Source organism: Peromyscus maniculatus, chromosome 19 (assembly GCF_049852395.1).
Source record: "Peromyscus maniculatus bairdii isolate BWxNUB_F1_BW_parent chromosome 19, HU_Pman_BW_mat_3.1, whole genome shotgun sequence".
In the NCBI taxonomy this organism is placed as follows: Eukaryota; Metazoa; Chordata; class Mammalia; order Rodentia; family Cricetidae; genus Peromyscus; species Peromyscus maniculatus.
In genome coordinates this window covers 1,431,666-1,571,123 of record NC_134870.1, presented here as the reverse complement: position 1 = coordinate 1,571,123, position 139,458 = coordinate 1,431,666, and the positions used below count along the sequence as shown (strand labels likewise).

The 139,458-nt window shown below is 42.9% G+C and overlaps 2 protein-coding genes, 2 long non-coding RNA genes and 1 pseudogene across 8 annotated transcripts in view; 3 read left to right on the top strand and 2 right to left on the bottom strand.

The window, feature by feature from the left end:
* The window catches only part of Mib1 (MIB E3 ubiquitin protein ligase 1), a 115,024-nt gene extending 103,499 nt beyond the window's left edge, over positions 1–11,525 (bottom strand). For both annotated transcript variants that reach the window (XM_076554721.1, XM_076554720.1), the window contains exon 1: positions 11,144–11,525. In XM_076554721.1, the coding sequence (XP_076410836.1) occupies positions 11,144–11,372 (229 nt within the window). In that variant the 5' untranslated portion in view covers positions 11,373–11,525. The remainder of the gene's footprint in view (positions 1–11,143) is intronic.
* Positions 11,526–18,190: 6,665 nt separating this feature from the next.
* Positions 18,191–35,561, top strand: LOC121824025 (uncharacterized). Of its 2 annotated transcripts, XR_013045959.1 has the most exons (4): positions 18,191–18,561; positions 31,753–31,825; positions 32,771–32,976; positions 33,375–35,561. It is a non-coding gene; the product is annotated as an uncharacterized LOC121824025 (long non-coding RNA). The 2 variants fall into 2 exon arrangements; XR_013045958.1 differs by lacking the exon at positions 18,191–18,561 and having other exon boundaries at positions 28,453–31,825.
* Positions 35,562–35,783: 222 nt separating this feature from the next.
* Positions 35,784–36,691, top strand: LOC143269608 (U4/U6.U5 small nuclear ribonucleoprotein 27 kDa protein-like; annotated as a pseudogene).
* A 13,673-nt stretch (positions 36,692–50,364) lies between these two features.
* On the top strand, positions 50,365–95,285 carry Abhd3 (abhydrolase domain containing 3, phospholipase). 3 transcript variants are annotated; one of them, XM_076554717.1, is made up of 9 exons: positions 50,365–50,628; positions 51,007–51,170; positions 52,376–52,558; positions 74,778–74,823; positions 83,466–83,578; positions 88,275–88,448; positions 90,740–90,788; positions 90,867–91,032; positions 94,462–95,285. In XM_076554717.1, exons 1-9 carry the CDS (start codon positions 50,467–50,469, stop codon positions 94,638–94,640), a joined length of 1,236 nt encoding a protein of 411 aa, XP_076410832.1. In that variant the 5' UTR covers positions 50,365–50,466; the 3' UTR covers positions 94,641–95,285. The 3 variants fall into 3 exon arrangements, with proteins under 3 accessions (XP_076410832.1, XP_076410834.1, XP_076410833.1); XM_076554719.1 differs by lacking the exon at positions 52,376–52,558 and having other exon boundaries at positions 50,400–50,628; XM_076554718.1 differs by lacking the exons at positions 74,778–74,823; positions 83,466–83,578 and having other exon boundaries at positions 50,400–50,628.
* A 15,633-nt stretch (positions 95,286–110,918) lies between these two features.
* Positions 110,919–114,070, bottom strand: LOC143269469 (uncharacterized). Its single transcript, XR_013045888.1, has 3 exons — positions 113,344–114,070; positions 111,470–111,517; positions 110,919–111,359 (listed from the first exon to the last, which is right to left on the bottom strand). It is a non-coding gene; the product is annotated as an uncharacterized LOC143269469 (long non-coding RNA).
* Positions 114,071–139,458: the final 25,388 nt, after the last annotated feature.

Genomic DNA, 139,458 nt, shown 5'->3' with positions numbered 1-139,458 from the left:
AAGACTGACTCTTCATGCTTCCATATGAAGTATAGGATTTTTTTCCAATAAATAATGCTTTCATAATTTTGATGGGAATGCACCCAATCTGTAGATTGTTTTTGGTAATACAACTGTTTTCATATTAATTCTGCCAGTCCGTGAGCACTGGTGAGGTTAACTCTGCCAGTCCATGAGCAATGGTCTTTCCATCTTCCAGTGTAACAAATTGGAATTAATGTGTCTGAAACACAGAAAATGTGAAAGATTAAGGACCCCAGTACTATCCTAATAGTAAAGGCTAGACAGCTCAAGATGGAGGATCTGATGCCTCATATTAAATAATTCTATATAATAAACTACCTGTTATGTGTGTATGCATATACACACAGGAAAATCAAAAGTTCTAGCAGTATTTCATCAGGTTTATCAATAATCACAATATGTACTAGCTTACATTAGTATATCTCACCTTCAACACTAAATGCTAGAATGGAAGACACTTTTGAGAGGAAAGAGTTTTGAACCTAGAATTATCATTCAGGTTTAAGAGAGGAATAAGGCAATAATATAAAACAATTTTTGGATCTGTAAGACTCAAAGTATTTACTTTTTTTTTAAAGGGGAAAGAACTTCTCCAAAGTAAAAAAGAAAGGGAGAGCTATGAATGAGACAGTAAAACAAAGTACTAAAATTTCATTTTTTGTTTGTTGAGATAGCATGTTGCTATGCTGCCCAAGCTGATCTCCAATTTCAAGCCTTAATTAAGTACACCTCTTGCCTCAGTCTCCTGAGTAGCTGGGAGTACAGGCACATGCCACTAGACCTAGCTCAATACCAAAATTTAAAATCCAGTTAATTATCAGTGACATAGCTGTGAAGTTTAATGCTTTTATTGTTTGGTTTGGGGTTCTCTGTTTTGTTCTGTTAGTGCTAGGGGTTGAAACCTGGACTTCACATATGCTAAGCAGACACTCTGCCACTAAGTTAGAATCCATCCTTGAAGTTTAATGTAATAAGGGTAAATTCTGAAGCATATGAAGGATCATATTCAGGAAGCAGAGGCAGATGGATCTCTCAAGGCCAGCCTATGGGAAAGAAAAAAGGAATAACAATTGGGACTAATTTTCCTAAAATTTCCAAACGGCGGCAGTGGAAAGGGTGGTGGTAGGGGTAAATCGACAGTTTTTCAGTCAATTAAATGACAGCTATCGTAGGGTAAAGGGGCCGCCAAAGAAACCCACCCTGACCCTGAAATCAGAGCCAGTTAAAGAAAAACACACTGGCCCTGAAACTAAAACCAAAAGGCTAAAAAAGGCCAGTGAACACACTTTTGGCCCCAAAACCAGAACCAAATCTGCCCCTGACCAACTGAGCATGAAACCAACCAATCCCTGAGCAGAAAAACAACCAATCCCTGAGCCAATCTGAGCTTGTCCAAGCTCAAGGGGATTGAAATCCGACCAACTTCCACCCTGAAAATCTTCTCCTGTAGCACGAATCTTAACAGATCTTATTAATAAAATCAAACCTGAACCCAGGTATTGGGGTGAATGCTGGAAGATCAGAGAAGCAGAACAAGCCACAGCTTCCTCACCTCGCCAATTCCTCAGCTGGTCCTGTTTCCTCAGACTGGAAGCTTCTGTGTCCTCATCCAAATGGATCTCAGCTGAACAGCGCTGCTCAAAACCCTGAAAGCTTAGCAAAGGCTCTAGTTCCTGTTCCTCACACCTTATATACCTTGCTGCTTCCTGCCATTACTTCCTGGGATTAAAGGCGTGTGTCACCATGCCTGGCTGTTTCCAATGTGGCTTTGAACTCACAGAGATCCAGGCAGATCTCTGCCTCTGGAATGCTAGGATTAAAGGCGTGTGCTAACACTGCCTAACCTCTATGTTTAATATTGTGGCTGTTCTGTTCTCTGACCCCAGATAAGTTTATTAGGGTACACAATATTTTGAGGAACACAATACCACCACATTCTCCCTGGAAAAACCTTGCCCCTAAGAAGCCCTGTATAAATAAACCCTGTGCCTGTTCGGTTTGCTGCTGCCTTTTTCCACCATGGCAGGGGCAGCCACCCTTCTGGATTCTTCCCTCCCAATAAATCTCTTGAATGAGGTTTGGGTGAGACCTTTCCTTGGAATGGAGCAAAGTAACATCTTTCGCTGGTACACAGCAGAACAGAACTGTAACACTTTGAGAGCAGAGTTGTTACACTCCTGACCAGGGCAGAACTGTAACAACTTTTTTGGGGAAACCCTCCCCTGCCAGAGAAGAGTTGTTACATTGGGGAAACCTTTCCCTGAAGCAAGCCTGTAAGCTTCTGCACTTACAGTGATTTTGTGGTATTCCTTGGCTCCTGACTGCCAGGATCCCTTTCCATCCGAGCTGCAATGCTTACAGCTATCAGCATACCAGAAAAAAACAGTAATAGTAAAATTTTCCAAAAAAAAAAAAAAAGGAGGTAACAATGACCAAATAAAATTTTCATTTGTCGTAACACCTATAAATTAGCTTCTCAAAAGACTAAGACTCTCAAAATCAGTAAAAATAATCAGTCATGTCATTAACAAAAAATTCCTCTAACAAATTAACATACAACTAAAATTAATATTTTAAGATATGTACTGACCATCATTTACAATGACAGAATAAAAGGAAATAATAAGGGGAGCAGTTATGTAAACTCTTTAAACTATTAAATGCCATATATCTACTTTAAAATATCTATGTCTACATGCTAATCTAGAAAAATGTCTAAGACAAAGCACAGGAAAAAAGAAATCGAAAGAACAGGATGAACCATATGCTTTGTTCACAAGGGAAAGCTAAGTAGCAATGTGCTTCTCTACAAGTGCATACATTTAATGCATTAAAATAATCTTTTATTTACTATAACAAACACATTAAATTATTTACAACTCAAGTAGAAAACATGCATGTCAATAGAAAAAAAGCATTTAACAACAGTAGAGTCAACCTGATTCACAAATGCAACTAGCCACGGATTAAAAATATCAGAAAGATTATAGGTGGGACTCCATCTGGCTTGAACCTGTAAAGGCCTTGTCCATGCTGCCTCTCTCTCTGATTTTACATGTGCATCAGTCCTGTTGTGTCTGGAAGACAGTTTCCTTGGAGTCATCCATCCCTCTAATCTTTGTCTCCTCTTCCACACTGATCCCTGAGCCTTATGGGAAGGAGTTTAACAAAGACATCCTTTAGCACTGAGTGCTCCAAAGTCTCTCACTCTCTGCACATTGTCCAACTGTGGGTCTCTGTGTTAGTTCCCATGAACTGCAAGAAGAAGCTGCTCTGATGTAGGCGCTGATATAAGGATATAGTAGTATGTCTACGAGTCATTTTATTGTTATGCTCCTTCAACAGAGTAACTGCAGGTTTTCCCCTAGGCCCGTGACCCATCTAGTTTCAGGTTCTTGGCCACTTCAGCAGTGTCAGGTATGAGTTCCATCTCACAGAATGGGCCTTTAAATAATAATTTAAAAAAAAAAAAAAAAAAAAGGTGGCTGGTTATCCCGTAACAGTTGCATCACTACTGCACCCACCGGTGTGTCTCGCAGGCAGGTCTCTGCTGTATGTCAGTTTGTAGCTGGATAAAATGGACGACTACTTAGCAACTCCAGTAGGATTCAGAGTACTTTCCAACACCATGAACACTCTAGGGGTGAAGCTTCTAGTTGGGCACCAGCTCAGTTTCCCCATGTTCAATAAGTAAGTTGTGTCTTCAACAATGGGGCCTTACCATCAGGTTGTGGAGAGCAACCAATAGCCTTGGCAATAGCCTGTGATGCTTGGGGGGGGGAGGGGGGTTTCTGGCCAATAACAAGAAGCTATTTGCAACTGATACCCACTGGCAAAAGAAAATCATTTTTTTCCTATGGAGTGTCAGAGTACACCAACCACAACCCAGGACTGGTCCCATGCCCAGCTGTAGTTGGCCAACACAAAACAAATGCCATGGTTTTGTTCTGTTGTTGTTTTGCTTTGTGGATTTTCTGTTTCATTTTCTTTTGTTTGGGCATTTTTGTCTTCCTGATATTTAGCTTGTCTGTTTCAATTTTGTTTTCGTGTTTTTTAAATTTTATTTTTTGGTTTTGTTTTGAAAAAAGAGAAAGAACATAAAGTTGGGAGGGGAGGAAGGTGGGAACAATCTGGGAGGAGTTTGGGAAGGAGAAAAATGTGATCAAAATATATGAAAAAAAATGTTTTCATTTTACATGCTTCCAGAATGCAAATATCAGATGACCAGCCACATCACACTCCTTGCTTCCATGATGGATTGTGCCTTTAAACCCTAAATCAGAATAAGACCTTCCTTAAAAAAATTTTTTTTAATTATATTGTGTTGCTAGGCAGTGGTGGCAAATGCCTTTAACTCCAGTACTTGGGAGGCAGAGGCAGGAGGATCTCTGTGAATCTGAGGCCAGTGAGTTTTCCAGGACAGCCAAGGCTACACAGAGAATCCTGTCTCAAAAGCCAAAACAAACAAACAAAAATACATCCATACCTACACACACACACACACACACACACATACATATAGAGAAAGAGTGTGTGTAGTATCAGGGAAAAGAGGTGCTAGAGATATGGCTCAGGGAACAAGGATACTGGCTGTTTTTCCAAAGGAGTTCAAGTCCCAGCATCCATATGTCAATTCACAACTATCTATAACATCAGTTCCAAGGTATCCAACACCCTCTTCTGGGCACCAGGAACGTAAGTGATACACAGACACATACATGTATGCAAAACATCCATATATATATATATATATAAAACAATATTTTTTAAATCCTTACAAATATGAGGAAAATTTAAATGCATGTGTCCTGAACATGTATCAATCTTCTCCTTGTCATTATTCCCTAAGTAACACAACATAACCACTATTTGCACAGCACTGCATTATCAGGCATCGGTGTCCAGACATGACTTAAAGTACACAGAAGGAGATGTATAATTTAGATGCAAATGTTTATTTTATCAAGGGAGCTGAGCATCCTTGCATTCTGGAACCAGTAAGAGTTCCTAGAACCAATTCTCCAAAGATATCAAGGAACATCTACCCCATAAAATCTCAAGAATGGAAAAAAAAGAAGTTCTGAAAGAGAAATTTTTAACAGTACACCAAAGCAGCTGTCTCTGGGCAACAGAGAATATGGGTAGCTTTAAAAAAAAAAAAAAAACACAAGTGTTACAGAAATGCATTTTAAATAACCAACTAATATCATTAGAAAAGACAATACAACTAAATATTTTAAGAGTACTGGCAAATTTATGTTATACCACAAATTTCATTTCTAATTTTTTTAATCTTACATTCAGTTTCCTCACAGTGAAGGTTATTACAGGTGGTGATCACTTCTGAACTACTATACTACAGACAGAGGAGAGACTACGGGGAATCAGTGAGCAGACTTCATCTCTCCTATCAGCTCCTGTCATCTCTCCTACCCTGCTGTGTTAAAGGTACATGCATGCCTACACAGAGAGAAAGGCGGGGCAGGGTAGAGAAAAAAGGGGAGGGGGAGAAACTAGTTCTTGCAGAATCAGAGCAGCTGAGTCAAAATCTGCATTTTTTTTTTTGGTTTTTTTTTGTTTTGTTTTGTTTTCTGAGACAGGGTTTCTCTGTGTAGCTTTGCACTTTTCCTGGATCTTGCTCTGTAGACCAGGCTAGCCTCGAACTCACAAAGATCGGCCTGGCTCTGCCTCCCAAGTGCTGGGATTAAAGGTATGCGCCACCACCGCCCGGCCAGAATCTGCATTCTAAAGACGCCAGAGTGGTCTATGTGCTTCCTTCCTGAAGGTTAGAAATGTTAATATAGGGTCTACTAAGTTGATTTACTGAGTTTCTCAATGCAACCAAGGCAGAACCCAATAGATGGGAAGTAATAGGAAGAGACCATACATGGATTACTCAAGACTCTGGGCTCTATCCCTAACCTCCCAAAGACCCCCCCCCCCATCCAAAAAAACCTTGGATGGACTTCACTTAAAAATTGTTCTACAAGTCAGAAATAAAGTCATTCTACAGAAGTCTTTATAAATAGTCAGAATCTACAGGAAAATCTACTTCCTATGCAGATGTTATTAACTATTACTAAGCAGCAATATCAATGGCATTTCATCCTTCCCTGGTCTGCCATCCTGTTCTCTTTTATTCCCCCAACCTCTGTTCTCCTAAGGCCCCCTGGACAATATACCTTTCTCCTATAGTGTAGAAATGAACCAGAAGAGAATCTCAGAAAAGAAAAATCTAAAGATTTCCTTTTAATCCTGGCTCATCACCTTTAAAACCCACAACTGATTACAAACACCTGAGGGGCTTTACCACATGTGACTTGAGAAACATTCTTAGCTAGAAGACCAGCACACAAAGTTTCCACACACACACTCCAACCTCTTGGACCAATAATGACTGGGAGAGTCTGAATAAGCCTGACTTTGCTGACCACCACCACCTCTGCCACATGCAAGACTAGCAGAGGGAGGCCGGGCGGTGGTGGCGCACACCTTTAATCCCAGCACTTGGGAGGCAGAGGCAGGCAGATCTCAGTGAGTTCGAGGCCAGCCTGGGCTACTAAGTGAGTGCCAGAACAGGCGCAAAACTACACAGAGAAACTCTGTCTCGAAAAAAAAAAAAAAAAAAAGACTAGCAGAGGAACTGAGAAAATGCTAATTCCCGTTCTCCATGCTCCTTGGTAATCATACAGTACTGCCTCCAATGATGATAGGACAATCTGAAGTAAAAATATGCTTCCTCCAAATCCTCTAAAACCAGTATTTAAATGATAAAGTCAACTATACCTACCTGATCATAAACTCCACAACCCCCAACTAATAACCCATGTATTTCCACAATCTCCTTGGTGACTACAAATTAGCCAAATGTATCTAAGAACCAAGTTACATAATACAAACTCCTACCAAATGTTCCTCTTCTTAAGGTCTGACTAACCTAGGATATAAATTCAAACACTGCAACAGAGTCGGGAAGATGGAAGTACAGATGCCTGTCTCAAAGCCTGACAATTTAATCCCCAGGTTCAATTCCCAGGACCCACATAGGGAAGGAGTGAACCACCACATCTACTGTAGCCCATACACAAATACACACACATACAAATGAATGTAATTTTTAAAATACTCTAAGTAAGCCATAGTAGTATTTTGCACTTTAACATATGAAAGGGCTTGTTTCCCCTTCCTGATGATCAAAGCCAGGGCCGTGTACCTGCTAACAAAGGCTCCCCCACCGATGTGCACCCTCAGCTCCAACATTCCAGACTTCTTTTGCAGCTTTATTCCTTTACCATCTCTCCTGTACTACTAGTACACCACTGTTCAAATATGCACAGTTCTCTCATTTATTATAAATACTATTATTAATCATTCTCTTATTTACATACTTTTTAAGTTTTTTCTAATTTTTTTGCTTTTATATGCAACCAACACTGCTGTGAACATTTTTATATGGAACTGTTCAAAGATAAAGTTCCTTAGGGCAGAAATTCTCACTTTGGTTCTTGAACAACCCTAAGGAAGACACTTTTGCAGCCTTCATATGGTCAAAGGTGCTGGCATGATAATATGAAAAATATTATTCACATCTTTCATATTAGTATTGCATTGATAATACAAAAGTACTAGAAAGAGCCGGGCAGTGGTGGTTCACCCCTTTAATACCAGCACTTGGAGGCAGAAGCAAGGCAGATATCCAAGTTCAAGGCCATCCTGGTCTACAGAGTGAGTTCCAGAACAGCCAGGTCTACACAGAGAAATCCTGTCTTGAAAACACCAAAAAAGTACTAGAAGGTGAAAAGCTGCTAAGTTAACAGTAATGAGACTGATTGATATTATGCATCTTCTAATACTGCAAAGGGCAAAATACCATTTCTACTATACTCTTCACAAAATGCTTAACTGGCATTTAACCATGAGGAAACAGTTTGAGGGACAGTCTACATGATTAGTGGCTGGTACCTCTGAAAGACAAAGCATAAGAACATGGTCCAGCCCGGGCGGTGGTGGCGCACGCCTTTAGTCCCAGCACTCGGGATTGGCAGAGGCAGGTGGATCTCTGTGAGTTCGAGGCCAGCCTGGGCTACCAAGTGAGTTCCAGGAAAGGCGCAAAGCTACACAGAGAAACCCTGTCTCGAAAAACCAAAAAAAAAAAAAAAAAAAACATGGTCCAAAGTTAAAGAAGACCATTAAATGAGAGAGTTGAGTGGAAGCCAGAAAAACCTTACTAGTATACAATATTTTTGTAAGCCTAAAATTACTTCAGAGTGGAAGATGAATTTTGTAATTTTTCACTATTGTGTAAATAAATATCAAGTATTGATTATAACAGAGTAAATCTTACAGAATGATGTACAAATATGTCAATGGACATTATTCATTAAATATTTTGAAGCAAAAAAAACAAAAGGAGCACTATAAGAATTGGAGAGAAAACCAGAGCTAAGAGCTTATATTTGCTCAATACTTTAAAGGACTACCGAACCTGCACACAGGAGAGCTTCCAAACATTTGCTAAGGGTCAGAATGCACAGCACGGGCCTTGGCTCCATCCCCAGCACCGACACAGTGTGTTCAAAGGAACTAGGTGACAAGATAAACTGTTTCCATCAGTAAGTAAGTGAGACCATCCTGACAAAGGCTCTGAAAGTCACCCTTAAAGCATATGCTTTTACACCAAGCTTTGTAACACACCAACAGACTGCATTCTACAGGACATGAGCCCCTGTGACATCATGACAGAAGATAGGAAGAGTACTTTCTGGTGCTCTACTGCAGAGTTTTTCACCACAAAGAAAATAATAAATGTTTGAGAAGAAAAAAATACCTCTACCCTAGAACCAATACTTAAATTTCTCAATAAACCTACAATCACTGATCCTAAAAATTCCTCCAAATTATTACACTGCGATCAGACTTCAGACTGAGCTAGCATAAAACAAAACTTTAAAGTGTGCATCAACAGGCATATATGTCAGATACAATTGCTGGGAATGTAATTTCAAATATCTTTGAGGGCAATCAGTTAACATCCATGAGAATATTAATGCATGCATAGTTTAGTGCAGCAAAGTATGGGACAGGTGTATAAGGATTTGTAGGATTCATCTATGGTATCACTGTAAGAAGACCTAAAATATCAATACCTATCAATAAACTACTGGGAAAGTACACTTCTGCATTCAGCCACTGGGATACTGCTCACCTATAAGAATAAAGTCATCCCACACAGAGTACAAACGTGGAACAATCACCAATATGAACCACTAAATGAAAGAAGTCCAAGTGCAGAAAAGGGCTGAGGTGACACATCAGCCCAAATGGGATCCTCAGTACCTGTGCTAAAAAAAAATGCCAGGCAAGACTCCCACGTGCCTGCAATCCCAGGGCTGGAGAGAGAATGTCAAGAAGACCCCTAGGCTCACAACTCAGCCCTACTAACAAATCAGTGAGCTCCAGGTTCCATGAGTGACCCTGAATCAAAGAGTAAAGAACTGACTGAGGAAGACTGCAGACATTGACATCTGACCTCCACACATTTGCACACCCAGATGTAATCCACCCCTGTGCACACAGGCAAAGAGCAGAAAACTAAAAGTGTATTGCTATTTGTATTTAAGAGGGTCAAGAGTTTGTATTTTTAGTGCATTCATATCTGTGCTTACAACTGCAAAAATATACATGGCTGCCCTTTTGAGTTATGCACATACATCCCTTTTGGTGCATAAAAACTAGCTAAAAGAAAACACTATTTTCAGCTGGGTATGGTGGCACACGCCTGTAGTCCCAGCACTTGGGGAGGCTGAGGCAGGAGGATCAGCAGAGCCAGCCTCATCAACTCACTAAGTCCAAGACAGTGGACTGCATGAGACCTTCTCTTTAAAAGTTTAACAAGAGTTTATAAATTACTTGTTCAAAACTGAGTTGTTTGGTGCTAACTTCTTTCTGTTGGTAGCAGCGACTGTCCACCTATTTCAAGATCAGGCTCTGCCAAACTGTCTTAGTAGCATCTTAGTTAGGAATTCTGAAGCATAATACAATTTTAATTTGAACTTCCTAAATGAATACAATTATCAAGAACATATCTATGCCTGGCGGTGGTGGCCCACGTCTTTAGGGAGGCAGAGGAAGACAGATCTCTGTGAGTTCGAGGCCAGCCTGGTCTACACACCTAGTTCCTGGACAGCCAGGGCTAAATAGAGAAATCCTGTCTTGAAAAAAACCAAAACCAAAACAAAACAATAGATCCAAGTAAAAACATTAAAATAAATCGTATTTGTTTTGTGAGAGCAATTCTTCTGTATGTCACATTAAAAAAATATAGTGTAAATAACTCACAGACCCCTATAATGGAGTAAACCACGAAGATCATTAATTCTCAGGATGAACGTATAGAATTTTAACATCGTGTTACTCAGACAGGATGCTAATCAAAAGAAAAGAACCGCGTTTCCTAGGTCTGTCTTTCCCTTGGAAAAAGTCTCAGTCAGTCTCTCTCTCTCTCTCTCTCTCTCTCACACACACACACACACACACACACACTCACACACACACTCACACACACCCCCCCCCCACAAACTCAACAGCTCTAGTGCTACAAACATATATAATTAAACAATGTGGTCGAAAATGCATTTTCACAGTCCCAAATGGTATTTATCATCTGAACTCATAAATCATTCTGTGTCACTGGCGGGAAGGAAAAAGGCTAGCTCAACAAAGCGAAGGCACCAAGGGAAGGGCCCCTGGCAACTCCACACACCATATGGCAAGGCAAGCCTCCCATCAGACAGTTATCACTTGATGGCTGATTAATGTCAATGCTTATTGACAGACAGCCTCTCCGCCTCTCCGCCCCCCGCCTCCCACCCCCCCCCCCAAAAGCGGAGGAAATCTGTTGTCTGCGATGCTTTTCGTCTAGGAAACTTGATGGTCCTTCCTAGGAAACCTTCCACCAATCCTTTGGAGATGAGGGGCATCTGTCCGTTCTGCGGGTCTTGGTTTACCTGGTTTGGAACCTCACACTCCCGCGGCCCGGCACTGTAAGGGCAGGCGTCCCGCGGCTGGCCTCGCCCCTTCCTCCCACGCGCGCAGCCCCGGGCCCGCTGGCCCCGCTTACCGGTGGGCGCGCTGTCCAGGATGCGCAGGTCGTAGGCCCCGGAGCAGCGGTAGTTGGCGGCCGTGCCGTTGTCCCACACCACCACGACCTCCTCCGGGCTCTCGAAGCTCCGCACGGTGCCCACATGGCCCTCGCCGCCGTCCTGCTTGCCCCACTTCCAGTCTGGGCCGCGCACGACGCGGGCGCCGACCCCCTCCACCATCACCCGGTTGTTGCGGGAGTTACTCATCGGGGCCCGGGCGGTGGGCGCCGCCGCCGGCGGGGGAGCCGTGAGGGAGCTGGGCCCGGGCCGCACTCTGGGCACCGGCGGGGGCGGCAGCGAGCCCCGCGGGCCGTGGGGCCGACTCACCGGGGCGGCGGAGCGGTCCCCGAGGGGCCCTTCGCCCAGGCCGGGCCGTGGCCGTCGCGGCCCCCGCTCCCACTGGAGGCCCGCCCGCGGCGGCTCGCAGGCGGCGGCTTGCAGGCCGAGGGCGAGCGGCCGTGGGCGGGGGCTCTGCCGCTTGCCCCGGGCTCCCCGGCCGGGCTACAGCGACGGCCGCCAGCAAACCTCGCTCTCCCCCGGCCGGGAGCGCGGAGGGCCGGGGGAGGCTCGCCCGGGCGCGGCGGCGAGCGCAGCGGGCGGCCAGGCAAGCTGCCGGCCCTCAGCGGCCCCCAGCCGCTCGCTCGGGCCTCGGCGCCCGGGAGCCGGCTCCGCGGTGGGCAGCGGCGCTAGCGACCGGCGAGCGGCCGGCGCCCGGGCCCCGGGGCCCGCTTCCCTCAGCCCCCGCGCACGCCGCCGCGCTCCGCCCCGCCACCGAGTCCCCGCCGGGCGAGAGCGGCTCCACATCCGGGTGCCGCCGCGTCCCGGGCCCGAGCGGCGCCTCGTGCGGCCCTGCGACGTGCTCCTCGGCGAGAACCGGGTGGGAAGGGTTCGGGGAGCCGCGCGACCCAGGAAAGAAAGGGAAGGAAACGGATCCCTAAGCGTCCCCGGGACGCGGGGGGAGTGCGCATGCGCGCGGCCGGGGCCGGGGCGGCCGCAAGCCCGGCTTCCCATTGGCTGTGAGGAAGAAGGCCTGGAAGTGGGGCCAGAGGAAGTGTGAGGCGGCCGCCCGCCAGCTGCTGCCCCGCTGGTCAGAGTTGGTGTTCTCAGGTGCACTGGGTGTGAACCGAGGGTTGCACATTTCGGGGCGGGGTGGGGGCTTCTTTTTTAACGGGAGCGAGAACGGGCACATGACAGCACAGATTAAAAGTGATGTGTACTCCCCGTACAAATTGCAAACGTTTTAAACCAGAGTGGGTGACTGGTGGTGTGCCTTTTGAAAGTTGTGCCTTGCCTTCGTGCAGAGTCAGGATAATGCATAAGATTCTATTTATTATGACATATATTTAAATTGGCTTTTGGAAGGGGATGATAGGGACTGGACATAGGCTCTTTCTCATGCTAAGCACATACATGTTCTACCACTGAGTTAGAGCTACGCTCCCAGCCTCTGGACTTTAGTGCCCTCTCTTCGAGGATTTCGTTTGAAACAGAATTCTCTAAGTAGTCCATTCTGGCCTCAGCCTGGAGACTCGCTGCCTCCACTCTCAAATTGCACCATCACACCCAGGAAATCACAGAAAATTTTAATAGCATTTTATTTCCCAAGCCTAGCATCATTGCTCACACCTGTAACTCAGGATTTGGGAGACTGTGGCCAGCCTAGACTACTTAGTGAAACTGTGTCTCAAAAAACAAGCAGATAAAACCAAGAATTTCACTTTACCTTAAATGGATAGCTATAGATTCTTAAACTGGGAAGTCATTTAAGAGGTAATCTAAGCTAGTGGCTCTCTTTTTGGGGGAGAGGCCCAGACTGACCTCAAACTTGAACAAGCCACAGCTACCTCACCTCGCCGGATCCTCAGCTGCTCTTGTTTCCTCAGACTGGAGGCCTCTTAGTCCTCATCCAGAATGGGTCTCAGCCGAACTGCTGCTCAAAGCTTGAAGCTTAACCAGGCCAAATGCTTAACCAGCCAAATGCTTCTAGTTTCTGGTCCTCGCGCCTTATATACCTTTCTGCTTTCTACCATCACTCCCTCGGGTTAAAGGCTCGCTTTCTGGGATTAAAGGTGTGATGAGTCACTATGCTTGGCTGTATCCTTGAACACATGGATTTCTGCCTAGCTCTGCCTCCCAAGTGCTGGGATTAAAGGCATGTGCTACCACTGTCTATCCTCTGTTTAATATTGTGGCTGTTCTGTCTCTGACCCCAGATAAGTTTATTAGGGTGCACAATATTTCAGGGAACACAATACCACCACACAAACTCCCTAAAAAATGTTCTATATCCACATTGTGTATCTTGCCCTATAAAATAGACATTATAAAAAGATTTCTTAAAATATTTAGGAAAGTTTTCATGCAGTTGTCTAACACATAAGTTACCTTATTTGCATTTTGGAGGAAATATTTGGCACCATTCAAAACTTACACAATTTCTTCTCTTCTGACCACAGGTAAGATAAATGCTTGCAAGCACTCTTGAGGCTGAAGCAGGTGAGTGGTTTCTTCCACATGGTAATGCAGGGATTCATGCTGTTGCTCTCTGTCGCCTAAGACAGCTAACAGGGAGGGAGGAGACAGACAACCAGAACTCCTAAGACCTTACTCCAGATACCACACGTCACACACACAGTCCATCGTCTAGAACTCAGGACATCTGCATGAAAGAGGAAAAATGGAGTCCCGCTGAGTGCCACGTGCACTTATCACTGGCTATTCACATTTAAAAATACAAATCGCTCTTAAGTAGTCAAACAGCAGAAATTTAATATAGCAAAGTGACTTCAGGAAGTGTTGGGAGAGCTGCAGACGTGAAAAGACATCGGTGCACTAGAAAGTGCCATCTCTTGGTACTAGAGAAGCAAAAGATGGCAAGGGATAGAGTTAGGATAATCTTCTTGTACACTGTGTAAAGATGTGTCTGTCCTTCCTCTTCTGCCAAAGGCACCTTCTGATTGGTTTAATAGAAAGCTGAATGGCCACTAGCTAGGCAGGAGAAGATAGGCAGGACTTCTGGGGAGACATAGGAACTCTGGGAAAGAATCTGAGACAGGAGATTTGCCAGCCAGATGCAGAGGAAGTCAGACATATGGTACTGAGGAGAGGTAACGGAGCCACATGGCAGAACATAAATTAATATGAACAGATTAATTTAAGTTTTAAGACCTAGTTGGGAATAAGACTAAGCTAAGACCAAGCTTTCATAATTCATAAAAAGTCTCCATGTCATTATTAGAGAGCTAGCGATATAAAGAAAGACCTGTTACAGGATGGGAGCCACGTGACTGCCACTGAGGCTGAGTGAGTAGCTTCTGCTGTTGTTGGATCTATTGCTGTTTTGCAACCAAAGTCTGTCATTCACACTAACACTGAGACAAGGAGCCCAACACCACCTTCCACTGTCACTGCCCCTACCAGAGACAGAGCTTGTGAGCACAGGACACACCCTGATCCTGCAGCTGCGGAACTGGCTTGCCTGTATAGGTATCCAGAAACTGCCAAAGTCTCCCTGTATCAGTTTTCCTTCTATTGCTGTAATAAACACCATGACCAAGGTAACTTACAGAGGAAGGTTTGGGCTTCCCAGGCAGCGTGACAGCAGGTGGCAGACTTGACACTGAGCACTGAGGGCTCACATCTCAAACTGCAAGCAGGAAGCAGAGACCAAATTTGAAATGACGCAGATCTTTAAATTTGCAAAGCCCAACTCCAGTGACACCCTTCCAACAAGGCCACACTTCCCAAGCCTTCCCAAACAGGCCCAAGTATTCAGATGCCCAGGACTGAGGGCAGCATTTAAACCCCCACAGCTGCAGCAGAAGCAGGACAAGACCTGACTTCTGTCTTCTTCCTCCCTTACAGATAACAAAGGGGCTGCTGTTTCTAGTGTTCAGCAGCACTGTGTCCCTTCTACCAGACTTCCATTTAACAAAAGTGATGTCACATATGTTCAGTTTAAACATGCTTGCCAGTGACGTCTTCCAAGAGTGTGGAAGCAGAGTCTAAGATTCCTGGAACCAGCACCCTGCTGTTACCTCCTGTGCACACTGCTTGGTGACTGTAGTAGTTGGTCCTCTAGAGAAACAGAACTGAGAGAATGAAGATATATATATGTGTATGTATGTATGTATATGGGGTTTATTAGAATGGCTTGCAGGCTGTGGTCCTGAATGAGAATGGTCCCGATCAGCTCGTGTGGTTGAATGCATGATCCTCAGTTAGAGGAACTGTTTGAGAGTATTAGGAGATGTGCCCTTGTTGGAGGAAATGTGTCGCTGGGAGTGGGCTTTGAAGTTTCAAAAGCCCATGATAGGCCCAATCAGTCTCTCTCTCTCTGCCTTCAACTTGTAGATGAGATGTGAGCCCTCAGCTACGGCTCCAGTGCCATTCTGCCTGCCTGCTGCCACACTCCTCACCATGATGACCGTGCACTAATCCTTTGAAACTGTAAGCAAGCCCACAATTAAATGCTTCCTTTTATAAGTTGCCTTAGTCATGATGTTTTATCACAGTAGTAGAACAATAACTAAAACACAAAACAAGCAGAAATTCCCAGAAAGTAAAGAAGTAACTACAGTTGGTTACCTAGAATCACTATATCGTACTGGAGCCAAAACTGGGTTAATCATAACTTCCTAAGCTCCCTCTGACCCACAGGCATTAGCATACTTGTTGCCGGTATGGAGGGACTCCTCAAAGGGAAATCTCTTTCCTTCATGCCCTTGATTGGGAGGGAGCTTCTGACTTCTTTTTGAAAGAAAAGGGAAGAAAAAAAATCACACGATAGATTTTCAACTATGTCACATGGTCTGTCTCTAGGGGGACTGTACTATACTTCATGTCCAGACACTAGCTAAAGGCCATGATCCCTCCCGAAGTGGTTCAAGTCATATCTGTGTTTACCAGAGTTGCTGTTTTTATGATTCCATAGATCAAAATTTACTTAAATAAGGAGTATATCTAATTAATCTGCTGTTATTAATAGCCACAACCAAATAACTCTGGGAATTAAGACATTCTGATTGCCACATTAGTACTGTATTCACCTTGGTTTTGGTGGATACACATTGTTTTCTGGTATCTATTAGTGTAGTTTGAATTCAAAGAACACAATGGTAAAATCTACCATCACCCCGTAGTCTGCAGATGTAGGAACTATGTCAGTGAGCTCTTTTAAAAATGCAGATGGTACCTTCACCAAAGTGTTTCTCCATATCCTAGAAGAATGTCCTCAGGCGAAAATTTTCCCTGCTCCCACAGCCTTTTTCTTCCCCCTTAAACTGTGCAAGGGATGTAGCTGAATGGTAGAGAATTTCCCCAATGTGTGTCAGGTTATAAGACAGATCCTCAGCACTACCAAAAAAATTATACCAGAAAAGTTGTGGCTTTTCAACCTACTTAAAGGAAGCTAACATTTTAGTATGAGTCCCATGTTACATTAGAAAATCTTGTAAGTGCTCCCATGTCGATCAGCTCAAATGAAGTGTTCTATTAAGTGCTGCTCCTTTTAGTGGAGCATTTCTAGAATCCTCCTGCATGTATTCTCAATTTTCTTACAAAATTTTGGAATGCAGCTGCCACGTGTCACCTGACAGGAATACTTCAGAAATGCATTGCTAACATTGTAGTAACATCATAAGATGCACCACACAGGCCTAGATGTTGCAACCTGTGTACATCTTGGCTATGGTGTAGCTCCCTTTGTAGGTTGTGTGAGTGTGTGTGTGTGTGTGTGAGAGAGAGAGAGAGAGAGAGAGAGAGAGAGAGAGAGATTGACCAAAGCATTGTTACACAGCACAGGGCTGGCTTTGTTTGGTTGGATTTTTGTTAGTAAGCTATCTTCCCCTGGGTGAGACAGGACTACTTCAGATGAAGTAATAAAGAGGTCAGTCAATGGAAGACCAGTCTCCTCAGACACTGAAAAAAGAGAGTGTCTTAGTTACCAACCAAAGCTCAGCAAATAGAATATTATTTTATAATAAAGAAGAACAATATATCAACACTTTCAACAACTCTGATAGATTTCAGGAACTTTTTTTAAGTTATATACTGTATGTTTGTATGTTTCCACTTATTTAATGGGCTTTTTCTTTTTTCTTTTTGTTTTTTGTTTGTTTGTTTGTTTGTTTTTGAAACAAGGTTTCTCTGTTTAACAGCTCTGGCTGGCCTTGAATTCACAGAAATCCACCTGCCTCTGCCCCCAAGCACTGGGATTAAATGCATGCACCACCACTGCCTGGCTAGTCACAGGCTTTTTCTTTTCCTGGTCTTTTAAAGACAGGATCTTCTGTAGCCCAGGCTGGCCTCAGGTTTGTTATGTAGCTGAAGATGGTCTTGAATACTTGACCCTCCTGCCGCTACTTCCAAAATGCTGGGACCACAGGCATGTGCCACAGTTCCAGCTTATTTAGCATTCTTAAGGTGACAAGATTGTATAGAGAACAGATAATTGCTTGCCAGAGGTTATACTTAAGGAAAGGGGTTAAGCCAGGAGTTTGTTTGTGGTGATGGGACAGTTTTGTATCCTAATTGTGATCAGGTAATTGAAACTACACAAACCATAAAATTCTATAGAAGCATGCACACACACACACACACACACACACACACACACACACGATTATAAAACTGGTTAGTATTAATAAGTTCTGTGCTTGGGTTAATAATATTGTACCAATGTCAGTGTCCTGGTTTTGACAAGGTGCTTTGGTGTTATATAAGATACTGTCATTGGATAGAAGTAGGTGAAGGGAACCTGAGAATTCTGTACTATTTTGGAGATTTATTGTGAGTTTAAAACTATTTCAGAATTAGTTAGGAAAGGAGGAGAGAGAAGCAGAGAGACAGGGAAGAAAGACAAGGAAAGGGGGGGGGAGAGGAGAGGGGAAAAACCTTAGGGCAACTTATGAGTTTAGGCTTCTCAGATTTGTCACAGTCCACTCAAAAATGTCTTCACTCTAGGTCTTGGAGTTCCACCTTTACCCGATCTATGCCCTAGGTGTTATCTTACATGGGTAAGTGGTTTGCCTGCATTTATGTAAATACACCATATGTGTGCATAGTTGGTACCTGCAGAAGCCGGAAGAGAACATCAGATCCCGTGGAAGTGGAGTTGATAATGGTTGTGAGCTGCCGTGTGGTTACTGGGAACCAGTCCCAGGTCTTCTGCAGGAACAACAGTCTGCTTGACCACTGACTATCTATCTAGCCCCTGTATTTCCAAGTTCCACATGAAAAGGACTCTGGATCCTTGACGGCAAATCAACCCTGGCACTTCCCCCTTCTCTGATTCTAAATTTCTGTATGATAAAGTGATACCCTTTTTGTCACTGTTTGATTTTAGTGTGCTTGTTCACAGTGCTGGACATGGAACCCAGGGTCTGGACTGAGCCAGGTGCTCTATAAAAAGCTACACATTCTGATAAGAATGCTTTTCAGATTGTTTTTAGATTATCATTTTTGTCTTATTGGTTTGGTTTTTTTTTTTTTTTTCTGGGAAGCGGGGCTTGTGTGGTTGGCTGTTTGGTTTATGTTTTTCAACAGTATCTTACTACTAAGCCCAGATTGGCCTCTAACTCATATTTCTCCTGTCTCAGCCTTCCAAGTGCTATGATTATAGGCTCATGGCACCAGGCTGGTTAGATAGGCATTTTGTAACTTGAAACTGAATATAATTCTAAATGATTCAAATCCTTTTTTTTCCTTCTTTATTATTTTATGTTTATGGATATATTGTCCATATATATATATGTGTGTGTGTGTGTGTGTGTGTGTGTGTGTGTGTGTGTGTGTATCAAGTGTGTGCCTGGTGTTCTAGGGGCCAGTAGAGGATGTTGGATCCCCTGGGACTGGAGTTACAGACATTGGTGAGCTACCATGTGGTTGTTGGGAATTTAAACTAAGTCTCTGGAAGAGTAGCCAGTGCCCTTAACCACTGCACCATCTCTCCAGCCCATTTCAAATTCTTAAAATATTAATATGTTATTCAGAAATTTATTTTTTGATGATTTTCATTCTCTTTCTTCCTAAAGTTATTTTATTTAAACAATAGAAATCTTTTTATATTCATTGGAATTTCTTACTTTAAAAGATAGAAAAATTATTAATTTTTAATAATTAATTGGCCTAACTGAAAGGGCATATCCATTGAATAACCTAACTAAAAAAATTCCTTGGAACTTCTGATGAATGCGTGTTGATTTAAGAGTTCAGGCAACATCTCTAGGACCCAGGTCCTTCCATCCTCACTTCTGCCTTTCCTTTCCTTGGCTTCCTTTGCAGGTGCTAGTGGCCTCCAGTTCCTGACTTCATCCATCCTTACCACTAGAAGCTCCAGGGAACAAGGGGGTTCTTTCCCAACAGTCTCAGCACAAGTATCTTTTTGACATGATACCTCTAAAGAGATTGTGTACATATGCTTCAGTTGGACTCTGAGGTCACAATACACCTGGGTCTCATGTTCTTTCTTAAGTTGAACATGATGTTAGGTCTACCCCCAAACACTTGGTTTAAGAGCAGAAATAAGGTAAGTGCTCAAGGATGAACTGTCTGTGGAAGAGGAACAGTAATGATTATGTCAGAACAGACCATGCAATACCTAGACTGGAATGGTTTGGATTCCTAACTAGGTTGGCAGAACCACCCGACATTGTAAGTAGTGTCAGCTGTTTAGTGAAAGGAGCAAAGTCACAGTGCCATCAGAAGAGGGTCTAGCTCAGTGCTCCCTCTGTGTCCTTCAGCGGTCACCTCACATGCAAGACAGAGGAACTAATACTATGTGTACATATAATGGTTTGGGGTTCCTTTTTTGTCCCTTCTAACATGTTGAGAAGCCCCAAACATTGGTGCTTGAGAAAGTCATAGCCAACATTTATATGGCCCAGCTTGTGAAAAATGAAATCTGACCTATGTACCAGACTGGCTCTTGGGGTGCTCTGTTTAAAAACACGTAACACACACACACACACACACACACACCTCTGCCTGTCTGCCTTTGAGAACCACGACATGTTTCATTCTAATAGATTTATGTCAATACCTTGGATTTCAACCAGCAAATGGTGGTCCTTTCTTTTTCCTTCCTAAGTTGCATTTATGGTAAGTGAGAATTTGAGTCTCAAAGCTTAGGAAATCTTAGATCTGATTTGTTTTGTTTTCTGTGGTTTCCCAGGAGGACATTACAGAACATGCTTTCTCTGCCTCTTGTCGTGCTATCTGATGCTCATTGTGCAAATTGAGCAATTCGTCAGGTCACCATGTCCCTCTCCATGTACCACGGGGAGTGAGTGCAGTTAGAATTCAATTCCTAGTACCATCCAGGTTGATGTTGTGTGCCTATAGTCTCAGCTACTTGAGAAACTGAGGCAGGAGGATTGTTAGAGTCCAGAAGTTAGAGTCTAGCCTGTACAACAATCTTTTCCCAAAAATAAACAAATAGAATTCTTTGTACCAAACTACACACTTCCCCTTCACCTCTGTTGATTCTCCATCTCCAGAGTCTACTGAAGTTACTCCAGTTCACATGCAGACACAGCTCAGTACCCTTCCTCCCAGCCTTCACTCTGAATTCTGCTAGGCACTCTGGATTTGGACAGCATGTGTCTTGGATAAGTAGACTCTCATTTTGACTATGAGGCCCACAAGTGTTCAGTCTCTCAGAAATCTTATCTCAGCAGGTGATAAGAAGGGTTACTAGAGTCTTCTTTCCCCTCCTATCAAAGACTGTTTTCCAAGGAAAGTGCATCCTTTAGGGATGGATTAAACACACCTAAAACAGAGATTCCAAAGATGTTTTTAAGGATTTTCTCTCATATATCCTGCCTGGATTCCATCAGAAAGACATGTTCTAGAATATGCACTTCTCCCCCAAACCACCATACCCTCACCTGCTGTGGATGATTGTCCTCACTCTGTTTAGTTTGTCTCAAAGAAATGGTACAAACACCATCACCACTCATGCCTGGTAGCTGTCCTCCTTGACCGTCAATGAAGGTTCAGTTATAAAATGGCCATTTCTTTCTGTTTAAATATTACAGTCATTACAGCGCCAGGTAGCACAGTCTACATATAAGTTGATCCATGCTCAGAGTATCTATCATTCTTTCCTTCAAAGGAGAGTGAATTCCAGGGAAGGAAATGACTGCTCCCTGAAATTTGTGGAAATAAAAAGGAGGCAAATTATAAGATACAGACTATCAAGATGATAAAGTGACACTATTTCTCTATCACTTGTGAAAATGCATCAAGACATTTAACACCATCCTGCATTTCAGAGTGAGTGTGAGGTGCCAGTGGCGCAGTTTGCACAAAAAGTGGGCAGCAATGTATCCTGGACCTCAGGAATGGTGGCTCATGCCTGTAATCCCAGCACTTGAGAGGTTGAGGCAAGAGGATTGCCATGAATATGAGGAAAGCCTGAGCTACCTAATTAATTCTAGACCATCCTAGGCTACAGAGGGAGACTCTAGTTCAAAACAAACAAAAAATGTGTCCCAGGACCCTTGGCTGACCTACGGCTGAAAGAATAAGGGGAGGAGAGGGTAGACTTTCTTTGGAGGAAGATTTGCCTATCTCTAGATCAGACTCCATAAGAGGACCAAAGAGGGAAGAAGATTTCCCCCAATCTCCGGGTTAGTGAAAGGTCACGTAATGACCTTAGATATCTAGATAAATGGACCCCCACAGTGTAGGGGACCCAGCAGATTGATGTATGCAGAGCAAGCCGCTAAGGCAACAGAGCAGTGCTCACCCAAGCGCCTCATTTGCTTTCCCTGCAAATGGGTCCAGGTTTCCCTGAGACAAATGGCGGCACTGTCTGCTCCTGAGCGAGGAGCCCTCAGTAGAAACACTCTGCAAATGCACACCAATATTGGGAGAGATTTGTTCTAAGTCATTACTGTATGTGTATGTCTGTATACTATGTGTATGCAGTGCCCTTGGAGGCCAGAAGAGGGCACTGTACCCCCTATAACTAAAGTTACAGAAAGCTTTGAGCTTCTGTGTGGATGCTGAGAATCCAACCCTGGTCCTCTGGAAGAGCGTCCAGTGCTCCTTACCACTGAGCCATATCCCCAGCCCTTTGAGAAGGAAATCTTTCTTCTCATTCATTCATTCAATTATTAACTATGGTTTTTTGAGACAGAGTTTCTGTGTATAGCCTTGGCTGTCCTGGAACTCACTTTGTAGATGAGGCTGGCCCCAAACTCAAAGAGCTCCATCCACTTCTGCCTCCCAGTGCTGGGATTAAAGATGTATGCCACACTGCCTGGCTTGAGGGAGGACATCTTAAGTGACCAGGCAAAGATATGTGTTGACCTGTATCAAATATAATAATAGCAGAAGCAGGGAAATCTTTTGGAAAATTCTGGAAAGTATCTGAATGAGGCAGTCAGACTTAAGACTGGGAGTACAGCCCAGTGTCTTAGTCTCTCCCCTGTTGCTGTGACGAAACACTGACCGAAGCAACATAAAGGAGCAAGGGTTTGTCTGGCTCACAGTTCAAGGGTGCAGGCCATCAGCGCAAGGAAGCCAGGGCAGCAGGAGCACGAAGCAGCTAGTCACATCATACTCACAGTGCAGAGCCAGAGAGTAAATGAAGGCCTATGCTATTCAGTTCCCTGCACTACATAACTCATACCCAGCCAGAAGAAGTGGTGCTACCCATGATCAACAGATCCTCCCATCTCAATTAATGTAATCAAGATTAGTCCCCACAGGCATCCCCCAGATGATGCCAGAAGTCAGCAACACTACTATTACACCTCACGTGCAGAAAGCCCTGAGACCCATCCCTATGGCACGAACCAGGCACACTGGCACAGTGTTGCAGTAAATTTGTTTGTATTTTTGATCCAAAACCGCCAATGAAGTTAAACCTTGATTCAGAGGATGGAGTTAGAGGAATAAGGAGGTGCTTGGAAAGTTTTGTGGGGCTTTTCGATCTGAGAAGGTGGAGAGGGTAGGGGATCTTTTTTCTCAATCACTCTGTGGACATATCAAATTATTACTCTAATCTGACCCCCAAACTTTATTTATTAATAAAACAATAAAAGAATCCACACTATCTGGCATCCAACGCATTGCCTTAGATCATGCCAAAGTGGCTTGGAGCGCCACTGGCTTCCCCACCACTGCAGACCCTCCCCTGGCTGCACACTGCCTGTGCTCTCTGCCCAGGTGCAGCAACAGCCAGTCATGGCTTCCTCACGCTCCCTGGGCAGCCAGCTTCCACCACTCCCAGCAAGTGGCTTGGTCCCCTCCCACTGTGCATCCCAGCCATGGGCTATTCCTACCCATTTCCCTACATTCTTCAGGCAGCTCACTCCCCCTCCCTGCACTGCATGTGAGCAGCTACAATGTTCTACACACACACACACACACACACACACACACACACACACACACACACACACCTGGCCTGAGCATGCAGTTAGCTCAGCTGGCACCCTGCCCTGCCCACTCCCCCTGACCTCACAGCCAAATCTGGGCACTCTGCCACCCCCTCCCTGCCTGCCTGAACATTGTTACTGCAGCTGGATACATCCATACACAGTTCCACTTATGTAACTAGAGGTTTCCTGCCTTGCCCACAGTCAGGACAAATCTCTGGGACCCACAGCCGCTCAGACCCAACCAAGTAAACACAAAGACTTATATTGCTTAAAAACTTGCTGGGCGGTGGTGGCACACGCCTTTAATCCCAGCACTCGGGAGGCAGAGGCAGGCGGATCTCTATGAGTTCGAGGCCAGCCTGGGCTCCAAAGCGAGTTCCAGGAAAGGCGCAAAGCTACACAGGGAAACCCTGTCTCGAAAAAACAAAAAACAAAAAACAAAAAACTGTATGGCCATGGAAGGTTTCTTGCTAACTGTTCTGATATCTTAAATTAATCCATTTCTATAAATCTATACCTTGCCATGTGGCTTGTGGCTTATCAGTGTCTTCACATGCTGCTTGTCATGGCGGCGGCTGGCAGTGTCTCCCTGCCTCAGCCTTCTACTTCCCAGAATTCTCTTCTCTGTTTGTTCTGCCTATACTTCCTGCCTGGCCACTGGCCAATCAGCATTTTATTTACACAGAGCGATATCCACAGCACCACCTATGCTGTCAGCAGCAGCAGATTTGGTGAGACACCTGGGAGTTCTTAAAAGGGAAAGTAGGTTTAAAAAAAAAGTCTTTTCCATTTTAAGAATGAGAAACATTACAGTACAGGTAGTTGGAAAGATGGCTCAGTGGTTAAGAGCACTGGGTGCTCTTCCAGAGGACCCAGGTTCAATTCTAAGCACCCACATGGCAGCTCACAACTGTATCTTCAGTTGCAGAGGATCTGACACCCTCACACAGACATTCATGTAGGCAAGACACTAATGTACATAAAGTAAATGAATTAACAAAAATATTACAGTCCATAAAGTTGGGTCTCTGTATGGTTCTACAATGGATGCTTTGAAAATGGGAAAATTAAATGAAGGGATAACAAATGTATCTGGGATTGGCATAATGTCGATCACATTAATCATCAGTTTGGTAATTCTTATTTTATCCTTTAAAAAAGTGGTCGGATAACTGTACCAAATATGAAAATTTGACTGGTAAGATATAAAACTTAGAAAAACTTACTACTGTCATACAAGCCTTAAAAAGACTTACCAATGAAAAGAATAAAAATTTGACTGATAAGATACAAGCCTTAGAAAAAACTTTCTAATATAGAAGAGAATTTTAAGATGTGTTACTTTTATGTTGCATTTTAACTTTGTGAAGCTGTATTACTTTGCCTGTCTAAAACATCTGATGGTCTAATAAAGAACTATCCAATAGCAAGGCAGGAGAAAGGATAGGTGGGGCTGCCAGGCAGAGAGAATAAATAGAGGGAGAGATTGAGGAGCCAGAGAAGGAGGAGGACTCCAGGGGACAGCCACCCAGCTGCACAGCAAGCCATGGAGTAAGAGCAAGATTTACAGAAGTAAGAGAATGGGAAAAGCCCAAAGGCAAAAGGGAGATGGGATATTTATTTATTTATTTATTTATTTATTTATTTATTTGAGACAGGGTTTCTCTGTGTAGTTTTGTTGCCTGTCCTGGATCTCGCGCTGTAGACCAAGCTGGTATTGAACTCACAGAGATCCTCCTAGTTCTGCCTCCCAAATGCTGGGATTGAAGGCACGCACCACCATTGCCCAGCTTAGACAGGATAATTTAAGGACAGCTGGCTATAAACTTAGCCAAGCTAAGGCCGGGCATTCATAATTAAGAATAAGCCTACGTGAGTGATTTATTTGGAAGCTGGGTGGCAGGCCCCCAAAAGAGTAAAACCCCCCAACAATATACTGATGAAAACAAGAAAATTTTAACTGATAAAATACAAGCCTTAGAAAGACCTACTAATGAAAATAAGAAAAATACTCAGACACAGACAGGAATTTAGACAAGAACCTTCTGTACCACTGCATGATAAAACTGAACAGGGGCAGCCCAAGGTTGTTAGAAATACAACAACAACCACCAGATGATAGGCACCCCTGAATGTTATGTAAGAAGTTAACTGGATCCCTATAGTAATGTAAGATTTGATGAGATTCAAAGAAGTGCTTGTTTCATATAGTATGCATTCACCATATGTGAAGCAAATGTTAAATTCATGAGCATCTCAGAGCAGAATTATCCCCCAAGACTGTAAAGATTTAGCTACAGCAATATTGGAAGCTGGTGCTCAGTTATAATGGAGGACAGAGGGAACTAGGATTATAGAACAATGAAATAGGGCTAGAAGCATTAATATTTCCTGAGATCAGCTACTTGGTGAAGTCCAATGTGCTGATTTGCAAAGACAGTTTGGATTTGATGGTCACACCTTGTCCCTATGTCATTTAGCATCTTTAAATGCTTGGGATAAGGCTGAAGAATCAGGAAAGGTATCTGAGTCATTTATTAAAATTATACAAGGTGCAAAACAAGCCTTCACTGATTTATTTTACAAAGATTGACTTCAGCTATAAATAGAACAGTATCAGATCCAGAAGTCAGACAAATATTGAGTTTTTGGCTTTTGAAAATGCTAATTCAGAATGTAAAGAGGCGATTGGGCTTTTAAAGGCATGATCAGCAGCAGTAGATGAATGGATTAGAAATACAGCTGATATTGAATCTCGCATTTATGATGCTGCTTTGATAGAAGTGATTTCTAAAAGTTTCTAAAAGTGATTTCTAAAAGATTTGAAAAATCAAAAGGTTGGATGTTTTTATTGTGGTAAGGAAGGTCATCTGAAAAGGGATTGTAGGCAAGGTATTTCTAGAAACAATATTTTTTCTAGAGATGATCCAAACAGAGGTCCCAGACTTCTGGAGTATGCAGAAGGTGTAGCAAAGGCCAGCATTGGAATAATGAATACAAATCAACAAGGGACAAGCAAGGTAATCTTCTGTCATCAGGAAACACCTTAGGGGGACTCTCACAGGCCCCAATGTCAAAATTTGGTTCAATCATTTCCTGTGACCATGGAGGAAACTCCTCCACCGGGCAATTAAAAGACCTAATGCCTATTGTTAAAAACCATACTGCCCTAGATGACAGAAAAGCTTCAACAAACAAAACAAAATTTTCAGGACAGACCATGAAACAAGTATTTTGGCAAACTTCTATAAATGATTAAAAAACCAAAGCTAAAGATACTAGAAAATGGCATTGTAATTGAAGGTTTGCTAGACATAGGTGCAGATATAGCAATAATTTTGCCAAGGTATTGGCATCTAGATTGGCCTCTTCAGGAGGTAATTATTCAGCTTCTAGGAATTGGAACTTTATCTCAGGTAAAAACAAAGCACAAGGAGGGTTGATTGTACAGGGACATAAGGACAGGTAGGGAAATTAAAGCCATATGTGACAAACATAGCAATGAATTTGTTACAGCAATGGAAAGCACAGATTAACATTCCTCCAATCTCAGAAACAAACCATAAAATAAAGAATGCTTCTGAGAGAAATAGTAAAAGGTATTATCAAGAACAGTCACCAACTACCCAGGTTGTACATAAGCAAGGCACCACAGCTATTGATCTTTCAAAGGAAACCAACAGCCCTGCCTTTAAAATGGTTAAGTGGCAAACTTGTCTGGGTAGAACAAAGGCCTTTGACATCAGAAAAATTACAGGCACTAGAACAACTGGTACAGGAGCAGCTAAATGCTCAACATATTGAAGAATCAACCAGTCTTTGGAATTCTTCTGTATTTATCATTAAAAAGAAATCTGGAAAATGGAGAATGGTAGTAGATCTGATAGTTATTAACAAGGTGATCCAGCCAATGGGCTCTTTACAGCCTGGAATTCCCTTGTCTTCTTTATTACCTAAAGGATGGTCTATTATACTAATTGATTTAAAAGACTGCTTTTTACTATACTGCTGTGGATATCACTCTATATAAATAAAACACTGATGGCCAGTGACCAGGCAGGAAGTATAGGCGGGACAAGGAGAGAGGAGAATTGGGGAAACAGGAAGAAGGAGGGAGAGACACTGCAGCCACCGCCAGGACAAGCAGCATGTAAAGACGCCCATAAGCCACCAGCCACGTGGCAAGGTATAGATTTATAAAAATGGGTTAATTTAAGATATAAGAACAGTTAGCAAGAAGCCATACAGTTTATAAGTATTATAAGCATCTGAGTGATTATTTTATACATGGATTGTGGGACTGCGGGGTTTGGTGGAACCTGGAGAGAAGCTCTCCAGCAACACTATACCTTTCCAAGAACAGGATACAGAAAAACTTGCCTTCTCAGTGCCTACTTATAATAATTCCCAGCCTGTTAAAAGATATCAGTGGAAAGTTCTTCCACAATGGATGTTAAATAGCCCTCCCTTGTATCAATATTTTGTACAAGCCTGAATGGAAATAATTCATAAATAGTTCCCTCAATCTACCATTTACCATTATATGGATGATATCTTACTAGATGATTCAGACACAGATACCTTAGAAAAAATGTTTGAAGAAATAAAGAAAATTTTGACTTGTTGGGAATTTGCTCCTGAAAAAATACCAAGAGGAAATTGTATTAACTTCCTAGAATATAAGATATGTTTATAAAAAATTCAATCACAGAAGTATCAGTAGAAATCAATTATGATCCAGGCGGTGGTGGTGCATGCCTTTAATGCCAGCACTCGGGAGGCAGAGGCAGGCGGATCTCTGTGAGTTTAAGGCCAGCCTGGGCTACCAAGTGAGTTCCAGGAAAGACGCAAAGCTACACAGAGAAACCCTGTCTTGAAAAACAAAACAAAACAAAAAAAAAGATAAAATAAATCAATGATGAGCTCTTAATGATGTTCAAAAATTGCTTGGAGATATTAACTGGCTATGGCCCAAAATTGGATTAACAACTCAAGAACTAAGTAATTTATTTAAAACCTTACAAGGTGATAAGAACTTAAATAGTCCAAGAAAATTATCAGCTGAAGCTGGGAGAGAATTGGCTTTGGTAGAAAAGAAATTACAAGATGCACATGTGGATCATTTGGATCCAGAGTTTGATTATATTCTGGTTATTTTACTTCTATGCATTCTCCCACAGGAATTCTTATGCAGAGAAAAGATAATATTTTAGAATGGATGTTTTTGCCACACAAACATAGTAAAAAATATAAATAAATAAATAAAATCTATGTAGAAAAGATTTCTGAATTGATTCTGAAAGGAAACTTGAGACTTCATCAAATTACAGGAATAAACCCAGAAGAAATTGTGGTACCTTTTACAAATGCTGAAATTTTCTCATTATGGGCAGAAAATGAACATTGGCAATACAGTAATTTTTCTGAGAGAAATTAGCAGCAAATATCCCAAAAGAAAAATACCTCAGTTTATAAAAAAGAACTAATTGGGTCCTTCCACACGTGGTACAAGGAGCACCAATTTCTGGAGCCCTTGCATTCTATACTAATGCAAACAAATCAGGAAGGGCATATTGTAAGTCAGGAAATTTAAGAAAAAGTGTCTCAAAACTCTTACGATTCTATTCAAAAGTCAGAATTATATGCTATTCTTATGGTATTATTAGATTTTCCAGAACCTTTCAATATAGTTACTGACTCTCAATGTACAGAAAGTGTTGTTTTACATATTGAAACCACTGCACTTATTCCAGATGATTCAGAATTAACTTTGTTATTTATTCAGTTACAAGATAATCAGAAATTCAAATCACCCCTTATATGTAACACAATCCAGATCCCATGCAGGCCTACCAGGCCCTCTAGCACAAGATAATGATGAAATTGATCAGCTATTGGTAGGAAATGCTAGAAGCCTCAGAATTTCATAAGAAACACAATGTTAATAGCAAAGTTTTGAAGAAAGATTTTTCAATCACTTGGCAACAAATCAAGGAAATTATAAGAAAATGTCCTACTTGTTCTTTGTATAACCAAACTCAACTACCTGCAAGAAGTAACCCAAAGGGTACTCAAAGAAATGAAATTTGGCAAATCGGTATGTTTCGTTTGATGGAGTTTGGAAAATTAAAATATGTACACCATACCATAGATACCTATTCAGGATTTCAATGGGCAACTGTTTTGAGTTCTGAAAAGGCTGATTCTGTAATCATACATTTGTTAGAAGTTATGGCAATTAGCTGGGTTATGGTGGTGCAAGCCTTTGACCTCAGCACTTAGGAAGTAGGAGGATCTCTGTGAGTTCAAGGCCAGCCTGGTCTACAGAGTAAGTTCTAGGACAGGCTCCAAAACTACTCAGTAAAACCCTGTCTCAAAAAAAAACAACAAAAAAAAAGAAGTAGTGGCCATCATGGGGATACCTATACAAACTAAGACTGAGAATGCTCCAGCATATGTCTCTGGTAAAATGAAACAGTTTTTTGCATGTTACAATATAAAGCATATCACAGGTATACCACAGAATCCTACAGGACAAGCAGTTATAGAAAAATCTAATAACACTTTAAAAGATATGTTTAATTAACAGAAATGGGTAAAAATAACCCCCAGCAATAGATTGCACAATGCTCTATTAACTTTCAGTTTTTTAAATGCTCATGAGAAAGAGACAACAGCTGCAGAGAGACATTGGATAGTAGAAAAAACTGCTGAATTAAATCAGCCTGTATACTTCAAAGATGTGTTGACCTCAGAATGGAAACCAGGATATGAGTTACATTGGGAAAGAGGTTTGCTTTTGTTTCCACAGAAGATGAGCTATAGATACCATCAACATTTATAAAGATTGGATTCAAACAGGAGAGACCTCTTGATTAGGAGAGGTCTCATCAAAGGTCCTCATCAAAGGAGAGGGTTCATCAAAGAGCATGGTATTCAATCTAAACTAACTTACAAGACTAGCATATGTCTTTCATTTGATCAGATATAACCTGCCAAAAATGGAAACTCCACAGTGTCAGGATTGGGGCAGGGTTTTGTTTTTGTCTTTCCAGGAGAATAAAAGCATCCAACTAAAGACTCTGAAGACCACTGGACAAATAAGACATCTAAAGAAGGATGAAACAGAGAAAATGTCCAAAGAAACTGGCTTAATAGTATAGCACATTTCCAACAGAAAAAAAAAATGTCATAAATCAGCCTGGTGGTTGTGGTGCACACCTTTAATCCCAGCACTTGGGAGGCAGAGACAGGCAGGTGGATCTCTGTGAGTTCAAGGCCAGCCTGGTCTACAGAGTGAGTTCCAGGAAAGGCTCCAAAGCTACACAGAGAAACCCTGTCTCAAAAATTTTTTTCATAAATCTTCCCAAATGTTTGTTTCTGCTGTTCTCTACAGACATATAAGGCAAATGACCTTTTTGTAATCCCAACTCAATTAAAATTTAAAGCTGATTTTGGAGTTAGAGCATGTTTCTCTCCTTCTCTAAACCCAAGCATGCTTGTTAAAGAAAAATCTAAAGTCTCTGTCTCATGTCAGAAGAACCACCTGATAGGGGACAGAAGAAAAAACAAAATTAAGGGACTATTCTGTTGTCACTAATGTCATAATTCCTTGGTTTTATTTAGACTCTTTAAAACTTTTCTTAAATTATAAATATTATCTCAAAATTCATAAGATTAATATATATGCATATATATTTAAACTTTCTGTCATGATATTAATGGTCATATAGTGTACTAATTCTAGAAATAAGCTTCATCTAGCTTCCTGTAGGTGACTTCAGACTTGAGTCTGAAGCAGATATTAGGAATTAAGCTCTTACATATCCTGGGTATATTTAATAGATTGTAGTCCTTTAACCTCTCTGAAATCTGCTGCATATGACATTTAAAATGTTCAAGTTTTCTGCAGTGAACAGTGACCATTCCTAGCAGCAACATTTGAAGTCTCCAAAAGGAGGATGGGGCCCGACAATGATGAATCCACTTGGATTGTTGTAATACCACTAAGCTGATAAACACCAAAGATCAGCTTTGGACTACAAACTGCTCAGGAAAATTTCAAGGCAGTAAGCTAAGATGGTCCAACATCATAGCTACTCTAGCCAGAACTTCAGATAAGCCTTGCACTTTTCCACCACACCAAAACTGGGCATCTCTCCTAGGACTTGATCTTTATCTCAATTTTTTTTCAGGGTCCCCAAAGATGTCATCACCCCCAGACAACAGGAAGTAATTTGAAGAGCATGATGCCCACATTCCCAAGAGGTAAGGTGGGTGGTTTGGGGTCATTCAATGGATGTTTGTTATCATTCAGGAGGCTTGGTTACAAGTTGTTATTGGTCATGGACAGGGAGGAAACTAAGCAAAGGATTTTAAACTCAGGAATCTTGTTCTGAAAAGAAAAGTGGGGATATAGAAATGATAGGATAAAAAGGCAGATTACTGAATCTACTTTTAAGCTAAAAAAAAAGCAACTGCTAGTCTCAAATATTTTATATTGGTATGGATTTTTATATATTGATACAAAAGTTATATATTGATATAAGGTTACTTTTGTTATATTGTATATATATATATATATATATTTTTTTTTTTTTTTGGTTTTTTGAGACAGGGTTTCTCTGTGTAGCTTTGCGCCTTTCCTGGAACTCACTTGGTAGCCCAAGCTGGCCTCGAACTCACAGAGATCCGCCTGGCTCTGCCTCCCAAGTGCTGGGATTAAAGGCGTGCGCCACCACCGCCCAGCGTATATATGTTTTTTTTAATTTATTTATTTATTATGTATACAATCTGTCTGCACACATCCCTGCAGGCCAGAAGAGGGCGCCAGATCTCATTACAGATGGTTGTGAGCCACCATGTGGTTGCTGGGAATTGAACTCAGGACCTTTGGAAGAGCAAGCAGTGCTCTTAACCTCTGAGCCATCTCTCCAGCCCTGTATATATGTTTTTATTCTTGTTTAAGGTATTGTACCTTAAATTTAAAAGCTCGTTTAAAAAATGTAATGTAAGTTCTAGTCCTAGAAATATATTTAGGATAATAAGAAAGATTAGCAGTCATCTATAACAATAAAACTTATAGTCACATTAGGTATGCTTTCAAGGGCAAACAGATATATTTTAAATAGATTGATGGTCTTCAAATACTTCAGAGACCTACAGAACTATGGAATTTAAAATGCTTTAATAACATAAGGCTTTTCATGACAGTGAAACACATCTGCTCCTGGCAGCATCAATTTGCTTCAAAAAAGTATTATGGGCATTGAAGAACCTCCATGTGGAGTTTGCTTTCATCATGGCAAAGTTAGCCACTGGGCAAGAAACTGCTCTTATCTCGACTGCTGACAACATGCTGTCTAAATTGGACAAACAGGACACAAAAGAAGGCAGCTGTCGAACTCTACCAAGACAAGGTAGGACAGTCCTTCAAAATTTCCCGCTTCACAGAAAAGTCTGTCAGATATTCTAGGCCTGTAGTCCAAAGATGGATGCCCCAGCATTGCAGAGGAACCTTGGGTGATGGCCCAGGCAGCCAGATGTCTCTGTTGTTTCTATAATTTTGTAAGTTGTTTGCTCTGCGCTCTTGTTTACTCAGGTAATACTGTATCCTTCTTGGGTCTCTGATGCGGTTGATGATAGTTACAGTTACAGTTTTCCTTAGTTACCATAGAAAGTAAATTAGGTACAAAACTTTGGACTCACCAAGAGAGGATAGACAATGGAGTATTTTCTCTGAATTTGCCTAGTACACATGGATTGGACATCATGAATGTAATTCTTTCTTGATAATTGTTCTTTTTTTTTTTTTCAGAGCTGAGGACCGAATCCAGAGCCTTGTGCTTGCTAGGCAAGTGCTCTACCACTGAGCTAAATCCCCAACCCTGATAATTGTTCCTATTGTATATAGTTTTACTATGTTCGAGTTAAAATCTTTTCTATTTAGACAAAATGGGGGAAATGTTGCAGGAGATTTGTTTGTGTTGTTGTTTTGAGATCACCAATGGAATTAAACCTTGATTCAGAGGGTAGAGTCCGTGTTCAGCGGGCCTGAATAAACCGTAAATTTTTCTGGCCAACTCAGAGGAAGATGGAGAAACTCAGAGAGAAATAAGGAGGGGCTCAGAAAGATTCATGGGGCTTTTCTATCTGAGAGGGTAGAAAGGAAGGCAGTGGATATTAATACCCTAATATCTAACCTCTGAGCTTTATTTATTAATAAAACAAAAGATTCCACAATTTCTCAGAATTCTGGGGATAGAAGCAAGAGGATCAGAAATTCAAACTCATCTATGGCTACTTACGTTCAAAGCCAGCCTTGGCTATATAAGACCCTTTCTCAAAAAAATAATAAAAATTGGTCAGCCAAGATTATGTAGTAAGACCCTGTCTCAAAAAAGAGAGGGGGAGAGAGAATGAGAATATAAAGAAGATAGAGGGAAGAAAGGAAAGAAAAAGCAGTCAGCTTTATATATACCATAATCAAATCAATCGTGGTAGATTTGAGAATAGAATTCAGTGGTGGAGCACTTGCCTAACATGCACAGGGTCCTAGATTTGATCCCCACACTGAAAGTGAAGTACTAGAAGGAAATAAATCCCGTTAGATAAAAGCCACTTGAAAGAGATCCTGTTGCTCCCTTGTCTCTCCTCTTTCCCTCACTTCAACACAGGAGGACTCAGAAACTGCCTAATGGGTGCTGCATGTGGAATAGAAGCAATAAGTGGAGAACTAAGAAACAGCAGCCATCTTTTCTGATAAGTGTTTCCAACTCATGTGCTAAAAGGAGAGGACAAATGTCACTTTAAACCAAATTTGAAATAAAAATGTTTATGGTGAGCTCTAAATGGCACGTCAACAATGTGCCAGAGTTTCATGCCACTCAGGCTGACCTCAAATCCCAGGTCAAAGGGTCCTCCTTCCAAATAGTTGGGATCACAGGTGCACACTGCTGGATCCAGCCGCCAGTGTTTATTTTCAAAGCATGTATTAGAATCTTGGACTAGAAACAGCAGAAAAATGGAAAAAGATGACAACCGAAAGGCCTAGATAACATAATAACAAAGAAGTCTTTGCAGGCCTTGAAAAGAGTTCAAGTAACTTCTGACGGCACAAATCAGACAACAGCAACAGTTTGAAGAGCTAGCGGATCCATGGGAACTCTGCAGACAGCTTCGGCAGAGAGGGCTAGTTCCTGACCCCATCTGTCTCGGTCTGGACCCCGGGAAGTCTAGTGGGTCTGTTATCTGTTACAGGCATTAAATGCTACATTCTGGCTGTGTGTCCCTGAAATTTTCCTATCTTAAAATTTAACTCCTAATGTGATAACTTGAAAAAAATAATTTAGAGAAAAGAAGAGAAAGCAGAGACTTCCAGGAGATGGTTAGGTCAGGGGCTTTAAACCCTCATAAATGGAGTCAGGTCTGTACAGAACTAGCTTGAGCCAGGTGTAGTGACAGATACCTTCAATTCCTGCTCTGCAGAGGCAGAGGCAGATGTTCTGAGTTTAAGCAACAGCCTGGTCTGCATAGCAAATTCCAGGCCAGTCAGAGTTGCCTAGTGAGCTGGAGGAGGGGGAGGAGGGCTGTGAAATGCTGCCTTGTGGATGTGATATGGCTATTTCATTCATGAACTGACCACAGTCATGATGACCTGAGCATGATCAAGCCAGGCAACATTCTCGAATGGATGGGGAGGGGCTTCATGAAGCCCCTGTCCTCCCTGAGCAGCTACTACAGTTCCTGGAGGGGCAGGCATCGTTTTTCTTCAGTGGTAGAACCACTGGTAAGTTGCCCATGCTTCAGTCAATAACCCACAACCACACTGATGTCAACACCCTTAATTAAACTCAGTGGGTGATAGCAATAATAGTAATATAACGTGAAGGCTGGAGAGGGATTTGGCGAGTAGGAGACAGACTAACTGGGGGTGAATATAATAAAAATACATTATATGTGTGTATGAAATTGTTAAAGAATAAATATTTCTTTTTTTGCTTTTTTTTTGTTGTTGTTGTTTGTTTTTTGAGACAGGGTTTCTCTGTGTAGTCCTGGCTGTCCTGGAACTCACTCTGTAAACCAGTTTGGCCTCAAACTCAGAGATCCACCTGCCTCTGCCTCCCGAGTGCTGGGATTAAAGGTGTGAGCCACCAGTTGTTTCTGTGGTGATCAGAGGAGTAGGGCCACAGTCATAGGCACAGCTGCCCTGGGGGGCGGGAGGGGGGGGGAGCGTAGGTCCCGGTCCACATCACCTGATCTCAGAAGGCGCTGAGGAAAGTTCAGGTCCTGGGAGAGGGATTGCAGAAGGAGCCACTCAAGATCCCCACACTGAAGATGCTCTAGGTGTCCAAGGCAACTTAGATCCACATTTCCTTCCCCTTCTTGACTGAAAGAAAGAAGAGATTGAGAGAAGAAAGAAACTAAAGAAATAAAGAGCAAAGAATGTCATATCACTGAGGAAGATCTGGAGGGTAGGACAGAGGAAGAACTAGAACTGATTAAATTAATGGGATTTGTCTCTTTTGACTCCACAAGAGGGAAGAAAGTCGATGGCTCTGTAAACGCCTATGCCATAAACGTGTCTCAGAAGAGGAAATACAGGCAGTACATGAATTGAAAAGGCGGATTCAACAGACCTCTGGATTTCATTGCAGGAGACTTGAGGTGTTAAAGGATTTCCCCCTCATCTGGGTCAGAAAGTAGTTTATATTTTGTATTGAATACACCTCCAAACAGGATCTTGGCTGTTCCTTCTTGTAAAGTAAGGAGGTCTTGTTCAGGAACCACAGTGTACACCTTTCCCCAGGAGGGAGGTGACACTTTTAAGTGGTGGCCCTGCGGTGGCTGCAGCCGTTTGTCTTGTTCCTTTGAACCTGTGTGTGCTTTCTTCTTGGGTGCTTGTTAGGAGTTCTTAAAAACTGAAAGTAACTTAGATGTGAGTTTCTCCAATAAAACTGTATTTCTACCCATTTTATATTAAAAAAAAAAAGCCAGGTGGCAGTGGTGCACGCCTTTAATCCCAGCACTCAGGAGGCTGAGCCAGGTGGATCTCTGTGAGTTCGAGGCCAGCCTGGTCTACAGAGTGAGATCCAGTAGAGCCAAGGCTACACAGAGAAACCCTGTCTCAAGAAAAAAAAAGTGGTGGCTTGCCACCACTGCCCAGCAAGAATAAATAATTTTTAAAAGAATAAATAATTTTTAAAAGAAGCTTAAGGGAGCCTTTTTGCCTCTTTGCCATGTTAAAATACAGCAAGAGACACTAATCGTATGTTGAATCTGTTGGTGTCATTTTAATGCTTGCTATTTGGAGGCCCTGTCTTACTACTTAGCCTTGTGGAATGGCTAATCTTGATTGTCAACTTGACAGGATCACCTAGGAGACACACCTAGGTAAGAAGACCTACTTAGCACAGGGCAGCACTTGGAGAGCTGGAATCCTAGACTGAAGAGTAGAAGCCTTCACCTCTCTGTCTCCTGACCGCAGATGCAGTGGGACCAGCTGTCTCACATGCCTTTCCCATGCTTCCTCACAGTGATGCTCTCTACTATGAAACTGTACCTTACAACTCTGAGCTAAACCACACCCTTGAATGTTTCTGCCAGATAGTCTGTCATAGCGGTGAGAAAGAAAATACAGAAAGTGAGTACCAAGAATGCATCCATTGCTGTGGTAAACCTACATGGTTCACAGGCTCTTGGGACTGGTTTGCAAGAAGAATGTTTGGAACTTCAGGCGAGGGAAGCCCTAGAATGCATACGTAGAACTTAATGGCCCTTCCTGGGAATTTAGAAAACCAGAATGCCAAAAGTAATACAGACAAAGGAGGCCTGGCTCATGAGATTTCAGAGGAGAACAAAGACCAGTGGGAACTGGGGCATATGCATGATATTCTGGCAAACAATCTGGCTTCACTCTGCCTGTGTCCTAAGAACTTGAGTTGAATTCAAAAGCAGTGAACTAATTTCCTTGGTTCAAGATAGGATAGAGTTCAGGTTCTGGGCATGGTTAATGCTCACGGCTATTATCCAGGTCTGTTGTGAGAAGCAACAAATGGGGCAGAAAAATACGGAAAGTGTGCAAGTAGTGAGAAAAAGATCACGAGGAAGAAGCAGTTGTGTTCAAGAGATGAGCACCGTTTAAAAAAAATACCCACTCTGCATTGAGACAATAGAACAGTACCCTGAGGGAAAGACCCCATCCATCAAAGGGTCCAACTTATAAAAAGGCAGACATTTGAAAACAGAGAGCCTAAACTGAGAACAATGCTACAGTGGTCCCCTGTTTGAAAGCAACTGCCTAAGGAAGTCTTTCCTCAAGTTCAACTACCAAGGCACACAGAGACCACTGCAGCTGTGTTGGAAGTGGTCAGACTCCATCTGCACAGGCAGAACCTAATGGCACTGTCCACATGGTGCTCACTGCAGTCTGAGTGAGATGTCCCCATAGTCTCAGGCATCTGAACACCTAGTCCCCAGGTGATGGTGCTGTTAGGGGAGGTTTAAGTGTGTCCTTGCCAGAGGACTACATCATTGCGGGTGGACTTTAAGAGTTTAAGACTCAGCCAGTTGTGGTGGCACAGAGAAGGCTACCCAGAGAAACCTTGTCTCGAAAAACAAAAATAAGCAAACAAACAAAAAAGAGTTAAGGTTTATACCATTCCCAGTTCTCTCCCTCTGCTTCCTGTTTACTGTTCAAGATGTGTGCCCTTGGCTTCCTGTACCAGCCATCAGTTCTGCCACAATGAACTCTTACCCATCTGGAACTGTAAACACAAATAAACCTTTCCGTCTACAAGTTGCCTTGGTCATGATGTTTTATCATAGCAACAGAACAGTAACTGATACAGTGCAGGTTTTATAGGCCTGTAGGAATGCAAATGTGACAGCATCATGGAGGCCTGTACCAAGGTTCAAAAAGTCACCAAAGTCAAGCAGCATGTATCAGGGTCTGATTCCCTGCAAACAGGCTCTGAACAGACATGTGATAAAGCTAGGAAGGTGAACCCTAAGCGGCTATAGAGCCCCAGGATGTTGAAGATGCCATGGCCACGGGATATCTGCTAAGATAATTTGCAGGCACGGGATAGAGCTACCCCAAGACAGAGGCTCTGTGTGCTGTGGGCAGCAGAACTTGCCAGGTCAGTTCTCCAAGCCCAGCATCCCAGATGATGCTCCTATAAGCCCTAGATGGCAGATATGGAGCTTCAGCATTCGGTGTTTTCCCTGCTATACTTCAATGTTACTTTGGTCTGTCTGTCTGTCTTTGCTATACCCCATTTCTCTCCTCGCAATGGGAGTATTTCTCTGGTGCCGCTCCACATTGCAACTTTGACGTTATAGGGTTTCACACTTGAGTTTGTCGATGTCTCAAGAGAGTCTGACTATTTTTTGTTTGTTTGTTTGTTTGTTTTGTTGTTGTTGTTTTTCAAGACAAAGTTTCTCTGTGTAACAACCCTGGCTGTCCTGGGACTTGCTCTGTAGACCAGGCTGGCCTCAAACTCAGAGATCCACCGACTCTGCCTTCCGAGTGCTGGGATTAAAGGTGTGCGGTGCGCCGCCATGCTCAGCTGAGACACTACTCTTATGCTTTTAAAGACTGTTGGAACTATCTAGATTTGGGGACTTTTAGAGATGGACATGAATGCTGCGTTATGAAATTAACATGAGTCTTTAGGGGCCATGAGTCTTGAGAGAGATGTTATACTCTTTAAATGTTTGGGTGTCAGGTTGACCAGGGGAGAATTTAGGATCATTAATCTTGAATGTAGACTTTACAAAATTTAGAACCACCTAAGAGATGAACATCTGGAAGTGCCTGTGAGAACGTTTCCAGAGAGGTGCAGCTGAGGAGGGAGAATATACCTGAATATGGGCAGCACCATTCCATGGGCTCTACCCTGAATAAAGAAGAGAGTGGACTAAATACCAGCCCCTCCCCTCTCTCTCCTTTCAATGTCCCTCGCCCCTCCCCCTCCTTTCTCTGAATCCTGACTCTCGGTGCCAGCTACCTCCCATGCCTCCCATGTCTCTTCCACCATGGTGAACTATACTCTCCAACTGTGAGTTGGAACTGATTCTTTTTTCCTTAAGTTACCTTCTCAGGAATCTTGTCACAATAATAAGTAACTAGCCAGGCAATGGTGGTGCACACCTTTAATCCCAGCATTTCGGAGGCAGAGGCAGGTGGATCTCTATGAGTTCCAGGAAAACCTGGTCCACAGGGTGAGTTCCAAGACAGCCAGGGCTGTAACACAGAGAAATCCTGTCTCAGGAAAAAAAAAGTAACAAATACACATTAACTGACCTGGAACTTGCTATGTAAACCAGCCTGGCCTCAAACTTGCAGCTCTCCTCTTGCTTCCAATTCCCAAATTGGAATTACAGAGCTGCACCACTATGCCTGGCCTCTGTGGTATCTTCTTCTTGGACTTCACAGCTTCTAGTATTTCAGTAATAAATTTCCATTGATTATGAATTGCATAACAGCCTGGCAGTGGTGGTGCACGCCTTTAATCCCAGCACTCAGGAGGCAGAGGCAGGTGAATCTCTCTGAGTTCAAGGCTAGCCTGGTCTACAAAGCAAGTTCCAGAACAGCCGGGAATACACTGAGAAACCCTGTCTCAAAAAAACAAAGCAAACAACAACAAAAATTGCATAACAAAGTTTTTTTTTCATAGCAACATAAGTAGACTAAGATACCATCTCCCTCACAAATGAGGCCCCAATTTTGTTGAGGGAAGCTACGTGCCGAACTAAAGACTGACATTTCCAAAATCCCATAAGGTGTCTTGAGGTTACTCCTTAAGGAGGTGACAGTTCCTTCTATCACTTGCCCTTTACACCTGCCTGCAATACAATAGAAGGGGCCAAGAGAGTCACAAAAGTGACCACAAGACTACACATTAAGCAATGAAAAACAGCATCTTGGGACACTGAAGACGTCCTTTGAGTTGCTGCTGACACCCTATATCATTACCTGCCTTCACGTGAAAGAAAAACAAAATCTTGTCTTGTTCAACCCCCCTTTGTAAGCTGTCCATGATGCTATACTATTCTTTCAAGATGTCTAGCTATTATTTGGAAGGTGATAACTACATGGAAACATGTGATTAGGAATAGATTTATGAGACTGGGCAGACTTGTTTAATTCATAAGAAACAGCCTGGGGAACGAGGGAGAAAAACAAATAGATGAAGTGCCAGATAATGGAAGACGACTGATAAGACTATACTAATTTCCATTGCTGCTTTATAAACCACCACAGATACAGTGATTTCACACTTGTTTATTGTCTCTCAGTCTCTCTGAGTCAAGACTCCGGACACAGTTACTAAATCCTCTGCTCAGAGTCTCACAAAGCAGAGTCTAGTTTGAAGTCCGAAGTCCTCTTCCAAGCTCACAGTTGCTTCCAGAATGCATTGACTTGCAGCTACAGAGCTCATGGCAGCTGCTTCAAGGCCAGGGGTCAAGCCGCTGATCTCAGGTCTTCTTTTAAAGGACTCAACTGGTTAGATCAGTCTGCCCAAGATAATCTTCCTTTTGATAACACAAAGTCAACTGACTAGAGACCTTAATTACACCTGCAACATCCTTTACCTTTGTCATATGAAGCAGTAGTCATCATATTCACATATCCTGACCCCTCACCAAGGGGAGGGGATGGAACAGAACTGTGTATGTAGGGGAATACATTATGATTAAGTGTATTAGTGATTAAATGGTGAACGATTAAAATGAGAGCGACCCCCACAGGTTCATAGGTTTGCATACGTGGTCCCCAATGGTGGAATCGTCAAGAACCCACGCCATTCCCAGTGTGCCTCTTTCAGCCCACTGTTTAGATGTCAGGATGTAAGCTCTCAAATGTTCCTGCCACCATGCTTTCTTGTTCCATCATCACAGACTCCAACCCTCTAAACCAGCGATTCTCAACCCCCTTGGGGGTTGCATATCTGATACCTACATTACAATTCATAACAGTAGCAAAATGACAGTTATGAAGTAACAACAAAATCATTTTAGGACTGGAATCACCACAACATAAAATATTAAAGGGCTACAGCGTTAGGAATGTTGAGAATCAGTGCTCTAAACCATAAGGCCGATTAAATGCAGCTTTTACAGGTTGCCTTGATCATGCTATTTCATCACAGCAATAGAAAAGTAACTAAGACTCCTGTGTGGGTGGGACTTAGAATTCTGCTCACCACAGTGATTTTTGAAGGAAAGGATGCTCCCTCTACCTGGGTTGCAGTTCCTATTTACTCCCCCTCAGGACCATATATTCTCAGGCACATAGTGTGACTTAAGTGAGTTGCCTTGCTTAAGAATGGTATGGCATGGCATACCTATTACTCCACAAGTCAGGAGGCAAAGGCAGAGGTATTGTGAAAGTCCAAGGCTGCCTGATCTACCTACCGATTCCAGGCCAGTAGGGCTACATAGCAAGATCCTGTCTCAAACCACCAAAAGAAGAAGGAAGGAAGGAGGGAGAGAGGGACAGAGGAAGGGAAGGAAGGAGGGAGGGAGGGAGGAGGGAGAAAGGGAGGGAGGGAGGAGAGAGAAAGGGAGGGAGGGAGGAGGGAGAAAAGGAGAGAGGGAGGGAGGAGGGAGAAAGGGAGGGAAGGAGGAAGGGAGGAGGGAGAAAGGGAGGGAGGGAGGGAAGGAGAGAGGTGGGAAGGAGGGAGGGGTCATTTTAGCAATCTTTACAGCATTTCACATGACTACTCTGTTCTCATCTTTGGTTACACTTTCTTGTAGATATTTTAAGTATTAACAGGACAGAATGTTTTCCCAGATGTCAAAACTACCAAAAATATTTCTCTTTCCAACTCCATATGATCAGAAAGTTGCTTCTTGGGCCAGCCAGATGGTTCAGTGGGTAAAGGGGCTTATGCCAAGCCTGATGACCTGAGTTCAATCCCTAAAACCACTTCAGATGGAAAAAGCAAAATGACTCCCACAGTGGTCTTCTTACTGCCACACTGGTACTGTTGCACACACACACACACACACACACACACACACACACACACACTCACCAGGGAGCACCTTCCTACACACTCACACACATACCCCATACACACACCAGGGAGCTCATTCCTACACACTCACACATACCACACACACACACACACACACACACACACACACACACTCACCAGGGAGCACCTTCCTACACACTCACACACATACCCCATACACACACCTGGGAGCTCATTCCTACACACACACACACACACACACACACACACACACACACACACACCATGGAGCATGTTCATACACACACACACACACACACACACATACACACACACTCACCAGGGAGCACCTTCCTACACACTCACACACATACCACACACACACACCAGGGAGCTCATTCCTACACACTCACACATACCACACACACACACACACACACAGAGCCCATTCATTCATACACATAAATGATAATCATACTTTTTTAAAAGTTGCTTCTTGGTGAAATGGTTTCAGCAGTAAAGAAAGGCATTTGCTGGGTGACTAGGGCTCCATCCCCAGAACCCACGTGAAGGTGAACTGAGAGAACTGACTCTACCCAAGTGTCCTCTGACCTCCACGTGCACGTATGCACACACCACCAATCATACATACACACATAACAACAGTAATTTTTAAGAGAAAATTGCTTCTTTGCATGAAGTGGAAATAGAGGAATTAAGCTGTAGTTCTGATATCTTTGTCTCAGTCATTACATTTATAACCTGTGTCCGTCTGTCTTCCTTCCCTTCCCCCCTCCTTCCTTCCTTCCCTGTCTCATAAAAAGTAGGTCCTTGGCTTTTTCCTGGGGAAGGAACATAATTCTGTGCCTCTCTGTTTGTCTGTCTCTCCTCCCCACTCCCCTGTTGGGTTATTAGTCTGTAAATTAATCCTCTCCACACAAAGGTATTCCCAAAAGACGCAGTCACCTTGGAGGAAGCAGGGATAATTTTTCTCTCTATTATGGATACAGCTTGGCTCCTACACTCTGAATCTAATAAACACAAATTAAAGTTGAGGGAAGCCATGCACACATGTGTACTTAAGACTACAGAGATGAGTATGAATAATAGACTGGAGTGAGGTCCAAGGCCACAGACTCATCTGACCCTTGATGACTCTGAGCATCTTCGAAAAGTCTCCTGAGCCAAATAGACACCCTTTCTTTCCAATCCAAGTTGCTTTTGCTTTTTTTATCTTTTTTTTTTTTTTTGGTTTTTTGAGACAGGGTTTCTCTGTGTAGTTTTGGTGCCTGTCCTGGATCTCGCTCTGTAGCCCAGGCTGGCCTCAAACACAGAGATCCACTTGGCTCTGCCTCCCGAGTGCTGGGATCAAAGGTGTGCACTGCCATCTGGTTTTGCTTTCTTACATCAGTCAGCTCCCCTGCCCTCAGGTATAGGTCCTCACTTTCTGCCTTGTTTCACACATGAGTGCCAGACAGGCTGGGTGGTGAGCTCCATCTGTCCCACCATAGAAGTGCTTGGATTACACACGTGTGCTACCGTGTCTGGCTTGACATGGGTTCTGGGGAGTCTGAATTCAGCTCTTCACCCTTGTATGGACAGCACTTTACCCAGTGAGCATTCTCCCCAGCGTGTGTGTGTGTGTGTGTGTGTGTGTGTGTGTGTGTGTGCGCACGCGCGCACGCGTGCATGCTGGAAATTAAACCCAGGATCTCCGCCATGCTATGCCTATGCCCTACAACTGAGCTACACCTCAACCCTTCTCTCTCTAAAATGCATGGATGTAGAGAGGTTAACACAGTTAATGCCATGGAACTGTCAGCTAACCCATCCCATTTCACTTCAATTCCCACCCACTTCCCCCTGGACTTTATTATTTTATTATTATTATTATTATTATTATTATTATTATTATTATTACTATTACTATTATTTGGTTTCTTGAGATGGGGTTTCTCTGTGTAGCTTTGCGCCTTTCCTGGAACTTGCTTTGTAGATCAGGCTGGTCTCGAACTCACAGAGATTCGCCTGCTTCAGCCTCCCAAGTGCTGGGATTAAAGGTGTGTGCCACCACCTCCCGGCTGCAGACTTTATTTTTTTTAATGCTCCAGAAAGCACTTTCATTAATAAATATTTTAGTAACCCCACTAAAAGCTAAGTATACTAGGCTGGGTGTGGTGGCACATGTCTGTAATACCTGCACTTGGAAGGTGGAGACAGGAGAATCAGGAGTTCAAGGCCAGCCTGGCCTACATGAGGTCTGTTTAAAACAAAACAAAGAAGAGAAGAGGACTTACTGTAAAGGAGGAAAGTGAAGTGGGAGGAAGAGGAGATGAGTGTGGATAATAGGGAGATAAGGTCAAAGTACATTACATATATATGTTTATATATGTAATTATGAAAAAATAAATTTGTAAGTACTCTTAAAAACAGAAAATGCAAACACTTCCAACTACCCGACTTCACTAAATACCCACTCTTTCTTCGTATTTTCTCATTGTTTTGTGTGATTTTTTTTTTTAAATAATAGTTTGGCCAGGCATGGTGCCTTACATCTGTCATCCCAGCACTCACAATGAGGTAACCTGGTCTGCATAGTGAGTACCAGCAGGCCAGCTTGGGCTACAGAGTGAGATCCTGTCTGTCTGTCCGTCCATCCGTCTGTCCGTCCGTCCGTGTGCGTGTGCGTGTGCGTGTGCGTGTGTGTGTGTGTGTGTGTGTGTGTGTGTGTGTGTCTGTCTGTCTGTCTGTCTGTCTGTCTGTGTCTCTGTCTCTGTCTCTGTCTCTGTCTCTCTCTCTCTCTCTCTCTCTCTCTCACACACACACACACACACACACACTTGGGGTTGCTCTCCTTGGAATTGTTATGTGTGGCTGCTATTATTAAGTGGCACAAATGAAGCTTCCTCAGTCATGAAAGATTTGTTCTGAAACATTTCACCGTGGTCAAAGTATCAGGGAAGACCTATTAGAAATGAGAAATTCTGTATTGGTTCCTCTCCACTATTATTTCAAAAAGGCTATTATTGAGATAGTTAAATTTCTCATCCACTCAGAACAAGCATTTACAAAGTGCAATGAAAATTGATTCCCATATGGTTGGGTCGCATATTGGCTCGCTGACATCAAGGAGACAACTAGAATTGAATTCTCCTGCCACTGCCTCATCTACTACCTGAGCACTAGCTTTCATTAACTATTGTTGCCTTCAAAATCACCTCAAAAAACCTACTAACTGAAACAACAAAGTACAATTATAGCAGACAGAGTTTTGTAGGTTAGCTGGGCTCTGCTAGGCGGTGTGTGCGCGCGCGCGCGTGCGCGTGCGGTTGCGCACTTATGGGCATGTGTTTATGTATATGTATATGTATATGTGTTTATGTGTGTGTGTACATGAATGTGCAGGTGCACATGTGTGTGCACACAGAGGCCAGAGGTCAAGATCTTTTGCTGGAATGTGAAGCCTGCTGAGTAGGCTAGGCTGGCCCATAAGCCCCAGGGATCCGTTTGTCTCTGCCTCCTCATCCTAGAATCATCAGCATGCATGTCTAGATTTTCCCATGGATTCTAGGGCTCAAACTTAGGTTCTCTGCTTGTCCCAGCACCTCACTGACTGAGCCACCCCCCAGCCCTGCCTAGAGGCTCTTGTGTGGTTGTAGTGAGGTATCTGGGGCCAGAGTCATGGACAGGTCTGGTTGAGTGGAACATCATGAAGATTTCTTTACTCAGATGACTGGCACCTCAGCGGTGTTGGCAGAACATCTGGGGGCTGGCTGGGTATTTCCCTCAAAATGAGAAGCCTGTGTGTGGGATCGGCCCGAGCTTTGTCACTGAGCAAAAGGTCTGAGTAGAAGAACTTCCTACATGGCAGCTTGCTTTCCTTCAGCTTGTGTTTCAAAGGCCAAGTTAGAAACTGCAAGGCTTCCTATGAAATCATATTCAACATGGTGGGGGGACCACCCCAGTGTGAGTCAGGCACTGTAGTGCACTCCCTGCAAGGCTGGTTTAGACACCATCCACCATAGCCTCTGAATGAAGAGACTCCTTGACAAGAACAAAACTATGGAGACAAGTCAAAGGGGCCTGTTAGAGGACACTAAGCAAGAGTGAGTCTCTCAGAAACCATTCAATAGGTGGTCTGCAGATCTGTCTAGCCACATGAGTGCCCCCTCATCTCTTCTCCATCCTGAGCGAGGAATTCATTCCCCTTACAAAACAACCAGCATTTATGTACCTGCCACCAGAAAGGGCTTTAAAGTAAATTCCCAGATCAACAATTCAAAGCCCCACTCCCCTCCCAGTCCAGTCTGTCTGTCTGGCCCAGAAGAGGAGGAAGCACCTACAATGTTGACACTGGGTATTTAGGCCAGGGCAGACCTGGCTCACTAAACCTAGAGAGCTGCAGAGATCCCCACCTCTAGACACCTGACATCCCCATGCATGGATATGTATTACATTCAATTCTAGGGCAAGAGAGAAATTGCCAGCAACACCGTTACCCTGGGCGAGACCACAGCTGTATTCAAGCCTGAGTCTGCACTGTCAGCCGTGTATCTACCCAGGGTGGAAGGCATAGCTCACTGATAAAGTCCACACATTCAGTCCTCAGGACCCAAAACCCAACCAAAGCAAAACGTCTCCAAATCCCATCCTCTAAGACATTGGACTTAATGGATTTCCTACAAAATCCAGGAATAATGTTTACAGATTATTAGCAAAGTGACATGGAACAAGTACCCTAGCAGATTTGCCTCAGTCCTCCTTTTACAATATATTCCGTACAGGGTGCTCACAGAACTGCGCCCCCACACCCTCACCTTGACATAGCCTACTGGTTTCCAGATAGCAAACAGATACATTCGTCCAAAGTTTATCAGTTTAACTCTAGGATACCTTCTGTGGTCTAGCCTTTAACCTTGAAACAATGTTAACTAGTAAAATTCTCTTTGCCCTTTGCTGTTGTTTACATGAGATACAAAAACATGATACAAAATTTAAAAGGTGTTTAATGACAAGTCAATTCTGCTTTTCAGATCTAGCCACCAATTTTCAGTCTCTGGAATCATCCACTCTTCTCTTTTGTATTTTTCTGGAATGTATATATTTTTAGGTAGATTTTCTATATTTTAGTATAGTAGACTTCAATTAAATATGATATATTAACACAGAACTTGTGGTGATGTGTTCCTGTTAAAAAGTTGCCTTCCATTAAATCTTAGAATGTCTTGACCTTGACTGAGATTCCAGTGATACACCACAATGTCAAATGTATGCACTGCTGGAGATTGAACCCAGGTCCTAGTGTATGCTGAGTAAGCACTCTGCCTACTGAGTAGTATCCTAGTGCCAGCTCTTCAACTTCTTAAGGCATTGCTTCTAAATCCCAAGCCTAGTTCTTTGGCCTACGGAAAGATTTTGTTCACTGCCAAATGCTATTACAATACATTTCTATGTACGATAAACCCAAATTGGCTTTTCCTCTTACTCTGAGAACTGTGTTGGTACAGCTCTTCCCTTTAGCACATTTTCTGCAATTTAAGTGATTACTCCTCTGTTAGCTCTAATTGTGACGTCTTTGGTCTCTTGATCATCAAAGTAGTTAGTTGAAAGTGAATAAACTCCAGAACTCTCATTTTCTCACCTGTAAATTGGGAGTCCCAGTTCTTGTGTCAAGGAAGACTATAAATGGAGACAGGAAAGAGGCTTGGGTATCAAGGTGTGGTGGGGGAGAAGCGTGCCAGGAGTGCAGGACAGTGGTGGATCACTTATCTAGCTTGCATGAGGCCCTGGGTTCAGTCCCCAGCACCACACACAGAAACAAGGCAACACATTGCTGGGCACAGTGGCACAGGCCTGTAATCACAGCACTAGAAAGATCCAGACTGGAGATCGCCACAAGTTCCAGTCAGTCTGAACCATAGAGTTCCCCAGCCATCCTGCACAGCAAGACCTTGTCTCATATGAAACTTTAAAAGAAAAAAAGTTGATGTTGTGGTGGCATACACTTGTATGTCCAGCACTTGGGGGACTGAGACAGGGTGACTGTGAGTTCTAGGACACCCAGGCTACACAGTGAGTTTCAGGTCAATCTTGTCTATACAGTAGGACCCTGCCCCTCCCCCCCAAAGTGATGGGCTTGAAATGCGGCTCAGTGGTAGAGTGCTTGCTAGTATGCACAAAACTCTAGGTTTGATCCCCAACAGCCCAGAAAACTGGACATGGTGTCAGTGCAACCCCTTAACCTCAGCCTTTGGGAGATAGAGGCAAGAGAATCAGAAGTTCAAGGTCATTCTCAGCTCCACAGTGAATTGGAAGCCAGCCTGAACTACATTAGACTTTAGACTGTCTAGACCAGCGGTTCTCAGCCTTTCTAACGCTGAGACCCTTTAATATGGTTCCTCAACAGGTGACCCCAATCTTAATTTTTTTCATTACTACTTTATAACTGTAATTTTGCTACCGTTATGAATCATAATGTAAATGTCTGATATGCAGGATATCTGATATACCACCCCTGTGAAAGGGTTGGTCATCCTCGGTGTCAAGACCCATGGGTTGAGAAACAAAAACAGAGTGTCAGTGAGAAATCCAGAGAGACTTGTTCAGTGAAAGTAACTGAATTATTCTGGTTACCAAATCAAAGCCAAATAAATTGCTCACTTCCAACCATCTCATTTCCCTGTCAAGGGAGAGATCATTGACTTACAATCCTAACTGGTTGACAACACTTTATTATTTCAAAACTATATGTTCCAAACACAAAGAAGTGATGAGTGTCTGCAGGAATGGCACACTAGTCACCCTGACTTGATCACTGTAGATTAGACATGTATCGCCATCTCACACTCCATAAAATACAACTACCATGTGCTGATAGAGAAATAAGCAATGTAGAGCTGGGGTGTAGCTCAGGTGTAGAGTGCCTAGCAGGCACAAGCCTGGGCTCGATCCTCTGCACTGTAGAAACTTGGTCTGGTGGTAATCCCAGCACTAGGAAGGTAGTAATACCAGCACTAGCAGGAAGGGCAGAAGTTCAGGGTCACCCTTAGTTACACAGTGCGTTCAAGGCAAGCTTGAGCTACATACGACTCTGTCTTTAAAAAGAAAAAAAAATCGATATATTCAAATAATTTAAACCTGTGACATTTTCTGTGGTCTCATCAGCCCTTACCTTCACTTTACATCTTGTTTCAAATGTCTGGAACTATCCTCAGACTTCTGTCACGGTGCCACAAACAAGCCTAAGAGAACCTACTTCATAAATGCTTTCCTGTGTGCATCCTGTATAATCAGCCCGAATTGCCATACACCTGCGAGTTCACAGCATTAATCAACCACATGATTGAATCCTATTTCCGGTTCCCGACCTTTTCAAGATCCAGTTCTCATTTAAAAGCCCTTAGCTATGTAAAAGATTCACCGAGAGACTGAAAGTCAAGCATGAGGCATGAGTGTCTGCAGTTGATGGGATTTGGGGGGTGGGCTGGGGGGTGGAGGATAGTTTCCCTAGGGATGCGAGCTCCAGTGGGATAGAGGATTCTCTCCCTACGTAGTGCACTCTCTCCTTCCGCGTCAACTTTGGAATCGGAAGCAAGTGCCCGCTTCTCTGCAAACCGCTGCCTCCGGAGCTCGGCCGAGTCTACTTGTTCAAGGTCACGGCGGCAGGTGGCGGCCCGGCCCGTTGCCTTCTGCTGGGCTCACGCGCTCGCTCCCGGCACTCCAGGGACACCGGGGGTCCAGCGCCGCGGGGCGGTCCAGCGCGCGTCTGGAAGGTTCGCGGGCGGGGCGGGGCGGGACGGGCCACGCCTCCCGGGCCGCCGTTGGCCGAGGCCGCGCTCCGCCCCGCCGGCGCCGCTCCCCTGCACCGCGGGTCCGGACGCACGGGCAGGCCGGCCTCCGCTGCAGCTGCGCCGCGCTCGCGCTATGCAGCGCCTGGCCATGGACCTGCGGGTGCTGTCCCGGGAGCTGGCGCTCTACCTGGAGCACCAGGTCCGCGTCGGCTTCTTCGGCTCGGGCGTGGGCTTGTCGCTTATCCTGGGCTTCAGCGTCGCCTACGCCTGCTACTACCTGAGCAGCATTGCCAAGGTGAGCCGGGGGCGGGGGCGGCGGAGCGTGGCGGGCCCCGGGGCTGCTCCGAGGGCGCGCGGGCGACACCAGCCGCCTGCCGCGGCTCAGGGTCCTGCCACCAGGTCCTCCCGGCGGCCCGTGCCCCGGACCGGCCAGCCCAGCTGCGGTACTTCGGGGAGGACACCCGGCGCTCAGTTCGCCTGTCCTCCGGGATGCCACTGAGCGCATCTTGGGACTGTTGTGATTGTGGCTTCTGTGCGTCAGTCTCCGGGGAGATGGAATCGGAGGGCTCGCGCGCGGCCTGCGGGTGGGGACACGATAAATCCGCTAGTTGCTGGTTTACGGCCGCCGTAAACTTTGTTCTGGACCCCTCACCGATGCTGCTTCTCCCGGCAGAAACCCCAGTTAGTGACTGGAGGGGAGAGTTTCAGCCGCTTCCTCCAGGACCACTGTCCCGTGGTGACAGAAACCTATTACCCGACGGTATGGTGCTGGGAGAGCCGAGGACAGACACTGCTGAGACCCTTCATCACTGCCAAGCCCCTGGTGCAGTACAGGAAGTAAGTGAATGTCTATTTGAGACATATCTTCCAAATCACAGGTTTTAATTCCCACATCCAGTTCTAAAGTTAGTACATCTGTGGCTAGCAAAATAACAGAACGTAAAGAGAAGAAAATAGGAGGGATGCCCTGCCTGCCCACCCTCCTCCAGCTGCAGGAAACTATCCAGGTGTTGCTCCTTCCAACCTTTTTTTTTTCTTCTTTTTTTTTTCTTCCTTTTTTTTTTTTTTCCTTTTTTCATCCTAATGTAAACAAGCAGAATGGAAGCCCTAGCTTATTTCTGGAATGTGAGAAGAACTTTGTGTTTTTTTGGTGTGTGTGGGGGTACTGTTTTCCAATTTGTCATTTCCAGTTTGTCCTTGAGGACTTAGACACCTTGATGAGATGCACTATTGTCGGGTGGTGAGGATCCTGGCAGAGGAGTTCAGATTTTATGTGTCTCCCCAGACAAGGGCTCATAGTAACAAGCACATGGGTTTTTGAGGACAATGTTTTGAGGTGTTGCTGATGTGGGTGGGGACATCTCTAACCAGGAGATGTAAATGGTGTCTATTACTAATTTCCCTGAGTCATCTGGTCTTTCTGGGGCCCATAGATGCTATGGGACAAGTCATTCAAGAAGCACATTTTGCAGGTACTCAGTGAAGGGCTGCTTCATTGAGTCCGAGTTGTAGCATAGAACAAGTCAGCACCGGATTTACCCAGAATTCCCTGTCGGTATCTGTATGACCTCAGTCAACAGGGGTTAAATGCTAAGTGTTTGAGAGTAATAAGGAAATGATTAAATATATGAAGAGCTCTGTGTGTGATACCAAGGATAAATCCAAGGCCTTGTGCTAGGCAGGGGCTCTACCATACTTACACCCAAATATTTCAAGTTCTTTGAAGTTTATTCTTTTTTAAGTTCATTGTAAAAATAATTTATTGATTCTTTGATAATTTTGTGCATGTATATAATGTGTTTTGACCACATTCACACATACACACCCCAATTACCCTGATTTATCCCCTTCTGAAGTTCATTTTTTACCTATTACCTTTCATTGGAAATATGGTATTAATCTTCATATTTTTGTAATGAAAGTGACTTACAGATATCTATATGTGAATGTGGGATGACCAGGTAATGTCACATCTATAGAATGAAAACACCAATGCAACTTAAAGCACTACTCAGTAATGCCTTTGGAACGGTTGCTTTCAGTGAACTCATTAAAACGGCAGATGGAGGGCAGATCTCACTGGACTGGTCTGATAACAATAACAGTTCGAGCTATGAGGATGCCAGCACCAGACCTACTATCTTGCTGTTGCCTGGCCTCACTGGAACAAGCAAGGAATCCTACATCCTTCATATGATCCGTCTCAGCGAAGAACTAGGATACAGGTATCTGTGAAAGATTATTTCCCACTTTTCACTTAATTCTTACTGACATACAAATATTTCAGGCTGAGTGAGCTTGTGACATACACCTTTAATCCCAGCACTAGAGAAACAGAGGCAGGTAGATCTCTGTGAGTCCAAGGCCAGCTTAATCTTTGTAGAAAGTTCCTGGCCATTAGGGTACATAGAGAGAAACCCCAACACCCCAAGGTGGTGTTGAATGCCTTTAATCCAGAACTTGGGAGGTAGAGGCAGGTGGGTCTCTGAGGAGGCCAACCTCTTCTACAGAGCAAGTTCCAGGACAGTCAGGGCTACAGAGAAACCCTGCCTCAAAAAACATACAAAGATTTTTTTTTCCTTAGGTGTATGTTTCAAATACACACTCACACTCCCTCATGCATAAATTAAGCAATCTCCTAAATTATTACTTAATCCTGATTCCTCTTTGTCTCCATTTCCTAAGTGATCAGCTTGTACAACAAGCTTAGGTAAATGAGCAAATGATATTAGAACCACCTGAGAATTGATCGAGTTCTCTCCCCCACATACACCCACGCCTGAGAAGCAGTGGACCCTGCAAGAGAGAATGCTATTCGGCATAGCAGTTCCACGCTCCTGAGAGTGTACCGAGGGGCTCTCCTGTCACACTTTGAATTTGGGCCTTAGATTTTTTAATCTTATTTGCCTGACTTAGATCCAAGTGTGAAAAATGTTCAGCATTAGCTTGTAGGTCATCCTTAGTTTTCCACAGGCAATCAGTTCTTTTTTTGTCCACCTGAATTTGCAGGTGCACATGGCTAGTGGCCAACTGATACCATAGCATTTTTAAACGACGATTATTCAACTTGGCCACCAGGTACAATTTAATTTTTCCAAGTGACTTGGCAGCTTTACATTTCAGATTCAGCTCTGGAGTCTTAAAGCAGGCTGTTATGAAAGGTGCTGGTTTTGTGTGTTGTCTTTCAGCTGATGGTAATACTGCAGTGGTGCACTCTGCGACTTGTGTTTAGAGTCAACTCTTTTTTCTCAACTGGGAATACTCATTTGTATGACACTTCGTGTAAGGAGGGAAATGTCATAGTAGAAAATTCTGTTTTAACAAGTTAACTCTGGTCTTTTACAGACAAAGCCTCTTATGGCCATAAAATAACATTCTCTCAGAAGCTCAAAGTATTTATTGTAGACTTGGGGTTTACTAAGAAGTAGCAGGAACCCATGATTATTCCATTTTAAACAACATCCACTTAGATTGAAGTTTGTTTCTAATTTACATCTAAAACTTGGTCATGCGAAAATGATGGGATCTATAAAGTCACCCCCCCCCATTCCAGTTTTGAGACAGGATCTCATGTATCCCAGGCTAACCTCAAAGTCACTATGTAGCCAAAATTTAGGGAAGGCTTGTACCTGAAATTATGAGGAGACACAAAGAATATGAAAACCTGTACTTTCTTGGGGACCTTGTGAAGAGAAGGCTGGGCCGGTTTTTTGTCAGCAGCTTACAGAGCTAATCAAGGATGGCCTTGAACTTCTGGTCCTCCTCCTCAACCTCAGAGGAGTTTGTCACTACTCTAGGTTCAGGAGTCCTAGCCCAGGGTTCCATGCACACTAGACTTAGTGTGTTTCAGCCTGAGTGTGACATGTCCTGGGCTGGGTCGGACTGGCCTTGGCAAGGAAGGAGGAGGAAAGAACAGGCTATTGTCAGTAAACTCTTTGTGCCCTTGGGACTTAGTCCCATTTATTTCCAGCTGCCAAGAGTCTGGTCTGGCTGAGGAAATGGCTCAGTCATACAGTGCCTGCCCAGCAAACATGAGACCCTGAGCTCCGATCCTCAGAATCTACATCAAAGTTGAGCCCAGTGACTGGAGAGGTAGCTCAGCAGTTAGAGCACTGACTGCCCTTGCAGAGGACTGGACTTACTCCCTAGCACCCACATGCCAGCTCTCTACTGTGTAGTTCCAGACTCTTCTGACCTCCATGGGGACCAGGCATGCAATATGACGTACATACGTATATGCAAACAAACACACACATAAAATAAAAATAAATAAGTATTTAAAAAAATACTGGACAGTGTGGTATGTGCCTGTCTCCCCAACGCTGGAAATAATGGAGGAAGTCAAGTCCTGAAACTCATAGGCCATCCAGTCTACCCAGATTGATGAGCATCAGGTCCACTTAGAGACCCTTTTCTGAGAAGCTAAAGCAGATAGTGATTGAGGAAAGACCCCTGCATCGACCTTTCTTTCACATACATGCACCCACACGTACCTACCCTCACTAACAAATACATGCAACACACACACACACACACACACACACACACACACACACACACACACGAACACAAAGAAATCTGAGTTTTACAAATAGAGCCTTGAGAGAAAAAAATTTCAAGTCTCTGACCCAAGTCAGAGAGGCTGTATCGGTTCACTTCTGCTGTTTAACAAACCCTCCCAAAGGTTAGCCGTTTAAAACAGCCATTCTGCTCAGTGCAGGGGCTGGCAGTTTGGGTTAAGGTTGCTAAATTCGGTCTTAACTAGAATTGTTTGTGCATATGTGGTTATCTGTCAAGATGGTTGTATGCTTGGGGGCCCTGGGACCACTCAGCTCCGCTGCCATGATGCCTCATCTACCCTCAGGTTCACCCGGGCTGTGCTTTTGGTAGAAGAGAGTTTACTGAATGTAAAAGCAGCTGTCAGTGCCTCTGAGGCCCAAGCTGAGAGCTCCCACAGTGTTACTTCTGCGTTGTTCTGCTGACCAAACCAGGGCAGATAAGATAAGCATCCCTGAGTCCCAGCAGGCCTTGCGGACAATTACAGAAAGGATGGCAGTTTCAAGACCGCTGAAGTAAAATGTAAATCTGGAAGCTTGACAGAAAGCAAAAAGGAGCTTAAACTATTGGGGGTGTGGCTGGGATCTGGCAGGTGGCAGGGCTTGAGGAAGGCTTTGTAATATGGTGGGACAGAGGTGGGACTAGGGTTCCACCTAGACTCTGATGTTGGGACTGCCATTCCCAGAGTGGTCCTAGCAGCTAACAGAATTGCCCCGTCACAGCTCCCTCTCTTATGTCAGCATTCAGTTGGGTTGTGTACAGTGCTGGTATGCACACGGGGAGTCTTTAGAAAATGTTTGTCTTCTTTCTGTCATCTTCTAGTCTGATCAGAGCAGGAACTTTTTATAATTTAGAAGCACAAGGCACACCTCTTCTCCTCTCAGGAGCATGTGGCCGTCCCTGTAATGTCTGTACAGAGGTAAACATCCATGTGACACAAAGGTGTCAGCTCCGCTCACTAACTTGTGTAGAGGACTTGGGGCGTGAGGTCTGTCAGGTCAGCAGGGATCTGATGCTTCTGGTAAGATACAGAGTCATGAGAGAGAATCTAACTCCAGCCTGTGGATGGATGAAACCAAAGGATTTGTGGTCAATGTAAACACATTTTCTACTTATTCAAAATCAGTGATTGATAGGAAGGAAAGTGGGGCAAAGTCTAGGTAAGATAATTATGAGTAAAGGTGTTCTAACTAGGTCAAAGGTACTTTAGACTTGGATAGAGAATTTTCGACCTGCTTACAGTGACCATCTTCACAGCACTATGGTTGCAAAATGTCCTCTTGGAGGAGACTTCTGTTGAACCAGAAAAATTCTTTCCAATTTTATCAGTCTGTTGAGACAAATGTTTCCTAGAGGGTACATGAAGTAAGAAAGGTCTCAAGGCCACAAGTAAGTTTAGAAGTATCCCATGGAAACCAAAAGACTAGGAAAAGGGCAGTTGTGGTGATATATTGTGTACCTTAATAAATTTGCCTGAAGATCAGAGAACAGAACAAGCCACTAGATTAAACATAGAGGTCAGGCAGTGGTGGCACACACCTTTAATCCTAGCACTCAGGAGTCAGAGATCTGTCTGGATCAGGGTAGTTCAAAACCACCCTGAACTACATGAGATTGACTCAGTCTAGAGGAGAAACAGAGCCAGGCAGTGGTGGCACACACCTTTAATCCCAGTACTTGGGAATCACAGGCCTTTAATCCCAGTACTTGGGAATCACAGGCCTTTAATCCCAGTACTTGGGAGTCACACACCTTTAATCCTAGCACTAGGAAAGTTAAGACAGGAAATGATAGGGGTTGGCAGAGAAGGGTATATAAGGTGTGAGGAGACAGGAACTAAAGTTTTTCAGTTAAGGAATCCCAGAGGTAAGAGGTGGCTTGTTCTTTTGTATCTGATCTTTTATTATTTACCGCAATTTCTAGCTCCAGTTTTTTTTTTATTTTTATTAAAAGACCAATTAGAATTTGCATTGCAGGTAGTTCCCTCTAATAACAAAAAGCCCTTTTTCTTTGAGACAGGGTCTCACTTCATAGCCCAGGCTAGCCTAGAACTCAGTATGTTGCTGAGGCTGCCTCAGTTGCCCAAGTGCTACAAGTGCTGGTGGTGGCAGTGGCTGCTGCTGCTTCTCCTCCTCCTCCTCCTCCACCACCAACATCTAAGTTTTTTTTTATTTATATTTCATGTGTGTTTGTGTTTACCTGCATGTATGTCTGTGTGAGGGTGTCAGATCCCCTGAAACTGGAGTTAACAGATGGTTTTGAGCCGAGTCAAACCTGGGTCCTCTGGAAGAGCAGGCAGTGCTCATAACTGCTGAGCCTTCTCTCCAGCTCCCATGCTGGCTTCTTTAAAAATCTCAGTTCAGGAGCTGGGGAAATGGCTATAATGATAAAGACCTGAGTTGGGAACCTTCAGGACCATGTTTAGAAACAAACATTCAGATGCCACAGGTGTATAGCACAGGTGTCTGTAATCCTATTACTCCCCCCAGGACATGGGAGTAGAGACAGGAGAGCCCCAGGAGATCATGGGCCAGCTAGCCTGGCCTACAGAGCAGAAAAAAGTGACTCAGAGACCCAGTGTCACACAAAGCAGAACTTGAAGACTGACACCAGAGGTTGTCCTTTGGCCTCCACGTGCACGCACACACACACACACACACACACACACACACACACACACACACACACATAAAATCTCTATTTGTGACATACGTGACTATAGTCTGTCTGCTCAGGAGGTTGAGGCAGGAGGATCACTTGAGCCCAGGAATTTGGGGCCCATCCTGAGCAACATAATGAAACATTCATCAAGAAAATGAAGTTTTTTAAAAGCATAATAAAAGAAACCTACATGTAGTAGCATGGCCTAATAGGTAGTATGTTGTAGCTGAATAATATCCTGTTTTCTTAAATCTTTTTCCCATCTCTGAGTTGATTTCCTGAACTAAAACACAAACAAGGGGAAAACAGTGATTCTGACTGGATCTGGATCAGCTTTTACCTCAGCCTTTTCAGTCCTTTATCATTGTTCTCCACCCCCATATAATACTGAAGAGTGACCCGTCCAGAATTATGTAATAACAAGCTCGTGGAAATCTAGGCCGATCATTAAGTATTTTGGTGCTGTGCAGTAGCTTATACTCCCCAGGCACCTGTCGTCTAGTTGAGGTGACAGCACATGCAGGAACTGAAGTGTGCATTCTGCAGGCCCAGAACTGGGTGTGAGTGGCAAAAACCCAGACTAACAATGGCCCCAGCAAAATCCAAGTTGGGCTGTGGGGTATCTCAGTGTTGGAGCACTTGGCTTAGCGTATATGAGGCCCTGGGATGGATCCTCAGCCCCAGAGGGGTAAAAGTAAGGCACAGATACCTTTGTCCTGAAAGTTCAGGAGGCAGTGACAACTTGTCTGGTCTACATCACTACTCAGAGCCCAGGCACACTGTGTGTGTGTGCGCGCGCTCGTGTGCGTGCATGTGCGTGTGCGCACATAAGCATGCATTACACATGTTCCCCAAGCCAGGCTTTGTTGTTGTTTGAATTTGTTTTTGTTGTTATTGTTTTTGTTGTTGTTTTATTGGAATTTTTTGTGAGGCGCCGATGAACACTTTAACTCTATGGCATGTATACATATGATGTACATATGTGTAGATTCAAATGTGCTCACCCATGTGTGCACATGTGAAAGCTGGAAGCTGATGTAGGGTGTTTTTCTCTGTCACTCTCCATCTCTTCTTTTTTTTTTTTTTTTTTTTTTTTTTACGGGGATGGGCAGGGTCTCTCCCTGAACCTGGAGCTGACCATTTTGTGGAGACTGGCTTGGTGATCAAGCCTCCAACCCCACCTGTCTCTTTCTCTCTGTGTCACTGGGGTTGCACATGTTTTCTGCTGTGCCTGGCTTTTACATGGGACCTGAACCCAGGGCCTCAGGCTTGCACTGCTGACTTCACCCGCTGAGCCGCTGAGCCGACTCCCAGCCTCATCATTTCAGCTGCAGGACCCAAGAAAATAAAAGGAAAGCAGAAAGCACACTCTCATACACACCTAAGGATGCACACCTAAGAGGCTGAGGGCTGAATTTAGGGGTAGTGTGTTTGCCTAGCATGTGTGAGCCCTGGATTTGATCCCCCAAAATGGACTGTTATTATTTCATACGATGTCCTGGGGTGGCCAGTGCAGAAGCTGAACATACACTTGATAGGTCTGACGTGACAAGGAGAGATGGGAAACGGAGTGAGAAGAAAGGGGGCATCTGTTTAAATTTTGTTGAGAATTTTTCAACATTAAGACTTAAGTTTTGAAACATGTTTCACTACTTTTTTTTCCTACTTAGAGAAAGCACTGTTTTGTTATGTGGTCTGACAGGACAATGGCCTTTTATTCCCTGCAGAACCCACTTATTGGCAACAAGGAGAGAGAGTCACTTGGGAAATGGTTTAAATAGGTTAAATATTTGACTACTTTCAAGTGTATCTTCACTTTTCTGTTTGGGGTTTTATTTAGGGGTGTGGTAAGCATGATATCACAGGTTTCAATGATGTAACATTTCCAGCATCATTAGAGGTACCTTGTACAATCTTCAGATGCCCCCAAGGGAGGAAGAAGGAGGAAAACTGAACTAAGGAAAATGGAGCTGTGGAAATAAGAGTTTGTTCTGATTGCCTCCCCCATTTTATATTAGAAATTATTTTAAGTTATCAGAAACTTGATAATTCATTGATAATTCATTTTTTGTAAAAAAAAAAAAAAAACTAACTTTTTTTTTCTTTTTCTTTTTTTTTTCTCTTTTTTGTTTTTATTTTTAGACAGGGTTTCTCTGTGTAGCTTTGGTGCTTTTCCCTGGAACTCACTCTGTAGACCAGGCTGGCCTCGAACTTACGGAGATCCGCCTGCCTCTGCCTCCCAAGTGCTGGGATTAAAAGCATGTGCCGCCGCCACCACCATCTGGCAAAAAATAACATTTTTTAAGTGTGAAAAAATAAGGTAATTATAACTTATTGTTCTTGAGACTAGCTAGATTAAGGATATTAGAAAACACTGATGAAAAGTTTAGATTGTGTAATGATAGACTAGAAAGCTAATTATAATGGATACTGACAGATGATCCCATTGTGAGATCATCTGCTGTCAAATACACATCAGAGATTAAGGTGTGTCCTAGTGGCCAAGTACTTGCCTAGCATGCCCAAGGCTTTGCTTTCATCTCCAACACATGCACACACAGAAGCAAAAACAAAAGTAACCTTAATCCTTTCAGGGTCAGAGCTTTATTTATTTATTTTTTATTTTTATTTTTTTTTCGAGACAGGGTTTCTCTGTGTAGCTTTGCGCCTTTCCAGGAACTCACTTGGTAGCCCAGGCTGGCCTCGAACTCACAGAGATCTGCCTGGCTCTGCCTCTGCCTCTGCCTCTGCCTCCCGAGTGCTGGGATTAAAGGCGTGCGCCACCACCGCCCAGCTAGAGCTTTATTATAAGAGTTGTCATGCCCATCAGATACACTCTGTGCTCAGAACTCCCATCTTCTTTGGAAAGAGAGACTTGAATGTTAGCTTAGATAACAAAGGCGGAACAGTGAGCTTGGTTGGGGGATCTTTGAGTGGAGTCTGTGGAGTTCAGCTTCTGGCTGGGTTACAAACTCCATATGCTGACAGGAACATCTTATTCTGATCTACCTGCTCTTCCAGTCTCCTTTGCAGAGGGGATACCTTCCACCTCCTAGAATTATGAGACTCACATGTAGTCTATGTAAAGAACATTGACTGGTCCCTCACCAAGAACAAACATTTAGAAAGTATTGTTCTTGGAGTCTTTGGGAATGAATGAGGGCCATTGTCTGGCTTCTGGAAGAGCCTAGTCATTCTAGAAGGGCCAGATAGAAATAAGGTGCACTGGGCAGCCTATTGCCCAAAGAAACCTTTCCAAGCAAGCCTAGAGTAGCATGCCTGGCAGGCAGTGAGTGAGCCAAAGGAGAGGACGTGCCTTGCTGAGACGGGGCAGCTGCTGGCTGCCTTATCAACCTACTATCCACACTTCTTGCTGTGTCTTGAGATGGTTCTTTTACCTATGAGCACTCAGCTAATTTGACTACATATTTAGTTGACAAAATATATGTAAAAAGAATAGAGGCCTGGACTGGAATGCAAGTGAGTCAGGTAAAACGTGAGAACATTAGAAAGCTGCTGAGTGAATTTCAAGTCAAAGGTGACTGGACTGAAAAGAGAATTCCAATAAAACAGTATGAGATGGCCTTTGAACGAGCAGTCTTTTTGTTTGTATGTTTCTTAGGGGTGGGTGTGTTTGGTTGTTTTTTGAGACAGGGTTTCTCTGTGTAGCCCTGGCTGTCTTGGAACTTGCTCTGCAGACCACGCTGGCCTGGAACTCAACAGAGATCCCCCTGCCTCTGCCTTCTGTGTGCTACAACTGATGAAAGAGCAGTCTTGATGATAGCTGTGTTTAAGGTTTTCTCTTTCCTCACATGCAGGAAGTGTTTGACACTTTCATCCATGCAGCCACTGGTTTAAAAAAAATACCGTGTCTAAAAATTAAACTGTATTCTCAAAATAGTAACTGGCTGTTCTGGTTTTTAGAGCCATGGGGCCACTAAGGCTTAACTCCCATCAAAGATAACCAGAATTGCTACTTTGACTTGTGGCAATTAAATGTAGCCCTTGAGGGGAGGGGACAGAGAAGTGGTGAGTTGAATAAGAGTTCCAAAATGCAGTTAGAGAAAAATAAGTCCTGCTGTTCTGTAGCTCCGGTGGGGGGATGGATACGTGTAGTTCACAGCAATAGCTTCTATGTCTTTTAAACAACTAGATGAGACCCCTGGAAAGGCTCCAACACAAAGAAATGGTGAAAGTCAGGAACTAGAAGCACTTAATTACCTTGAATTGATGATTCGTATTGGATACATGCATTGAATTATCATGCAGGATCATCTGCTGATTTGTACAGTCATGTCAATTGGAAATGAAAATTTCAAATTAGCTTTGTTGGTTGATTGCCAGTAATAGATTCCCTACTATGTGCTATATATAATCTTATTTCATATACAACTAATTCCAAGACATGTTTTGTTTGAACCAGGGTCTCAATTATGTAGGCCATGCTGTCTTAAGATTCATCATATAGCCCAGGATGGCCTTGAATTCACCAAGCTACATTAATGATGTGGTAATAGTTTAACTTAGATTATATGGCTAGTATGTAACAAGATCAAATTGAACTTCACAGCTTTGCTACAGATAATTGTGTGGTTTCTATTAGGCTGTTTAGAATGTTATTAGTTCTTGATGAGCCCTAACAACTTCATTTTTTGATACAGGGTGTTATGTAGCCCAGGCTGACCTTGAGTTCGGCCTTGGATTCCTGATGCCCCTCACTTTCACCTTCCACATTCTGGCATTATCAGTATGAACCACCAAATGAAACTCCTTTGATAACTTTTTATACCCTTGGATGTCTAGGTGCTCAGTTCATGACAAGTAACTCTTCAAATGCCATAAATATTGTTTACCAAGACAATGTAGGGCTGGAGAGATGATTCAGGTGTGAGTTCTTCCAGAAGACCCCAGTTCAGTTCTGAGCACCCATGTCAGGCAGCTCCCATTGTAGGTGGCAAAAGAAGTTATAACGAGAAATGCAGGTGTTTCAACAGAAATGAATCCAGGGTCACGGTAATCTCAGGCATCCGGAGCGGCTTACTCCTGCCTGGCTCTTTTATTTCACTTACACTCAGGGAGCCCTTTCCTCCGTCTTTGCTTTAATTCCTGGAACCTCTTCTGCGCCTCCTTTTGTTTCTCCTTGGAAGCCTTGTCTTCATCATCCTGCTCCTTGGCCTGCTTCTTGAACATCTCAGGGGCTTACCTTTGTAATCTGACAGAGCACCTGTTGTCCCTTCACTGAGCCTAAGTCAGACACCTGATAGGTCATTTTTAATTTCATGTCACAGAGTATATAATTAACTCATATTATTATGACTACTCTGGGTTTCGTTTGCTTATTGTCTGCATGATGCTTTTGCATTGTTTAACTTTCAAAGTGTCTCTATTTTAAACTTAATAGCATATATAGTAGACTGTAATTTCAACACTTGGGAGGTAGAAGCAGGAGATTTAGAAGTTCTACAATGTAGGATTGTCCTCAGCTACACAGTGATTTCAGTTTACAAGAGACTATCTCAGAAACTGTAAACTCAAGCCAGGCATGGTGGTGCACATCTTTAATCCCAGCATTTTGGAGGCAGAGGCAGGCTGGTCTATGAGTTCAAGAACAGCCTGGTCTATACAAAGAATTCCAGGACTACAGCACTACATAGAAACCCTGACTCAAAAAACAAAGCAAGCAAAAGCCCACGAACTATATATATGGACCTTGTTTTATCTAGCCTAACAGTTTCTGCTTTTTTAATTAGAATTTTTAGTCCTTTTGTATTTAATGCAATTAATGTTATGGTAGATTTAAGGTATAACATTTATAATTCAGTTTCTATCTTTTAAATTCCTATTACTTCCCCCTTTCTCTAATCTATAAATGTACATATTTTATCAAATTTGAAAAGCTTTGGGATATTAGTTCTTCCATTTTTCTTCATTCCTCCTGTCTTTTTCTGGAGTTTCAATTACATTTGTAGCAGGTATGTGGATACTGTTTGGTTTTTGTTTGTTTCTTTGTAGATAAGATCTCACTGTGTAGCCCTAGCTGGCCTGGAAATTGCTGTGTTGGCCAGGATAACCTGGCCTGAACTCACAGATATGCTGGCAGCCTCTACCTCCTGAGAGCTAGGTCATGTACCAGCACACCTGCCTCTTTTTATATTGAACGACTGAGGTTCTGTTTGTTATGATACCAGGGAAATGAACTTGGCCTTGTGCTTGCCAAGTACTCACTTAGCTATATCCTCAGCCTCTTGGAATTTCCATTTTTAAAAGATTTAGTTATCTTTATTTTGTATGTATGTCTATGCACTGTGTGTATGCCTGAGGAGGCCAGAAGATGGCTTCAGATATCCCAGAACTATAGTTACAGACAGCGGTTGGGCGCTAGGAACTGAACCCAGGTCCTCTGAAAGAGCAGCCAGTGTTGTTAACTGCTGAGCCTCATGAACTTCTGTTTCTGTAGTTGCTGTTCCTCTGCTGTGGTTTTCTTTTTTAATTCTTCACACACACACACACACACACACACACACACACACACACACACACACACACACCAAGTGTTCTAAGTTAGCTTTGATTCTACTATCCAGCCCACACCAGAGACAATTGTCTTATTTCTTGAATGTGGGTTATGTTTTCCCATTTTTTTTATGGTTCACTAATTTTGAGTTGTGTTGTGATCCATTTTAAAAATTCTGGGTGCAAGCCAGGTGGCGGTGGCGTACGCCTTTAATCTCAGCACTCAGGAGACAGAGCCAGGCTCTGTGAGTTCGAGGCCAGCCTGGTCTACAGAGTGAGATCCGGGACCACATAGAGAAACCCTGTCTCAAAAAACAACAACAAAAAAAAATTTCTGGGTGCTGAGCTGTGCAATGGTGGCACACAGCTTTGATCCCAGCACTTGGAAGGCAGAGGCAGGCAGATCTCTGAGTTTGAGACCAGCCTGGTCTACAAAGAGTGAGTTCCAGGACAGCCAGGGCTATACAGATAAACCTTGTCTAAGAAAAAAAAATAAAAAAGGCTGGATTCTGTTACATTTTCCTGAATAATACTGATTTTTCTTTATTCTGTCAGCAGGCAGCTTGGCTAAACTCAGACTTCAGCTCTGTGTCATCTGTGATGAACAGCCACTAACGTCTGTGTAGTTGACATTCTTAAGGATGCTGCTTAGAACCTGCCGGGCAGGGGTGGGACCAGGGGAGCAATGTGGAGACTGGGGCCCAGTTCTCATCTAGAATTTAGAGTTCTTCTCTGTCTTCTCTATTTCCAACTAGAATAGTCCCGGGCTTATACTCTTCAAGATCATAAGATGAAGTACTTCTACTGGATTTTTGTCTGCACTGAAAATACCAGCTATTGCCACTCCTCACAGAACTGAACAGGGACACACACACACACACACACACACACACACACACACACACACACACACACCAGTGCTGTTTCATTCTGTCCGCTTGGCTTTCAGTTCCTGCCCACTTTGCTGCTGTTCTCTGCCTGCTTCTTACGCTGTGAGAGTTTATAGTTACTGTCTGTGGAAGGGTTGGCCTGAGGGGCTCTGCCCTGACAGTCCTTGCCGTCTTCTCTAGCCTGGCACTAGAGCTCTGCACCTAGGGCTGGAGAGATGGCTCAGCAGTTCAGAATGCTTGCTGCTGTTGCAGAGGACCTGAGTTCAGTTCCCTGTACTTGCATCAATAGCTCACAATGGCTTATAACTCCAGCTCCAAGGGATCTGATGCCCTCTTTCAGCATACACATAAAGACACACACTGTGCACATTGATTTTCCTTTAGATCACAGTCTTAGTTACTATTCAGTTGCTATGAGGGCACACAAATGACCAAGCAGTTTATAAAGAAAGCATTTCATTGGTGGCCTTACAGTTTCAGAGGGTTAGTTCACGATAATCATGGTGGGAAGCATGGCAGCAGGCAGGCAGGCAGGCATGGTGCTGCAGCAGTAGCTGAGAGCTCTCGTCTGATCCACAAGCAGGAGGCAGAGGGAGCTAGAGTGGGTCTGGTGTGAAGCCCATCCCACTAGCACACCTCCAACAAGGCCACACCTCCTCATCCTTCCCAAACAGTTCCAGCAACTGGGGACCAGGCTGGAAGGATAGGCACTTATGGGGCCATTCTCAGTGAAACCACCACAGTAGCCATGTTTCAGCTGAGATAGCATCTTCCTTCCCCAGCCTTAGGACAGCTTATATACCCTTACCTTGTGTCGTCCTTACACTCACCATGGCAGTTCTGCCTGTGCTGAACCCTCAAGCTTCCACTCACTGGACATCGAACCCTCTTGTCATGTCATACTGCTCTGTCGTCAGCTGAAGGTATGGCTCGTCGCCCCTCAGTCTCGCTGAAGGTGTTCCGTAGAGGACGTTGGTGCTGCTGTTTTGTTGGTGTGTTGCTGTTTTGTTGGTGTGTTATTGTTTTGTTGGTGTGTTGCTGTTTGTTGTGTTTTGCTATTTTTTGTGTGTTGTGGTGATATTTTAATTGTGCTGAAATATGATTTTAATTGTATGTTAATAAATAAAGTTTGCCTGGAGATCAGAGGTCATTAGCAAGCTAGGAATAGAAGTCAGGTGGTGGTAGCCCATGCCCTTAATCCAATCACATGGCAGGCAGAGTCTCAGTGTGGTCAAGGACACAGCCAACCATAGAGACCAGGAGGTCTGTATAGACAGTCAGTGACAAGGAAGTCATGTGGCTGGGCTTAGAGCCAATGAGAAGGCAGAACAGGAAAGCAATAAAACACAAGACACACAGGAAGAAGGTCTCTCTCTCAAGGGAAGGATGGCATCGAGTGGTAAGATACGATGTCTTGGCTCTTCCCTAGTGCTCGGATCTCTTGGGCTTTAACTCTGTATTTGGCGCTGTGTTTCTTATTTAATAAGACTGTTTAGAATTTCGTCTACATTTGGCGCCCAGCGTGGCAAGAATTCATTAAAAACCGTTGGTGGTTACAGGCCCCAGGCCCAGCCAGAGCTGTAATCAGTCTGGTCTGACTGCACGTGGTCAGAGCTGCCCTCGACCATAGCTGTTGGTGTTGCTGGTTTTTTTGTGTGTTGCTGTTTTGTTGGTGTGTTGCTGGTTTTTTGTGTGTTGCTGTTTTGTTGGTGTGTAGCTGTTTTTTTGTGTGTTGCTGTTTTGTTGGTGTGTTGCTGGTTTTCTGTGTGTTGCTGTTTTGTTGGTGTGCTGCTGTTTTTTTGTGTGTTGCTGTTTTGTTGGTGTGTTGCTGGTTTTTTGTGTGTTGCTGTTTTGTTTCTCTCTTAGCTCTTACAGGCTTTGATTTGCTTTTAGTTCATGAAGGTTTTGAATGAATGGGTCATTCTAATATTAGTAGTCCTGTAAAGTATGTAAAACATGCTCTGTCAAGGTGGGAGACAGTCACAGTGCCTATTACCTGGAATGCAGCTCATTCCTGAAGGTTCCTCTCACTCTACTGCTTTCTGATTGCTGCTTCTACTTTTATGTTTTATCATTATATTTTATTTAGTTGTTTTGTGGGGAAAGGTGCAAATGTGCCATCAAGTGTGCATGGAGGTCAGAGGACAAGCTGTGGGAGTTGCTTCTCTCCTTCTGCCACATGGGTCCCAGGGATCCAACCCAGGGTATCAGGCTTGGCAGCACACACTGAAGCCCCAGTCCCTCTTTCTCAACTGTGTCTGCAGTCATCAATACCATGGCAAAAGTGGCTTCCTTGTCCTTTACATTCAGTGGGATCATGGACTCACGTGGTTTCAGTTCCAGCAGAGGCAGGTGGATTTCTGAGTTCCAGGCCAGTTTGGTCCACAGAGGGAGTTCCAGGACATCCAGAGCTACCCAGAGAAATCCTGTCTCACAAAACGAACAACCAGCTGGGTGGTAATAGAGCTAGAAAATATCTAAGACTGTCTGATAAAATCTGTTTACCTTACAAATTTCAGTTTTCTGTTCTCATTTCCTTTCCTGGGAACCTGATTAACAGTCTGCTCCTAAGTGTGTCTGGTGTGTGTGTTCTGGCACCTTGAGCAGATCCAGACTCTCTGGGCCACTATTACTCACGGTAACAGTGCTTTACAAACAAGGGGCAGTTTTGCACTGAGGAACATGTGGCAACATCTAGAGACTTTTTTTTTTTCAAACAGTGCTAGGACAGAACCAGGCTCTCACGTGTGACAGTTAAGTTCCTACCACTGAACTACTTCCCCACTTCTGAGAACATTATTGATTGTTGTGCCTGGGGCATTTTTACTGGCTTGTTGTTGGTTGGTTTTGCTTTTTACTCTTAGCTTTTTTGGGGTCCCAGCTCCCAAATAAATCACACATGGATTCTTTACTCTTACTTATAAATGCCTGGCCTTAGCTTGGCTTGTTTCTAGCCAGTTTTCCTTAGCTTTAAATTATCCTGTCTACCTTTTGCCCCTGGGCTTTTACCTTCCTCTTACTTCTGTAAATCTTACTTTCACTCTTACTCCATGGCTTGCTGTGTTGCTAGGTGGCTGGCCCCTAACATCCTCCTCTCCTTGTTCTCTCTCTTCTACTTATTGCTCCTCTCAGATTTCTCCTATTTATTCTTTCTGCCTGCCAGCCCTGCCTATCATTTCCTGTGCCTTGCTTTTGGATGTTCAGCTATTTATTAGACCATCAGGTGTTTTAGACAGACACAGTAACACAGCTTCACAGAGTTAAACAAATGCAACACATCTTTGCATTGTTAAACAAATGTTCCACAGTATAAACAAATGTAACACATCTTAAAATAATATTCCACAGCACTGGCTTCTAGTTGCTACAGACCAGAGATATTACTGAGCATTCTGTAATCTACATGGCAGCCCTACAACAAAGAGTCATTTAACCAAAACACCTATAGTGTTGAAGATTGAAAAACCTTGGGTTATACTTAGCTCCCTGCCTTTTATTTAACCTTCATTAGAGAAACTAATCTGCTTCCCTGGTGCATTACTATAATGAAATACTTGAGGATGGATATTTATAGAGAAAAGAGGTTTATTTTGATTTGCTTTCCAGAGGTCCAAGATCAAGGTATTGCATATGGTAATAACCTTCCTTCTGGCTGGGTTCTAAAAAAGCTCAGGGTATTACATGGTGAGAGATATGGAGCACTCGCATGTATGTCCTATCTTTCACTTTTTTAATAGTAGGAATACACCTAGATGACTCTATCTAATCCCAGTCATCTCCCAAAGGCGCCACCTATGAAGATCATAGATTAAGTTTCTAATCCCTTAACACCTCATAATTAAATTCCCACAGGAACCCTTAGGGGGCATATGCAAGCCATGTGCAACTGTGGTTAATGTATTCTCTTGTTGCAGAAAGTTCTTCATACCAGATTTCTTTTTAACAATTCATTTTTTTTAATTATGTGTCTGCGTACATGTGTGCAGGTACCCATGGAGGCCAGAAAGCATCATGTCCACTGAAGCTGGGTTGTAGGTGGTTGTGAACTGCCTGATGTGGGTTCTGGGAACTAAACTCAAGTCCTCTGCTTAGGCACTGTGAGCTCTTGACCACTGAGGTTAATTTCTGGGTTAGTTATATTTCCATTGCTGTAATGAAACACCTTGACCAAGGCAACTTAGAGAAGAAAGCATTTGAATGAGCTTGGAGTCCATGGTGGTGGGGCAAAGGCATGGCAGCGGGAACAGCCGAGAGCTCACATTTCAAACCACGGCAGGAGGCAGAGAGCACACTGGGAATTACTGAAGAATATTTGTTTATACTGTAAAGATGGGTCTCTGCCTAAGGTACCTTCTGCTTGGTTTAATAAAGAGCTCAATGGCCAATAGCTAGGCAGGAGAGAATAGGCAGGACTTCTGGGCAGAGAGAGAGACTGGGGGGAAGAATCTAGGTGCATGATTTCGTGAGCAGACAAGGAACAATGTGCCATACTAAGAAGAAGTAACCAAGCTACATGGCAGAACATAGATTTTTTTAAAAAATGGGTTAATTAAATTATAAGATCTAATTGAGAAAAAGCGTAAGCTAGTACCAAGCTTTTATAATTAATAATAGTGTCTGGGTAATTGTTCGTGGGCTGGCAGTCCAAGGATAGTCTGACAAGAAAGCTTGGCGTGAGTCTTCTGAAACCTCAGTCTTACCCACAGTGACACACCTCTTTTGACAAGGTCACACCTCCTGATCCTTCCCAAAGAGTTCCAACTAGGGACCAAGTATTCAAACATAATGAGCCTGTGGAGGTCATTCTCACTGAAACCACCACACCATCTCTCAGCCCTCTTCATACCATGTGTGTTCATTTGTTATGTCTTCTCTTTGTTTCTGTTTTCTTTGAGAAGAAAAGAATTAAATAGTTAAAATTTGCAGGAGGGACATTTAGCAGTCCCATTTTTTATGTGCACACCCTTTAAAGTCATTTGGGCAAATGGAAAAAATGGTTGGGAGAGTGCTAATTAACGGGCTTGTCACCACCTCTCCCCAGCTGGTGGAGAGGGCAGGCTGGCTGGGCAGCTTCCTCATCCTCCTTCCCCTTCTGCCCACGTCCAGACTAGCAGGGCTCAGCTGTGACAGAGATAGAGAGGTCAAGTCAGTTTCCCCTCTAACAGGAGACCCAGACTGAGATCCACTTTCTGTGGTTGCCCAGTCTGCAGCTTGGAGGACGGTCCCAGGTGGATAAGTTGCTTTTGCATGCATTTGCAAACCATCTTTTCCTCTCCCCTCTCTAGCTTTGTGGCCTTCTCACACCGCAGTCATATGACATCTTACTCCAGAAGCCACTTGACTCTGTCCTCAATGCTTGCTCCCTAAAGCAGTTCTTCCCTAACTAAAGCTTCAGGCTCAAGGTCACACACGTGGCTTAGGTGCTTACGTAAGTGAATCTTAGTGGCCAACTTACATTTTATTTATATCTAGTCTGTCTTCCCATTCTTTTTGGGTGGTGTGGGGGGAGGGAGCTAAGATAGAAGAAAACCAGGTATAGTGGAATGTGCCTGTCAGTCCAGCTAGTTGGGAAGCTTAGACAGAGGGTGACTTCAACCTGAGTTTAGGACCAGCCTGGGAAAGGTAGGAGATCCTATCTCTTTTTTTTTATTGTTTTGAAGATTAATTTATTTATTATGCATCCCGTTTATTATGCATCCCGTGTTCTGCCTGCATGTATGTCTGCACTACAGGCCAGAAGAGGACGCCAAATCTCATTACAGGTGGTTGTGCCCCACCATGTGGGTGCTGGGAATTGAACTCAGGTCCTCTGGAACAGCAGCCAGTGCTCTTCACCTCTGAGCCATCTCTCCAGTCCAGAGATTCCCATCTCTTAAAACAAAAAGACAACAATCAGTGGAGAAAGCCTCATTGTGTAACCTAGATGGCCTGGAACTCTTTATGTAGACCAGGCTGGCCTCAACCTCCCAAGTGCTGGGATTAATGGCTTGTGTCACCACACCTAGCTATGATGTAATATTACTGTTTTTCTCAAATTAGATTTTTGTGCTGGTGGATGCACGTGCACATGTGGGTGCATGTACACATTTGTGCACATGCATATAGAGGTGCTAGTGGATACATGTGTGTACACATTTGTGCACATGCATACAGAGGTGTTAGTGGATACATGTGTGTACACATTTGTGCACATGCATACAGAGGTGCTAGTGGATACATGTGTGTACACATTTGTGCACATGCATACAGAGGTGTTAGTGAATACATGTGTGTACACATTTGTGCACATGCATACAGAGGTGTTAGTGGATACATGTGTGTACACATTTGTGCACATGCATACAGAGGTGTTAGTGGATACATGTGTGTACACATTTGTGCACATGCATACAGAGGTGTTAGTGGATACATGTGTGTACACACTTGTGCACATGCATATGGAGGTGCTAGTGGATACATGTGTGTACACATTGTGCACATGCATATGGAGACTCAGTTCCTATTTACCTCATTCTTTGAGACAGTTTCCCACTTGCCTGAGACTCACAGGCCAGCAAGCCCGGAGAACTCCCTGTCTGTGCCTCCGCAGTGCTGGAGTACAAGTGTGCTCCATTACTCTGACTTTTATGTGGGTTATGTGGGTTTTACTAGACACACACACACACACACACACACACACACACACGTATCAGGAACTATTGGGGTCCAGCCCCTTGATAGTCCTCTCCCAGGGTCTGTAGAAGAATCTACAACCAGCTGATAATCTAGTCTTTGACGATAGTAAATGAATCTACATACACAAAATTCTTTAGTCCATACACTTTATTCTTCTGAGTCAGTTCTCTCTCTACACAGCTTCAGTTCTGCTCTCGTGCCTAGCTCCTTTCTTGCCTGATTTCTCTCTCCATTTATCTGCTGTGCCCTCTAAGTTCTAACTTAATTCTCTCATCTTAGTTCTGCTCCATCTAGGTTCTCATCCATCTAGTTCTTTCCATATCAGCTCCTCTCCCATCTCCTTCTCTCTCATCTTGTTCTTCCTCATCTTATTCTTCCCCATCTGGCTCTTCCTCATCTTCCGTCTCATCCTTCCAGTTCTCTCTTCTAGTCCTTCAATCTAGTTCTTCCCATCTCAGTTCCTTCTCCTCCAGTTCTTACCCATCTAGTTCTTCCATTCTCTTTTCTCTTCTCCATCTCGTCATTCTCTGAAAATAAAACTGCCTTTTACCCCTTGACCCTTATCTCTCCAAGCTATCTCTGCTCCTGCCTTTTTTGGCGAGTGTGCTCAGTCTCTAGGCAACTTCAATCACAGCTGGATGTACCTGTAAGTTGGAACCCTTTAGTTCTGAGTTCATTGTTAAGGGTGGACTTAAAACTAGAGATGAGACTTTGGAAAGGAGAAAATTAAGCTTAATTAGCACATCTGCCAGGCCTTCTCAAACAGAGTCTGGATGCTTAAGTCTGTTCTTAGAGAATCTGTGAGGTACCTCAGATAAGATCCGTCTGTCTCGGATGGTCCTGGCCAGATGCTGCCAATGACAATAACTACAGAAAGGCCTGACATTAGGGGTTCTGACTGTGTCTGTTGTTGCACAGTTGGAGAAAGTTATACAAATATTTTAATTGTGTAGGGGAAAGTGTGCCCAGTGAATAATGGAAAAGCCACAAGCACATGAGAAATTCATAGCAGGAAACGGCTAATAATCAAAAGCCAATATCACCAAGACTCCTTGAGCCTTGACCTCATCGTCTGAAAGAGTTCTCACCTCTTCCAGGTATAGCTTTGTCCTAATCAGCTGAATTCCTACTTCATATATTTTTCTCATCCTGCAGCACACATACAAACAAATAAGATGCTTAAAAAAATTTAAGGCCTAGAGAGATGACTCAGGAGTTAAGAGTATTTGTTGCTCTTGCAGAGGACCAGAGTTCTGTTCCCAGCACCCAAATGGTGGCTCACAACTACCTGTAATTCCTGCCCCAGGGGATCTGATTCTCTGTTCTTACCTCCAAAGGCACCAGCACTCATGTACACATTCCCACACAAATACATAGTGTCTTAGTTAGGGTTTCTATTGCTGTGAAGAGACACCATAACCACAGCCACTTTTATAAAGGAAAGTATTTACTTGGGGTGGCTTACAGTGCAGAGGTTTAGTCCACTGTCATCATGGTGGTAAGCAGGCAGACATGGTGCTAGAAAAGGAGCTGAGAGTTCTTATATTTTGATTCACAGTCAATAGGAAGTGGTCTGGGCATGGCTGGAGCATATGTGAAACCTCAAAGTCCACCTCTACAGAGACACTTCATCCAACAAGTCCACACCCACTCCAAGGCCACACCTCCTAATAGTGCCACGCCCTTTGGGGGGCAGGTTTTTTTCCAAACCACCACAAATAGTCATGCACATAATTAAAAATAAAGTAAATATTTGTTTGAGACAAGGTCTGTAGCTCTGGTTGTCCTCAAACTCATAGAGATCCTCCTGCCTCTGCCTCCTGAGTACTAGGATTAAAGGTGTGCACCACCATACTCGACTAAAGTAATTTTTTTTAAAATTCTGGTTTCTGTGTTTGCTGAACCTTGAGGAATAAGAGTTGTTCTCTAATATATGGATAGACTCTTATTAGTGCTGTGAATACAATGTAGAGAAGACATATAAACAAAAAAAACATAAATTTGACTTAAAATTGTTTTTAAAATGCTTATCAGAGGCATGTATGTATAGAAAATGTAAAGTATACACTCTTTAGCAGGAAAAAGTAACAAGACTATTATATAACTTTCTAATTGAACTCACATGCAGAATTTTTTAACTCTTTAGGACTGGTGATACAGCTCAGTGGTAAGAATGTTTGCTAGCAAACATGTGGCCCTGTGTTCAATCTCTAGTGCTGCAAAAAAAAAATAAGGATTTGTAGTCACTTAGAATTGTTAAACATTTTTGGACGACCAATATGCTACTGCTTGGTGTTAAAATATACTATTACAGGCATTTTTAATTGCATTGTGTGTGTGTGTGTGTGTGTGTGTGTGTGTGTGTGTGTGTGTGTGTGTTCCTACACCATTGTGCTTGTGTGGGGCTCAGAGGACAACTTGCAAGAGTCAGTTCTCTTTTTAAACCTTGTGGGTCATGGGATTGAACCCAAATTAGGCTTGGCAGCAAATGCCTTTGCCAGCTAAGCTATCACAAAGTCCCTAAAACATCTTTTTTTTTTTTTTTCAGTCTGTTTTGGCAGATGTTTGAAACAGGGTTTCCATCTCTCAGGCTGGTTTTAAGACAGGGTTTCTATCCCTCAGGCTGGTTTTGAGACAGGGTCTCCATCTCTCCCAGGCTGGTTTTGAGACAGGGTCTCCATCTCTCCCAGGCTGGTTTTGAGACAGGGTCTCCATCTCTCAGGCTGGTTTTAAGACAGGGTCTCCATCTCTCCCAGGCTGGTTTTGAGACAGGGTCTCCATCTCTCCCAGGCTGGTTTTGAGACAGGGTCTCCATCTCTCAGGCTGATTTCAAACTTTCTAGTGCTACATAGGTAAAAAAAAAAAAAAAAAAAAAAAAAAAAAATGACCTTGCACTTCTGATCCTCCTGCCTCTGCTTCCCCATGTGCTGGCATTGTAGGCATGCATCAACATAACCACTTGATATAGTACTGGAATTTGAACCCAGGGCTTCATGCATACTGGGCAAGCACTCCAACTGAGCTACATCCCTGGTCCAACTTTTTTACTGTTTTAATGCTGTAGGGTAGTGTCAGTAAGAGGATCTCAATAGTATATCACTAGGAAGAATTGTTGGAGAAGTAACAAAATTGCTTTCCTCATTTTTAGGTGTGTGGTTTTTAATAACAGAGGAGTGGCAGGAGAGAATCTCTTGGTAAGTAAATTTAAACAACAAGCCTCAATTTGAAAAAGAATCATTTCCTGTTTTATAATGAAAAGCATATTATTTTTATTGAAACTAATTTTGCAGCTAATATAAGATCATAGTAGGAAAACCTCTCCAACCCAAATTAGTATACTTTATAATTTTTTATTTGCTTATGTGTATGTGTTAGTATCAGATACCCTGGAGCTAGAATTATACACAGTTGTGAGCCATTTCATGAGTTCTGGGAACTGAACTTGGGTCCTCTGGGAGAACAGGAAGTTCTCTCAACCACTGAGCCATCTCTCCAGCCACCAACATTCTATTTTATAACAACTTTTATATTCACTATATTCTAACACCAGTAGATATTAATGTATATCTTTTGTTTTGTTTTGTTTTGGTTGGTTGTGGGTTTTTTTTGGGGGGGGAGGTTTGAGACAGGGTTTCTCTGTAGAGTCCTGGCTGTCCTGGAACTCACTCTGTAGACCAAGTTGGCCTCAAACTCAGAGATCCATCTGCCTCCACCTCATGAGTGCTGGGATTAAAGGTGTGCACCACTACAATCCAGCTGTGTCTATCTTTTTAATGCAAAATATATTTTCTTTACAAATTAACCAATATAGTCTGGAGATAAAGCTAAGTGGTTAGAGTTCTTACCTAGCATATGTGAAGTCCTAGGTCAATCCCAGTACTGCATTGGGGGTGGGATCTTACTGTTCTGTTGGCTGTGAAGAGACACCATGACCAGGACAACTTATAAAAGAAAGCATTTAATTGGGGCCTGCTAACTGTTTCATAGGGTGAGTACATGACCATCATGGTAAGGAGCATGGCAGCAGGCAGACAGCAGTAGCTCTGAGAGCTTCTGATCCAAAGGCAGCAGACAGAGAAAGCAAGACTGGGCCTGATGTGAAGCCCACCCCTGGTGACACACCTCCTCCAACAAGGCCACACCTTCAAATCCTTCCCAAAACAGTTCCACCACCTAGGAACCAAGCATTCCAACATATGAGTCAATGGGGGCCATTATCAGTCAAATCACCCCAAACAACAAAAACAGTATACTGATACTTGTTTTTCTGTCATGAAAAGAGACAGTGGTAGGCAGTGGTAGTACATGACTTTAATCCCCATACTAGGGAGAGAGAGGCAGGTGGATCTCTGTGAGTTCAAAGCCAGCCTGGTCTACAGAGTTAGGTTCCAGGACAGCCAGTGCTACGTGAAACCTTGTCTCAAAAAACAAAACAAAACAAAATACAAAAAAGGAAAGAGATTTAGTTTTGTCATGACACAGATAGGCTATATTCTGTCTGCATATTTGACAGGCAGGCTTTACAAAGAAGTAACATTATTAACATTTTAAATTTAAATCATGACCTCTAACTCCTAGTTAGTCTTTACTAGGATAGGAGTTCTTCCATATCACGGCTGCATTTGATAATTAAATCTGTAACTTGAATCAGGCATGGTGATGTTCAGCATCTTTCTTCCCAGCTACTTGGGAGGCCAAGTAAGAGGATCACTTGAGCTCAGGAATTCAAGGCCAACTTGGGCAACACAGTGAGGCCTCAACCTCAGAAAAACAACCAAAAACAAAACAAAAACGTGTGAGCCATGTTGTAAGATATTACATGTACTGCAAGAGTTAATCTTGACTGCCAACTTGATCTAATGGAAAAGTGCCTATGAAATTAGTAACACACACTTCTAACTGTAGGACAGTTCTAGAGAAAATTAACTAAGGGTGAAAGACCTACTCGGAATATAGGTCCATTCCATAAGCTGTGGGGAAAGGGAGAAAGTCAGTCAGTCTGGACTTCTCTCTCTCTCTCTCTTTATCTTTCCCTCACCCCCTCCTATTCCTTCCCACTATCCTTCCTGGCCACCATGATAGAATCTGCCATCCCCACTTCCATGATGAATTGAAACCACTGAATCGTTCATCCTTTAAGTTGTTTTCTTAGATGGTCTGTCAGTATAATGAAACAAATTTAATACAGAAGTTTGGTACCAGGAGTGTGGTGGCTGCTGCAACAAAACCTTCCTGTTGGGCTTTTAAGCCTTGGACTTGGTTTTCAGGAGAAATTTGAAAGCTTGGCTATCTGGTCTAGAAAGCTTAGGATGGTGCAATCTCAGTATCAGTGGGCGATTCTGGTAGGAGCTCAAATGACTCGAGTGCTGATAGAAATGTGGACAGGCAGACTCTGACTGGGATTTCAGATGGAAACAAGGACTCTGTTGGAAACTGTGTTATGTTCTGGCAATGAACTTAGTCTGTGTCTTGAGATTTTAAAGAAGGCAGCCAAATATTCGGGACATGACATGGTTATTGCTAACTGCGTTTGGGGTGGGGAGGGTTGTTTCTAGACAGGGTTTCTCTGTATAACAACCATGGATGTCCTGGAACTCACTCTGTAGACTAGACTGGCCTCAAACTCACAAAGATCTGCTTGCCTCTGCCTCCCGAGTGCTGGGGTTAAAGGCATACACCACTGCCCAGCTGCTAGCTCCATTTTTTTTTTATGAGACTTGGGGGAAAACAAGCAGAGGAGAAAGACACCCTCCCCCCTAAAAGTGAAGTTTGGTTAGAAAAACCAGTGTGAAGTTGAGAGTGAAGAAGGCGCGGCTTCTGAAGAGACCAGTGCCGTTAAAGAAGCCAGTCACTCTGCACTGGAACCCTAGCGTAGATGCCCTCATGGCATGCTTGGACCTGCCCTGACTCCACCCATGGCAAGCTCAAAGATATGACAAAGTAAACTCTTTGAAATATTTTATCTTAAGAAGAGAATACTTGGCCAGGTAGTGGTGGTGCATACCTTTAATCCCAGCACTCAGGAGGCAGAGGCAGGAGGATCTCTGTGAGTTTGAAGCAAGCCTGGTCTACAGAGAGAGTTCCAGGGCAGCCAGGGCTACACAGAGAAACACTGTCTTGAAAAAAAAAAACCAAAATAACCAAAAAAGAAAGAAAAATACATAAAAGGAGGAGGAGGAGGGAATACTTCTAGGGTTCTGGTTCTCATCGGGCTTCCTAGGAGGCTGTTTCCCCAGGCTCTACTTTGCCATGCTCAAGTACTCATGGACTGATGCAGTTGTGGTCCACGGTAATCTTTGAGATGTTAGCAGACTTGGAGGTTCATGTGATGCTGATCACAGGCACACAAGATTGCAAGAGTTTTATTTTTAACTTCCAGGATAAAACTTCTTAGATTCCAAAGCAATATTGTTGTGTGTGGTGAGGAGCAGACAGTGTGTGACAGGGTAGTGGTCTCTGCAGAAAGTCCTTGAGAGGGTGACACATGACACTGGGAGATTAGAGACTGAATGCGTGATGAGATGCCAGGACTTGGAAACGTGAGGAATATGGAAAGCTGCAGGTGGAAAATGAAGCCAGATCAAGACACAGGCTGTGGGCTGCGAATGCCATGGACATGGGGTAAGGGCCCAAGCTTGTCTGAGCTCATCATTCCATCATCACATGCTCTGGACCAGGCAGGAAGCATGCAAGATTTAGCACTTTCCCTGCCATGTTTTATTCTTGCGGTGGTCCAGTCCTTCCTTGCCGTTTTCTATTCCTTTTAGAATGATAATGTCTACCATTATCATTCTCTCAGGAGTATACAACTTTCTTCATGATTTTTAGGGACTCAGAGACAAAAGTTTGTCTTGACAAACAGTATTGGAACGGCTAAGAGTGTGGGAGCTTAGAGAGATGGACATGAGCTTTGCTAGGCCAAAATTGGAATGTCTTAAGTGGCAGTGCATTTGGTTGCCAGGGTGACAAGGAGTGGTTGGTTTGAGAGTACCTGTGGAAGCTGAATGTAGTGATGCACACTTAGAAACCCGGGATTCAGGAGACTGAGGGAGGAAGACTGCTGAGAACTTGAAACATGACCATGGCCACGCCATGACCAAAAGCACCTTGGGGAGGAAAGGATTGGCTTACACTTCCCAGAAGATTTCACCTCAGTGATGCTGGTCTCTTCTTAATCACCTCGAATTTCTCAGCTCCAGCCAACCAGCATAGAGTATCCCAGCAAAGCAAAGGTTTCACTTTAGTAGTTCTGGTATCTTGTTAATCACAGCTGATTCTTCAGCCCCAGCTAACCAGAACCACAGAATCTTAATTAAAAAATAACAAATGCCCCTGATAGAGTCTTTAAACATCCCTTCTGAAACTTCACAAGCCCTCAGCAGTCTCTACCTTCCAAGCTCCTACAGAACAGTTCACCAAGCATTGAACACTCAATGGCTTTTTTTGCATAAAATTCCAAATTCCTTTCACACTCCTCCGCAAAAAAACATGGTCAGGTCTGTCACAGCAATGCCTCACAATGTGTTACTATATAAATTATAATACTTTTTAAGTATTTATAACTATATTTTAGACAATAAAATAGTGTGTTCCAAAGGATGTACTTCTGGTTGCAGGTTAGTCGTCCAACATCTTGAGAATTACTTGAGTAAGATCACAAAGCAAGATGCCAGTATTGATGATGGGGTCTACCTCTGGCATTTAGAGCCCTTGGTGTTCCTTCTTTCCATCACAGAGCCGTGAATGGTTTCTGTTTCAAGTGTGAAGGAAGTTTTGTGTTTATTTATACTTCTCCTTGCTTCAGAAAGGATTTTAGTGCAGCTGAGCCGCAGAGTAAGAAAGACCTTAGGTAGGCATAAAAAAAGAACAAAAGATGAGTCAGCAAAGATCAAACTGGAAGGAACTGTCTCTAACTGAAATTACCCCAGAAAAACTGGCAACAGTGAAATGGCGTTCAGGTAAGCAGTTTTCCTAGGATAGGAAAAAGTTGTAGAAGTCAAGGCCTTTCTAGAAGAGGTCAGAGCTACACTTGGGATGCACAGGGATTGCTATAGCCTCTGCAGAGGGTCAGGAGGTAGATGTTTCCACCATATTGTCCTCCTTTCTTCTCAGTCTGCAGGGATGAGGAAAAGCCAAGGCCTTCCTCTGAGGAAGTGAGAACCCACTCAGCCTTGCTGAGGCTGCTCAGTGCTTCCCTGCAGGGAAGACAGGGATCTAAGAGTCCACGCTGCCCACAAACTCTGTATTGTTACCGATCACTTCCTAAATTAACCTTGGGAATGATAACTCCCCAACCTAATTTTTTTAATTAAAAACAAAACAAAAAAACAAGAGCTAGAAGGAAGCTTCTAGAAAGGATTTGGCCTGAGGGAGAAGAAGTTGCAGAGGACAGTGCAGCTGGTCATGATTGAGCTGTCAGATGTGCTCCTCAGGCACTTCACACGCACACTGTTCTGCTCACACTGTTCTGTTCACGCTGTTCTGCTCTCACTGCTTTGCTCATGCTGTTCAGCACAGTTCATGAATCTAGAAGCCTTACCAGTTTGGCCTGAAGGCAAATCATGGGGCATTTTCTTGATATCTTTTTCTTTTTCTTCTTTTTTTGGTAATTTTTTTTTACTGAAAATAGATTCCTCTCTCATACAATACATCCCAAACAAAGTTTCCCCTCCCTCCACTTCTCCCAGCTCCCCGCTAACAACTCCTGTCCCCCAAGTCCACTCCCCCTCAGTTTCCTTTTCAGAAAAGAGCAGGCCTCCAAAAGACAACAGCCAAACAGGACAAAACAATATACAGTAAGACAAGGCAAAGGCCCTCATATCGAGGCTGGACAAGGCAACCCACTAGGAGAAAAAGAGTTCCAAAAGCAGGCCAAAGAGCCAGAGACACACTGGCTCCCACTGTTGGGAGTCCCACAAAAACACCTAGCTAGCAGCCATAACATACGCAGAGGACCTAGTGCAGACCCAGGCAAGCCCCATGATTGCCGTTTCTTTGAGCCCATGTGAGCTCTGCCTAGTTGATTCCATGGGCCATGTTCTGGTGTCCTCCATCCCCTCTGATTCCTACAGTTTTTCCTCACCCTTCCCGAAGGGGTTCTGTCTACATAATGTCTGGGTGTGGGTCTCTGCATCTGTTTGCATCTGCTGCTGGAGGAAGCCTCTCTAATGATGGCTGGACAAGGCATTGATCTGTGAGTATAGATTAGGAATCATTTCATTGATTTTTTTTTTTTAGGAGAGTCTATTACTGGGTGGCACCATCCCTAGGCAAGTAAACCTGAGCTGTATAAGAAAGACAACTGAACATGAGCCAGGGCACAGCATTCTTTCATAGGTTCTACTTTACTCAGTTCTTGCTTGAGTTCCTGCCCTGATTTCCTTAGGTGATTGTAGTTGAAAGTTTCCCTGTGTCCCGGCTGGCCAGCGGTCCAGACAACTCTCTCCCACTCACGTCCCCCAAGTAAACACCCAGAGGCTTATATTAATTACGAATTGCATGACCATGGCCTATGGCTCAATTTTCTTGCTAGCTAGCTCTTATAACTAAACTCAGCCCATTTCTATTGATCTATATGTCACCACATGTTCTGTGGCTTACCGGTCTGTTGGCATTGTTTCTTGGGCGGCAGGCTGGTGTCTCCCTGCCTCTCCTTTCTCTTCCTGTCTGTCTGCTTGAATTTCCACCTGCCTCTAAGCTGCCTTGCCATAGGCCAGTACATTTTTATTTATCAACCAATCAGAGCAACACATATTCACAGCATACAGAAAGATATCCCACAGCAGGTGATGGACTAGAATCTGGAAGGATAAGTTGAAATAAACCCTTTCCTACTCAGAAAGAAAGAAAGAGAAAGACAGACTTAAATGATTGAGTGGTTTTAGAAATGATAATAGCTTAGCTCCTGTTTGATGAGTGTTTAGCATGAGCCCATGAGCCTGTAAAGCCCAGGACACTTAGGACAACCCTCAGACCACAGGGAGCCCCGGACATGGACCCAGCACCAGCCAGAGTTGCTTCTCTCAGCACTCAGCATGGACCTCCTCGTTGTCACTGCAGGCTCCTTCCACTCTCGGTCCAGCTCTCACTCTGCTTTTTCCCTCTTAAAGCAGTAGTCCCTAACCCTGGCTGCACAACTGGGATCCTCTAAGGTTGAGACACTCTGACCATGAACTCCATCTCTCTTTCATTGAGTGTCACATGTAGTCTTCCCAGCCCAGCCTCATTCATGTAGTCCAAAGCCCAGCCATGGAGAACTTGAGATGTGCCTCTTAGGGTTCTGCACTGGGAAGATCTGGCTGGCTAACCTGCTCTAAAGCATGCCCAGAATCACGGGTGCCCTGTGCCTTATGCAGACAACTACAGGAGCATGCACTATTCCCATCTGGGGCCATGACAGGAGGGCATACAGGTCACCCTGGTCTCCAGGGGGCTGATGGGGCTATTTCCTGGGGCTTTTTTATCTCATGGTTATCTCAAGAGATCACACTGTAGAGATGGATTGAAGAACACAATTAGTCCTGTTATAAGAATTACTCCTTTTGGTAGGCATAGCCACACAAGAATCAGAGTTGCCTTAAATAGAATCATTAAATAATTGCATACAGATCACTAGGCCTTGAGTGAGGAACTGTAAAATTAAATATTCTAAGTTCCAGACAGAAAACTGAAGTCTTAGGTGGCCTGATTCAGTATTGGAAGATACACTGCACAGCTGGAACTAAATGGATACAGTATCATAATAGAAGATATTTAATGAGACAGACTTTATGTTGCATTGTCTAGATAAAGGCGGTGTTTAGAAACCTCACTTCTTCATCGGGTGGACAGCGCTCAGGGTGGAGGAAACAATTCCCTGGTGAGAAACTAGTGGCAGTTTAGCGCCCTCCCCCAGACAGGGTCTCGCTATGTAGCCCAGGCTGGCCTGGAACTCACAGAGAGCCACTAAATGTGCCTCCTACACGCTAGGATTAAAGACATGTGCCCCCACGCCCAGCATGCCCTGGAATTTAACCTTCTATGGCATTATTAGAAAATCTTGTTTGCTTGCTTGGCTTTTTTTTTAAATGAAGAATTATTTTGCCTTTTAGGGAGCATACATGATTTTTCTATATAATGCACTTCCCTGTATTTTCTCACACATCTGCGTGTTTGCGCCTGTTTTAACTGAAGGTGTTTACATGGGCCTGGTCCCATTATACCAAGCTTTCCTTGCACATTCAAGGTCTTTTTCTTAGTGCTACCAGATCATGTTGATTGTAAGTTAGAAGATATTATATGTAATAATAATATATTATTAATAATATGTATAAACCAAGATTATTTTTGTTGTTGTTGTTGTTATTGCTATTTTTGTTTTTTTGAGACAGGGTTTCTCTCTGTAACCCTAGCTGTCCTGGAACTCACTCTGTAGACCAGGCTGGCCTCAAACTCAGAGATTTGCCTGCCTCTGCCTCCCAAGTGCTGGGATTAAAGGTCTGTGGCACCACCACTGCCGCTGCAGGCACCACCCACCCCCACCCCTCAAAAGGTTATTTTTTATATTTATGACTTCTTGCTTGTTTGGGTTTTTTGTTTTGTTTTTTTGTTTTTGTTTGTTTGTTTTTTCGAGACAGGGTTTCTCTGTGTAGCCTTGAAGCCTTTCCTGGATCTCACTCTGTAGACCAGGCTGGCCTCGAACTCACAGAGATCCTCCTGCCTCTGCCTACTGAGTGCTGGGATTAAAGGTGTGCGCCACCACTGCCTGGCCTTGCTTGTTTTTTTTTTTTTTAAACTAAACATTTCTACTCTACAAATCATTCCCCTCACATTTTAACAATAATGCGCTCTTGTCCAGACACCACGGACCTACTGCTGTGCCAACACTGAAGACTTGGAGACGGTCATCCAGCATGTCCACAGCCTGTACCCTTTGGCCCCGTTTTTGGCAGCAGGCGTGTCAATGGGAGGGTAAGGACTTCTTCTCTTCTGCGCGTGGAGAGGGGAGCCGTCCTCCCTCCCCCCCCCCCCTCGACTACAGGCAAAGGGAACAGTCCTCACAGCTCTCTCTAGGAGGACTACAAACTCCTCGACACTTGACTCTGAATGTTTGAGTCTCTCACTTGCGGCTGAAGGAAGGCAGGAAGGAATCAGCTCAGACAAAGTTCAGTATTTTCCTGGCTTCTGTAATGCAAAGGGTCCAGTGAGTCCTTTTGGAGAGCAATCAAATAAACTTCATTTTGTTAATGTCCCACTCCAGATGCTGTTAAGCTAAGATGGCTTATGCACTTACCCTTCCATTGGGGTTTATTTGGAGCTTTTTGAAGATTTATTTATGTATTTTGTGTTTGTCTGTGTATGTATATGCCCATGCTGAGCATGGAGTGCCTGAGAAGGCCAGAAGATGGTATTGGACCCCTGCAGCTGGAGTCACAAGTGTTTGTGAGCAGCTTGCTATGAGTGCTGGAGGCTGAACTCAGGCCCTCTGGGGAGACAGCAAGAGCTTCACGGTGGAGCTTCACGGTGGAGCATCTCCAGTCCCTTTGAGTGATATCTGACACTAATAACTGGTGTGTGTGTGTGTGTGTGTGTGTGTGTGTGTGTGTGTGTGTGTGTGTGTGTGTTGATAGAGAGAGAAAGTGAACTTAAAGAAATCTAAAAGTTATCTAGTATTTTCCTAGACTTTAGACCCCCTAACCATTGTCAACACTTATTTTTTAATTTAATTAATTAATTTTTATGGTGCTGGGGATTGAAGCTAGGACCAATGCATGTCAGCAGACACTTACCACTGAGCCCTGTACCTCTACCCCAAGCTATTGTATTTCATTTTTCTAAAGTTTTCTACTAAAAAATTCTCTTTTGCAAATTGTTGTTTTTCCTATCTGCAGAATAAATTATCAAAAAAGTAGACATATATATATATATATATATATATATATATATATATATATATAAAACTAGAGACATCTTCCCCTACCAAGCCCTATAAGATTAATACCAATTAACTGCTTTTCATTAGAATATTTTACCATACATATATTTTATTGTACATTTTGGTACTTAGGCATACTAGATGACCATTTGTCTTTATTTTAAAAGCTGATTATGGGGGGCTGGAAAGACATCTCAGCAATTAAGAACACATGCTGTTCTTAAGAACCCAGGTACAGTTCCAGCACCCAGATGGTAGCTCACAGCCATCTCTCTATGACTCCAGTTCACAGCCATCTCTCTATGACTCCAGTTCACAGCCATCTCTATATGACTCCAGTTCACAGCCATCTCTCTAACTCCAGTTCACAGCCATCTCTATGACTCCAGTTCACAGCCATCTCTCTATGACTCCAGTTCACAGCCATCTCTATGACTCCAGTTCACAAGCTCTTGGGCCTCCACCAGCACTGCACTTACATGGTCCACAGACATACATGCAGGCAAACACTTACATACATAAAATAGAATTAAATTGCTCTTTTTTAACCTCTTTTTAAAAGCCAGTCAACACTGAAAATAGAAATTTTTTTAGCTTTATTCTGGATGTATCTACCATCTCAGTTTTCAGAACATCTTCAGAGTGTACATGCTGGAAAGCGAAAGGTGGACATGGACAGCAGGCCCTGCCGAGTAGGCGCTGACCAGAGTTTTTTAGATTCTGATAGAGAATCCATCCCTTACATTAGCATGGAAGGTCTGACTTGACCCAGTAAAGAAGGAACTCTCTGACTCAGCATGGAAACAAGCAGACTCCAGGTTGTGCTTAATGGACATATTTCAGCCTCTTCCCTTCAGCCTCAGAGTGAACCTGAAAAGACAGAGTAAGGCTGAACTTTTTCCCTTAATCATATAAATCCATGACTTTTTTCAAAGCTAGCTAGCCCTTACATAAAGAGGCCCCAATTGTCAATTCAGAAGCTCTTGGGAAAGGCTTATTCATCCAGCCTTGAAGCCTCAGTGCCCAAAGACCGGGTCTGACTGTTAGATTAGCTTTTCCAGCTGGCTGAATATTAATGTCTTGTGAATTATTTGAAGGAGTCACACCTTCTAGTTGCCTAGCACTGTGACACGTTCCCAAGTGGGTGCACTTTCTTTCTTTCCTTCTTTCTTTTTTGAGATGCAGCTGGCAAAAGCAGAGTCTAAGCAAGAGTCTTATGCCCAGTGAGCCATGGACTGGGGTCATCCCAGTGCCTGCGATGCCTGGGGCCAAGTGTGGGCTTTGAGCCAGAACTGAGTTAAGTCAAGAAACTCTGCGGCTCTAGACCCAGATTCTGCTCTCCCAGTGAGTTGGTAAATACTTTTTAAATGAATAGAGAATTCCAAACACATGAAATGGAAAATAAGAATATTCCTGCATACAGTCATCCCCTAGCCTTAGTAATTATCAGCTTGTGGGTAATCTTGTTTCATCAATATCACCCACTTCTCCAGTTCATTCCCAACTCCAATTACTATTAACCAAACCTCATAATCATTTTATTATTATTTCAGATGGTACTAAGTAGATCACATGTTTAAAACATGGGAGGCCCTGGGTTCAGTTCCTAGCTCCTCAGAATAATAAATCAGTTGGTTGAATCACTTCTTGGCCTTTTGGCTTTGAGCCCGTAAGAGTGGACTCTGTTCTCACCTTAGTGTCTGATGAAGCCCCTACTGCAGGACAACAGATCAGTGGATTTTGGAGCAAGGAGAGGAGATAGGATCTTGCTTTTTCTACACAGTGCATCAGCTATGTATCACAACACCTCCTGGAGTGGAGCACAGAAGAAAATCGTTATATTAATGTTTCAGTTGGTAACGCTAAATGGAACACCTGTGTCTTTTTTTAAAAAAGGCTCAGTACTCTTACATACCTGAACAAGATTAGCAGTATTCTTAAGTATCAGTATTAAGTGTTCACATTTCCCCAATTGTGTCTGCTATTGAATTATATAGTTTGAAATACAGATGCCAAATAAAATCCATTCTTTGGTGTTTAAATCCTTTCATCCATGAGTTCTTTCTCCATCTAGACCCATGTAATGTTTGCCCCCCCCCCACCGGTGAGCAAATGGGGCCTTCTTTCCATGTAAAATGACCTTTTGAGGTAGCATCTTCACATTCTAGCACTTCTGAATTGCCTCTAAAGATTTGGCTGTGCCTGTTTCAGGGTCTTTCTGCTTTAGATCCTTTCCAGCTGTTCTGGTTTGTGTACTTTACCAGTCTGGACACTGTCTGACCTCCAGCTGAAGTGTCAAGGTACTATATGAGAACCCTAGAATGAATTCTTCACAGGACAAGAAGCATCCTTCAAATGGATTAGTGACTACAGCACTGTGTGCAAGTCATATAGTCATTATAAAAGGTCATTTTCAAATCGCATGGGATGGAACATATCTGTGATTCTAGCATTCCTGGAGGCTGAGGCCGGAGGGTGACAAGTTCCAAGCCAGCCTCAGCTAAAAACAGTGAAATACAGTCTCAAAAAAAAGAGCAGTCGGTTTCAGAACTGGTAAGACAACTCAGTAGACAAGGGCAGGTGCTGCCATGCCCAAGGACCTGAGTTTTATCCTGGGATCTACATAGAAGGAAGGAACTGACTCCCTCAAATTGTTCTCTGGCCTCCACAAACTTGCTATAGAATGTACATACATGTACACACACACACTAAATAAATGTTATTTTAAAATTTTTTCAAAAAAATTATTTTCAAAAGCCAGATGTCCACTTTTCATACAAATTTCCTGCCCTTAAGCTGGGCAGTGGTGGCCCACACCTTTAATCCCAGCACTTGGGCAGCAGAGGCAATTGGATCTCTATGAGTTCAAGGTTAGCCCAATCTACAGAGTGAGTTTCAGGACAGCCAGGCCTACACAGAGAAACCCTGTCTCGAAAAACAAAAAAACAAACAAAATAAAATTTCCTATCCTTGTAAACCATTTGAGTTGTAAAAGGTAACGAGGAAGTATTTTATCCATTCTCCTACTTTAGAGCCTAGTCTGTTGAAGAAGCTATGTACGGAGGATATAATGGGAGGTGGAGTTAGGGCGTTACCCTTCTTAGTTTGAGCCATTGAGTGCTAACTCAAACTCAACTCTTGTCCCTCTTATCCAAATAGAGCTTGGCTAGAATTGAAGAAATTGATAGAATAAGAGAAACAGAGGAAGGAACAGAAGTTCAGTAACTTTAGGGGCCAAATGCTCTGCCACAGCTCAGAAAGTCTACCAGTGGACTGTAGCGTGCTTTGGAGACTCGCCGTGGGATGCAAGGTGCATAGGCACATAGGGGGACCGACCACTCAGACCAGTAGACTCAGGAGCTCAGGGCGTGAGGTCAGACACCAGTAGTTCACATAGTCCCTGGTGATCCCAGTGCGCAGCCGCGTTTGAGAACCACTCGGTAAACTATGACTATGAGGAAAGAACAAAGAAACCCTTCCAGTGCGCAGGACTTCAGCAGTGGTCACGGGTGATGGCACAGACCCGGCTCTTGGGAGGCTAAGGCAGTCCAGGTCATCCTACAGAGTTGAGTGTTCAAGGTCATCCTGGGCTGCCTGAGATCTTATCTCAAAAAGAAAAAGAGACTGAGCATTGGTTACTTGCTGGTGTCTGCCTTGTCCTGTGACGTGTATGGTTAGAAAGGGACTTTTGAGAGATGTAGCCAGTCAAAATCTTTTTTCTTGCCATTTTAGAATGCTGCTTCTAAATTACTTGGGTAAAATTGGGTCCAAAACTCCTTTGATGGCAGCTGCAACATTTTCAGTTGGCTGGAATACTTTCGCGTGCTCAGAGTCATTGGAGAAACCACTAAACTGGCTGCTTTTTAATTACTACCTGACAACTTGCCTCCAGTCTTCAGTTAAGAAGTAAGTCATGTTTAAAGCCTTTTGTTACCAGTTTAGATTACATGACTCAGCAGTATGAAATTTTAGAGTATAACACTACCAGTATATGTGTATTTGTTTATACAATAAATTTATTACTTTACTAAGATACTCTCTACATTATGAATGCATACCAAAAATTATAAGGTAAAAATATAGACAAAAGTCATAATGCATCTGGGTGGTGGTGGTGTGAACCTTTAATCCCAGCACTTGGGAAACAGAGACAGTTGGACCTCTGTGAGTTTGAGGCCAGCCTGTTCTACAAAATGAGTTCCAGGACAGCGAGGGCTGTTCCACAGAGAAACCCTGTCTTGAAAACAAACAAACAAAAAAAGACAGAATGCATTCCTTCTGTTTGTACCCCTACCCTGCGTTGAAGGTTGCTATTCTCAATTATTCTGAAAACTGCAACATTAGTGCAGAGTGTGTTTGGTGATACGTTTGGGCTGTTTCCTTAGGCTTTTTGGTTGTTAGCCTTTTCCAAACCTAATTCTTTCTCAGGTAATGTGTTAAGAATGTCCTGTGTAGCTAGGTGTGGTGGCTTACCCCTTTGATCCCAGCACTCAGGAGGCAGAGGCAGGCATATCTCTGAGTTCAAGGCCAACCTGGTCTAAATAGTGAGCTCCAGGACAGTTTGAGCTGTATAGAGAGACCCTGTCTCACAAAAAAAAGGAGTGTCCCGTGTTTGTAACTGGAAGTTTTCCTGTGGTCCCCTGGCCTGTGGTCAGGACAGATCCCTCTCACCCACTGTCCCACACCTGCTGGGACCCAAATAAACACACACAGGCTTATGTTATTTTTAAACTACGACTATGGCAGGCCTCTTGCTAGCTAGTTCTTATATCTTAAGTTAACCCGTTTCTATAAAGCTATACTTTGCCACGTGGCTCGTGGTTTACCGGTACTTTTACATCTTGTTTCTCATGGTGGCAGCTGACAGTGTCTCCTCTGCTCTTGCGCCTTCCTCCTCTCTGTTTAGATTTTCCGCCTGCCCTAAGCTGCCTTGCCATAAGCCAAACAGCTTTATTTATCAACCAATGAGAGCAACATATTTTCACAGCATCTCCATCACATGTTGAATAATATAGCTCCTTAAGCATATTCTTACAAGTGTGGTGTGTTTTAGCAATGGGAGAATGTGAAATGGCAAGATGTCTTGGTGGGTAAAGGTGCCTGCCACCAAGCCTGACAACCAGGGTTTAATCCCTGTGACTCATGGTGAAGGAGAGAAGAGATTCCCTCTTGATCTACACACACACACACACACACTGTGGCATACACACATGAACACAAATTAAATGATTTTTTTTTTCAATTTTAAGAAAATATATTCAAAACAAGAAAGAAATAGAATACAGTTCTTTTTCTGTCTTATATATTCTTAGCTCATGATTCTCATATTTTCAAAATAATGTCTTTGCATCTGTTTTTCTGGAATTGTTCATCTTCTAACAGTGAAGACCTGCATGGTAGCACAGAGCAGCAAGATGTTTCTGTTTCATTCCTTTAATGGCCGTTACTGTTTGTTTGTTTGTTCAGTGCTGGGGACTGAGTCCAGGATCTCAAACATGCTGGGCACATACTCAACCTCTACAGCCCCAACTATACCCCTACCACGCATTTTAAAACGAATTGACAAATATAAACATGATTTAATGATTTAATGCTAAAAATACCACACAATCATTGTGTCATTATTATAGCAGTGCTAACCATCACTGGCCTGGTCATTGAAATGGGAACAGTAGCAAGAAAAATGAAGAATCATTTGGATTAAAGTATTAGTTGAGGACCTAAGGATGTAGCTCAGCATTACAACATATGGGCGTCATGTTCCAGGTGCTAAATTCAATCTCTGTCACTGCCAAAAGATGGATATATATTGATCACCCTGGTGAGAAAATGGGAACCTGCACCAAAACTGTCCTCTAACCAAACACCATGGGGGGGGGGGGGAGAGAGAGAGAGATTAGGCAGACTTAAAATATTTTCATTACACTTTTATTGGCTTACTTCGTGTGGGCAGTATGCTGTGTAGGTCAGAGAACAGTCTGTGTAAAGAAATTGTCTTTCTACCATGTGGGCAGAACTGAGCTCAGGCCATCAGGGTTGACTGCATGTATCTTTACCCACTGAGTCATCTCACTGGTCCAGCGGATATTATTTTAGTTCCCTGTGCTGGACTTTTTAATTACCTGCTCTTATATATTTTAGATATGACTGAAGTAGAGGTGATCTTAATTTTTAGTTTGAAATTTCTTTTGTTTCAGGCACCAGCATATGTTTGTCAAACAAATTGACATGGACCAGGTCATGAAGGTAAGGGGTAGCTTTCCCTAATATTTTTATTTCCTCTTGTGACTCCAAGAGTAGATTCAGTTTGGATTTGCTTTTCAGGCTAAGTCTATTAGAGAGTTTGATAAACGATTCACCTCAGTCATGTTTGGATACCGAACAATTGATGATTATTACATGGATGCCAGTCCAAACCGCAGACTGAAGTCCGTGGGAATCCCAGTGCTGTGCCTGAATGCTGTGGATGATGTTTTCTCACCCAGCCATGGTAAGAACACCATCTGTCTACACACTTTGGTATGAATTAACTTTTTTTTTCAAAGACCTATCTTTTAGTTTTATTTCTGTGTATATGTGAGTATATGCCATGTGTGTGTCAGTGGCCCTAGAGGCCAGAAGAGGGCAACAGGTGCCCTGGAGCTGGAGTTACGGATTGTTGGGAGCCACCAGACACAGGTGCTGGGAACTGAACCTGGATCCTCTGGGAGAGCAACAACTGCCGAGTCATCTCCCTGGCTCCCGGTTAGCTTTTAAAATAGTGTTCTTTTCAAGGAACTATGATAATAAAAATATAACAGTTATACAGTGTCTTCTATTATGATTTTTTTAATTAAAATGCTTCCTGGCGTGGAGCTCCATGCCTATAATCCCAGCGTTTTAGACACTGAAGCAAGAAGAAGAAATGAGTTTAAGGCTGGCCTGAACTTGAACAAGCTGAAGAGCAGCCTGGGCCAGGAAGACTCAAAACATAAAAACCAGCAAACAAAAGTTAGCTTTATAACTTAGTATCAAAGTGTTTCAGACCACAGGGTCAGAGACTCGGGCCCAGTTAGAACTGATAGTGTGTTCTCGCGTGTATAACCTTTGGTTCCTCTCAAATGCCAGGCCTTTAAACAGATGGTGCTCCAGCATCTTTGCCTGGGGAGGGCACTGGCATTGTTTGCCCTTTTTCCTGGAGTTCCAAAATAAAAGGAGTAGGGGTTTTTCTTCCCCTTTAACGTGGAAGAGGACTTGAGACTTTAGAAACACAATGTCCTTGAGTATTTCTATGCTGGAAGCAAATTTGTGCCAAAAGTTTATTTCTAAAGGAAAACAGTCTAGTTTTTTTTTTTTTTCTATTGGATACAGTAAGGAAGAAAATTATTCCAAAATTAACTTTCATACTCTCTTAATTTAAGAATAGCATTTGGGCAGGAGAGATGGCTGGGTGGTTGGGAGCATGTATTGCTCTTGTCAAGGACCCTGGTTCAGTTCCCAGCACCTCTGTCAGGCAACTCAAAGTCACCTGTAACTCCAGTCTAGCACCACCTTCTGGCCTCCACAGGCAGTTCACTCAAGTGTACATATCCGTCCTACACATACATCATTTAAAGTAATAAAAGTAAATCTTAAAAAGAAGCCTCCTGATTTAAAAAATAAATAAAGCCGGGCGTGGTGGCGCACGCCTTTAATCCCAGCACTCGGGAGGCAGAGACAGGCGGATCTCTGTGAGTTCGAGGCCAGCCTGGGCTACCAAGTGAGCTCCAGGAAAGGCACAAAGCTACACAGAGAAACCCTGTCTCGAAAAAAACCAAAAAAAAAAAAAAATAAATAAAATAAAATAAAATAAAAAATAAATAAAAAAGAACAGCAGTAAGCATACATGTTTGTTTATTGAAAGTAATCTTACAAACTTCGTGTCAGAAGGCTTGACCTCTAACGGCTGTGTGAGGGCTGAAAGATGGTTATGATTTGCTGTTGTCAACACAGGATGTCACTGTGTAGCCCAGGCTTCCCTGGAACTCTTGATCCTCCTGCCTCCACCCCATGTTCTGGAATGTCAGGTGTGAGCCACCATGCCTGACTCAAAAATCTTCTTAAATCAGTTTTCAAACTTTAATGTGTTGGGTGTTTTGCTTGTGTGTCTGGACCTGGTACCCACAGAGGCCAGAAGAGGAAGTCATAGCTCCTGGAACTAGAGTTACAGATGGTTGTGAGCTGCCACATGGGAGCTGGGAATCAAACGTGGGTCCTCAAAAGATCAACCAGTGCTCTTATCTTAACCACTGAGTCATCTCTCCAGAACCTCAAGAAAAAAAATCTTTTAAACATTTTCTCCAAATACTTAATTAAAAACATTTATTTGGGGCTGGGCTGGAGCTCAATATAGGGTGCTTACCTGGCACATTTGGGGCCCTGAGCTCAGTCACCACTAAACAGTGTAATTACCCAGATCCCAACCCTAACACATGCATTGTAAAGTTTTAGAACATCCCAATATACACAAATATTTTAAATCACCCATCATTTCTCTGAGAGGTCGAATTTTCCAGAGGTGATTTTCAATAGCTGGCACTTTGGGCCTTTAGTTATAGATGAGAAAATGAAACTGGCTGTAGTTATCTATTACAAGGTTGCTTCCCATAATTCCACTGGATAAGGTCTGATGTTTCTCCACCCATTCTTATCCTTTGCTGCCTCAGCTACAAACAAGAGATTCCCAACATTTAACCTGACACACTAGGGTGAAGTTTGAACTCAATTATTTACTTTTTTTCCCCAGGCCCTTAAAATAGTCTTATCACATAGTGGACAATTGTCTGCAGCCTGAGGGAACAGGCGGCCGCCATCATTCGCATGACCGCAGTGTGGTAGAGCCTTTGTTCTGAAATGACTGTAGCCGTCAGGGTTAGACACTCAGAGTGCTGGGGTGGAGCCCAGTGGATGAGCTTCGGCTGAGCACTAACGAGGTTGTGCACAAGTGCACGTACACACACACACACACACACACACACACACACACACACACACACTTTATTTTCCACTGTCTGAACTCTAAAGCCTAGGAGAAAAAATAAAATAACTTTAATTCATGCCCTTGAATTTTCTGCTCAAAGTTAACTGGATAGAGGGCATGCAAACACGGCCGTTACTAGTGAATTACAGTGTTTTGTTTCAGCTCCATTTTCCAATTAAGTTTTTCTTTTCTGTTGAGTGTAAACAGAAAATCAGAAAGATAGAAAAAAATAATTACCCTGTCTTAAATGTCTCAGCAGCAGGAGGTAGACACTCATTACTGTTGGCCAGAATTTTATTTCTTTTTGTTTTTGATATCTTGGCTTTTACTGTATATATCACATTTGGGATTTCAAGTCCTTTGTACAGTTACCAATCATGTTTAAAAATCTAGATTCACATATAATCAAAATTACACAAAATGGATTTACAACTCTCACAAAGGTTAGCTTAGTTTTAATTTCTCAAAACAAGAATCAGCCTGTATTTGTATTTTGTTTTATCTGATATTCTGTATATGTTTGTGCGAGGATCCATGCACTAGTGTGGGTGCCACAGCACACGTGTGGGGGTCCCAGAGAGCCAACACAGCCTGTCAGGAGGACACACGCACCTCGGCAGCTGAGCCATCTCACAGCCGAGAAACAGCCCGTGTGTTTAGGTTATATAAAATCTTAGATTGGTTCTTTTAAAAATAATGATTTAGTACAAGACTGCAAATATGGATTATTATAAGAATATAGATGATTGGTATAAATTAGTCAAACTCATTCCATTTATTTGTTTAATGATGTTCTTACTGATTAGAAATGATAACATATACGTTTCCTAATGAAAAATGTTAATGACCTCTCTTCTCTCTCCCCCACCTCTTTACCACCAACCCCTCCCGCACCCCATCTTGCTGCTTCAATCCCTCAAGCTATCCCCATAGAAACTGCTAAGCAAAACCCTAATGTCGCTCTGGTCCTCACTTCTTATGGAGGCCACATTGGTTTTCTGGAGGGAATCTGGCCTAGGCAATGCACTTACATGGACCGAGTCTTCAAGCAGTTTGTGCAGGCCATGGTTGAGCATGGACATGAACTCTCCGACATGTAGTTCTTGGGTGCGTGAAGTCTGAGCCGCCATTGTTAAAGCACCTCAGCCTAGTGCACAAATGTCAACTACTGAGGATAAAGCTGATAAGCAGCAGAAGATGGTGAAGAGGTCCAGTGTTGTGCAAAACTACTTCCTAGGGAAACAAAACAACTTTGTAGCAAGAAACTAAAGATAGTTTAGATTGTAACTGTCATAGATCTTATTTTTACTCTGCCTTACCAAGTATGACCTTAAATTAAGTAGTCCTTACAAACATGAATTACACTTAACCAAAACTATTGTGTAAAAGATTTTAATTCCTCAGGGTTTTAATTTAGGCTAGTATTTTTAGGTTACTCGGTTCAGTGACTTACTAGTACTTTAATAACTGTTGAGAGATTTTCATGACTTGAATGTAAGTTATAAGAGGGGCATTCATGATAACACGACATTGAGGAAGGGTGAACAGCAATGCACTGAGTGTTGTTCTGACTTTAAAGGGCAAATGCAACAATGTTAGCCTGACTCCTATGCCTGCTCATTTATTCTGATAATATTGAATTAGGGCTGACTTATGTTTTATAATTATCATTTACATGCTTATTTTTAAAATAGTACATGTGCAAATGTATATCATTATATTAAAATAAATTCTATCATTTTAAATTGTTTCTCTGTGAGTTTTTATCTACAAAAGTAGAGCCCTGTTGGGTATGGTAGCACACAGCTTTAGTCTCAGCACTCAGGAGCCACAAGCCGGCGGATTACAGTGAGTGTGAGGCCAGCCTAGATTGTAGTGAGCTCCACTCAGCCAGGGCTATATAGTCTCAAAGAAAAGAGAAGCCCAGAGCATAATATCTGAAAAGTATGTTAATGATAATGTCATGAATATATTACCAGGAACACTTTTCACTTCACTGTTTGCAGAATTAGGCTAACGTCATACACCACTTAAGAACACTTTCCAGGCTGGGGCACAGATCGGTTGGTAGGTTGCTTGCCTAGCATGCAGAGAACCTTGGTTTAATCCCCAGAACTATAGAAAACTGAGCATGTGGCTGAGCATGTAGTCTGTAATCCCAGCATTATGGAGGTGGTTCAACAGCAGCTTGAACCACATGAGCCTCTGCCAAGAGTGGAGGGGGACACGTTGAGCTACAGGATATTTAATTGGGTTGAGAGGTATCACAAGCCACACACATACACACACACACACACACACACACACACACACACACACACACGATGATTTTTAAAATTAACTTTAAAAATAAAAATAATTTGAGCATCAGGGGGTTAGTTAGCTCAGCTGTAGAGTGTATGCCTATGTCCAAGGCCTCAAGTTCAATCTCCCAATACTGCAGAAAAAAAAAAACAAAACAGTAATTTGGTAGTTATTGGCAAATGACCTTTGATAGAAGTTGTACCATTTCTGTGGTCCTAACAGCAGTGCTGCCATTGTTACCAAAACTGTCTGTCTAGCCTGGCTGGCCTAGGACTTGCTATGTAAATCAGGATAGCCTCCAACTTACAGAGATCCACCAGCTCTCCTCTCCTAGGCTGAGATTAATGGTGTGCGCCATCAACACATGTCTCATTGTGTAGCCTGTGCTGACTCCAGGCTCTCAGGCCTCTAGCTTTGGTTTCCTGAGTAGCTGGGATACAAAGTTGTAACCATGTCTAACTCCAAAACTTTTTTCATTGTTTGACAATTTCATACATGAACATAATGTATTTTGATCAAATCTGCCCCTACTTCTTCCCTTCAATTCTTTCTGTACCCACTCTTGCCTTTTTTATGTGCATTGTTGTTTGGCCTGCATGTATGTCTATGTGCGGGTGTCCTATGCTCTACAACTGGAGTTACGGTTGTGAGCTGCCGTGTGGATGCTGGGAATTAAACCTGGGTCTTCTGAGAAAGCAGCCAATGCTCTTAACCACTGAGCCGCCTCTCCAGCCTAATGTGTTGTTTTTTTTGTTTTGGTTTGGTTTTTGGTTTTTGGGTTTTTTTTTTTTTTTTGTGATTAAAGCAAATCTGCTTAGTTTAAGGCCATCCACTGCAACATGAACAGCCTATCAGGGTCTGCATCCAAAGAGAATGAACTCTCCCTCCCCCAGTAGCCACTCACTGCCAATAGTGCCCCCTACTCCCAAGGCTCAGGGACCATCATGTGATGAGAAGGTTGTGAGAACCAGTGGCAAAATAGTGTGCGGCAGCTGCGCACAGCCAAGGCACTTGACCTGACTAGGAGCACGGGAGAACTGAAGAAAAGATGAACAGAACAGCTGGGGTAGGGTGGACCCCAATCTCTGATGGGAGAGCTGCAGGGTCCCAGAAGCTCAGCATGTTTATCATACAGCTGAGCAATGAAGTGGGGGTTGTTACAGATAAATAGAGACAGGGTTAGTGGTAGAGATCTGGATCGAGGAAATGGGTTTAGCTCCCCTAGACAGGAGCAGTAAACTGAGTGGTGAGGCCATGGTGAACATTGTCTGCCCACTGTCACCATTCACTCAGGCCCCCAAGGAAGGCTTTGCCAGTTCCTATGAAGCTAGGCTCCTGGACACGACAGTGCTTGTGTTAACAGCACACGTTGACTCAAACCCGCACACGCTCAGGGCCTCTGCTCCCCACATGACCAGGCCATGGCACACGTCAACTCCAGCGGCTGTGACAGTGCGCACAAGGAACTCCAGCGGCTGTGACTGTGTGCACAAGGAACTCCAGCGGCTGTGACTGTGCACAAGGAACTCCAGCGGCTGTGACTGTGCACAAGGAACTCCAGCGGCTGTGACTGCGCACAAGGAACTCCAGCGGCTGTGACTGTGTGCACAAGGAACTCCAGCGGCTGTGACTGTGTGCACAAGGAACTCCAGCATCTGTGACTGTGCACAAGGCCTGCAGAAGGTCAAGCCTGTCAAAACTGTAGACCAGGGAGGGGCTCACAAAGTCCCACTCCTAGCTGACAGAACTTTAATTTTTATTTTATTTTACTTAATTTTGGGGAGAAAGAGAGAGAGAGAGAGAGAGAGAGAGAGAGAGAGAGAGAGAGAGAGAGAGAGAGAGAGAGAGTGTATGCTCGCGCGCGCGCCTGAGTGCCATGGTGAGTGTGTTATGGTCAGAGGACAACTGAGTAGGTTCTCCTTCCATGTGGGCCACAGGAGACTTGTCTTAAAAAATAAAGGTTCAGCCAGGCGGTGGTGGCGCACACCTTTAATCCCAGCACTCTCGAGGCAGAGCCAGGTGGATCTCTGTGAGTTTGAGGCCAGCCTGGGCTACCAAGTGAGTCCCAGGAAAGGCGCAAAGCTATACAGAGAAAGCCTGTCTCAAAAAACCAAAAAATAAATAAATAAATAAATAAATAAATAAATAAATAAATAAATAAATAAATAATAAAGGTTCAAACTTTTTATTTTGAGATTTGTTTGGAGTGTTTGGCATTTTTGATGGTATAAAGGGATGTTAGGGTAAAAAGAAAAGGGGTGCAAAGCAGTGTGCAATGGGACAAAATTAACACACAAGGAAATACCACAAACGATACAGAAAAATTAGGGACACTGTTGTATTTTTAAAAGTGGCGGGAAGGAGTCACACTGTACAACAGGGCCCATGATGGAGGTTTATTGAGGGGAGGGGAGAGAAGGGGGATGAGAGTGAAGGAAGAGGAAGAGAGGGAGGGAGAGAGGGAAGCAAAGCCTTCCTTTAATAAGGGAGTTAGGGAACGCACACGGGGTGCTGTTAGGGCTGCAGCCGAGGTACATCCTGTCAGGACCCTGAAGGCAGCCAGGACAGACGCCTGAATGCTAACACACCTCCCTTTTGTGTATTATAAAAAGGTGAGGAGTTAGAAAGGGGTAACAGGTGATGGGCGGGGGCCAGGAGATGAGGGTGCCCTGTTCTCAAGACTGCTTCCTGCTGGCCCGGGGCAGGCATCGATCATCTTTGGGGGACCTAAGAAAACTTGGGTGTTGCCCATGTCCTGGGGCAGCTGGCTGTTTCCCTCACTGTCCAGGCTCTGTGGAACTGTCAGGCGCCTCTTGGACCTGGCAAGATGTTGTTCGAGGTGAATCCAAGTCCACTCCCTGGAGCTCACAAGAACTTTGAGTTTACAAAAAGAGGTAAGTTTTAGACACATTAGAAAGCAACCAAAGGGAATTTTAAATCCTGAGCTTGTGGCTATAATACTATAGTGGTGGGGTATAGTGTTTAGTACTCCACCAAAGCTAGATTAATAGCTTATCAGAATTTCATCAATATCAAGGTTGTGAACAGTAACATAGAGCGAGAGAGAAAATGGAACATGTTTCATTCTTTTATACACCTCAAATCACTTTCTCCTTATCAGCACTTAAGCTTTCCTATCTTCACATAAAGGGGCCTTAAAGCACATGTTCCTTTCCCATCAGTACAGCATCACCTTGACACCCTCCTTCTATTCCATTTACCAGGAGACACAGGTGATTGATTCCTGAGGGCAGTCAAAATATTTGAGGCTTGCTGCTTTCTTGGTTTAAAAAGAGATACAATGAACAGAGAGCTCATTAGGACTAAGAAGTGTACTCTTTAACCTCAGCAAAAGATGTCTGACAACCATAGAGCTACTTATATCATGATGGGGTCACCAGCCAAGATGGAGAAAAGCCACACAGCTGCTGTTTAAAACACGTTTTTTCTAAACAATAGTTACAAGCACATGTACATAGAGTTGGATCCAAGTTTCATACACATACACACAGAATTAAACCCAGCTTAAATTTACACATATAAGGTTAAATTCCAATCACATACACACACACACACACACACACACACCAGAAGTTAAATTAAAAGAGGGAAAACTGATGTGTGCTGAGCCAGATGAAGCTGGCTTCTCTATCTCAGATTCACCTCACACGTTGCAGCAAACAGGACATTTAGAGAGAGAGCAGACAGACACAAGCAGGTCTTGGAGCAAAGAAAAAGAAAGTGGAGAATTCTTTCTTGGTTCCCTGACTGCCTGGTCCAGAAATACTGAGGCCAGTCTCACATCCAGGGACCCAATTGTTGGTATTGAATGGAAGGCAAGGCTGTTGATGAATGAGAAAGCAGGATTGTTACAGTGGAAGAGAGTGAATCAGAAAGCAGGATTGTTACAGTGGAAGAGAGTGAATGAGAAAGCAGGATTGTTAGAGTGGAAGACAGTGAATGAGAAAGCAGCATTGTTACAGTGGAAGAGAGTGAATCAGAAAGCAGTTTGTTACAGTGGAAGAGAGTGAATGAGAAAGCAGTTTGTTACAGTGGAAGAGAGTGAATGAGAAAGCAGGTTTGTTACAGTAGAAGAGAGTGAATGAGAAAGCAGGATTGTTACAGTGGAAGAGAGTGAATGAGAAAGCAGGATTGTTACAGTGGAAGAGAGTGAATGAGAAAGCAGGATTGTTACAGTGGAAGAGAGTGAATGAGAAAGCAGGATTGTTACAGTGGAAGAGAGTGAATGAGAAAGCAGGTTTGTTACAGTGGAAGAGAGTGAATGAGAAAGCAGGATTGTTACAGTGGAAGAGAGTGAATGAGAAAGCAGGATTGTTACAGTGGAAGAGAGTGAATGAGAAAGCAGTTTGTTACAGTGGAAGAGAGTGAATGAGAAAGCAGGATGTTACAGTGGAAGAGTGAATCAGAAAGCAGTTTGTTACAGTGGAAGAGAGCAGATCCATTTCAGGTGGAGCAGGCAGATAAGGTCCTAGTGGGAAGTGGGTACCTTTGTTAGGCCCTGCCAAGGTATGCCACTAAACAAACATGCCACACACAACTATTGATAAGAGAAAGCTTGAAAGTAGGGTACCTTCTTCCATCTAGCAGATCCCTGGCAGGAATTGCAAAGGTCCTGTAAAATACCAGGGCATGGGGCGCTGGTAAGCGACCATTTTGATTGGTGTCTAAGGAGTGTGGGACCAAGTCTGACTGCAAAGGCAGATAAGTTCAAGCCCTTAAGTCAGGTGCTAGATATGGAGGTAGGCACATTTTCAATGAGTAAGGTAGAGAAGGTCCAAGGGCTGGAATCTCTAGTGTCTCAGAAATTCAGCAAGGACCAACAAGGGGGCACAGGCTGCTCGGTGGATCATCATCCACAAAAAGCAGGGGCCATGGGCTAAAAGCCTGAGTAAGACACAGTCACCTGGTACCAGGACTTTGAGAAAAACCAGGTGAAGACTGTGCTGGAGAACAAAGCCTCATTACCATTCGTCGATGTTGGATGGAGAGTCCCAGTGATCCCTTAGGTAGGAAAGGAGGGCTGTCGTGGGTGGACCAAGTTCCAGGGTTCCAGCACGTCTCAGACTGCCCGGAGAGCCTATCCAAGTCATGGCACCAAGTGGTGTGTTTTAAAAAGTGGCGAGGAGTCATGCCATACAACAGGGTCCATGTGGGAGGTTTATTTAGTGGGAGGGAGAGAAGGGGCCAGAGACCGGTACCTGTGGATGAAAGTGAAGGGAGAGGAAGAGCAAGAAAGAGAGGAAGAGCAAGAAAGAGAGGGAGAGGGAGGGAGAGAGGGGGAGGGAGGGAAGGAGAGAAAGAGAGAGGGAGAGTTAGGTAAAGCCTTCCTTTTATAAGGGAACATAGAGAACGCACACGGGTTGCTCTTAGCGGCTGCAGCTGAGGTATATCCTGTCAGGACCCTAGGGGCAGGCCAGTACAGATGCCTGAATGCTACCACTAATATGGTCTGGGGAATAGGAGACAGGTGGAGAATGTGTCTTCATTTCTCTACTGTGTGTAAGGCTCGGCAGGTAAAGGGACTTGCTGCCAAAACTGACAACCTGAGTTCAAGCCTAGACCCCACCAGCAGAAGGGAAGAACAGCTTGCTGAAAGCGCTCCTCTGACCTCCACACATGCTCCACAGCACACATGCGCTCACACACGTGCACACAAAAATAATAAGAACTTTTAAAAAATGTATTATATTCATTGTTTATTTTTAAAATACAAAGATAAATTCAAAGGATTGTAAGAAACATGGCAAGCAGAAGAACTGGGGTAGAAGACTGAGAAACCCAAGACAATGATATTCAAATACTAGTTAAACACTCGTGAAAAATGTGAGAAATTCTAATGAATGCGAATGCTTTGTAGTATTGCCAAGCAATGCAATGCAGCCAGACTCCTTAGTAAACAGACAATTTCTCAGTTAACTCCAATACCAAACTAACAGTATCTTGTTCAGTGTGGTGATTCGTGCCTATAATCCTAGCATTTGGGAGGCTAAGACAGGAGGATAGCCATGAATTCCAGGATAGCCTTATCTATACAGCAAGACTCCATCTCAAAAACAACCAAGAAACAAATAATACAACACACACACACACACACACACACACACACACACACACACACTACTTTCATCTGGGTTTAATGGGGTATACACCTATAACCCCAAACACAAAACATCTCCAAACCAAAAAGACAGGATCTTATATTTCAACGTCAGCTCTCACTTCACTGTCACATCTTATTAGAATGGACAGAAGAGCTGTGAGTGTCGAATGAGATAAACAATGTGGAGCTCCACCATCGAGATGGCTCAGTAAGATAAGGCATGTGCCATCAAGTCTAAACCTGCATCCAGTCCCGGGGCCCACAGAGTAGATGGAGAGAACCTGTTCCCCAAAACTACCCCTGACCTTCATGTGCACCCTGGCATGAGTGACACACACATAATAATAAAATAATAATAAATACAAATTTTTTCCAAAAAATGTAAACCGGTTAACATGGTAATTGGCAAATTTTAGCTATACTTATTAAGGTAGAAGACCAGAATATGCCATAATTCTACCCAGTTCTCCTGAACTAGACATTAGTATTATGAAGTCACTTGGTGGATCGAGGAGGTCACAGATTTCTTCAACCTCTCCCTGAATGAGAGCAACTGCTGAAGCAGTTTCTCAGAGTAAAGTGATAATTAAAAAAAAAAAATTCACAGTTATTCTTAGCCTAATATAGCTCTTGTCACAAGGTGAGCTCTCAACATCCTAGAACTTAATTTGGAATAGATGAAGACAACATGCCAGGTCAGGTGACAGTGGATTCTCAGGAAATGTGCTGCTTTAGTGCCTGTTCTCACAAAAAGACAGCATTTTGGTCCCCACTTTTTCTAAGACCAAGGCAAATACAGAATAAGCACTAACACTCATTTCCCTACATTATAATATCTACACTGACTAATACAGTAAAAGTTACTACATATAATTTCTTTTATTGTTTTGATTTCTAAATGAATAGCTCTATTTCAGGAATAATCTGACTTTTTTAATGCTCTCTGTTTTTTTTCTTTGTTTTCTTTTTTGTTTTTTCAAGACAAGGTTTCTCTGTGCAGCCCTGGCTGTCCTGGAACTCACTCTATAGAGCAGGCTAGCCTTGAACTCACAGAGATCCTCCTCCTCTGCCTCTTGAGTGCTGGGATTTAAGGTGTGGGACATATGTTTTTCTTAAGTGTGTTATAAAGTTGGGAATTATTCAACTGCCATTTGATCTATTCCCAGTATCAAACCTTAGAGACATTTTTTTTTTCTGGCTCTGCCTTTAAACCACCCAAACATAGGAATACTTTAAATACTTTTATGCTTTGCAAAGTACAGAGACAGGAAAGGATTCTGCAATAATAAGAATAATTAAGATTATTTACCTCTATATCCCAGCACTCAGGAGGCAGAGGCAGGTGGATCTCTGAATCCTAGGCCATCCTAGTCTATATAGTAAGTTCCAGGACAGCCAGGGCTATGTAGAGAAACCATGTCTCAAAAAGAATTACTTACCTCTTTGCAAAGTGTATGTATATGTCCTAAATAAACTCGGTACCAGGAGTAGGATACAGCTGTGAAAGACCAACCATGCTGTGGAAGACTTGGGGAGAGAGAGACAGAGAGACAGAGAGAGGGACAGAGAGAGAGAGAGAGAGAGAGAGAGAGAGAGAGAGAGAGAGAGAGAGAGAGAGAGAATAATTAAAATTATTTACCTCTCTGCAAAGTACATATCTATGTGTGTGTGTGTGTGTGTGTGTGTGTGTGTGTGTGTGTGTGTGTGTGTGTGTGTAGTTATTCGTGTTCTGTTTTGTTTTTTGAAACAGAGTCTCATGCATTCCAGGCTGGCCTCTAACTTGATATGTTGCTGAGAATGACATGACCTTGAACTCTTGATGCTTCTGCCTTATCTCCAAAAGCCTCAGAATACAGCCATGCATCACCACACCTAGCTCTGAATGTGTATGTATGTGTATGTACAAATATTTTTTAAGATCTGTGTTATTTTTATGTGTATGTGTGAATATGTACATGTGTATATGGGTGCCCTCTGAGGCCAGAGGTACTGCACCTCCTGGAGCAGGAGTTATATGAAGTTAGAAGCAGTTGTTAGTCACCTGACATGGATGCTAGGAACTGATGTGAGGTCCTCTGCAAGAGGAGAATGCACTCTTAACCACTGAGCCATCTCTCCAGCCTCTTTGAACATATTTGTAATGAAAGATAATTATATGCTACATTATATATATATATATATTATACAATGTAAATATATAGCAATTAAGAAAGACTTGTCTTCATTGTCAGCGAGTACCATAACTCAGTTAATCATTAGATAAATTGTGTAATTTTACTTTCTACTGAGTGTAGCCCTTCCATAATAATACACTGGTATTGTTGCCTAAAAGTTTTAAATATTGTATTTGTGAAATAAGAACAGCCCCCATAGGTTCATATGTTTGAATAGCTGGTCCCTAGTTGATGGAACTGTTTGGGAAGGACTAAAAGGTGTGGCCTTGTTGGAGCTGTCATGTCACTGGATGCAGGGTTTTCAAAATCCCAGCCATCCCTAGTGTTGTTCTCTCTGCCTCACAGTTGTGTCTCAAGATGTGAGATCTCAGTTATTGTTCTAGCACCATACCTGCCTCCTGCTGCCATGCTCACCTCCATGGTCATAGACTCACCCTCTGAAATTGTAAGCCCCAAATAAGCTCTTGCTTCTATGAATAGCCATGGTCATGGTATAATCACAGCAATAGAAAAGTAACTAAGAAGTTGGTACCAAGAGTTGAGTTGCTGTGACAGACCTGACCGTACTGGTTTTCAAAGGAATGGGGAAGACTATGGGACTTTGGACTGTGAAAATGCTTGAACACTATAAGTGGGACTTGGCAGGCCATCCTAGCAGGAGCTTGGAAGACAATAGTGCTGAGAACAATATGGACTATGGAGGCCCACCTTAAGAGGCTTCAGAGGGGAATAGTATTAGCAAGGAGCTAAAGACAAAGAATGTGGCTGTTTTCTGCCCTTGTCCTAAGAGTCTGCTTGAGGCTAAATTGAAAAGTAATGAACTAATTTCTTTGGCTAAGGAGATTTCAAGATGGCCTAATATTGATTCTATCACATAGTTACTAGAATTAACTCTTATTCAGGTATATGATGAAAAAGAGCAAGGTGATAAAAAAAAATACAAACTTTGTGTTTGAGGAGAAAAAGAGCACCAGAAAATTTAATGTTGGAGCCAAGGCTTGTGCTGAAAGTGATGAAAGATTAAAGAAAGACCTAATTCAAAATAGAATAAAGGAAAGGATGTCCTCATGGCAAGACCCCACTCAACTAAGCTTCCAACTTATAAAAGGGAGGCCTGAGGAATTTTCCATTCATAATAAGCAACAAATCTAAAGCTGCTGCAAATGAGATTCACGGGTACCAGTGTTCACACCAAGATGGCAGTCAGACTTGGCAGTCCCACACATGTGGTTCTGACTTCAGAGTCATGAAGGATAGAGGGGTGAAGAGGGTGAGGAATCTTTCTCTGTGGTTAAGGAGAGCTGCTGAGGCCAGGCACGGCAGGGGAGTCCTGAGATGCCATTCTGTGAAAATGTGAAAGTGAAGCATAGAATGTGTTGGAGATGCCAGAGCTGTGGGATATCTGTGAAGGAGAATGCAATACAAGTAGTAGATGTAACCCAGGAGAGAGGCATGTCTGGCGCTCAGAAAAGCTAGAAGGGCCAAGCCAGATAAGCCCTTTTTGACATCAGATGGAGCTGCAGGAGCTGGAGTCTGCCCTGCTGGATTTTCATCTTGCTTTGGTCCAGGATTTCATCACTATTTACCCATCCCTCCTTTTGGAATGGCAATGTATATTCTATGCCATTATAAGGTGGAATTATGGAATTTACTTTTTGATTTTGACTTTACAGGAGGCTACAATTAAGAGATTGCCTTGAATCTCAGAAGAGAGTTTGGACTTTTAAACTGTGCTGAGACTGTGAAAGACTATGGGACTTTTGAAGTTGGACTAAATGTATTTCGCATTATGATTTGGCCACAAGCTTATGGTGGCCAGAGCATGGAATGTGGTAGTTTGAATGAGAGTGATCCCCATAGGCCCATTTATCTGAATGCTTGGTCCAGAGTTGGTGAAACTGTAGGGAAGTTTGACTTAGTTTTGGAAGGATAAAGAGGTGTAGCCTTGTTGGGTGCTGGCTGTGATTTTCAAAAGTTGCCAATGTTACTCTCTGCCTTGTGGCTGATGTCTCAGGATGTGAGCTTTCAGCTACTGCTCCAACACAATACCTGCTGCCTGCTGCCATGCTCCCCTTCATGACAGTCATGGACTCAGCCTCTGAAACTGTAATCCCCAAGTAAACTCTTACTTGTATAAGTTGCCTTGATCATAGTGTCTCATCGAAGCTATAGAACAGTCACTAAGACACCATTTATCTACTTTTCTTTACTTGGTCATTTTCAAGGTCAAAATGAAACCTGTATGATACTTAATCCTTAGACTCACCATATAGTTTACTTTTTCTAATGCCATAAAAAGGTGTTTCAATCTCATCTTTGAAACCTCAATATTTTCTTATTAAAGGGTCATTTTGAGAGACTTGATATAAAATGAACTATCATGAGTCTAGTATGGTAAGACATGCCTGTAGTCCCAGCACTTGGGAGGTACAGACAAAAGGACCAGGAATTCAGGGTCATCCTCAGCTACATAGGAGTTTGAGGCTAACCATTCTCAAGTAAAAGAAAAGAAAACGTACGTGTGTGTGTGTGTGTGTGTGTGTGTGTGTGTGTGTGTGTGTGTAAGACAAAAACTAGTCTCTATGAATATGTATAACATACCTGTATTCCCTGACCACTGGCTACAAATAATCATGTTTTCTTTAGTACTATTTTGTTTGGTTGGTTGTTTTTTGTTGGTTTTGTTTTTCTTTGAAACAGTCTTACTACATAGCTCTGGCTGGCCTGGAACTACATATATAGACCAGGATGGCCTTGAACTCACAGAGATCCACCTGCCTCTGCCTCTGGAGTGCTGGGACTAAAGGCATGGACCACCTGTTGTTTTAAAAAATGATAAACTAAGTGGCACTGGTTACTGGGCAAAAAGGTCATGAGACACAACAAAACCCAGTATCAGAGCTTTATTAGGAGAAAGGGGGGACAAAAGAACCAGGCCTGGGGAAAAAGCATGTGGAGAGAGAGAGAGAGAGAGAGAGAGAGAGAGAGAGAGAGAGAGAGAGAGAGAGGAGAGAGAGAGAGAGAGAGAGAGAGAGAGAGAGAGAGAGAGAGAGAATAATTAAAATTATTTACCTCTCTGCAAAGTACATATCTATGTGTGTGTGTGTGTGTGTGTGTGTGTGTGTGTGTGTGTGTGTGTGTGTGTGTGTGTGTGTAGTTATTCGTGTTCTGTTTTGTTTTTTGAAACAGAGTCTCATGCATTCCAGGCTGGCCTCTAACTTGATATGTTGCTGAGAATGACATGACCTTGAACTCTTGATGCTTCTGCCTTATCTCCAAAAGCCTCAGAATACAGCCATGCATCACCACACCTAGCTCTGAATGTGTATGTATGTGTATGTACAAATATTTTTTAAGATCTGTGTTATTTTTATGTGTATGTGTGAATATGTACATGTGTATATGGGTGCCCTCTGAGGCCAGAGGTACTGCACCTCCTGGAGCAGGAGTTATATGAAGTTAGAAGCAGTTGTTAGTCACCTGACATGGATGCTAGGAACTGATGTGAGGTCCTCTGCAAGAGGAGAATGCACTCTTAACCACTGAGCCATCTCTCCAGCCTCTTTGAACATATTTGTAATGAAAGATAATTATATGCTACATTATATATATATATATATTATACAATGTAAATATATAGCAATTAAGAAAGACTTGTCTTCATTGTCAGCGAGTACCATAACTCAGTTAATCATTAGATAAATTGTGTAATTTTACTTTCTACTGAGTGTAGCCCTTCCATAATAATACACTGGTATTGTTGCCTAAAAGTTTTAAATATTGTATTTGTGAAATAAGAACAGCCCCCATAGGTTCATATGTTTGAATAGCTGGTCCCTAGTTGATGGAACTGTTTGGGAAGGACTAAAAGGTGTGGCCTTGTTGGAGCTGTCATGTCACTGGATGCAGGGTTTTCAAAATCCCAGCCATCCCTAGTGTTGTTCTCTCTGCCTCACAGTTGTGTCTCAAGATGTGAGATCTCAGTTATTGTTCTAGCACCATACCTGCCTCCTGCTGCCATGCTCACCTCCATGGTCATAGACTCACCCTCTGAAATTGTAAGCCCCAAATAAGCTCTTGCTTCTATGAATAGCCATGGTCATGGTATAATCACAGCAATAGAAAAGTAACTAAGAAGTTGGTACCAAGAGTTGAGTTGCTGTGACAGACCTGACCGTACTGGTTTTCAAAGGAATGGGGAAGACTATGGGACTTTGGACTGTGAAAATGCTTGAACACTATAAGTGGGACTTGGCAGGCCATCCTAGCAGGAGCTTGGAAGACAATAGTGCTGAGAACAATATGGACTATGGAGGCCCACCTTAAGAGGCTTCAGAGGGGAATAGTATTAGCAAGGAGCTAAAGACAAAGAATGTGGCTGTTTTCTGCCCTTGTCCTAAGAGTCTGCTTGAGGCTAAATTGAAAAGTAATGAACTAATTTCTTTGGCTAAGGAGATTTCAAGATGGCCTAATATTGATTCTATCACATAGTTACTAGAATTAACTCTTATTCAGGTATATGATGAAAAAGAGCAAGGTGATAAAAAAAAATACAAACTTTGTGTTTGAGGAGAAAAAGAGCACCAGAAAATTTAATGTTGGAGCCAAGGCTTGTGCTGAAAGTGATGAAAGATTAAAGAAAGACCTAATTCAAAATAGAATAAAGGAAAGGATGTCCTCATGGCAAGACCCCACTCAACTAAGCTTCCAACTTATAAAAGGGAGGCCTGAGGAATTTTCCATTCATAATAAGCAACAAATCTAAAGCTGCTGCAAATGAGATTCACGGGTACCAGTGTTCACACCAAGATGGCAGTCAGACTTGGCAGTCCCACACATGTGGTTCTGACTTCAGAGTCATGAAGGATAGAGGGGTGAAGAGGGTGAGGAATCTTTCTCTGTGGTTAAGGAGAGCTGCTGAGGCCAGGCACGGCAGGGGAGTCCTGAGATGCCATTCTGTGAAAATGTGAAAGTGAAGCATAGAATGTGTTGGAGATGCCAGAGCTGTGGGATATCTGTGAAGGAGAATGCAATACAAGTAGTAGATGTAACCCAGGAGAGAGGCATGTCTGGCGCTCAGAAAAGCTAGAAGGGCCAAGCCAGATAAGCCCTTTTTGACATCAGATGGAGCTGCAGGAGCTGGAGTCTGCCCTGCTGGATTTTCATCTTGCTTTGGTCCAGGATTTCATCACTATTTACCCATCCCTCCTTTTGGAATGGCAATGTATATTCTATGCCATTATAAGGTGGAATTATGGAATTTACTTTTTGATTTTGACTTTACAGGAGGCTACAATTAAGAGATTGCCTTGAATCTCAGAAGAGAGTTTGGACTTTTAAACTGTGCTGAGACTGTGAAAGACTATGGGACTTTTGAAGTTGGACTAAATGTATTTCGCATTATGATTTGGCCACAAGCTTATGGTGGCCAGAGCATGGAATGTGGTAGTTTGAATGAGAGTGATCCCCATAGGCCCATTTATCTGAATGCTTGGTCCAGAGTTGGTGAAACTGTAGGGAAGTTTGACTTAGTTTTGGAAGGATAAAGAGGTGTAGCCTTGTTGGGTGCTGGCTGTGATTTTCAAAAGTTGCCAATGTTACTCTCTGCCTTGTGGCTGATGTCTCAGGATGTGAGCTTTCAGCTACTGCTCCAACACAATACCTGCTGCCTGCTGCCATGCTCCCCTTCATGACAGTCATGGACTCAGCCTCTGAAACTGTAATCCCCAAGTAAACTCTTACTTGTATAAGTTGCCTTGATCATAGTGTCTCATCGAAGCTATAGAACAGTCACTAAGACACCATTTATCTACTTTTCTTTACTTGGTCATTTTCAAGGTCAAAATGAAACCTGTATGATACTTAATCCTTAGACTCACCATATAGTTTACTTTTTCTAATGCCATAAAAAGGTGTTTCAATCTCATCTTTGAAACCTCAATATTTTCTTATTAAAGGGTCATTTTGAGAGACTTGATATAAAATGAACTATCATGAGTCTAGTATGGTAAGACATGCCTGTAGTCCCAGCACTTGGGAGGTACAGACAAAAGGACCAGGAATTCAGGGTCATCCTCAGCTACATAGGAGTTTGAGGCTAACCATTCTCAAGTAAAAGAAAAGAAAACGTACGTGTGTGTGTGTGTGTGTGTGTGTGTGTGTGTGTGTGTGTGTGTAAGACAAAAACTAGTCTCTATGAATATGTATAACATACCTGTATTCCCTGACCACTGGCTACAAATAATCATGTTTTCTTTAGTACTATTTTGTTTGGTTGGTTGTTTTTTGTTGGTTTTGTTTTTCTTTGAAACAGTCTTACTACATAGCTCTGGCTGGCCTGGAACTACATATATAGACCAGGATGGCCTTGAACTCACAGAGATCCACCTGCCTCTGCCTCTGGAGTGCTGGGACTAAAGGCATGGACCACCTGTTGTTTTAAAAAATGATAAACTAAGTGGCACTGGTTACTGGGCAAAAAGGTCATGAGACACAACAAAACCCAGTATCAGAGCTTTATTAGGAGAAAGGGGGGACAAAAGAACCAGGCCTGGGGAAAAAGCATGTGGAGAGAGAGAGAGAGAGAGAGAGAGAGAGAGAGAGAGAGAGAGAGAGAGAGAGAGAGAGAGAGAGAGAGAGAGAGAGAGAGAGAGAGAGGAGAGAGAGAGAGAGAGAGAGAGAGAGAGAGAGAGAGAGAGGAGAGAGAGAGGAGAGAGAGGAGAGAGAAAGAGAGAGAGGAGAGAGGAGAGAGAGAGGAGAGAGAGGAGAGAGAAAGAGGAGGAGTTTGTGGCTGGCTTTTTAAGGATTACAGTGCACATGAACAGGTAGGCTAATGGAGCTACACCAGGCATGCACTGATTGTGTGACCATGCTGCACACATTTGTGCAACCACACAGCACACAGATGATGTAAGATGCAAGACCCCTTGCTTAGCTCCTGAGCTCTGCATGTGTGGTCATGCAGCTGGAGCAGGGCAGAATCCTAACATTCCAGAGTTTTTGCTTATTATAAAGAAGCGGGTGAACAGAAATGGGAACGTCATTTCTCCCAGAAAAAAACTGCTTCCAGCTGACTTGGTGGGCATCAGTTGACTCTTGGGGGGTAGGGAAGGGGGCTTCTAGGTAGACAGGCCTCCTGGGATGGTGGGCTGTGGTCTGCTGCCTCGGAGCTGTCCATCTTTCTTGGCTTGGCACTCTGGCTGCTTGTGTCTGACAGGATGCTGGTGAGACAGAGACAAGCTTAGAAAAAAGAATTATTTTTTTCCCATAGGGGGTTCCCAGGGTGCTAGAGGGGGTCCTGAGACCAGGAAAGTTTGGGTTTGGCACTTACCTAAAGTAGATCTGACCTGTCCAGATGGATTTAAGCTGGTTTCTAGAGCTTAGAAAAAAATTTGAATATATTAAGAAGCAGCCATGAGAAAAATTAAAGTCTTGGGCTGGTGACCATTGTAGTGTTTGGTACTCTGCTTATATTGGTTAGTGTTAATGAGAGAGGCAGAGAGATTGAAATATGTTTTTAATTTTTACCTGAGATAAGCTTTATCAGAGACAGATTATTTTAAGGCACCTGTTTCTTTTATTAGTTTAGCATTCAGGAGACACAGGTGATCAATTGTTGAGAGCACTTAATGGTAATAGATGGTTATATTAAAGACTGTTTTTGCAGAGCCCAGACACTTTTGGGTCTGGGGTTGTTCTGGTATATCTGATGGTCCTTGGACTCTAACTCTATGGTGATCTCGTAACAATTAGCTGAGTAGTTAATTAGGAGAGGGAACCAGGAAGGGAAAAGCTTGTGGGGTGAAACCTCATTCTTCTGGAACTGGTGACAAGGCAATGGATCCTGGTGTCCTCTGGAACTTGAAAGAGATCAGGGCTCTGTCTGTGTCCCTGTGCATGAGGAGGAGAAGAGGCACCGCTGACCGGTCTGGAGTGAGGCACATGGGGGAAGCAAATGAAACGAAAGCTCCTACCTTAGCTGGAAAATCTTTTCCCATTAAGTAACCTTGAAAATACAATTAAGTCTGGTGAGGTGGGTGAGGCTGTCCCCCTACCCTGACAATAGGGAAATGAAGAGAGGTGGGACCCCAAAATTCCCTCAGGATTGAGTAAGTGGCTTGGTGTCCAAAGGAAGGAAACAGATCGCCCCATGCTGCATCCTGGGTTCCCTGTGAGCCCATGGCCAGGCCTAGGAGGTCTGCTGGAGGTCTTAGTTTGATGTCCCCATGCCCCGAGGAGCACAGGGGCAGTCAGCTGACCAGTTAACTCTCTAGGTGGCACTTCAAACAAGGCTCAATTGATGGCCCAGCAGGGCATGTACTAGCCCGCATAGCTTTCTAAAACAGGGATCTGGAAGCCCTTAGCAGCCGCTCAGATAGTGTGTGCCAGCACTTGGCAATTCTGTTCACAGGCTTTCTCATCTGTCCCCTGGTACACCTTAAATGCCACAGCTGAAATTTCTCCCTGTGGGGTCAGGAGCCTTGCTCTCCAGATGCTTAAGTTTTAGCCCGAATGTCAGGGAGGTCTGGGAGACAAAAGACAGATTTTATTCTGTGTCATGAATTTTTTTTTTTTGATAGTTTGCTGGCTTGAGGATAGCTTTAGGAAGACCTGTCAGGAGGCAGGCTGTAAACTGATCTCTGGCTAGAGAGCCATCCGGATTATTATGATCCCAATGTGGGTCCTGATCGTAAACTTATTTACATGCGTCCTAGCTGCTTCCAGACCTGTCCGTGCTTAGCAGCCTGCCTAGTACCAGAGAACAGAGCAGAGAACAGATAAGATAAAGTTCTTTTGAGTCAGAGATTCCTTAGGCTCAGGAATACAAGTGGGCAGGAGAGAAAGAATCAGAAAGGGAGGGTTTAGAGCTTAGGTAAAAGCATGGGGATAAGGCAACTCATTTGCCTGTCTGTTGGCAAAAGTTAGATAATTCCTGTGAAAATTGGGGTTCAAGCAGCTGTTATGTAGCCAAATTTACTGGTATCTGGGAGTATTTAAGGCATTTGTCAGAAGAGGAGTGAAACCAAGAGGAGGAAGCCTCCTTGTCCCATGACTGCAGCTGAGAGATAAAAAATTAAAATAACAAATGGGATCCCAGACTCCCATCCTGGGCATCCCCGAGGGCAGGTAATCTGTGGACCAGCATCAGCACAAGTTACCCCACCCGTCATCACAGGAGGTGAGAGGGCTGGGGGGCGTATGTACCAGAGGACTCCTTGGGAGTCCAGACAGCATTCAATACTTCATCAAGAGATAATGTGTCGTGGTACACAGCTGAGGACCCCCTGCGGGTCCAGCATGAGGAATATATCTTGGGCTATGTTGCGAGAAATGTCAAGGGATTGGAAAGGGGAAACTCACCAGTCTGGTTAGTGGGTGTGTTGTGAAGAGCGCTCAGGCAGCTGGGCAAATGAAAAAAGCGGAGCGGGCAGTCGCAGGTCCAATAAACCTCGGTACAGGATCCCGGATGCAGAGCCCCAGACTCAGGGCACCAGGAGAGCCTGTCTCATCACAGCATCAATGTTGTTTTAAAAATAAGTAGCGCTGGTTACCGTGTAAAAAGGTCATGAGGCACGAGCCACGACAAAACTCAGTATCAGAGCTCTGTTAGGAGGAAGTGGGGAGCAGAAGAACCAGGCCTGGAGAAGAAGCACGTGCAGAGATCAGAGAGAGAGGGAGATAGAGATAGTGGGGAGAGGAGAGAAAAGAGAGGATAGAGGGGAGAAGTCTGTGTCCGATTTTTTAAGGATTCCCCTGCACATGCGCAGGTGGGCTTACGGAGCTATGCCACACATGTGCTGATCATGTGATGGCGCTGAGCATTTGCTTGATCATGCAGGGCACTGATGACGTAGGACGTAAGACCCCTCGCTTAGCTACTGAACTGCACATGTGCAGTCATGCAGCTGGAGTGGCAGAATCCTAACACCACCACTTGTAATTCTGAAGAGTCTTATTAAGTAAGAAACACAGAGCCAAATGCAGAGTTAAAAGCCCAAGAGGTCAGAGCACTAGCGAATAGCCCTTAGCTTACCAGCCGCTGCCATTTTCCCCTGAGAAAAGAGACCTACTTCCTGTGTGTCTGTATTATTTTTATTGGCTTTCTGTTCTGCCTTCTCATTGGCTCTAAACCCAACCATATGACCTCCTCATCACTGCCTGTCTATACAGACCTCCAGGTCTCTATGGTTGGTATTGAGATTAAAGGCATGTGTCTCCATGCTGGCTGTGTCCTTGAACACACAGAGATTCTGCCTGTCATGTGATTGGGATTAAGGGCATGTGCTACCACTGTCAGACTTCTGCTAAATGGCTTGCTATTAGCTCTGACCCCCAGGCAACTTTATTTATTAGCATACAAATAAAATCACATTTCAGCACAAATAAAATATCACCATATTTCTCCCTTCTGTTCTAATAAAAAGAAAAAAGGAAAAAGTTATAACTAATATAAGAAAAACTATATACAATAAGTACAGTAACTATATACAATATATACAATAAATACCTAAACAATGTCTAGTCCATTTGCATTTGACAAATTCAGAGGAAATAATTCCATTATCTGTCCTATTTTATTAAGTCCAAAATGTACCTAATTCACTTTCTATCCTAACTTATATTACTAACAGAACTATCTTATAATGTCTTTCAAATTTATACACTTACACCTCTTTAGTGAGTTCCTTTTCTGAAATTTTTTTTTAGAACAAATATTCTTTTTTTTAAAGATTTATTTATTATGTATACAGAAGAGGGTGCAGATCTCATTACAGATGATTGTGAGCCACCATGTGGGTGTTGGGAATTAAACTCAGAACCTCTGAAAGAGCAGTTGGTGCTCTTAACCTCTGAGCCATTTCTCCAGCCCTCTTTTCTGAAATTCTTAACAAGGAAAACTATAACTATAACTATCTAATCTTCAACTATAACTATCTAATCTTCAACTCCCTCAGAGACCCAAGAAGGAAATAATATTACCTAATAAAACAGGAAATGAAAACAAGCGACTTCCAAAAAAAAAAATGTGAGTTGACAGAAACAGCCAGCTGCCTGGACAGTCACCCGAGGTTTCTCCGCAGCTTTGGGGGCATCATCTTTGGCCTATAGGCTTAGCGTATCTGACAGACTCATTTGTGAAGTAGGATGTACACAAGGCCAACAGTTCAACCTCACATTGGGTGAGAGCAGTCCATGTACCAGAAACACCTGAATTCCACTAGTGTCCTGTCATATTCAGGATCTTAAATTCTAGAAATTGATGTTTTTTAATTCAGCTGTCCATTCTTCTTGGCTTGTGTGTGTGTCTTCACCTCGGCATCCCGTTCTTCTCCACATCCCTCGATTATTTGCCAATCTACCATTGAGAGGTTAGACTCTGTCAGCTTAGTTACTCTTTCAAGAATAACTGTTTCAGCTGCTGTTCCACTGTACATCAGAAGCCATTGGTCCACTGCCAGTTCAGCTGCCTTCAAAGAAAGAAGCACTGTACCTTTACAGGGTTGTAAAGGCCACTTCAGGGATGGTGCCATAATGTCCTGGCCTCAGAAGATGCCTTTTGATAAAGCCATAACCACACTTGTTTTGGCAGGAATCAGTAGTCCTTTGTTTCATGTCCTGTCTGTCCATTTTGTCCTGTTTGTCAACAGTCGATTCAAGGATACTTTATTGTCCAGTGCTAACTTTTGCCACAATGAAAGTTAACTCCATATGCAGTTTCTTTAATGCCCATATTTTTCCTGAAGTAGATTGGTACGGCCAGGAGCTGACATGTCTCATAGCCATAAAAAAAGAAAAATTTTCTAAGTTGTTAAAACATTTTAAATGCCATATTCTGTAGGTCTCTGAAGGGTTTAAAAATGACCTGTCTATCTAAAATATATCTGCTTGATCTTAAAAACATACATAATATGACTATAAGTTTGACTGTAGTGTCTAACTACTAATTTCATTTCTTTATATCCTAATAGTTGGTAATAATAACATTCAAGGATTAGTAAATTGCATTACATTGTTAAATGAATGGTATAAGTACAATATCTTGAACAATATTAGAAATATATATATATATATAGTGTTTTCTAACAATATCAATCTCAATATATATAATTTGTATACAATATACAAAATTCAATCCAATGTAAAGTATTTAAAACTAGTAATTTTCTTTAAAAGTAGATTCAATAATCTATGTTTTTATCTATAGCGTATCTATATCTTCTCTTTATTTTCCAGAGTAGATTCAATAATCTACCCTCTATTCTATCATTTCTATATATCTTTTTTTTAACAAGAACCTTAAATCTAATCTCCTTTGCTTAGCCCTTTTCCTAACCCTTAACAACAACTTGTAAGCAACCCTCCTAAACAATGAAAATTATCCCAGACCCAAAACCCATTAAAAGACCAAAAAACCACATGCCTTACACCACTTCTTTGGGAATGTGGGTATCATATTCTTAAAATTGCTCCCTGCTGGATATGGGCAAAGGTATCTTTAATCTGAAAAGAAAAAATTTAGGTTAATTGTCAAATTCTAGGAAAGGTAGCTATATCCTTTGTTGCCCAGTCTATGCATAATGCCAAAGTTCAGGGCTTATTTCTAGTCCTTATTCAAGTAATCTTTGAAACTGGATCATCTCAGCTAGCCATCTCAAAATTGCTCTGAGCAGTTTGTAGTCCAAAGCTGAGCTGTAGATGATGTTTGTCAGCTTAGTAGTATTATTATTATCCATGTGGAATTGTTGTTGTGGGGCCCCATGTTCTTCCTGGAAACTTCAGTTTTGATGTTAGGTCTGGCGGTGATTTCCTGCAGAAAACTGATAGAGACTCAAACACAAAGACATATATATGCAGCTAATTGAAGCCTTTTTTCTAGAATTACTTAGTAGTCTATGACCATTAATATCTTAACAAAGTTTAACATATATTGATCTTGTAAATTTTGTTATAAAACTCATACTTTAAGAAAAGTTTAAAGAATCAGAATAGAATCAAAGAATTGAGATTGATAGTAATAGAATAGTCCCTTTTTTGGTTTTTGGTTTTTCTCAGAAGTAGATGGCTCTTTCTTCTGGCATGATACAGGGAGTTTGTATTTTCTTCTTCTTCTTTTTTTTTTTTTTTTTTTTTTTTGGTTTTTTTCGAGACAGGGTTTCTCTGTGTAGCTTTGCGCGTTTCCTGGAACTTGCTTTGGAGACCAGGCTGGCCTCAAACTCACAGAGATCCGCCTGCCTCTGCCTCCCGAGTGCTGGGCGTATTTTCCTTTTAACAACATGCTTGGGTTTAAAAAAGGGGAGAGTCATCCTCCAACTCCAAAGCCAGCTTTATAATTTTAATTGAACTGTGACTACAAGAAGACCAATAGTGTTAAATGTCTTTAGAGAAGAGCAGAAACATTTAGGAAGACTTATGAAATTTTATAGCTGATATACCAATAGGCCATTTTACTCTTTTTCTTGGGACATTTTTCTAGATGATTTGTCCTTTTTCTTCAGATGTCTCATTTGTCCAGTGTTCTTCAGATTCCTTAGCCTTCATTCTCCTGAAAGACAAAAACAAAAAACTTTCCCCAAGACTAACTTTGGGGAGGTTCCCTTTTGGTAAGTTATATCTCATTAAATGAAAAGGCATGTATTAACAGCATAAGTTAGTTTAAATTGGATGGTCATGCTAATTAAGAGGTCTCTCTTGTTCAAATCAAACCTTTATCAATTTTGATGGTATCCACAGCTTATCTTCTCCTGTAGAAACAAAAGCAAAACCTCATCCCCAACATAACACATATCCTGGTTTCCTTTCTGAGGTCAGCACATCCTTAAAGTATATAGGTTGATTGAATTCTGTAGGTTTTTCCTATTATCCAGTGTCTCTCTGCAGCTGTTGTTCTTTTTTCATTAGCATTGAGAAAATTCAAAATTAATAGAGCATTATGCAGTCTATTTCGGGGGGGGTTGTTACCCCTTTCTGTTTATTTAGCATATCCTTTAGAGTTATGTTTGATCTTTCTATAACTGTTGGCCTATAGGATTATGTGATATACTTGTAATATGCTTTGTAATATGCTTTATATTGTAATAAGCGAAAAACTGTTTCATTTTAACAGAGACATATGATGAAGCATTGTCAGTTTTGATTTGTGCAGGTATACCTATGATGGCTATAACTTCTAGCAAATGAGTGATTACAGAATCAGCTTTTTCAGAACTCAAAGCAGTTGCCCATTGAAATCCTGAATAAGTATCAATGGTATGGTGTACATATTTCAATTCTGCAAAGTGAAACACATCCATCTGTCAGATTTCATTCCTCTGAGTACCCTTTAGGTTACATCTTGCTGATAATGGAGTCTGATTGTAAAAGGAACAAGTAGGACATTTCCTTACAATTTGATTTGTTGCCAGGTTATGAAAAAAATCCTTTTTTAAACCTTTACTATTGACATGATGTTTTTTATGAAATTCTGAGGCCTCTAGCACATTTCCTATCAATAATTTATCAATCTCATCATTACCTTGTGCTAGAGGAACTGGCAGACCTGTATGGGATCAGATGTGAGTTATATATGTATGGGAAAGGATGATTCCTTTCCTGAATATATCTTGTAACTGAATAAACAATGTAGTTAATTCTAACTCATCAGGGATAAATTCTGTAGTCTCAATATGTAAGACCACTCTTTCAGCACACTGAGAGTCAGTAACTATGTTAAGAGGTTCTGAAAAATCCTTTAATAACAACAGAATAGCATACAATTCTGATTTTTGAACTGAATTATAAGGACTTTGAACCACTTTACTTAAATTTTCTGATTTGTAACTTGCCTTTCCTTGTTTGTATCTGTATAAAATGTATGAACTCCAGATATGGGCTTTTCCCGTATAATTCAAGGCAGAAATCCAATCAGCTCTCTTTATAAGATCAATTCTATCGCTTTGAAGAAATCTGCTATTAATTTCTCCGAGAAAATTACTGCCTGCAAACTCTTTGTCAAGGTTCACTTTCTGCCCATAATTTTTCAATATCCTCCTTAGTTAAAGGTATGACAATTTCTGCTGGTTCTATTCCTTTCAAATTCAAGTCAGAGATTTTTTTCCACATAAGTTTTTAATTTTTTACTCAGTTTATTTGGTAAAAATATCCATTCCAATATAATATCTTCCCTCTGTGTTAAAATTCCTGTAGGAGAATGTCTAGAGGGTAAAATAACCAAAATGCAATCCAGCTTTGGATCAACACAATCCATGTGTCCTTCACCAAGGACTATTCTTTCTCAGCTTCAGGTGATAATCCTCTTGGACTATTTAAAACCCTGTCACCTTCTAAGATTTTGAACAAGTTATTCAGTTCATGATTTTTACCCCAACAATAGTTTATAGATAAGAAATGTCTCCAAATAATCTTTGAAAGTCATTAAGACTCCGTAATCGATCTCTCCTAATTTGCACCTTTTGGGGTCTAATTTTTTGTAGACCTATTTTATATCCTAAATAACTAATAGAATCTCCTCTTTGTATCTTTTCAGGAGCAATTTGTAATCCCCAGCAACACAAAATTTTCTTTACTTCTTCAAACATTCTTTCTAAAGTATCTGCATTTGAGTCAGCTAGTAAAATATTATCCATATAATGATAAATTATAGATTTAGGAAATTTTTTAGATATCCTTTCCAATGGCTGATGTACAAAATATTGGCACAGGGTTGGGCTATTCAACATTCCCTGTGGGAGGACCCTCCATTGATATCTCTTAACCGGTTGAGAATTATTATAAGTAGGCACTGTGAACGCAAATCTTTCTCTGTCTTTTTCTTGTAAGGGTACTGAAAAGAAACAGTCTTTTAAATCAATAACTATGAGAGGCCATCCTTTTGGCAGCAGAGTAGGAAAAGGAATTCTGGACTGTGGAGAGCCCATTGGCTGAATTACTTTGTTAATTGCTCTAAGGTCTGTTACCATTCTCCATTTACCAGATTTCTTTTTAATAACAAATACAGGAGACAGACCCGGCGGAAGAGACAAGCAGACGCAGGTAGGCCTGCGGCGGCGGCCCGCGGAGGTAGACGGGCCCAGCAGCAGCCCGCTGAGGTAGACGGGCCCAGCGGTGACAACCTACAGGGATATTCAGGCCCGGAGGCAGCCGGCAGAGACATTCAGTCCCAGCGGCGGCCCACAGAGGTAGACAGGCCCGGCGGCAGAGACAAGCAGACGCAGGTAGGCCTGCGGCGGGGGCCGGTGGAGGTAGACGGGCCCAGCGGCGGCAGCCGACAGGGATATTCAGACCCAGCGGCAGCCGGCAGAGACATTCAGGCCCAGTGGCAGCCCGCTGAGGTAAACGGGCCCGGCGGCAGCGGCCGACAGGGACATTCAGGCCCGGCAGCAGCCGGCAGAGACATTCAGGCCCAGCGGCGGTCCACAGAGGTAGACAGGCCCGGTGGCAGAGACAAGCAGACGCAGGTAGGCCTGCGGCGGCGGCCCACGGAGGTAGACGGGCCCAGCAGCAGCCCGCTGAGGTAGACGGGCCCAGCGGCGGCAGCCGACAGAGATATTCAGGCCCGGCGGCGGCGGTCCACAGAGGTAGACAGGCCCGGCGGCGAAGACAAGCAGACGCAGGTAGGCCTGTGGCGGCGGCCTGTGGAGGAAGACGGGCCCAGCGGCAGCCCACTGAGGTAGACGTGCAGCGGCCGACAGGGACATTCAGGCCCGGTGGCGGCCCCCAGAGGCAGACAGACCCAGCGGCAGCTGACAGGGACATACAGGCCCGGCGGCGGACCGCAGAGGTAAACAGGCCCAGGGACGGAGACAAGCAGACACAGCTTGGAACAGGGACGCCCCTAACCCCAACATCTGGGGAAGAAGCTATCTCCGTGGGTCAGAACCAGAACGAATCTGAACACTCCGTCTGAGGACAACCCAGGGCCCAGCTGCTGATCCTGTGAAACCCAACAACTTGGAGGTGTTGGTGAGACTACCCTGCTCAGCTGAAACCCATCTGGGAGAGGATTCAGATGCCCACAGTTTAAAGTCTGAAGAAACAAGATCAGCTGAGGAGTTGACAAATGAACAAAAAGTGACCTGAGAACACAGAAGAAGGCGCTACCCAGACACCAAACCAGATCACCAGAATCATAAGTATATAATTCACCGATCGAAATCAGCTGCCCCTGAAGAAATAGCCCAAAAGCACCAATTTAACCAAGAACCCCTACTAAACCAAGACTAAAAATTAGAACAAGAGAGGCACTCTCAGACACAGACACCACCTGCACCTCACAGAGGAAGAGATGAGTAGGCGCCAGTGCAAAAATACAGGCAACAACATAAAGACCTATATGGCAACATCAGAACCTAGTGATTCTACACCTGCAAGACCTAAACATACCATGACAGAAGAAACAGAAGAAATCAACCCTAAAAATGACATTAAGAAGATGATAGAGGCCCTTAAAGAAGAAATAAAACATTCCCTCAATGAGGAAATAAAAACTTTCCTTAAAGAGGAATTGAAAAACTACCTTAAAGAGGAAATAAAAACTTTCCTTAAAGAGGAAATAAAAAACTCCCTTAAAGAGGAAATAAAAACTTCCCTTAAAGAGGAAATGAAAAACTCCATTAAAGAGGAAATAAAAAACTCCCTTAAAGAAATGGAAGAAAAAACAAACAAAAAATGGGAAGAAATCAAAGAAAGCCAAGAAAAAGCAATTAAACAGATGAAAGAAACATTCCAAGATCTGAAAAATGAATTTGAGACAATAAAGAAAACACATGCTGAGGGAATGCTGGAAATAGAAATCCTGACAAAACGAACAGGAACTACAGAAACAAGCATAACCAACCGATTGCAAGAGATGGAACAGAGAATCTCTGACACTGAAGACACGATAGAGAAAATAGATTCGTCAGTCAAAGAAAACAATAAAGACAAAAAAGTCCTAACACAAAACGTCCAGGAAATTTGGGACACCATGAAAAGACCAAACCTAAGAATAATAGGGATAGAAGAAGGAGAAGAATACCAACTCAAAGGCACAGAAAATATATTCAACAAAATCATAGAAGAAAACTTTCCTAACCTAAAGAAAGAAATACCTATGAAGATACAAGAAGCTTACAGAACACCGAATAGGCTGGATCCAAAAAAAAAGTCCCCTCGCCACATAATAATCAAAACACTAAACACACAGAATAAAGAAAAAATATTAAGAGCTGCAAAGGAAAAGGACCAAGTAACATAAAGGCAAACCCATCAGAATAACACCAGACTACTCAGTAGAGACTATGAAAGATAGAAGATCATGGACAAACCTCATGCAGACACTAAGAGACCACGGATGCCAACCCAGACTATTATACCCAGCAAAACTCTTAATCACCATAGGCGGAGTAAACAAAATATTCCAGGATAAAACCAGATTTAATCAATACCTGTCCACAAACCCAGCCCTACAGAAAGCACTAGAAGGGAAAATTCAACCCAAAGAAGCTAAACACATCCATGAAAAATCAAGCAATAGATAATCCTACACCAACATACACCACAGAAGGACAACACAACACAACCAAAAAAAATAACAGGAATTAACAATCACTGGTCATTAATATCCATCAATATCAATGGTCTCAACTCACCTATAAAAAGACACAGGCTAACAGAATGGATTAGAAAACAGGACCCATCCATATGCTGCATACAAGAAACACACCTTAACTCCAAAGACAGACACTACCTCCAAGTAAAGGGCTGGGAAAAGGTTTTCCAAGCAAATGGACCTAAGAAACAAGCTGGTGTAGCTATCCTAATATCTAATAAAATAGACTTCAAACTAAAATCAATCAAAAGAGACCAGGATGGACATTACATATTCATCACAGGAAAAATCCACCAAGATGAAGTCTCGATTCTAAACATTTATGCTCCAAATACAAAAGCACCCACATTCATAAAAGAAACACTACTAAAGTTTAAAACGCACATCAAACCCCACACATTAGTAGTGGGAGATTTTAACACACCACTCTCACCAAAAGATAGATCTACCAGACTGAAACTTAACAAAGAAATAAAGGACCTAACAGATGTTATGACTCAAATGGACCTAATAGATATCTACAGAATATTCCATCCTAACACAAAAGAATATACCTTCTTCTCAGCACCCCATGGAACCTTCTCAAAAATTGACCACATGCTTGGACACAAAACAAATCTCAACAGATACAAAAAAATTGGAATAACCTCCTGTATTTTATCAGACCACCAAGCCTTAAAGTTAGAACTCAATAACAACAAAAATTATAGAAAACCCACAAACTCATGGAAACTGAATAATACCCACCTGAAACATCAATGGGTCAAGGAAGAAATAAAGACAGAAATTAAAGAGTTCCTAGAATTCAATGAAAATGAAAGTACAACATACCCAAACTTATGGGACACTATGAAAGCAGTGCTAAGAGGAAAATTCATAGCTCTAAATGCACACATAAAGAAGATGGAGCAATCCCATACCAATGAATTAACAGCACAACTGAAAGCTCTAGAACAAAAAGAAACAAACTCACCCAGGAGAAATAGACGCCAGGAAATAATCAAATTGAGGGCTGAAATCAACGAAATAGAAAACAAGAGAACAATACAAAAAAATCAATGAAACAAAGAGTTGGTTCTTTGAAAAAATCAACAAGATAGACAAACCACTAGCCAAATTAACCAAAAGGCAAAGAGAGAACACCCAAATTCACAAAATCAGAAATGAAAAGGGAGACATAACAACAGACAATGAGGAAATCCAGAGAATCATCAGATCATACTTCAAAAACCTGTACTCCACAAAAATGGAAAACCAGGAAGAAATGGACAATTTTCTGGATAAATACCAAATACCAAAATTAAATCAAGACCAGATAAACCATTTAAATAGACCAATAACCCCTAAAGAAATAGAAACAGTCATCAAAAGTCTCCCAACTAAAAAAAGCCCAGGACCAGATGGTTTCAGTGCAGAATTCTACCTGACTTTCAAAGAAGAACTAATACCAATCCTCTTCAAAGTGTTCCACACAATAGAAACAGAAGGAACACTACCAAACTCTTTTTATGAGGCTACAATTACCCTGATACCCAAACCACACAAAGATGCAACAAAGAAAGAGAACTACAGACCAATCTCCCTCATGAACATTGATGCAAAAATACTCAACAAAATATTGGCAAACCGAATCCAAGAATACATCAAAACAATCATCCATCACGACCAAGTAGGATTCATCCCAGGGATGCAAGGATGGTTCAACATACGGAAATCAGTCAATGTAATACACCATATAAACAAACTGAAAGAAAAAAACCACATGATCATCTCCCTAGATGCTGAAAAAGCCTTTGACAAAATCCAACACCCCTTCATGATAAAGGTCTTAGAAAGATTAGGAATACAAGGAACATTTCTAAACATAATAAAAGCAATTTATAGCAAGCCAACAGCAAACATCAAATTAAATGGAGAGAAACTCAAAGCGATACCACTAAATTCAGGAACAAGACAAGGCTGTCCACTCTCCCCATATTTATTCAATATAGTACTAGAAGTTCTAGCTAGAGCAATAAGACAACAAAAGGAGATTAAAGGGATACAAATTAGCAAGGAAGAAGTCAAACTTTCACTATTTGCAGATGATATGATAGTATACATAAGTGACCCCAAAAACTCTACCAGGGAACTTCTACAGCTGATAAACTCCTTCAGTAAAGTGGCAGGATAAAAGATCAACTCAAAAAAATCAGTAGCCCTCCTATACACAAATGATAAAAGGGCTGAGAAAGAAGTCAGAGAAACATCACCCTTTACAATAGCCACAAATAATATAAAATACCTTGGGATAACACTAACTAAACAAGTGAAAGACCTTTTTGATAAGAACTTTAAATCTCTAAAGAAAGAAATTGAAGAAGATATCAGAAAATGGAAGGATCTCCCATGCTCATGGATAGGTAGGATTAACATAGTAAAAATGGCAATCTTACCAAAAGCAATCTACAGATTCAATGCAATCCCCATCAAAATCCCAACACAATTCTTCACAGACTTGGAAAGAAAAATACTCAACTTTATATGGAAAAACAAAAGACCCAGGATAGCTAAAAGAATCCTATACGATAAAGCAACCCTTGGAGGCATCACCATCCCGGACCTCAAACTCTACTATAGAGCTATAGTAATAAAAACAGCTTGGTACTGGTATAAAAACCGACATACGGACCAATGGAATCGAATTGAAGACCCTGACATTAATCCATGCACATATGAACACCTGGTTTTTGACAAAGGAGCCAAAACTATACAATGGAACAAAGAAAGTATCTTCAACAAATGGTGCTGGCATAACTGGATGTCAATATGTAAAAGATTACAAATAGATCCATATCTGTCACCATGCACAAAACTCAAGTCCAAGTGGATCAAAGACCTAAACATAAATCCAGTTACACTAAACTTAATAGAAAAGAAGATAGGAAGCACTCTTGAACGCATTGGCACTGGAGACCATTTCCTAAATAAAACACCGACAGCACAGACCCTGAGCACAACCATTAATAAATGGGACCTCTCAAAACTGAGAAGCTTTTGCAGGGCAAAAGACACAGTCAATAAGACAAAAAGACAGCCAACAGATTTGGAAAAGATCTTCACCAACCCCACATCTGACAGAGGATTGATCTCCACAATATATAAAGAACTCAAGAAACTAGACATCAAAGCACTGAACAGTCCAATTAAAAAATGGGCTAAAGAGCTAAACAGAGAATTCACAAAACAAGAACTACAAATGGCTGAAAGACATTTAAAGAAATGCTCAACATCCTTAATCATCAGAGAAATGCAAATCAAAACGACTCTGAGATACCACCTTACACCTGTCAGAATGGCTACGATCAAAAACACCAATGACAACCAATATTGGAGAGGATGTGGAGCAAAGGGAACACTCCTCCACTGTTGGTGGGAATGTAAACTTGTACAACCACTATGGAAATCAGTATGGCGGTTTCTCAGAAAATTAGGAATCGAACTACCTCAAGACCCAGCCATCCCACTCTTGGGCATATACCCAAAGAATGCTGATACATACCATAAAGATACATGCTCAGCTATGTTCATAGCAGCACTATTTGTAATAGCCAGAACCTGGAAACAACCTAGATGCCCATCAACGGAAGAATGGATGAAAAAAATGTGGTACATATACACAATGGAGTACTACTCAGCAGAGAAAAACAATGAAAGCATGAAATTTGCAGGCAAATGGATGGAACTAGAAAAAATCATCCTGAGTGAGGTAACCCAAACCCAGAAAGACAGTTATGGTATGTACTCACTCATTGGTGGATTCTAGATATAAAATGAACAATCAGACCACAACCCATAGAACCATAGAGGCTATATATATAGCATGGAGGTCCCTAGGACGACTGTGGCATATAATAAATTTCAGTTTTACTCAATTATTGAAAAAAAATAGCCAAATGAATGGAAACACATGAACTATGAACCAAAGACTGAGGGGCTCCCAGCTGGATCAGGCCCTCTGAATAGGTGAGACAGTTGATTGGCTTGATCAGTTTGGGAGGCATCTAGGCAGTGGGACCAAGTCCTGTGCTCATTCCATGAGTTGGCTGTTTGAAACCAGGAACTTATGCAGGGACACTTGGCTCAGTCTGGGAGGAAGGGACTGGACCTCCCTGGACTGAGTCTACCAAGTCGATCACAGTCTTCGGGGGAGGACTTGTCCTGGAGGAGGTGGGAATGGAGGGTGGGCTGGGGGTAAGGGGAGGGCGTGGGAGGGGGGAGAATAGGGGAACCCATGGCTGATATGTAGAACTAAATGGTATTGTAAAATAAAAAATATATATATAAAAAAAAAAAACAAATACAGGAGAATTCCAAGGGATGATTGATTCTTCAATATGATGAGCATTTAACTGCTCTTCTATCAGCTCTTCTAAAGCCTGGAGTTTCTCTGTTGTTAAAGGCCATTCATTGATGAACCCATACAGGCTTATCTGTTAACCATTTTAAAGGTAGAGCTGTTGGTGTCTTTGGAAGATCATCAGTTGTTGTGCCCTGTTCTTGTATAATATGGATGGCTGGTGACCACTCATTAGAATAATCCTTCTAATATTTCTCTCAGAAACATGTGCTAGTTTATGATTTGTTTCTGAGGTTGGAGGGATGTTAATCTGAGTATTCCATTGTTGTAACATGTCTCAACCCCACAAGTTTATAGCTATGTTAGCCATATATGGTTTTAATTTTCCTCTCTGTCCTTCTGGACCTATACATTCAAGCCATCTTGTACTCTGTTTCACTTGAGATAATGTCCCAATTTCTAACAGCTGAACGTTTACCTCCTAAAGAGGCCAAGTTGGATGCCTCAATGGTTAAGAGCACTAGTTGCTCTTCCAGAGGACCCGGGTTCAATTCCCAACACCCACATGGCAGCTCACAACTGTCTATAACTCCAGTTCCAGGGGACTGGACACCCAGGGCAAAACACCAATGCACATCAAATAAAAATAAATAAATTAAAAAAACAAAAAACTGAGCTTGCAGTGGGGCAGGCACCTCCACTAGCCTCCACTGTGTTGGGTGCTCAATGGGGTCCCTGCTGCGTGGCTCTTAACCATTGAGCCATCGCTCCAGCCAGCAAGCTCAGGTTTTAAAGGCAAAAATCACAAGGTTACATCAGTTAGGGGTGCTAGTACGGGTACAATTCTGATCGACTCAAGTTTAGGGACTTTCCAAAATTTCTGTGTTACCTTACTTTGCAATTTTGACTGGTTGTTTGTCAAATTTCATAGACTATCTCCGGCATTGGAGCATTCTATGATTAATCAATTGCTACCAGATAGTCCCTCAAACATCCTAACTTTGTACTTTTAACCATCTCCAGCACTGGAGCATTCTGTGGTTAATCAGTTGCTACCTGATGACTCTTCAAACATCTTGACTTTGTACTTTTGGGTTCCTGGGACCTATGTCAGCAGTTCTGAGAATTTTGAAACTCAGGCCTGTTTCCAGCTGGGTGAGTGGCTTGCTTGAAATGGGAATGCTTTGGTTCTTCAGTCTTTTAATAATATACTAGAATTAAGTTTCTGGTCCTCCTGTTTCCACTTCCCAAGAGCTAAGATTATAGACTTGAACTACCCCATCTGGATATAGTCATATTTTTTAAACAGCCCTTAACTTTCAGAAATACATACTAATATTGGGAACAGGCAAGAGGCATCTTGTCCTAAGTACTGCCATTTTGACTTTAGACTCCATTTTACCTGTGGAACGAAACCAAAGTTCAAATTCCCAAGCCCTAGGGAAGCTGGGGACTTCCCAATAGCTGCCCATCTCCTCCTTAAACAACAGAAATCGTCTGTTGTGCATCTTTAGTTCTCTAAAAACATCATGGCTGTCCCTAACAACAGAAAGAACAACTGAATCTGATTGGCTGGATTGAAAAGCTTCCATTCTGTATAGGTCGGCAATGATAGAACACGTAGGGAAGACCCCCTAATCTTTGAATTCTGATTGGTGGAAAAATGTAACTGTAACTTGACACAGATATGTATGGTTTTTGTGCTTAAACGCTTGCTGAAATGAATTTTGAGGATGCAGTCAGCTTCTGAGTCTGTACTGTGGTCCCTGACTGTTTCTGTTGTGCTGCCCAGTAATAAATCTTGCTTTGTATGACCTCTTGTGTCTCCTGGGATTGTTTTGGAGTCTGGGACCAACAACACTAAGATGCAGATAAAATATCTCAGATTTGCTCCAGAATAATCATGGTAGACATGGGAATTAGGATGTGGGTTAGGTAATATTAATTCCCCTGGGCAAGAATAAGACCACTACCATAATTTTAAGCCAAATTTGAAGCAAACTTTATTATTAAATACTGGCCAGGTCCATACCCAGGATTCCCAGAGAATGGCACCGAAACACATTAGGCAGAGGTTTGTAAAGGCAAACCCCATAAGGTTACATATTTCCCACCTTTGTCCAGTGGAGGAAAGCATACATCCTGACATACGTTAGCCCCCACAATGACTCATGTGAAATAGAACTAGCCACAAGTAAATACTGCGAAGATACAGGGCTCAGTGTAGCAGTCTCTCACACGCATGTTTGAAAGGTTCATAATGAAAATAGCAGGAAATGGGCACGTAGCTCTGTTGTGGGAATTCAATCCATTCAGTCAATGGCTTCTGGGTAGCCCTAGGGCATGGTCTTGTCTGCTTATGTGACTGCTCAAGAGCAGAGGAAGAAAGGTCACACTCCTTTGGATGGTCAGAGCCAGATCAAGCAGCTTGGGGTTGGTCCTCTTTGCCCTTGGGCAGAATGGCACCTGGGTCAGCAGTGGCATTTACTTGTTCTGTATTCATGAGTATGATCCCCATTTTATTCCTTAATAAATAAGTCTTCCTCCCAGACATCTGTGGATCTCTCGAATTATAGCTCAGTAGATAGAGTACTTCTTTAGCATGCACAAAGCTCTGAGTTAGACGCCCAGCACCAGGTAACTGGGAGCAGTGATCCACACCTGTAATCCCAGCACTCAGGAGGTAGAAACAGGAGAATAAGAGGTTTAAGATGATCCTTGGCTATGTAGCACGTTTGAAGACAATCTGAGATACATAAGACCTTGTCTTGAAAACAAAACTGTTGGGTGAAAAGGGCCAAGGAAAGAACAGCCTGCCCCTGATTTGATCCCAGGACCAGGGCTTGAAATCCCACCAATCAGTCTGAGCTTTCCCCAGAATCAGGCTACAAAACCCCACCAATCCCAAGCCACCCTGGAAAGCTCTGCCCCTGAAGAAACTCTATATAAGCTCTGTGCCCTGTTGGGTTTACTGCTGCTTCTCACCCTAGAGGCAGCCACCCGCCTGGATTCTTCCTTCCCAGTAAATCTCTTGTGTGAGGTTTGTTGTGAGGTGTGACCCTTTCTCTGGAGCAGAGCCCAGCTGTAACAACTTTTTGCTGGAGCCAGAGCGGGGAGCATAAGTGTAACACTTTCCCTGGGGAAATCTTCCTCTAGCTGAGCACCGTTGTTACACTCCAGGGGCCTGAGTAGAACTGTTAACACTTCTCCAGAACGGAGCAGTAAGAACTTCTCTGGGGGTTTCCCTTGCCAGAGCACAGTTGTTAATTTGCACTGGGGAAACCCTCTCCTGGAGCAGGAGGTACACTGGTATGCTTAGGGTGACTTTGTGGTATTCCTGGGCTCCCAACTCCCAACTGCAATTCTTACAAAAAACATAAAGAAAACATAAAAATGGCATGTAATTTCACTGAAAAAAATCCATGTCAAAAAGAATACAGCTAATCACCACCTCCCATGTGACAACTGTGCTGAGGCCAGTGAGATGGAGCTGTGGGTGAAGGCACGAGCCAGGCAAGTGTAGTGACCCAAGTTCAACTCCTGGGACTAACCACATGAAGGTGGAAGGGGGGAACTGACCTCCACACTCACAAGTGACACGCATGCACACGCATGCCATAATAAACAAATTCTGTATTATGTATGCATGTATGTAGTGACACACATGTCTTGTCCTTACATCACGAACATATGTACCATAATAAACAAATTCTGTATTATGTATGTATGTATTTTGGTTTTTTGAAACAGGTGTCTCTGCATAGCCCTGGCTGTCCTGGAATTCACCATGTAGACCAGGCTGGACTCAAATTCACAGAGATCTGCTTGCCTCTGCCCCCCAAGTACTAAGATTAAAGGTGTGTGCCAACACACCTGGCACAAATTTTTATTAAAACTAGAATAAAATAGAATTTTTTTTCTGAGAAAGCTGGTGTGGCTCACAGCTGTAATCTCCATAATCAGGAGCCAGAGGCAGAATAATTGCATGTGTTCAGGGCCAGCCTGGTACATAGTACCAGGGCTACAAGTATCATGTCTCATGAAGAAAGACATGTTTGAAGTACTGTGATATTCTAGAATCCCCAGTACTGATCAAGCAGCTGTCAGCCACACCCTTGAAGCACAAAGGATACGTCATCTCCTCACTTCTGTCCTTTGACAAATGGACACCAGCAAAGGCTTGACAAACCCCATGATGTGGACATCATTTCCTTGGTGATTCCTCTTGTTCATGTTCAGTTAACTGAACAAGCAAGATGGACAAGAATAAAAAAAAATGGTCTCTGTTATCCGAACCTGAATTGGTTGGGTGACAATTAGCACCGGACTTAGAGGAAACTCAACTGACCCATGAGCATTAGTGTAAATCCGGGTGTGCTCGTATATGGAACTTCCACAGCAGGATTGACACACTTGTAGAAGAGCTTTGAGGGACCTCGTTCATTCTTCTACCACTTGAGGCCACAGAGAGCAGGGCCATCTGGGAAAACTTGGGCCTCTATCACACAGGCCATTCATGGCTTGATTTTTATATCCCATGGTTCCAGAAGTCTGGACAATACAACTTTGTTGTTTGTAAATCATCCAGCTGTCAGCTTTCTACCACTATAAAAGTATGTAAGTATGGTGATATTTTATCTGTACTGAAATGTGATTTTATTTGTATGCTAATAAATAAAGTTGCCTGGGGGGCAGAGCTAATAGCAAGCCATAGCAGAGCTGGGCGTTGGTGGCGCAAGCCTTTAATCTCAGCTCTTGGGAGGCAGAGCTAGGTGGATCTCCGTGTGTTCAAGGATACAGCCAGCATGGAGACACATGCCTTTAATCTCAATACCAACCATAGAAGACCTGGAGGTCTGTACAGACGGGCAGTGACGAGGAGGTCATGTGGTTGGGTTTGCAACCAATGAGAAGGCAGAATAGAAAGTCAACAAAAAGCACAAATAACAGGAAGTAGGTCTCTTTCAGAGAGGTAGGGCAGCAGTGACAGTGAAGGGTAAGGTTTTTAGCTCTTAGCTATTGCTCTGACCTCGTGGCTTTCATCTCTGTATTGGCTCTGTGTTTCTTATTTAATAAGATGGTTACATCTACATGTAAGAGCCGGGCGTGGTGGCGCACGCCTTTAGTCCCAGCATTCAGGAAGCAGAGGCAGGCAGATCTCTGTGAATTCAAGGCCAGCCTGGTCTACAAAGTGGGATTCAGGACAGCTAGAGCTGTTACACAGAGAAACCCTGTCTCAAAAAAAAAAGTAATAAAAAGAAAAATTATTTTGGTTCACAGTTTTAGAAGCTTCAGTCCATGATTAGTTGGCCTTGTTGCTTTTGGTTGGGGGGTGGGGTGGACATGATATGGAGAGCCACTAACCTCATGATCAAGAAATGAAAAAAAAATGAGAGGCTCAGTGAGTAAGAACACTTGCTGCAAGCTTGAAGACCGAATTTTGAATACCCACAACTCAAATAAGTCAGGTGCTATAGGGTGAGCATCTGTGGTCCCAACCCTCCTACATGGAGGCAAGGCACAGAAAAGAAAATCTGGAGAATCTCACAGAATAACTCTCCTGGCCTATGTGGTGAAGGAGGAGGAGAAAAGGAGGAGGAGGCGGAGGAGGAGGAGGAGGAGGAGAAGGAGAAGGAGAAAAATAACAACATCAACAAAAACCAACAGAGACCCTAGCCTTCTTGAATAAGGTGGAAGGTGAGGACCAACATCTAAAGATGTTCTTTGGCCTCCATCCTGTACTGTAGCACACTTACACACACACACACACACACACACACACACACACACACACACACACACACACTCCCCTCCACACACAGAAAGAAACCCTGCCTCAAATAAAATGGAAGGCAGGCAAGTGTGATGGCAAGCCTGGAACTCACAAGGTGGAAGAAGAGGACTGATTCCTACAAGCTGTGCTCTGTCTTCCACATGTGTGAAATGACTCACATGTGCTACCCAACAAACCAATTGTAATTTTTAAAAAACAAGGTGAAAGAAAGGTGAGAGTTTCCTTTGAGCTCCACATGAATACCATGACATGTATGTGACACCACACACACACACACACACACACAAGCCAACCAAAAAAATTATAAAGGAGTTAGGCAGTGGTGGCACAAGCCTTTAATGCCAGCACTTGGTAGGCAGAGGCAGTGGATCTCCCAAGTGTAAGGCCAGCCTGGTTTACAGAGTGAGTTCCAAGACAGCCAGGGCTACACAGAGAAACCCTGTCTCAAAAATAAACAAACAAAAAAATTTATAATGAAAAGAATAGGAAAAGGAAGAGGCATGCCTCCAATGGCCTAAAGACCCCCAACAAGACACACTTCTAAAGTTTCCATGACCTTCCAAAAACATGAAGTTGGAGATGAAGCCTTTAACCTGTGAGCCTCTGGAGGAGGCTAGATCCATACTACAGCCAGCACTGGTCTATGGTATTTTGTAACAGCAGCCTGAACCAGTTAAGACAATTTGTTCCTAAAGGGATTCTCATGCCTAAGTCTAGAGCAATGGTTCTCCACCTATGGGTTATGACTGCATAGGGTCACAGGGTCACCTACGACCATCAGAACACAGCTATGTACATTATGACTCAAAACAGAGCAGAATTATGTTCTGAAGCAGCAGTGAAAATTATTGCCTGGGTGGGGGAGGGCAATGACCACAACACGAGGAACCGTGTTAAAGGGTGGTAACTTGGAAGGCAGAGAAAGAACCACTGCTCTAGAGTGTAGCTAGAGTTTTCCTGCCTTGCCCACAGTCAGGACAAATCTTTGTCACCCACCAGTCCCACAGCCGCTTAGACCCAACCAAGTAAACACAGAGACTTATATTGCTTACAAACTGTATGGCTGTGGCAGGCTTCTTACTAACTGTTCTTATAGCTTAAATTAATCCATTTCCATAAATCTATACTTTGCCACGTGGCTGGTGGCTTACTGGCGTCTTCACATGCTGCTGGTCATGGCGGCAGCTGGCAGTGTCTCCTCGCCTCAGCCTTCCGCTTCCCAGAATTCTCCTCTCTTCTTGTCCCACCTACTTCCTGCCTGGCCACCTATTTCCTGCCTGGCCACTGGCCAATCAGTGTTTTATTTATTGACCAATCAGAACAATTTGACATACAGACCATCCCACAGCACTAGAGGATGATAGTTGGTGGCATGGACCCAGCAGTTCAAGACTGTTGAGACCTTGGTCTCTCATATTCTCAGACTTCTCAGTGACGAGAGAGGACTGCTGTAGCTTGTTACCCAGTCTGTATCTCATTGAGGGAGGAAAGAAAGAAGGTCAAAGGGTAAAAGGCTCGAGCCGATGAGCCTGCCCTTTATCTGAAAATAAATGCCCTTTTGAGGTATTTCCATTTACATATCACTGATCAGAACTGGGTCAGAGAGTTCCCATTAAGAACAAGGTAGGCTGGGGAAGAAAGCTTTTAAAGTTAGACATAGTCCATGGAGATGTGATGCACCTGTAACCACAGCCCTCGAGACAGAAGCATGAGGGTCAGGAGTTACAATAAAAGCTCAGTATTAGTTACATAATGAGCTTGAGGCCAGCCTGGGCTACGTGACACCCTGTTTCAAAAAGAAAACTAAGTAAACAAGTAGCTAGAGGCACTCCTATCTCTCTCTCTCTCTCTCTCTCTCTCTCTCTCTCTCTCTCTCTCTCTCTCTCTCTCTTTCTCTCTCTCTCTCTCTCTCTCTCTCTCTCTCTCTCTCTCTCTCTCTCTCACACACACACACACACACACACACACACGCCCCAAATTAGATTCTGTTAAAAGTATAAAATACATGTTGGGTCAACAACCACCAGTGCAAGCTACAGACTCCATTTAATCTAAAGTCTCCAAATTTTCAGTTTTTTCAAATTTATGGCTCTGAATTGACCTAAATTCATTTTAAAGGAAAGTAGAGATGAATAAACAAATATATGAATGCATGTATATAATAAATATACATCAGGAATTTATGACCAAATTTATTATTAGGATCCTTTCTATGTATGTAGTGATGTTTGGGGGTTTTTCAAAATACTAATTAGCTATATCACATTTTTGAGTTCAGAACCAAACTGAGAAAACAGATGGAGTTGGTTAACCTGCATTTCATATTATTACTACTATTATTGTTAGTAGTAGCAGAGACAGAGTCTCATGCATCCAGGCTGGCCTTGAACTCACAACATAGTGAGTGAATGCTGACCTTGAACTCCCGATCTTGATTCTCATGCCAAGTGCTGGAATTATATGTATATTCCACCACACCTGGCTTGAGATTATCAGTTTCCTTTCTCTCATTCTTTTTTTTTTTTTTTTTTTTTTGAGACAGCTCTTTCTCTGGACCCCTGGCCTGCAACTTATTATGTAGACCAGGCTGGCCTTGAATTCACAGAGATTGTCTGTTTCTGTCTCTCAGGTGCTAGGGTTAAAGGTGTGCACCACCCTGTCCATCCAGTTTTATTAATTATTAGTGCGTGCACGTGTGTGTGCGTGTGCGTGTGCGTGTGTGTGTGTGTGTGTGTGTGTGTGTGTGTGTAGGTCCGTTTCCTCACTCCACCTTTACGTCAGACTGTGGTCTGTATTTGAACATACACGTATAGGCTCATGTATTTGAACCGTTGTCTCCAGTTGTTCAGAGCAAGCTTTAACTGTTTATAGACTGTCCACCGCAACATACACACTTCCTGTATTGGATGAAAATGTGACAGGCCAGCTTCTTGCCCCTGCCACCATGTCTGGCTTTCTCTGTTCCTTGGAACCATAAACTAAAATAAACCCTTTTCTGCTTCAAGTTGATTTGGGTCATGGTGTATTATCACAGTGACACACTATACTAACACAGTAACTAATACACATGCATTCCAGGGATTGAACTCAGGTCACCAAGATTGCACAGGATTCTACCACTGAGACATCTCACCAGCCTGACCTTTTTATTAGTAGAGGTGTTGGATATAAAGCCAGACTTTGAAACTGTGTGTGACTCATGCCTGTAATTCTAGTACTCAGGAGACCAGGGCAAGAGGACAGCTGCAAGTTTAAGATCAGTCTGGGCTACAAAGTAAGTACCAGGCCAGCCAGAGCGACACAGCAAGCTTCTGTTTCCAAATAAATAAGTTTAAACAAGTTTTTTTTATTAAAAACCATAAACCAAGGTGGGTGTGGTGGCACAGCCCTTTAATCCCAAGCACTTGAGAGGCAGGGCAGCTTCATGAGTTCGAGGCCATCCTGGGCTACAGAGTGAGCTTCAGGCCAGGTATGTAGTAAGACTCTGTGTCAAAACACCAAATAAAAAAAAAAAAAAAGAAAGAAATGAAACTAAGTAGACTGAGTAAAGAAGATGCCTTGCTAGGTGTGGGCTGGCTCCATCCTGCCTGCTGAGAGTCTTCCCAGAGTCAAAAGGGCATTTGCTCTCTGTGTGTTCGAGCTGGTTTGCAGGCTGGAGTGGCGTGGTACTCTTCTGGCCCCTTTCCTATGCCCACAGCTTGCAGTGCTCAGCCCCCATCAGCCCAGGATCCAGTTCCTTATGAGTCTCCAGACACTTCCTTCCCATTGGCTATTACTCTGAAGATCCTATGTAGCCCCACCAAATTCATTTGTTTTCTTTAATCTTCCAGCATATTTAGATTTGTATCAGCCAAGTCCCTCAGAAAAGGAAACAAACCAAATAATTTAGTTGTGCACACTTAAAAGGGAGTATCCAATTAAAAATTAATAATAAAGCCAAGTTCTGACTGAGACATGAAAAGCTCAGAGTAGAACCCAGACTCAGGCTTTGCAGCTCTCCGGGAGATGTGGAAGTGATTCATCTTCTGGAAACTCCCTGCTGGAGACTTCAGCTCTCCTCCTCAGTTTGTAAGGCGAACAGTGGACAGAGCAGCTGGCCTTTTCAGCCCCTTGCAGATGGAGACAAAGAGGGGACCCTCCTCCCAGATTTGGTCGGTTAGCTTTCCATAGTTCATTTCGCTTCAAAGCAAAGGTTCCCTTACAAAGACAGCGACTGCTTTTATTACTTCAGATGCATTAAATTAACCCAAGGTTCCAGAATGGAAGGCCCAGGGGACAGCTCTGTCCTCGGATGGCCAGTTGCCACTACTGAAGTCTGTTTATTAGTAAACACAGGACAATCTTTCTTCAGCTGCCTGCAGTGAGCCTCTGCCTCCAGCTCTGCTTCTCTCCTGTAGCCAGCAGGCAGGGACCACTATTAGCAGTTCACAGCAGTGATCTGGAGGAAGAGCTGTGGGATGCTCTCCAGAGCATGGAGCGATGGAACAATGCTTCAGTCACTGGAGTATTTTCTGGATTGTTATCTCCTCCTAAGCACAGGCCAACATAGTATGTCTTCCATAGGACTCTTGTCACAGACTCAGTGAAGCCAAAATCTAACGTGTCAATTTCCCTAAACACCACTTTAACAGATGGAGATCCAGTCTTAATTCCAGTGATTTAATGTAAGTTTGTCATGTTTAACATGTAGCATTATTTTTTTTTCTTTTTTCTTTTTTCTTTTTTTTTTTTTTTTTTTTTTTTTGGTTTTTTCGAGACAGGGTTTCTCTGTGTAGCTTTGCGCCTTTCCTGGAGCTCACTTGGTAGCCCAGGCTGGCCTCGAACTCACAAAGATCCGCCTGCCTCTGCCTCCCGAGTGCTGGGATTAAAGGCGTGCGCCACCACGCCCGGCTTTTTTTTTTCTTTTTTCAAGACAGGGTTTCTCTGTGTAGTTTTGGTGCCTGTCCTGGATCTCGCTCTGTAGACCAGGCTGGCCTCAAATTCAGAGATCTGCCTGGCTCTGCCTCTGCAGTGCTGGGACTAAAGGCGTGTGCCACCACCACCCTGCGTAGCATTATTCTTAGGGGAAAAATTGTCATTTACACAGAGAAAGTAGTGTTCAGATAAGAATAATATCCAGCGCTGGGCAGTGGTGGCACATGCCTTTAATCCAGCATTCAAGAAGCAGAGGCAGGTGAATCTCTGTGAGTTTGAAGCCAACCTGGTCTACAGAGTGAGTTCCAGGACAACCGGAGCTACTCAGAGAAACCCTGTCTCTAAATAAATAAATAAATAAATAAATAAATAAATAAATAAATAAATAAATAAAATCAACAAATATGTTAAATATTAAATGCTAAAATTTAGGACATATTCTAAAATTTTTAATTTCAGAAAATAGAACTTGGGGGAGGTAAGTGATTAACCTGTAATTACTCAAAATAAGCTCTGTCATCCAAAACTAAGCTGCATAGTAACCCTCAAAGCTGTCGTTTCTATACTTTTAAAAATTACTTTCTATTCCAGCAACAAATTTAGTCGCTAACTGCAACAAATTTATCTTTAAAAGATTTTTTTTATTATTTTTTAATTATGTGGGGGTTGGGTGGGTATGTGCATGTGAGTACTGTACATGTGAGTACTGGTGCCTGTGGAGACCAGAGCAGGCATTAAAGGCAGAACTGGCATTAAAGGCAGTTGTGAGCTGCCTAACGTGGGTGTAGGAACCGCACTTGGGTCCTCTACAAGGTCAGCAACTGATATTAACTGCTGAACCATCTCCCCCAGCCCCACAGGTATATCCTGAGATATTCGTCAGAACTATAATGAAAGTTCAGTCTATGAGCGATCAGACTGTCTGTCATTCATCCTTGGATCAATAGGGTCAAATCTCTAATGACTGTTTACCTACTTTTTTTCAGGAATGAGACTCCTGATATTTAACCAAAGCTAACCACATTCAAGAACAACTTCTACATAATATACCAAGGAATATTGTGTCTTTCCTTTCAAGAGACATGTGAATAGAGACCTTACTCTGAATGTTCCACTAAAGTTGAGGGAAAGGTGGCAGAGCTGCCTGTGGCTATGCTGGGAAGGAGGGAGAACAGAGCAGGTAAAAGCTCCACTTAAAAGCAATTAAGAGCATGACTGTTTAGTTTATCCACAGACAGCCTCTGTCTTCAGGAAATCTGAGCGAGGGAAGTTGTAAGCTGAACTGTATTGGTCAGAAAGGCCTACGAATGACGGCCCTGAGGGAACTCAACCGTTTGCACACGCTCACTGTCAAGGCCTGTGTGGACACCCCACTCCAGTCTACTGCAAATGCAGCAGTCTCACAGTGAGCGGTGTCAAGAGCATAAAAAGAACTTTATTTCCAGGTGAAGGAGAGAGTACAAGAGAAAACTGTCAAAATTTCAAGAATTTGGGGGGGGGGGCGGCTGGAGAGATGGCCCCATGGGTAAGAGTGCCTGCTGTACAAACCTGGTGACATGAGTGTGATCCTCACAATCATGAAAAAGTGGACAGTGAGCACTGACTCACAAGATTGTTCTCTGACAAGTGCCCCTGCCGCCATATGCACTAGTAAAATACACATTTTATGTGTATGAACATGTGGTC

What these genes read in the sequence shown, in the direction of transcription:
- Abhd3 (XM_076554717.1), top strand. Translation starts at nt 50,467, where the DNA reads ATGCAGCGCCTGGCCATGGACCTGCGGGTGCTGTCCCGGGAGCTGGCG. An exon ending in TGGCAGGAGAGAATCTCTTG is followed by an intron (nt 74,824 to 83,465) that starts GTAAGTAAATTT and finishes GCTCTTGTCCAG; the next exon opens with ACACCACGGACCTACTGCTG. An exon ending in ACATGGACCAGGTCATGAAG is followed by an intron (nt 90,789 to 90,866) that starts GTAAGGGGTAGC and finishes TTTGCTTTTCAG; the next exon opens with GCTAAGTCTATTAGAGAGTT.